General features: G+C 39.5%; 3 protein-coding genes across 10 annotated transcripts; 1 reads left to right on the forward strand and 2 right to left on the reverse strand.

Moving 5' to 3' along the window:
* Window positions 1-1547: 1547 nt before the first annotated feature.
* Window positions 1548-48714, reverse strand: IL5RA (interleukin 5 receptor subunit alpha). Its single transcript, XM_012468509.2, has 13 exons — window positions 48283-48714; window positions 46873-47014; window positions 43465-43533; window positions 42901-42985; window positions 40691-40836; window positions 39724-39862; window positions 36322-36475; window positions 36055-36242; window positions 33843-33988; window positions 30667-30805; window positions 15355-15451; window positions 13893-13977; window positions 1548-2457 (listed from the first exon to the last, which is right to left on the reverse strand). The coding sequence occupies exons 3-13, from the start codon at window positions 43465-43467 to the stop codon at window positions 2434-2436; spliced, it is 1206 nt and encodes a 401-aa protein (XP_012323932.1). The 5' UTR covers window positions 43468-43533; window positions 46873-47014; window positions 48283-48714; the 3' UTR covers window positions 1548-2433.
* A 14920-nt stretch (window positions 48715-63634) lies between these two features.
* On the forward strand, window positions 63635-90860 carry TRNT1 (tRNA nucleotidyl transferase 1). Of its 4 annotated transcripts, XR_002479008.2 has the most exons (10): window positions 65532-65826; window positions 72784-72977; window positions 76029-76167; window positions 79835-79961; window positions 81353-81546; window positions 82373-82626; window positions 82827-83108; window positions 83959-84106; window positions 90270-90443; window positions 90529-90860. XR_002479008.2 is itself a non-coding variant. In XM_064361950.1 (9 exons), exons 2-8 carry the CDS (start codon window positions 65679-65681, stop codon window positions 83073-83075), a joined length of 1305 nt encoding a protein of 434 aa, XP_064218020.1. In that variant the 5' UTR covers window positions 63635-63678; window positions 65652-65678; the 3' UTR covers window positions 83076-83108; window positions 83959-88178. The 4 variants fall into 4 exon arrangements, 2 of the variants coding, with proteins under 2 accessions (XP_064218020.1, XP_064218021.1); XM_064361950.1 differs by lacking the exons at window positions 90270-90443; window positions 90529-90860 and adding an exon at window positions 63635-63678 and having other exon boundaries at window positions 65652-65826; window positions 83959-88178; XM_064361951.1 differs by lacking the exons at window positions 90270-90443; window positions 90529-90860 and adding an exon at window positions 63897-64528 and having other exon boundaries at window positions 65652-65826; window positions 83959-88178.
* On the reverse strand, window positions 64520-119825 carry CRBN (cereblon). Of its 5 annotated transcripts, none has more exons than XM_064361948.1 (14): window positions 114519-114596; window positions 110171-110274; window positions 108730-108932; window positions 107456-107605; window positions 102599-102758; window positions 91012-91074; window positions 89472-89556; window positions 88700-88815; window positions 88174-88238; window positions 87189-87320; window positions 85676-85838; window positions 68121-68268; window positions 67325-67495; window positions 64520-65862 (listed from the first exon to the last, which is right to left on the reverse strand). In XM_064361948.1, exons 1-12 carry the CDS (start codon window positions 114583-114585, stop codon window positions 68152-68154), a joined length of 1425 nt encoding a protein of 474 aa, XP_064218018.1. In that variant the 5' UTR covers window positions 114586-114596; the 3' UTR covers window positions 64520-65862; window positions 67325-67495; window positions 68121-68151. The 5 variants fall into 5 exon arrangements, with proteins under 5 accessions (XP_064218018.1, XP_064218019.1, XP_064218017.1 ...); XM_064361949.1 differs by lacking the exon at window positions 114519-114596 and adding an exon at window positions 119711-119825 and having other exon boundaries at window positions 64522-65862; window positions 110171-110277; XM_064361947.1 differs by having other exon boundaries at window positions 64522-65862; window positions 110171-110277; window positions 114519-114605.
* Between the last annotated feature and the right edge of the window lie 24354 nt (window positions 119826-144179).

The following is a 144179-nucleotide window of genomic DNA, read 5'->3' on the forward strand; positions in this document are numbered from 1 at the left end:
CAGACACTGAGGCCTTACAAAGGCAGCCTGATACAGAGACTAAGAATGTGGATCCTGGAGTTTGGCTGCCTGGGATGCATTGTAAGGTTGCTGCTTATTAGGGAGGAGAAAGTTTGTAAAGCTCTAAATGCATGGCTCTCCAAACAGTGATGGTTTTATCATCCATTATTGTTCTTTCTCTCAAGGGACTTTACCAGAACCACAGATATAGGCTGTGGATGCTTCTCATCACCAAAATGAGTGGAACTCGGCTGGCACATCCATTATCACCCTTTATTTAAACATCATCATTTCTTAATATAAATTTTAATATTTAATCATTTCAATAATACAATCAGCTAATTCAAATTTAGGCAGTAGGGTTCCCATTTGGATGCCAGGTTTTGCACAAAGTCTCCCTCAGCTTCCCCATCCGGAATTGATGTTGCATTTCTCCAACTTCCAGGGCATAGGGTCAGTACCCACTCATGTCAGTCAGCCCTTTGTACCTTGTATTTAAATCATTTTTGTTGGTATCTTCTCCCTTATAGTAGATAAAGAGCACCTCAGCATTGGCATCTGGGTGAGACTCCTCACTGTACTCCGGGGCACCAGGCCCGTGTACCCCCCATCTCAGACCTAGAGAGAGGAGAATATCTGGTGCCATTTCCTGTGATTTCCCCAGGTCCCCTGCTGGAGTGTGATTACTAAATGCAAGTCAAGCTGCCCATTCTGCAATGAGATCCCTTTTCCCCTTGTGCTAAGTGGGCCATACAGATTAAATGTTCCAATTCTGCAACTTGACTGTAAACTACAATACTGAACAGAGCTCACAGTTTAAACAAAATTGGCCACTATTCTTTATCACCAACAGTTACAGGCTGCGGTAGATTAGCAGAGCTCTAATGATATAGATCACATAGAGAGAAAGCTTTTTTTAAAAAAGGTCAACCATATGATAGATCTGAAAGTCTGGAAATTGGAGGGCTGAGCTACTTAAATATAGATGTGATTACATGTGATATCCCGTTCTCTGTAAACTGGGCTTTTGCCACATGTCCTTATTGTTATGAATAACACAAACTATACCAGGAAATAGAAATGTCTTAGGGCTTTAACAATTTGTTTTTCTAGTTTTCAAAATGCTCTTCACACTAATAAGGGGAGGACACAGGTTTTTATTCTTTTTTCATTTAAGAAATGGAAGCAAAGAGGTGATATAAGAAGCCCAAAGTAACACAGGGGATTAGAAAGGCAGAGCTGGGCGCAGTGGCTCACACCTGTAATCTCAGCGCTTTGGGAGGCCGAGGTGGGCGGGTCACATGAGGTCAGGAGTTTGAGACAAGTCTGGCCAACATGGTGAAACCCCGTCTCTACTAAAAATACTAAATTAGCTGGGCGTGGTGGTAGGAACCTGTGATCCCAGCTACTCTGGAGGCTGAGGCAGGAGAATCACTTGAACCCAGGAGGCAGAGGTTGCAGTGAGCCGAGATCACCCCACTGCACTCTAGCCTGGGTGACAGAATGAGATTCTGTCTCAAAAAAACAAACAAACAAACAAAACAAGTCAGGACTAGAATTTAGAACTCAAACTTGTAAGTTAGTGGATTTCATACACCAAGAAATAAGTACTTAGAGAAAGGACAGGATAGAATAAGGAATTAGACTCTGAAGTTCAACTAGAGAACATTCTAGGACAACTAGGTAGGCCAGAGGAAATGGTGAAATTGGAGAATGGGATGTCTGAGGTTCAAATACTGAAAGTGGAGAAGTTCTGAGTGATGGCCAGACCCAGGGCACAGCCATCTGGAGGAATGGAATAGGATAAGTTCCTGGAGAGGGTTTTAGTTATTCAGCAAGGGACTACTGGCTACTCTCTCTGTACCAGGCACTATTCTGGGCACAGAAGAATGATGTGGCATTCAGATGTGCATGAGGAAGCCAAGGCACCAGTAACAGTATTTTGTCACAATACGGAGAAATGCAATGATGATAATAATGATAGTAAATAATGATTATGCTTATAATATGCACCAGTCTCAGTGCAAATCAACCTACTGATTTAGTTACCATTTATCATTCCCCTATTTTGTACACAGATAACTGAGGTTGAGAGGTTCACATTTGTCCCTAATCACACAGTTGATCAGAGGCCAGGAATTGAAATGTTGGTGGCTTCACTTTAGGGCCCTACTCCAAAATATTAGATGTCTCTATCTGTAAATAGATGATACATAAACAATAAGGTAGATAGGTACATAAATAGATAGATACAGGTTCCCATATAGCAACAAGAGGAAAGGTAGTAATGAGCTTCAGGCTCAGGTGGGATGATTTTTCTGCTCTAAAGTGGTCCAGCTTCTCTGCTTCCCTTTCCTTGACTGCAAATGGTGTTTTCTGCATATTTGTTGTCCTTGACATCAGGTGTCTTAGAGCTGTTTCTTTAAACTCCGGCTACCCTGCAAGATCAGGATTACCCTATAAAATAGGAGAGGACCAGTTAAACTCAGATTTCAGATTTAAAAAAAAGTTATGCTTCTTTAGTATAATTATGTCCCATGTGATATTTATTTGAAATTCAAATTTAACTGAGCCTCTTGTTTTTATTTGCTAAATCTGGCAACCTTACACAGGGAGGTCTTCATTACCCCCATTGAGGTAATTAATTTCTAATTCAAAATTCCAGGGTCTTGCTGATGTGTTGTCAGATATCTGAGGCTCAGTGGCTCTGAGGGCGAGTCATGAAGTTTGCACACTTTTCCTTGGATGGTGTGAGAGTGGGATATGTGTGTTCAGAGAGCCAGGGCCTGTGGGTGAAGTTTCTCTTAGAGCTGGCAGAAAAGAATTTTAAGACAAGGGAATCTTTCTCCAGCAAAGGCCCACATTATGTGGCAAGAAGGTGTTAAAGCAGGTGGAAGGGATTCCAGAAATATTCTGAAGGGTCGTAAAAACGGGCTTGTTGCCAAGAACATAAGCCACAGAGCAGCTAGTTGGAAAACTATGTAGTGGATGCATTATTTATCAACTACAATGTTGGAACCAAATATCCGAGACCAAATGACTGGCAGTTAGAAATTGGCCCAGTTATTCATGTTGAATTTAGTGGTTAACAAATAAGATATTGACTTCATACTATGTGTCAAGCACTGTGATGGGCACTGGAGAAACTGGAATAAATAGGGTTAAGACTTTTCTCATAGTTCACTGGAGGAGACAGAAATATACACTTATTGAAAGATGGTGTGAATAGTGTGACAGATGAAAGTATGATCAGAAAACAGACCTGTGTTCCTTGCAAAACCTACTTAATAATGAGGTTAAGTTCAGTCAAACAACTTTTTTTTACCATTGATCCTCCATGATAGAATAATTTTTATTTGATTAAACAATTATTTTCTCAAATTGGTTGCTTTTCTTGAAAAAAAAAAAAACCAACACATTTACACACTTTCAATTCATTAAGCCATGTGTAAATATTGGCCCTCTGGGAAAATCTAGCTCATTGCCCACTTTTTTGTAAATAAAGATTTATTGCAACACAGCCACACTGATTTATGTATTGCCTATGGCCACTTCTATGCTATCATGGCAGAACTGAGTAGCTGCCAGAAAGACCATATGGTCCTCAAAACTGAAAATATTTACTATCTAGCCCTTTAAGAAGATGCTTGCTGGCCATGGAGAGTGGCTTATGCCTGTAATCCCAGCACTTTGGGAAGCCAAGGCTGGATGATCACTTGAGCCCAGGAGTTCAAGACCAGGGCAACATGGGAGATCCTGTGTCTACCAAAAACAATTTATAAGTTATCTGGGCATGGTGGCACACCCATATGGTCCCAGCTACTCAAAAGGCTGAGGTGGGAGGATCACTTGAGCCCAGGAGGTAGAGGCTGCAGTGAACCATGATCATGGCACTGGACTCCAGCCTTTTAAACTACGACACCAGTACTTTATTGTTAATTTCTTTTTTGCAATTTTCCCCTCGGGTTTCTGTGTTCTTTCAGTTTCTTACTTGGCAGGGACAAATCTTTGCTTTTAATTTTAATAAATGAAACAAACCTAATAAGACACCTTCAAGTTGAAAATAGTCCGCCAGAACTTTAAAATCACGCACATGGGCCATATGGGCGGCTTTGTGTTGCTCCTGACAACCAACGCAGGTGTCTACTGAGAGCCAAATGGATGGTGCTGGCTGGGAAGGTGAGCGGGGAGCTCGGAGGAGCCCAGGTGTTTGGCTGCAGCTGAGCTGGAGTGTGGCGTTTCTGAGAGGAGCATCAGACCAACTGTGAGTTCTTATTACTTCATTAATGTAAGCTTCAGTGCCGATTTAATTTCTGCTATAACCACATAGCTTTAAAATAAGTGAACCCACCATTAGAATTTAGTTCTTTATAATCTGTATTGTTTTCTACTCTGGTAAACATTTAAGAAGCGCACTTCCTTTTCCTTCGTCCGGCTAGACTCAATAGCGGTCGGTTCCTACTTGGGGCTTATGGGCACAAAGATAAATCAGACACTGCTCTTGACCTCAGAGCTATTACACTGAAAACAAGACTGAGCATTGTGAAAGAGTTTAGGGGAGGTGCGGTGGCTCACGCCTGTAATCCCAGCACTTTGGGTGGCCGAGGCAGTGGATCATGAGGTCAAGAGGTTGAGGCCATCCTGGCCAACGTGGTGAAACCGTGTCTCTACTAAAAATAAAAGAATTAGCTGAGTGTGGTGGCCCACGCCTGTAGTTCCAGCTACTGAGGCGGCTGAGGCAGGAGAATCGCTTGAACCCAGGAGGTGGAGATTGCAGTGAGCTGAGATCACTCCACTACACTCCAGCCTGGCAACAGGGCAAGACTCCATCTAAAAAAAAAAAAAAAAAAAAATTAGCCGGGTGTGGTGGCACACACCTGTAATCCCAGCTACTCCAGAGGCTGAGATAGGAGAACCGCTTGAACCCGGGAGGTGGAGGTTGCAGCGAGCCGAGATCAGCCACTGCTCTCTAGCCTGGCAACAGAGGAGACCTTCGTTTCAAAAAAAAAAAAATCCAATGACTGATAGAATTAAACAGAAGGAACATAGAGGGATGCTTAATTCAAACTGAAAGTTGAACAAAGACTCTCAGGTGGCAAAGAGCCAAGACTTAGTAGATAAATCAAAGTGTCAACAAAATGAAAAAAGGTTGAAAAGCTTTTTCCACCAGAAGTCTCAGCAGAGGCATGGAGTGATGTAATAGCATGGAGCTTAAGGGAAATGATCAGCAGGTTGGTGAGAATAGAGGTAGGAGTATTTGGGGCTGTGGCTGGAGAGCTAGTAAGGAGCTGAGTCATACTGGACTTTGTCTTAAAAGTCACTTTAACTTGAAGGTGATGGGGAGTTATATAGGCAGATATGCCTTTTACACTGATCCTTCAAAGGGAGGAAATACTGGAGGACATGAGTTCAATTCAGAGGCTACTGCAATAGTCCTAGCTGAGACATAGAGGAAGACAACAGTGGGGAGAGAGAAGGGGAATATTTAGGGGGAAAATGAGACATGTAGCCACCGCTCTTTAATTGCAGACTTAGACAATTCATTGTCATTTATGTTGAATATTTCTCATTCTGAAACATATTTTCATTCACATCTATTATGTACAACACAGGAAATAAGATTGTCTTTTAGTACAGTACAATACAAAATTCCAAAGAAAGGAATGGTTTTCAAAAAAATCGCACCCTGGTACTCAATTTGTAGGATGTGGGAGCAGGAACAGCTACAGTCCTTAGGCTAGCACCAAGTCCTATTCTAATTAGGTTTTTCACCTTTACTTGTACCATCAAAGATTGTTTTCAGTTCTCTGTTCTCACTTCCAGATATCTACTTTTTCTTTAACAAATTAGCACCTAAGACTTATTAATTCCACCAGCAGATGGTCCTGACACATATAAGTCTCACTATGAAAACATTTGGATTTTTAATCAGGATGTTCTTTGCCCACGTGGATTCTTCCCCAGCCTGTGTGAATAGCTTGAGGTCTGAGGCATTTCAATGAGGCTCAGGTGGTCGGGCTGTTGGCATACGTGACCTTTACCCTCCAGTCTCCCCAGCACTCCTCCATGCTGCACACAGTGAATTCCAAATGCCAAGGAAAGAAATCGGACTAAAATCCCTATTGAAACACATGTCTTGGAAAAGCATGTTTGTTCTGATCCCATGGCCGTGGAGGCTCTAGGAGGAAAGTGACTCTCTACCCTGTCACAGTGGGAGATGGCAAGAGGTGGGAGCCAATACCATGACTTCACCTTACATCAACCTGCTGATGATGGTGTTTACTATTAAGTGAATTTCAAACTCTCTGACTTGCCATAACAAGGCTAGTGAGAACAGTAGAGACCACTCAAAATAAGCCACTTCTGAAACGCCTCTTACATAGCAATTTATACATAACAGTTTAGACACTTTGGCAGTAAAAACATCCAGGTCACACTAGCCTGATGGTTGGGCACATGTGTTTCCTAGTTGCTTCCAATCACATTCTCACTGGACACCCAGTTTCCTCCTGTGTTATTGTAGGCCTTGAGGATCTCTGCCAAATACTATTAAGTCTAATCTGTATATAAGGTGTTGTGTCAGTGCTGACAGGGTTTAAGAAACATATTTTCTCAGGTCAGATACTGTCCTAGACACTGCAGATGAAGAGACGTATTTCACACAAGCTCCATCTTCCTGGAACTCACAGTCTAGAGGGGAGGCCTCCCAACTGTTAATGATATATCCTGCAAATGCAGTAGCTCCAACATGGAGATGAGGCCCAGAGTGAGAATCCAAAGGCAGGATCAACCAACTCTGCTTTTGAAGGCTTCATCAAAGAAGTAATGATGGTTATGGGTTCCCAAAGAATGACTATGAGTTCCACAAGCGAAGAAGGGAGGAAGAAGTTCCCAATCCACCAAGCAGGCCACATGGGCTATGTTGTGTTGCTCCTGAAACACATACCAAGGGCCAGATAATGGTATCAGCTCAGGGAAGTGTAACAAGGAGCTCGGCAGAGCCCAGGTAATTGATGGCTGCTGAGGAGGGAGGAGTCTCTGAAGTGGGCACCACACCAAGCACTGAAGAGCTGGCCACATTTGTGGTGGGGGAGCTCCCTGCTTCTGTTCCTGCCTCCTAGGCAGAGGCGATTTCCACACTGCTAACTGTCTAGGCTCCGGTTTGAAAGAGATCAGACAGAGAGCTCCAAGCCTCCCCAAAAGGACAGTTTTTTGGGAGCAGGCCTTTTCTGTCACCTCTTCCTTCTGCGGCTGATTCCCGGAGCAGCAGTTTTTCATTGTGTCCTGGAGACCAGCAGCATGAGCATCACCTGGGAACTTGTTAGAAATGCAGATTTTTCAGACCCCACCCTGATCTATTCAATCAGATACTCCAAGAATGGAGCCAACTCATCTGGCTTAGTGAGCCCTCCAGGTGCCTCTGATTCTGACCTAAGGTGTATTTTTAATGAAAAATACAGTTTTGTGGCTGGGCACAGTGGCTCATGCCTGTAATCCCAGCACTTTGGAAGGCTGAGGCCAGTGTATCTCTTGAGCCCAGGAGTTTGAGACCAGCCTGGACAGCATGGCAAAACCCCATCTCTACAAAAAATACAAAAATTAGCTGGGCATGGTGGTATGCACCTGTAGTCCCAGCTACTGGGGAGGCTGAGGCATGAGGATTGCGTGAGCCCAGGAGGTAGAGGTTGCAGTGAGCTAAGATCACGTCACTATACTCTAGCCTGAGTGACAGAGCAAGACTTTGTCTCCAAAATTAAACAGGTTTGAGATTCTGAATCACTCAAGTCACCAAACATTTTGCCAATTATTGCACCTCCCCGGGCCTCGCCCGCTCAGCCACACCCCTAAGCAGGCCTCAGCTTTCCCCGACACTCCTCCCCACATTTCTGGGGTCACCTGAGCCTGGTATTCAACTCCACACTATGCCATTTCCTATCAACTTCTCTGAATCTTGGTGACTGCAACTATAAAATGAGGGTGGTAATACAGATTACTATAAGACAGTGCAGGCTTGTCAAGATCCAAGATGTTTCTATGCCTATTACCCAGGGTCCAACCCTCTGCTAGTTACAGTGGATACTTATAGGTTAATTAGGAAAACAAACCTGGAAATACATGATGGTCAATGTGTCCCCACTGATGGATGAAAACTAAACCAACTCCAGAAAGCATCTAAAGAGTGTCCCATGTGGGTTTTCTGGGCACTGTTACCTCCTTTCTCAGCCTTCAGCTTCTTGACCCAGGGACGTGTAGAGTCAGCACTGTTTGAGTTCCTCCCTATTGCCCATCTCTGCCCAGGACATTCCTGTACTTGGCTCCACCTACAGCCCATCACCCATCACAAAGGCCTCCAATCTGAAGACAGATTCATATGAATATGTTAGGAAAAAGAATTTCTGTATATATTGGGATATTTGATGGATGGCCTTGTAGAAACCTTTCCAAACTTGAGAGACTAGGATTGACCTCACATTACTTAACCATCAAGTTGCTTTGAAGTCTTTGGCAGCAAACATCTCTTCAGAAAGTTCATTCTTGATTCAGTGGTCCCTTTCATGATTGAATTATGCTCAATGCCTTTCTTAGTATATTTCCAGAATATTAAGGCTTCCTTCAAGAATATAACCTTTGAACCAAATCCTGTCCTCTCTTTTAATATAGAGTGATAGCATAGCTCTTCATGCTTTTAAATTAGTTGGTTTTAAATAATGCTTCCTGGATCAGGCCTCTGAAGCTGAAATAATTTCTCTCTCTCTCATTCTCTCTCATACATAAACACTCTACCTAGAAAAAGATCATTCTAGAATGTAGGGGGTGAGGAAAGCACCAGGAATTTGTGCCTCTCACTTGCTATAGAAAAGATAGTCTTGAATCCAAGTTCATGATTCACACCAGGCAAATACTTTCTTCCTCAGATTGTAGCTGAGTGCTACCATTGGCAGCTTAAACAGCCAAAAAGGCACTGCCAGAAGTGAATACAGCTGGACGTTAGCCTTAAAAGCTGTCTCTTATGCAAGAAAAGGTTGCGGCAAGTCAGGCAAATTGCAAAGATCGGCAGGTGAGGAGGTGCTACCCTGTACAGTGTGGGGAGAAAAAATGTGGCAAAATGCTTGGATGAATCAACTTCTTTGCCGTGGGTGAGGAGATTTTGATGAAGCATCCACAGTTTTAAGAGACATAAGACTGGTGTGTCTGGGTGTACTGCCTCACAGCTAAACTGAGTGTTCCGTAAATTCTGAACATTTCTTAGCCAAGAACCAGCATCCCTGTTCTTCTTTTCACCGTGGCATGTGTGTGTGAGTTCATCAGAGGATGCCACAGTGACAAGTCAAAACACAGAATCCTCCAGGGTCTCAACTCCAGGCTTCTCTATATAACTGATGACTTCAGCTTCTGTCTCAGTGGACCCAGCTTTCTGTAAAACAAATCATCTTTCCTTAGATGTCCTTTAGAGAACTTTTGGGTTCTTTGAAATCTTTACAATTGGCTTTAAGTCTATTATTTTTTAAATAAAAATAGTAAATGTTCATTGAAGAAGATGTGGAAAATAAAGTAAGAAGCAGCAAATGCCTCCCCATATACCTCTCTCCCAAACACATAGCCCACTGCTTCTCCTAAGCCTTTTTTCTCTAGGCATAAAGTTTTCTTTACACTTACTTGAAGTCATGTGAATACACATCTTTATACATTGATTTCTTTCTCTGTAACGTCACTGATCGTAAATTGCATCGTTAAGTGTGCTTCAGCCACATCACTTTTGATAGCTCCATCATATTCCATCCATAGTTTACTCCAGTATCCCCCATCTTTGGACAGTTCTGACCCATTTCAGCTATAATGAATAATGCTGATCACAATTGGAAAATGGGTAACAAAACATGAAATTGCCTGTAGGAGATCCTATTCCTGGACCTCATTTACTCATCCAACACATTTTTTTGCTACCTGCTCCACACTCACCACAGTGCTGTGTCTTGGGAATTCACTGGTGGACACAGCAGGCGTGGTTCCTGCCTATCCATTTTACTTTTAATAGTTTATAGGCAACCTAATTGGGGGAAGAACCCTTTCTGGTTGAAACAAAGAACAGCTGGAAACCAGTCTCATAAATTGAAAGCTCAGGCCAGGCACTGTGGCTCATGCCTGAAATCCCAGCACTTTTGGAGGCTGAAGCAGGCACATAGCTTGAGAGGAGGAGTTGGAGACCAGCCTGGTGAGACCTTGTCTCTACAAAAAATATGTAAGTAAGTAAATTATTAGAGAGCTCAGGATTTGAGTTTTTAGAATAAACTTTTTTTTTTTTCTGCTAAAGGCCAATTCACTTTCTTCCTTCACAGTATTTTTTTTTTCTTTATTTTTCTTTTTTTTTTTTTTGACAAGTTCTGGCTCCATCACCCAGGCTGCAGTGTAGTGGCACAATCCCAGCTCATTGCAACCTCTGCCTCCTGGGCTCAAGTCATCTTCCCACCTCTGCCTCCCGAGTAGCTGGGACTACAGGTGTGCACCACCACACCTGACTAATTTTTGTATTTTTTGTAGAGATGGGGTTTTGCCATGCTGGCCAGGCTGGTTTTGAACTCGTGAGCTCAAGTGATCTACCCGTCTTGGCCTCTCAAAGTGCTGGGATTACAGGCATGAGCCACTATGCTCGGCCCTTCACTATAGTTTGAATGTTACAAAATAATTTCTAACTGAGGTCTGAACAAGCAAAAACTTGCTTTTAGGTTGGCAGAGCTCCTCTAAGTCCTGGGACTTCGGGCACCCACCCCAAGCTCAAAGGTGCACATTACCTTGAAAAGCAAAGGGTTTCCTTTCCCACTAGCCAAACATTTCCCAGTGGCCACTGCCTGTAGCACCAGTGTACCCTCTTGTCATCCTTGTATCACAGCCCCTGAGAATGGGTGAGATGGCTTTTGTCCTTGGAGGTGGAGGCTGTGCACGGCCACATGGGGCCTGGCTAGGCAGCTCTGCACTTGCTCTCATCCTCTCTCAGGTGGAGACTTTAGGCCATAGCGCCTACAGCACCAGGTAGTACTTCATTTCCTCAGTTCTGTATGCTCTTTCTTTTTTTTTTTTTTTTTTTTTTTTTTGAGACGGAGTTACGCTCTTGTTACCCAGGCTGGAGTGCAATGGCGCGATCTCGGCTCACCGCAACCTCCGCCTCCTGGGTTCAGGCAATTCTCCTGCCTCAGCCTCCTGAGTAGCTGGGATTACAGGCACGCGCCACCATGCCCAGCTAATTTTTTGTATTTTTAGTAGAGACGGGGTTTCACCATGTTGACCAGGATGGTCTCGATCTCTTGACCTCGTGATCCACCCACCTCGGCCTCCCAAAGTGCTGGGATTACAGGCGTGAGCCACTGCGCCCGGCCTGCTCTTTCTTTTTAATCTCAGTCTCTAACTGCTTTGTTTTTATGTGAAACTCTGCAATGTGAGAAGAGAATAAGTTGTCCTGAGAAGCCGGGCGATGTTGAGTGCTGACATTCATCCTCTAATTATTCTGAAACCAGCTTGTCTGCCCCAAGTTGTTATTTTACACACATGACTTGATTTTAATTAACAACAAATAACAACCTCATTCAATAAGCTCTTAAACCAGTTTATTTCTCCAGCTTCAGGATATTAAAGGAAATCTTTCAGGGCTCTGTAGGGAAATTAGATACCACCATTAAGAGGCTGGGACAAATAACTTCAGTTGGCTGCTTAAACTAGATGTGGGCTGGGTGCTATGAATCACACCTGTAATCCCAGCACTTTGGGAGGCTGGATTGCTTGAGGTCAGGAGTTCAAGACTAGACTGGCATAACCCAGTCTCTACTAAAAATACAAAATTTAGCCAGGCGTGATGGCAGGCACCTGTAATCCCAGCTACTTGAGAGGCTGAGGCAGGAGAATCACTTAAACTTGTGAGGTGGAGGTTGCAGTGAGCGGAAATCACTCCACTGTACTCTAGCTTGGGTGACAAAGCGAGACTCCATCTCAAACAAACAAAACCAGATGTGGTTTCTCAGAGGTGAGTGTGCTAGACCAAGGAGGGACTGGCAGCACACATCCAGAACCAGCACCAAAGTTCTACCTTGGGCCCACTCTTTCTCCGAAAGAACTCAGTGAACGAGAGCAGATGGGCCGTTCCCCTGATAAAAGAGAACACAAGTTTCCAGCCACCGACAGAGTGATTCTTTTGCCAGCCTCCATTCTCTACTGCAATCGGCTAGTAATTGTTAACTGTCTATAAATCCTTCCAACACCCAAACTGCAAACGCTAAGGAAAGGTCATCACTTGTTGAAATTAATCATTTTGGTGAGTTTTTCCATCAACCTTTTCTTTTCCCTACAACCGGTCACCAGGTGGTTCATCCAATCATAAGTTACTTTATTTGAGAGAAACCTAAATTTGTGAAGAAAATTGTTTGATCTAAATCAGGGGTTGGCAAACTACAGCTGTGGGCCAAATCTGGCTTGTTGCCTGTTTTCATAAATGAAGTTTTCCTGGAGCACAGCCACACTCATGCATTAGCACGTTTTCTGTGGCTACATTCACACTACAATGGCAGAGTTAAAGAGACAGAAACCATTTGTCCCTCAAATATGTACTATCTGGCTCTTTATAGAAAAAGTTTGCTGAGCCCTGATCTAAATAACCATTCACCTTAAGGATAAATTTGGCAAAGCACAGTAATTATACACTGAAAAATCACAAACCATTCCTGAGAGAAGTTAAAGAAAACCTTAATAAATGGAGTGATATGCTACATTTATAGCATATAGTGATATGCTACATTTATAATATTAAGCCTATAAGAAGGCTTAATATTAAAATATCACTTCTTCCCAAATTAACTTATGGCTCAACACAATCTCACCCCAAATCTCAGCTACCTTTTGTTGTAGAAAATGATAAGCTAAATCTAAGATTTATATGAAAATGCAGAGGATCTAGAATAACCAAAATAATTAAAAAAAAATCATTTTTGGAGGCCTTATACAAACTGGTCTCACGGTTTACAATAGAGCTACAGTAATCAGGACAGTATTGTATTGGCATAAAGATACACAAAAAGGTGACTCAAACCACACAGATAGTCCAGAAATAGAGCCACCTATATTTGGCAACTAATTCCAACAGAAATGCCAAGACAATTCACTGGGGAAAGGATGATTTACTTCAACAAATGATGCTGGAACAATTGGATAGCCACAGGTAAGTGACCACTGGGCTGAACCTAAGTGCTCTGAATGGTGAATAGGCCTAAGAAAATACATATTGAGTAAAATAATTTGCCTTTTCTATAGTCTTTTTAATACTAAAGAGCTCTCAAGTTCCCTCTGAAAATTCTCTATTAACTAAGGTACTCAGGTGGAAACATGGAGTCTTAAAACATTAGAGCTAAGCAGAACATTGTACAGTCTCATCTGTGTCCCTTATACCAGAAAGAAATTCAGCACCCATAGGGTTGAAGAGATTGTCCAAAGTCAGTTAAAGAAAGGCTGATATGAAATTAAAATTCAAGTCTGACTGGCAAGAACACTTATAAGAGAGTAGGACTTTTCTAATATGTCAAAACAATAATGAACATGCATAATAAAACGATCAGCCAAGCAGGCATGGTGGCATACTTCTGTAGTTCCAGCTACTTGGGAGGCTGAGGTGGGAGGATCGCTTAGACCTAGCTGTTTGAGACCAGCCTGGGCAACATAGCAAGACCCCATCTCTTAAAAAATACAAACAACCGAATCAGCCAAAGAACAGAATGACTGAAGCAATAGAAATACTCTTGGCCTTCTGGGTAAAAACCCTCCCTTATAATATAGAAAACCGAGAACCCAATGACAGCTCCCAGGGGACTCAACCCTGTACACATGTGGCATATCATAAGAACTTTCCACATTACCTCATAGTTAGGGGTTACAAAGAAATCTTTGATATTACTTTTTGGTTCTGGAATTGGTGGAAACAACTTGGTCCACAAATGACATCTGAAAACAGAGCGAAAGAAGGAATTAGATGAGCATAAGTATACCTTTTGTCTCTAAGTGTCTACTCTAAACATTGACCTGGTTAATTCTAGAATCCGCTGTTTTGTAAACTCAAAATCTTTATTGACCAAGACTTCCAAAATAATAGGTGAAGACTTTGGGGGGTACCGCAAGGCTCTGCTGTGGCTTCTGAGTCATCCAGAGAAGAACTAATGGAAACTGCTTTGTGTCAGTGGGTGTTACCAGGCCTGATCTCTGAAAATGAACTGTACATTTCAAATGTGTCATGCTGTGCCGTTTCCTACAATGCTGGTTGAAGCATTTCCTTCCTCAACTGTGCTTGCTCACAGAGTTTACTTACTTCGTTGTTGTTGTTGAGACTGTGTCTTGCTCTGTCACCCAGACTGGAGTGCAGCGGTGCCATTGCAGCTCATTGCAACCTCCACTTTGTGGGCTCAAGCAATTTTCCTGCCTCAGCCTCCTGAGTAGCTGGGACTACAGGCTCATGCCACCGCACTTGGCTAATTTTTGTATTTTTTTGTAGATACAGGGTTTCACCATTTGCCCAGGCTGGTCTCGAACTCTTGACCTCAAATGATCCTCCAGCCTTGGTCTCCCAAAGTGCTGAGATTATAGTTGTGAGTCACCATGCTCAGCCAAATTTACTTTATTTTCATCTCCTTGGGGCTGCCTTCCCCAACCTATGGATGCCATCTGAAGATAACATTTATAATAGTAAAGCTGTTTAATATAAAAGTCATTTTCTAAATTATGAAAGGGCCAAGACAAAACATGTTCTTAAGCCTCCTAAAATGTCCTTTGCCTTACTGAAAGCTAAAATGTGTAGGGGGTACTTATGGGCCATTTGTGGGCTCCAGAATAGTACACCAGATCCACATGCTATTTGTAGAATCTGTGTTTGACCTGTGAGCCATCAGCCACTCAGGGGCCTGGTGACCTGATAGTTGAGGATGATGATGTGCAGGCATTGTGGTGATTTTAGCCTTTCTGAGCTGTGAAAAGCCTATGCTGGCAGCTTACCCAAAACAGCCAAGGACTGAGTGGAAGGCTGAGAAGGAATCAAAAGAACCCGCATGTAGAAACCTTCACAGAAATTAACAAGCTGTCCACAGCTTCAAGTAGGAGTGAGTGATAGCCAAGGGCTGTGTTGCGCTCTGTCTGGCTTCTATAATTCACCTCTGGATGTTTCACACTTTTGATTTGGCCTATGCTCATCTTGAACAGGTCATCCAGGCACAAAAATGCCATAAATTCCACCTGGTAACAAGAACCCTCTGCCTACCGGACACATAGTAAGCGTGTAAAAATGCAGTACTCAGACCCCATTACCAGCTCCCAAATGTAAAGAATACCTACATTCTACAGATGAGCGAGAGAATTAACAAGATCAAGCAGATGGTTGCCATAAGCACAAAGAGAAACCATTTTCTCAAGGGCTTCTGCTCATCATTTCCTGGTGGAAAACAAAAAAGAAAGAAAGAAAACAAAGTCCAAGTTAGAAGCAGTAGCAGGTAAAAGAAATGATGAGGCTTGGGGCATCAGACAGCTTGAGTTTTAGTTGCCGGTGCTGGGTGGTGCTAGGCAAGTAGCTTAACTTCCCTGAGACTAAGATTTCTCATCTGTAAAACACAGGTAATAACAATCTCACAAAGTTGATATAGGATGAAATGAAATGATGGCAGTGAGACCACTTTTATTCTTTAAAAATGATTTATTCAGTCAATCAGCAAATATTTATGGAATTCATTCCATGTACTGTGCCACTTGGATCCTGGAGCGTATCTGTTTTTGGTATGTAGTAAGGTTTTTAGATGGAAAATCCAGAAAAACATAAGCCTACTGAGTAATCCAACTGAATCACAATCAAAATATTTTACAAAGTTGGAAATTAAACTTTTGGAGGAAGTATGAGATAATACTTGTAGTGAACAATAAAGTCATCAGACTCTAAGTGCTTTTCAATCTTAAGTATCTTTAAAGTACCTCTTACCATTGTTCCCATTTCACAGATAGGAAAGAAGAAAACTACCATTAAGTCAGTGCAGAAAGCCAGTATTTTGCATGCCAATTATTCTCTGTTTAAATTTGCTTCGAATCTACATTCAAGAGACAGATTCTTCTAGGAACTTTATGATAGCTTTGGGTTGTGTAATTTTTTTTTTTTTTTAAGTACTAGAAATGCATCCAAGACAAACTCCAACCAGGTACAGTGGCTCATGTCTGTAAATCTCAGCACTTTGGGAGGCCGAGGGGAGTGGATCACTTGAGTCCAGGAGTTCGAGACCAGCCTGGCCAACATGGTGAAACACAATCTCTACTAAAAATACAAAAATTAGCCAATTGTGGGGGCAGGCGCCTGTAATCCCAGCTACTTGGGAGGGTGAGGCAAAAAATTGCTTGAACCCTGGCAGTGGAGGTTGCAGTGAGCCAAGATTGTACCACTGTACTCCAGTCTGAGGGACAGAACAAGACTCTGTCCCCTGCCCCCCACCAAAAAAGAAAAACTCAAGGCCATTTACCAAATAGTGTTTAGAGAGGTTATGCACTTGCTAACCTGCTTGATTCAATAATGTAAATCCTGCATGATTTCCCTGAATACGAGTTTCCTTTCTGTGGGAGAGGCTGTTTATTCATTGATTCCTTTATTCATCCATTTAACAAATATTTATTGGGCGCCCATTATATTTTGGCACTGTACAAATTACTGGGATTCAGTTGTCAAAAGATCATACATGAGTGCTCCTGTCATGGAGTCCATTAGAAAGAATCACACTTGGCAAATAGCAACACAAACAATGATTTAATGACCACTGTGCTAAGTACTGTGGTGAGGTTTCAACCACACCGCACCAGGAGAAAAGATTACCATCCCCAGTTTACTATGAATTGCTTCCTCTAGAAAACGAGAAATATATAAGTGGAATTTTCAAGTCCTTGTTAATAGACTAAGACTTCAAAAATCTTTAAAATGCTTAAAACCCAAATCATTCAAGTAACAAGAGGGAGAGATGCCTTGGGATATAGTGCTAGTGATTCCAGCCTTGCCTTGTTCTCTTGCTTTTTTGACTTTTGAGGACCCTTACCCAAGCTTTATCTTCTACCTCCTGAAAGTTTTAATCTCTTTCTTCATCTCTTCCCTTTTGCTTTCAAATAGTCATAGAGTCCTTCATCTTGAATAAGCCATGACCCTGCTCTGCCATCTCTCTCCACTGTCATCAAATACCTTCTTACTTTATTTCCCAGTCTAAATTATTGAATAAGGGCTGGGTGAGGTGGCTCACGCCTGTAATCCCAGCACTTTGGGAGGCTGAGACAGGTGGATCACCTGAGGTTGGAAGTTCAAGACCATCATGGCCCACATGGCAAAATCCTCTCTCTACTAAAAATACAAAAATTAGCCTGGCATGCTGGATCATGCTTGTAGTCCCAGCTATTTGGGAGGCTGAGGCAGGAGAATTGCTTGAACCTGGGAAGCAGAGGTTGCAATGAGCCTAGATCTTGCCACTGCACTCCAGCCTGGGAAACAAGAGTGAGACTCTGTCTCAAAATTTAAAAAATTCTTTAGGGGATTCAGGTGCTTCATTTCCCATCTCTAACACTGCTTTTTTAATCATGGTGACTTCCTCCTAGTTGAATTCAAAATATTCTGGGTTTCTTTTTCCAGTTTTATTTTTACTGACCTCCTTCCTGAACGTCAGACTGTGCATAGCTGAGCCGACCCTGAAATTGAGTCCTCAGCTTTATTGCCCAAATCTTCCTCTTCTTCAGTGGCACTTCTCCCCTTTTTCATTTCTTTTTTTTTTTTTGAGACGGAGTTTCGCTCTTGATACCCAGGCTGGAGTGCAATGGCGCGATCTCGGCTCACCGCAACCTCCGCCTCCTGGGTTCAGGCAATTCTCCTGCCTCAGCCTCCTGAGTAGCTGGGATTACAGGCACGCGCCACCGTGCCCAGCTAATTTTTTGTATTAGTAGAGACGGGGTTTCACCATGTCGACCAGGATGGTCTCGATCTCTTGACCTCGTGATCCACCCGCCTCGGCCTCCCAAAGTGCTGGGATTACAGGCTTGAGCCACCGCGCCCGGCCCCCTTTTTCATTTCTACGGGCCCTCTCCACTCATCCTTTGACCCTTTGGTATTCTCTACTGTGGTCTGTTCTTTGAACTTTGAAAAGTTTGTTTTTACAGATTCATCTTTAAATTTCATGAAAGTTTCTCCCACGTTTTTATCCCTGGTCCTGCCTGACACTCAGCTCCAGGCCTATGTCTTAAACTGTCCATAGGTGAAACCGGAAACCTGCTCGGATGTTTCTCAAGGCTGACAACATTCAAAACCAAACAAATGCATGCTCTTCTTCATATCAAAACTCCTTCTCTCACTACCTGCCCCATTTCAGTCTCCATTCTTCCGAGCCCCCCAAACCTGAAGCCTTGAAGTCACTTTGACTCTTTCCATCCTTTACAGCCCTCGTCCCTTCTCCTCATTCCCTCAGTTCACATTGCTACTGCATAGCCAGTGGTTAGCACCAGACAGGCATGCTTTGTCCAGTGCTTTCATCCCTGCCTAGTCTGGAAACCTAGGTTCTAGTCTCAGCTTGCTGTGAAGGTGGTCATTCTGGGCCTTGGTTTCCTCATCTAAAAACAAGGCGGTTGAAATATACAATCTTTCAGATCCTTCCCCAGCTGGCACTTTTCTAGCACCACTCACTCAGTCCAGGCTACTGTCACTTCATGTACACGTATCTTTAACAAAATTGGTTTTAGAAAAGTACCTTTTTGGGCGGGGTGTGGTGGCTTATGCCTGTAATCCCAGCACTTTGAGAGGCCAACAGGCAGATCACTTGAGGTCAGGAGTTTGAGACCAGCCTGGCCAACATGGTGAAAGCCTGTCTCTACTAAAAATATAAAAATTAGCCAGATGTGGTGGCACGCACCTGTAATCCCAGCTACTAGGGAGGTTGAGGCAGAAGAATCACTTGAACCTGGGAGCCAGAGGCTGCAGTAAGCCAAGATTGTGCCACTGCATTCCAGCCTGGGTGACAGAGCGAGACTCCGTCTCCAAAAAAGAAAAGAAAAGAAGTACCTGTTTTGCTGCAGGAAGTTTAAAAGTTGTAATAAAGTATAAAAAAGAAAAAAGAAAAGTTAGTAGTCATTGGAAGCAAGTAGGAGCTTATTTTCTATACATATTTTTCACTTTTTCTGAGTGCTTCTAGGTGCCCAGATACTATGTAAAGTGCTTCACGTGCATTCTCAATTTAATTCTCACAATGATGCTTTGAGATGGACACTATTATTCTTACTGTACAGATGGAGGAACTGAAAAAGGACACTATTATTCTTACTATACAGAAAAGGACAGAGTAAGTCAGCCCAGGCCACACAGCTGGGAAGTGAGGGAGCCCAACCAGTCCTTGCTCTTAACCTTGATGCAGGAATCCCATTCCTCTCTCTCCCTCTGCAAAACTGAGGGCACACTGAATACACAGGAGCTTTCCTTCACTTATTCTAAGCATTGCTTTGTCATTGAGAACTCTCCTGAGCAGCTCTCTATGCATCATTGTGGGAAGCCCTGTTCTATTGTTTGTATCCCTGCTGTCTGATAAGGCTAAGCATGCAGGCTGCTTCTCTAATTAAAGGTGGCTACTTTGCAAAACTAGTGTTCCTCCTGACATTCCCCAAACTCTAGGTGGGACTGAAGCACTTTGTTAAAAACCTATGACTATACTATTTATTTATATGAGATAGGGTCTTGCTCTGTCACCCAGACTGGAGTGCAGTGGTATGATCATAGCTCCCTGCAGATTCTAACTCCTGGGTTCAAGCAGTCCTCTCATCTCAGCCACCCAAGTAGCTGGGACCACAGGCACGCATTACCACACTTGGCTAGTTTTTTTAATCTTTTGTAGAGACAGGACCTCAGTATGTTGCCCATGCTGGTCTCACACTCCTAGACTCAGGCAATCCTCCCACTTGGGCTTCTCAAAGTGCTGGGATTACAAGCGTGACCAACTGCACCCAGCCCTGTGGCTATAGTATTTTTTTTTCAAGTTTTATTTTGAAATATATTTACGTCTATTGTTTTACAAAAAGGCATTAACCACATTTTGTTAAATGATGGAAAACAGAGCTTCAAAGTGGCAAACCTTTTGTTTTCCTAAATCCTACAGATATTCCCTGGTTCTAGGATTAATATTCAGTCCTCTGGATTAGAACTGAATGCCCTGTTAGACTTTGTTTTTACTGTATTCTGTCTTAGGTAATATAAAGAGTAGCTGGGACAAACTAATACCAGCAAATCGAATACCGTCTTACTTTATTTCCCAGTCTGATTTCCTGAATAAGGAATTCAGCCTGCTTCATTGTCCCATCTCTGAAACTATTCCATGCTCTTAAACATTATGTAAATATCCCTATAACCACATTCAGAAACTGTGGGTTCATATACATAGGACACAAATTCAGCAAGTGGTACATCAGCAGGAAAAAGTTATCCTGTTTACAACTAGTTAAACCAACAGAAAAAATACAGGTTCGGGAGAAAAAAGGAGCAGTGTTGTAAATAATTATCAGGGTGACACTCTCAGTCACGTTTGTGTCTCAAATTGTGCAATACCCCCAGCCTGATGTGGTAAGTCCTGATAACCGTACCGTTTTCTTCTGACCATGATTACAAAAATCTTTTCAGTTAAACCACTCTCGAGTTATTCACTTCAGCCCTCACTTTGATAAGCGAATATTCTCACTGAATTAGCAAAAGTATAGAGGCAACAGATTTTATTTCATTAAATGAAAAATAGTTACGCATGCAAGGTACTACGTGAGAAGCAAAGTCATGGTCACTGCCAGGAGGGAGTTGGCACATTCGTCATCTCTCCTGGCCCAGCTTCTCCAGTTGCCCCACATTAGGGCTACTCCCCTATAGCCAGTTGAAAACCCCTGAGAACCCAACAAGGTCAGCTTTTCCTTGAAGAAAACACAAATTGGCAGGAAAATTTTGCACAAGAAAAGCTTTTACATACTCATTGCCAAGTGTAAATTACTTGTGGATTATCTACTATTCTGTTATTTATTTATGCAAAAACTGTCAGCAAATTAGTGAATTAAAGTAAGCATCTACTCTGGTTTTGCTGAGAGTAGAACAAGTAGGCCAAATCCTACTAAGAGTATACATTCTTTGGGTCAAAATGATTAAGAATTTCAATACTATAGAAGTTGGGAGATCCCATAATATAGCCTTAATTTGAATTCTGGGATCTCCAACTTTGGAGATTAAAAAAAAAGTATTTCCAGGTAATTTGAATCTTTTCTCTGACTCAAGGAGAATACTTTTCTTGCCATTAAAAAGGAAGTCACAGATGTTTCTTTTCAAGAAATCAATGAGCACTGCCATTTGGTTATGCAAAGATGAGTTTCAGAAGGAAGTCACACAGCCTGTCCTTGTAAGGAGGAGAAGCCCTCCAGACTCCCCGTTTGATTCCTGGGTGCTTTTTAGGCATTGCCAACTTACAGCATTTGGGAAATTCAGTTGTCTGGTTTCTGGGGACTTCAGTTTCCATCATTTTTGACATCTCAACCATTTGACCTTGCATATAAGCCAATAGTCTGCTATTCTATGACCCTAGAATGTATATGGAATGGAACATGGGGTGCAGGTGGGCTGGGACAGTGGCTACACAGAGGGCAGAAGGACTCCAGGTATTGGACCCAAACTAGTCCCAGCTCTGCCTCTGGAAGCTTTGTCAAGCCACTTCCCCTTCAGGACTGCAGCCCCTCTTGCTCTAGAAGTCTGTATCTATGAGGTTTAGACTATTAGCTCTTAGGAGGTAAATTTGATTTGGAAGCCTGTTCCGCCTTAAATTATCCATGTAAGTATGAACTTTGAGTGCTTACATATTGATTTTGAATCTGATTTCAGACTCAACAATAGGTTTCCAGGAAAAAGAGCTAATTAGTAAATTGATGGGATGCTTCCAATGGAGCAGGCCTGTGTTTTTAGAACCAGCAGGTGCTGGGAGAAGTTCAAATGGCGCCAACAGGGTTGGATAATTGAGAGGATGCCAATATAGTAGTCTATGATACAGGGTTTAACTAGCTTCCTGTGAATTGCCTCAGGTTGGAGGGGAGACTGTGGCATCATTTATGAAAGAGCACCCCAAACCAGACCACAGGCTCCCTGTGCAAGCAAGTCAGGAGCAAACCTTTTGAGTGAGTGAGCTTTCGAGGCAGCTGTCGAATGGACTGTGGGCAGTATCTGGTTTAGAGAAATAAAAAGAGGGCAGCGAAATGCAGCCTCAGTGAACAGAATGCAGAGTAGTGAAGGACCCAGAGCAAAAACACACACGACTTGCATTGTGTTCATCTGGTGGAACTGGGCTTGAAGGAACCCAATAGAGGAAATGGAAACTGTGTATTTGTGTGCATGTGTGTATTTGTGTGCATGTGTGTATTTGTGTGTGCATTCACGATTAACTGGATGGCTCACTGCAATACTGCTTGTCTACATGATCCCCCAGTAGGACTAGACTTGATGAAGTTGAGTGGGGAATTCCTCATAGCAGTTTTCTTCTCTTTAGGCTTTCCCACAAAACACCAAGGGCTATGTACCTTCTGGGGCCCCTAAGCAACCCAGAACTTTCTTCCCTGTAAGGGGCTGCTGGGCCTGTTTTATCAACCTGCTAAAGCAGATGAAAGCTGGCTGCAGAGGATGTAGTCATCACACAGAAGTATGCAACAAGGGATAAAGAAGTTTAGTCCTAGGCCCAGTGCGGTGGCTCAGACCTGTAATCCCAGCACTTTGGCAGCCCAAGGTTGGCAGATCACTTGAGGTCAGGAGTTCGAGATCAGCCTGGCCAACATGGTTAAATCCTGACTCTTCTAAAGATACAGAATTAGCCAGGCATAGTGGCATGTCTCTGGCTCCAGCTACTCTGGTGGCTGAGGCAGGAGAATCGCTTGAACCCCCATGGGAGGTGGAGGTTAAAGTGAGCCGAGATCATTGTGTCACTGGCTCCAGCCTGGGCAACAGAGCAAGACTCTGTCTCAAAAAAAAAAAAAAAAAAAAAAGTTTTAGCTCTGGTTCTGCCACTTGCTACCAAGGTGACCTTGAGCAGGGTAGCCTCTCCAGCTCCTATGTCCTGCATTATAAAACAAGGATAAGGATTGAATGAATTAATATATGTGAAGTGCTTAGTACAGTGCTGATACATATTAATATTAAGAAACATCAATAAATACTACTTATTATAATTATGATTAGGGTGAAATGCATTGTGACAACAAATTCATCAATATAATTTCCCTTTCATCAAAGCAAGGCCAAAATTGTGCTTGCTATCAGAATTCTCAAAATGCAGAGTGACAAACTCAGGTTAGGAGAAATAAACACACACCAAATATTTCAGATACTGAGGAAGAGAAAAGGGTATGAGTGTTCCTATCCTTCAAGGACTTAGGATGAACATTAAGATGAACACTATGAAGATCTTGGACAGGAACATTTAGATAAGAACAGCCTGAAGATGTTAACTTCATTCCCAATAGCTTGTCCAGATAGAGGCTGACAGGGTCAAGAGCTGGCAGAGCTTCCTGCTTTCATAGCCTCCAGTCCCTCTGCCTGAGCGTAGCCCATCCTCCTGCCTCAGTTTCCCTGGCTGGAGTAATAACCCCCGGGGCAATAGAGCATTTCAAAAAGAACTCAGGTGTGGAGCCAATCCTCTGGCTGGGTTCCAGACCCAGGTGTCACACCTTCTATCTGTGTGGCTTCCGGCAGTTCTTTCACCTCTGTATCTATTTTCTTACCTGTGAGATTAGGAGATCATGTGTGTCAGGATACACAGATAATGTAGGTGAATGTGTCCTGCACAGGGGCTGGCCCTCTGACAGAGTCCCTCCCTCCCCCAAGCTGCCATCCTGCCACAAGGCAGAATTGATGCCTAGAAGGGCAGTGTAGGCACCAATAGAGGTGTCCGTGCCTGAAAGCACTGTGGGAACTCATTGCTTCTGGCGTTTGGAGATGAACTCTGAAAGCTCCCTGTTAGCCCTCCTTGAGGCCAATGGGATGACCACTGCGGCGAGGCAGTCCTGCCCCTCTGCTGGGAACAAACTGTGGGGCTGCCAGATGGGGTCTGACAGCCTGAACAAAAGGAAGCAGTGTGACCAAGCCATCTGTCTACACAGGAAAACCAGAACCACAATAAGCTGTGTTAGTCTTAGGTTAGCCTAAGTGGGTCTTTCATGTTGTTATTGGGTCAGCTCTTGTTATTTTTAAGCAATTTTTGCTACTGTGTAGACCCAGAGGCTCCCATCTCTAACCTTGCAAGAGTTTTGCAAGATTATTTTGGAAGGCCTAGGGAAAGCTCAGGTGGACCCTGCCACAACACCTCCCTTTCATTGTTCTCCTTGTTTCACCACAGTGTGAGAATTTAAAAAGAAAGAGCTGCTGGGGGAGAGGGTAGGGATCAGGGGAGACAGAGAGAAGAAAACAGAACTCCGAGTGGGAGTCAGAGTCCAAAGAATCAGGTTGGAGCTGTGGGACGTTGGCACAATGCAGGCAAACTGGAAAATGAAGATGCATTTGATGGTCCCGAAGGTGACTCCAGGTTCACGACAAAGGTACCAGGTCACCACCCACATCAGCCCATGAATGTCAAGTCAAAGGAAGAAGTCACAGGAGGTTCCCTGGGGTGGCCTTGCTTCCAGCCCATATTCCCACAGGCCACCTTGATCCCCTGCCTCAACCCATTTTCATTAAGTCCTAACAGATTCTAGGGTGTGTCACACGACTCTGAGACATGCCTCCCCGCCACCCCACCCCTCACCCCCACTGCCTGCCCGCCAGTTCAAACTCTGACGGGATTTGAGCTGCTGGGGGTGGGGTGCAGCGGGGGCAGGATTTCCTATGAACAATACATCTCCATGTTTCAGGAGCTGCTGGGGCAGCAGACAGGTCACCCCTGTCTGCTGTGACCTCATGACTGAGTGATCTGAAAACTGCACCGAGTCTTTTTTGCTCCTCTGGGTATAGGTGCCATACATCTCAAGACTAAAGAAAGCTTTTTAAAAAGTACAATTTTAATGGTAACCTGTAGCATCATTGCATAGATCCTCGCCATCAGATTTTACCTTCAGTGAAGTCAAAGCAAAACCCCATCATTTATTTGAAGGGCAATTGCAGTGACTGTGGTCTGTCACAGAAGAAACAGGTCTCAGAACCACTGATCCTGACCAAAGACACGGTCGGAAATAAGCGCAGGGTAGACCCACATAATACTCTCTTCCACGGGCAAGGACATGACCGTGGGAAAATTTATTTTCATCATTCCTTGTTTCACACTTGGCATTTGAACTTCATGGATGGAGAGAAGAAGAGAAAATGATGTACTGCAGAAAACGCACAGCTCCATGAAGACCAATCAGGAAACAAAAGTTTTCAGTAAACAGGAGACAGCAAAGATAATAAAGGAACAGAAGATTCCGGAAGTTAAGAAAGTTTAAAAAGGAGAAAAACATGTGAAAATTGGGAAGTTAGCTCTTAAGATAAGACACAGAAGCCAGCCAGCTGATCTAGGGTAGTTGATAACGAGTACTGATAAAATGAAACTGCTACTTCCATTACAAAAAATTCCAGCCCAGCTCAGTGGCATGTGCCTATAGTCCCAGCTATCCAGGAAGCTAAGGCAGGAGGCTCGCTTGAGCCCAGGAGTTCGAGACCTGCCAGGGCAACATAGTGAGACCCCCTCATCTCTTAAAAAAAATTCTGAATCAAATTATAGAGCTCATTTAGTTATTTGAGAAATCTTCCAAAGGAGAAGTCACTATATCAAAAAGATACCTAACGTGCAGGTTTATCACAGCACAATTCACAATTGCAAAGATACGGAATCAACCTAAGGACCCACCAACCAATGAATGGATAAAGAAAATATGGTAAATATACACCATGAAATACTACTCAGCTGTACAAAAAGAATGCAGTAATGTCTTTTGCAGCAACTTGAATGGAATTGGAGGCTGTTATCCTAAGGAAAGTAACTCAGGAACAAAAAACCAGATATCACATGTTCTCACTTACAAATGGGAACTAAGCTATGGGTGCACAAAGGCATACAGAGTGGTGTAATGAACACTGGAAACTCAGAAGGAGAGAGGGTAGGAGGAGCATGAGGGATGAAAAATTACCTACTAGGTATGATGTAAACTATTCAGCTGCTGGGTACCATAAAAGCCCAGACTTAACCACTATACAATTCATCCATGTAACCACTTGTACCCCTAAAACTGTTGAAATAAAACAATTGTTTTTAATTTTAAAAATTCCATACTCTGGAAATTCTAGGATAGGAGAGCCAATTAGGCACCATTCAGAGCAAGCAAAGAGCACTCACTTGCTTACTCTACCTCCTACCTGCTGTCCCCTGTGCCCCTTGGGTGGCCAGGGACCTTACCAACAGAGCTGGACAGCACCCCTGTCTCTCCCAGCTCCCCTTATCTCATCAATCAAAACTTACCCTGTGTCTCATTTTTGTAATGAAAGAACCTTGGGCTATAATGGGTTAATTAGTGAATCAAATCTATTCTAATTCACTAATTGGCTCATATATCACCTATTTGAGAAAATTATATGTTAATAGTCATTTCTTGGCTGTTTGACAACTGCTGAGTCATTTAGTATCTCAGGACCTCCATTTTCTTAAGTTAAAATAATGGCTGGGGTGGGGGGAATTAATATCTAAGAAAGGGGTGATATTTGAGTTGAACATTGGAGTAAAATGAAGTGGGAGGGCTGCAGCCTGTCATTTTTAAGAGAAGGCAAAAGACGAGAAAGCGTGTTTAAAGGAAATGAATGTAGCAGCAAAATCGCCTGATAAACTCCTAGCTGAACGTAATTATTGCTGCATCCTCAAGGGATAAAAAAGGCCACGCAAAATGTCCCAGAGGGGCTTGAACTTCCTATTACGTTTATTAATCCTCTTGATGAAAATGGAAAGTCTACCTTGATTAAATTCACTAATGATCCTAAACTGAGCAGGGGAGTAAATTCCAGAAAGGATGAATTTATAAGGTGAGTAGTAATATTAATCAGCTCATCTTCATGAAAAGGGTGGCAGTAAATGAAATGGGATTTGCTATAGATAATAGCAACGAAGTACACCTAGCGGGGAAGGTATAATGAGCCCATATTCAAACTAGGAAGGTGTTATTTAGGAAATAATAATGGTAAGAGAGCTCTAAAGTGGAGAGTGAATAATAAATTAAAAACAAGCTTAAAATAAGCACTCATTATGGATCACAATTTCACTCTCAGCACTTTTGCAGTGCGGTGGTGCAGAGGAGGTGAATGTGAATGGCAGAGTTGGAAGCAGGTTTGTAGTGCAGCACTTATATTTTACAGGTGAGGACGCTAAGGCCCATATGGGCTAGATGTAGACTGACTAGGACAGGGTGGCAAAACCCTGGCACACTGGTCACCACTCTGTCTCCTGCAGTGGCGGCAGGAGATCATGATTCCTCCTGACAGTCTAAATTTAGCCTCAGAATCCTTCTCAACACTGCACTCTAAGCTGTCTCTGATTACTTTGCTCACAAAATATCATGTTTTGCCATTTCTAGCTTACGTCATAGAGCTAGACACTGGCAGAGCCATGGCTAAAACCTAGATGTCCTGAATATCTAGTGCTTCTTTTTCACCCTATGCATTCTAAATTATCTACAGTCAACATTGACTATAACTTCAAAAGTCAAAGACTCAGAAAGCATAACTGGCTTCCTATCCAGGGTTCTGACCTTGGTGTCCATCATTTTGGTTTAGGGTTCCTTAGACAGCATTTAAATGTCTCCAGAATTGTATATATGGAGGTATTGGAAAGACAGAAATAACAATAGTTTTGAGCCCGTGAGTTTTGTGCCTGTGGGGAGTAACATAAAGCATGTTTAAAAAGAAGTCTATTGAAGTCAAGTAACAAAAATTAAACTTCCACCTTAGGCATTTGACAGAATTAATGACCTTGTTGAAAATTCCCTGAGACTGATTAATGTTTCTCATATTTGTTTCCTTCTCGGGGAACAGAGTGAATTTTCTCTGTGCAAATGGAGCTATGTTGAGGGAAGTTCTGTGTGTGCTGGGTCAATTTAGTTAGGTGGGGGCAGGAGGAAGGGAGGACAGAATTATGAAGCAGGTGAATTTGGCCTATTCTCAGTTCCTTTTAGTGTCCTTTCAGTTCTCTCTCCCCAGGAAGGCTCACGCTGCTCCTGTAAGTCTCTCTGAGTGATGTGAGGGCTACCCCTCTAAGGCTGAGCTGGTTGTGTGTTGCACAATTTTAGGGGACACTATTCTCCTTTGGGAACTCAGTAACTTAGCATGACCAGCCACAAGGCAAACTTATAACAGTTCTCCATTTATCAGGACTTTCCTCATCTTTCCCAGTCTTCCATGGAAATCTACCTGCTATGTGTCAGATCTGAGTCATTTCCACATGGGCTAGTGGGTCACTGCCCAAGACTTTCCTGAAGACGCATCCCCTAGCTTAAGTGAATTAATTAAATAGTAGAACATTTTAGCTTGTGCCTGAAATAAATCTCTCCTGTGTACACTCTTCCAGTGGTTATTGAATACCCCATAGGATTTGTGAAAGAGATGACATCCACATGTTTGACCAGCCATAGTCACAAGACTGGCTACCAAGATCTCTTAAATAAGACTTCAATCTACCCAGCACTTTGAAGCTTGCAGAATCCTGTCACACCACGCCAGAGTGCCCAGAGACCAAGTGCTAGAGTCGGCTAATCTGGGGTTAGAGCCCCATCTCTGCCACTTGTTGTTGACCACACACAGTTAAGCCAATCACCTAAACTTTCCAAACCTATTTCCTCCTCTGCAAAATAAGTTTGTTGATAGGACTAAGATAATGTATTTAGCATAGTGCGTGGCAAAAGCAACGACTACAACAACAACAACAACAACAAAAGCCCAATACACGTAATCTGCTATGCCTGCTGTTGTTTTTGTTTCAGGTACCCTGTGGAGCAGGGAAGGTGGGTGTTATCTCCTTTATCTTGAAAACCCAAGCAAACAGAGATAAATGATTTGTCTGGGGATACACAGTCAATCCTTGTCAAGGCTGAATGTTAAACCTGGGCTTTCTATGTAAGGCCCCAGTCTCCTGCCCATCATCCCCTGCTCTTGTAGACCTAGTGGAACAGTTAATGGCATGTGTCTGCCTCCTCAGGCTGCATGGTTTAATATACGCCTGAGACACACTAGCTGCTTTTTAACTATTTCCTTCTCTCAGACAATGCCTATGTTGACTTGCCTGCAACACCCAGGTAATAGCAAACACAGGGTATGAATTTTCTATCTTCAAGGTGCAAGTCCACGTGTCCTGGGTGTGGAATTGACATCTGTGACAGGGTGAGACTGGAAATGTGCCCCTTCATCCATAGCTGCCATTGGCTATATTATTACCCTTCATGGAGCTCACTGACAGAGAAGATGCCCATCTTAACTTGCCAAGCAAAGTAGTCCATTTGATCCTAACATAGACAGTTGCAGAGCAAACACAGGAGCCCGGGTGATGCCTGAACACTTTGATCCTCTATGTCTGTTACGCTGAAAGCTCAGGGACAGATCCAGATTTTGTGGGCTCCTATAGATTATTCAATTTTGGAAACTTCTTTTAAATAAATAAAAATATAAAGTCAAAATTAAGTATGGGAAAATTACAGAGATTGAGAACAGACTAGTAATTGCCAGGGTTCAGGGACAGAAGATGGGAGAGAGTGATAGTTATATTTATAAAAGGGTAACAGATGATGATGAAACTGCTCTGTATCTTGACTGTATGATGAGTACATGAACTTAAACATGTGCTAAAATTGCATAGAGCCAAACACACATATACAAATGAGGACGTATGGCTGGGCACGCTGGCTCATGCCTGTAATCCCAGCACTTTGGGAAGCTGAGACCTGTGGAACACCTGAGGTCAGGAGTTCAAGACCAGCCTGACCAACATGGTGAAACCCTGTCTCTATTAAAAATACAAAAATTAGCCAGGCTTGGTCGCATGTGCCTGTAGTCCCAGCCACCTGGGAGGCTGAGACAGGAGAATCACTTGAACCCGGGAGGTGGAGGTTGCAGTGAGCCAAGATCGTTCCACTGCACTCTAGCCTGGGCGATAGAGCGAAACTCTGTCTCAAAAAACAAACAAGTGAGGATATATAAAATTGAGGAAATCTCAGTAAGATCTGGATTGTCAACACCAGTATTATAGTTACACTATTGTACTATAGTTTTGCAAGATGTTACCCTTAGGGAAAATTGGATGAGAGAGACACAGGATCTCTATTATTTCTTGCCACAGCCTGTGAGTCTAATGATTATTTCAAAATAAAAAGTTGAATTTTAAAAATGGATAGAAGTAGAAATAAAATTTGGGGGAACAAATAGGTACCAGGTCTAGGAGGGTTGGTGCTAATGAGAAGCTTGGACACTTAAACTTTATTGGCTTCATGGCAGATCTATCCCTGGTTGAAAAGGCAGTAGACCAATAGGAAATGAGTCACAATAGAGATATGAACCATTTTAAGACCCACAAATGAAAGTGTACCTTTCTAGGATTACCATCTTTGATTACAAGGAAGGCTTCCAATGCAAAACAAACATAAGCTACTTACCCACATAAATAGGTTGGCTCCACTCACTCCAGAGCCCTGCCTCTCTGCACATGGAGCTCACTGCTGCTCTCACTTGAACATCGTACTTAGAAAGATCATCAATTATTGAGATGAATGCATTGGTCATCATTTTTTCTATCTAAATGGAGAAAAATAGCATTATAAGAATCTCCAGACACCTAATTTAGTTCTGCCAATTGTCAAAATGGGAGGTCCTATATGGGTCATGTGACTCACTGATCAGCAAGCAATTTAAAATCAACAGGACACAATTAGTTTATGCTAGATGCTTCAGTGTGGATGTGTTGGCAATCACCCTTCAGGGGAACGCTGTCTTGTAACCAAAATATATGAAATGGTCAATGGTCAAGATCCAGGTGATCCTATCCAGGCCCAGCTGATGTTTCCAGACTGAAAGACTGGAGTGGCCTATGCCAGAATGCTTTATTCCTTCACCTTGTGCCTCCATAATCTGTGGTCACATTACTAAATAATATCACACAAACACTAGATTGTCTAGTGTCGAAATGAAGGTATTTTCTCATGAATGAGTCTTTCACCTTTTTCTTTTTACTCATCATTGTCACCACCATCCAACTAGTCCCCTGTGCCAGAGATGTGTTCCTGACACCTGCATCTTGAATATCCCCTGGAGGTATTTCTCCCTTTTTCACTCCAGGCCCGTGACCATTGCCTATTTTAGCTCTTATTATCTTTTGCTTGGACTCTTAACAGTAGCCACTAACTGATATCCATATGTCCATGTGTACCTTCCCCAATAACATCTAGTTTTCATGCTGCTACCAAAATTCTTCTACTATGCAAATGTAGACACATTTCTTTATTGTGGAAAACTTTTCAGTGGCATCCATTGCCTGTAGTCATGGTTTAAAAAAAAAAAGCTATTTCTTTATTTTTTAACAAAATCCTATAGAGCCACTTGGGGAGAAGTCACAGTGTCACATATAGAGTCATGATTCCAGTGTTGGTCTTATGTCCAGGCACCCAGGCAGACTAAATTACTTGCCACTTGGCTGAAGGAACCACACTCTCTCAAGCATAAAGTCACTCCTTTCCTAGACTGGTGCAAGTCAGGCACTATTTATTACTGGCCTGTGATGGGCTAAATATAGAAATTATGACTGCAATTTAGAAGTTTTGATAGCAATTTGACATTGCTATGATATACAGACACATCAGTGAACTGACACTTTACATGTCTTTGGCTGTATTTAATTTTTTCTAGCAAATCATTTTAATTGTATTTGACAAAAGCACCAGTCTATGGTAGATTAGACAGTATAAAACACACACACACACAGTCCTTCAGTGTAAGTATTTTGGGAAGCTCTGACTAAGAAAGTCCTTCTCATGTTTTCTCACCAGACCAGTTTCTCTTCATCCTTGCAGATTCTGTTCAATTCCTCTCTGCAGAGTAGGCTCTCTGCCCACACCCCTATCTCTAGCTGCATTGGCTTTTCCTGTAGGAGGGCAACCCCAAGGCTGGGCAAGTGTGTCACAAGATTGGGTCACTCGATGGCAGAAACAGTCTTATTTATCCTTATCTCTCACAAAGGAACCAATTTGTAAATATTTGTTGAATCATATTGAATTGGCTTTGTCTACTCTCAGTAAGACATGAGTTGGAATCCTGACTATCCTGTTTTTTTTCTAGCTTTGTGACTGTGGGAGAGTTACTTTACCTCTTTTGCCTCACTTTCCTATAAAATGAGAATGATAATTACATCATAGCATTATTGTGAGGATAGAATAAACTCAAATAATAAAGCTTGACACATAATTGATGCTCAAGAAATGTTGATTGACTTTCTTCTCAGTTCCATTCCCCTTGAAATTTTTGACCATTAGTGCTAATACTTTTTTAAAAATTGTGGTAAAATACATATAATGAAATTTACCATCTTAACCATTTTTAAGTATGCAATTTTATAATATATTTTCACATTGTTGTGTCACCAATGTTCAACACTCTTTTAATCTTGCGAAACTGAAACTCTGTACCCATTAAACGATAGCTCTCCATCCACCCTTACCAATTCCTGGTAACCACCATCTTACCCTGTTTCTATGAGTTTGACTATTTAACCTCATAAAAATAGAATCAGACAGTATTTGTCCTTTTGTAACTGACTTATTTTTCTTAGCATAGCGTCTTCAAGGCTCCTCTGTGTTGTAGCATGCCAGAATTTCCTGCCTTTTAATGCTGGCTCATATCCTGTTGTATGTATATGCTGCATTTTGCTTATTCATTCATTTAATGGGCACTCAGGTTGCTTCTGGCTTTTGGCTATTGTGAATAATGCTGCTATGGACATGTGTGTACAAACATCTCTTTGAATCCTTGCTTTCAATTCTTTTGTATATGTGGCCAGAAGTGGAATTGTTGGATCATATGGAAATTCTATTTCTAATTTTTTGAGAATTCATCATACTGTTTTTATAGCAGCTGCATCATTTTAGATTTTTCTTTCTTTTTGAGATGAAATGTCACTCTGTCACCCAGGCTGGAGTGCAGTGGCACAATCTCAGCTCACTGCAACCTCTGCCTCCCTGGTTGAAGCGATTCTCCTGCCTCAACCCCACCCCCACCCCAATGTAGCTGGGATTATAGGTGTGCGCCACCACATCCAGATAGGTTTTGTATTTGTAGTAGAGATGATGTTTCACTATGTTGGCCAGGCTGGTCTTGAACTCCTGACCTCAGCTGACTCCTTTATGAGGTTGCAGGAAACAACAATTTGCCTAAGTAAAAATAGGTACAGTATTAACCTGTAGTACTGAAAATACTGCGGGGTTTCACCATGTTGGCCCGTCTTAAACTCCTGACCTCAGGTCATCCGCCCACCTTGGCCTCCCAAAATACTGGGATTACAGGCGTGAGTCACTGTGCCCAGCCATAATTTTAGGTTTTAACTAACACTAGTACCAATGAGTCTGTATCTAATCCTTTGTATTAGTTTTAACCAAAAGTATGTTCTTTCAAAACAAAAGGCCAGTAAGATTCGGTTTATATCTATAATACCTGGGTAGATATAAGTTAACTTTCACATTGTTAGTTCAAAGTTGTAATTTGATTGCAGTCACTGAAGATAATGTTTTAAATGTTTCTAAAATGAATGTCTATCTTCAAATATTGGAATGATCTGAGGAATTACCTGTAAATATCCATTCCTTGTATTGTGTATTTTCACTTCATAATCAAAGCAATGGATTGGAAAGGCAGACACTGGTTTCTCCCATTGGATAGAGAGACGAGTTCCTTCAATCTCTGCTGTGACATTCAGTGGAGGATTTATTTGATCTATATTAGGGAATGAAAGATCAATGATATTTCCTTAGAATCTGTGATCAGAGCTGATAACTCCAACCCACTCACACTTCTCAAGGCATTTCTGAGATAGGCTTTTTTCAAAAAGGTCTTACCATCAGGTCTTAATCAACTGATCTCCAAGCCACAGGAAGCTGGTGGCCTCCCATAATACACTTGTCTTACAGTGCTGAAGAAGAAGAGACCCTTTCTGGAAACTACAAGGATTACTACTCCAAATGGAATTGAATGCTTGAATCTCTTCCGCACTTAGCTCATTGCAAGACTCACCCACCATCCCCTTTTACTTCTCAAGTTGTACCAAGCCCAGAATAAACCTGACCATTGAGAGAACATTTCCCCGGACCTCCCACCAAGCCCTGCCTCTTGCCAGTAGCTATACGGCCCTGAGCAAATCACTTCCCCTTTCTGAGATTCAGTTTTTAATCTCATTTTGTTTACTGTGTCTTTGTTTGTTTGGGAGACAGAGGAACAGGAAACTTCAGTTTTCTTTTGCATTATAAAGAATGGATTGGGCTAAATTTGTCTTCCCTTAGGATTCTAATGTTCTTTCCCTTGAGATCTCACTTGATTGTCTTGTGGTGCCTTGAAATGAGTAGAAGTTAATTCTTAGCGAGTGTCCTTGTCTTAGGTAATGTGGCTTAGATCTCACAATTAATAGGGCCAAGACTGGGATCCACTCGCTTCAGAGCCTCCTATTCCCTAAGAAGAAAATTATTAACCAAGAAAGTGCTTATTTCTTTTAGTAATCCTGGGAATTAGCCCCAATAAAATGAAAATCATAAAAGAAAATGAATTCCTGTGGTCTGTACTAGATCATATCCATTTTTATATTAATATTATTTTTTCCTAGGTCTTCCTCAGCATCTTTTATTGCCAATTTTCATGAAAGTGACATTTTTAGTTTACCTTAGAAATGTACTACTAGAGAGAATTGCATAACCTCTTTAGTAAGGGCTATGATTCTTTACACAAAGTTATATCCATTGGATATAGATATGTCACAGCCAAATCATATCCTCTAAATAATATTTTAGTATATTTATTAAACCTTTATGCCAGGCACTGTTCTAAGCACTTTATCATTAGCAACACAATTCTCATGAAAACAATGGAAGTATTGATTCCTCTCCATTGTTTCAGATAAGATTAGACACAGAGGAATGGCCAGCTCATCCAAGGTCACTCAGTCAGTGGTAGAACCAGGATCCAAGTCCAGGCAGTGTGCCCCCACCCCCAGCAACCCATAATAACCAGCCCACCGTTGAAATCTGGAATCTCCATAACCAAGAATGTCATGTGAGAGCACCTGATGAGTTTCATGAACAGAACTATCTGAGATGAGGGAGAGTGTATTCCCTTTTGAGAATTGAGCGGATGAAAATATGAATAGAATTTTTAGAGCTGAGAATTGCACACTGAGAGATAGTTGAGCTGGAGAACATCCAGGAGATGGGCCAGAACAGTGGGAAATGCAAGGAGAGAGATGTTAGCCTGGAGAAGAAGGGCTTCTGAATGGGAAATCTACTGGAACAGCTAAGAAAGGCCATTCTGTAGGGAAAGGACTCAAACCATCTGGGTTGGCACTAGTCTGTAACAGCACCCGGGGGCAGAAATTTTGCAAAACCTGTCAGAAGTGATGAAAGATTAAATGGTCTCTTTGAAGCAGCTAGTTCACTTTTCCTAGTGCAGTGATTCTCAACTGGGAGAAATTTTACCCACTGAGGGGCATTTGGCAAAGTCTGAAACTTTTTGAAAAATCGTATCTCAGGGGCAGAGGGGCATACTAATGGCATCTAGTGTGAGAAGCCAGAGATGATGCTAAATATCCTACCATGCCCAAGACAACCCTCCATAACAGTTATCCTGTCAAATCATTGGTAGTGTTGGGATGGAGAACCCTGTCCCAGTGGTTTTCGAACATGGGCCCCATGCTTACCTAGCAATGGAAGATTAGTAAAACTAGGTGATTTTTATAACCCTTCCCTCCAGTACTGAGATTCTGAGATTATTTCGGATTTGGGTTAAGTCAGTCTTACCAATGGTATGAAGGGCAAACAGCTGATCAAAGGGCTTGATGGCAGTGTGCTTGCTGGAGCCGTTAACAAGCACCACAAGCCAGTCACGCCCTCTGCTGTGGATGAAAGTTCTGGGAAACCAGCATGCGATATTTCTCTCCAATATGTCTTTGCTGTATTCTTTGCATTCTTCAGTCCAAGAACCATATCTAAATTGGAACACTCATGAGTTTTATAACACTGCAGGAAACAACTATTTGCCTAAGTAAAAATAGGTTCAGTACTAACCTGTAGTAGAGAAAATACTGTGTGTCCTCAGGGGCATCTGTGCCAACAAGCCAGGTGCAGTGAAGGGAAACTTGGTATGGCCTTAAATGTGAATAATTATCTGCTGTAGTGTTTGTGGTGCAGGTTAAATTCACAACTGAGGTTCCAGGAGACCCTAGGTAGTCAAAAATAAAAAGAACAACAAATTGCCATAGTAGACTCTGAATTTCGTGCTTCTTTTGGAATTGCAGTGATGTGAACATCTTATTCATCATCAAAAATAATCATCTTCACATTGGTTTTTTCCCTTGAGAGTCTCGCTCTGTCACCCAGGCTGCAGTACAGTGGTGTAATCTCAGCTCACTGCAAACTCTGCCTCTGGGTTGGAGTGATTCTCATGCCTCAGTCTCCTGAGTAGCTAGGATTACACGTGTACACCACCACACTCAGCTAATTTTTGTATTTTCAGTAGAGCTGAGGTTTCAGCATGATGGCCAGGCTGGTCTTGAACTCTTGACCTCAAGTGATCCGCTGGCCTTGGCCTCCTAAAGTGCTGGGATTACAGGCATGACCCACCATGCCCAGCCATTATCACATATTTCTAGAAACCTTCTAACCACGAAAGGCCAACTTACTGGAGATATGGAATTAGAATTATAAAGCCCCCATTTCTGATATTAAAGAGCTTCCCAGTTATTTTGTTTGGGGCTTGGTGGTTGTGTTTGTGCAATAAATGTGTGAAAGTTCAAGAGAAGTACAATATATTATCATTTAGAGGTTGATGTCCAGCAACTTTAGTGCTCTAATTCCACATTTGTTAATAACTAGCTGTGAGACAGTGCCCCCCACTCTCTCGACTCTATATTTTCAATTGTACAGAAGAGGGTTGGTACACAAAGGTCTTGAGTGTCTCTTTCCATCCTAGAATTGTATGATTCATTAGGTTATATCCAAATGTTTCATGAATTACATAGGTTGCTGCTCAGAAGAAATGAGTTTTGACAACACTGAAAGATAATACCACTACTTTGCAGACTTGATGCACATTAGTATGTTAAAGTCCTCTTTAATATACTAGAACTTTAAGAAAACCTTGAATTGGCCAGGCACAGTGCTCGTGTCTGTAATTCCAGCACATTGGGAGGCCAAGGCAGATGGATATCTCTTGAGCGCAGGAGTTTGAGACTAGCCTGGGTAATATGGAAAAACCCTATATCTACAAAAAATAAAACAAAAATTAGCCAGGTGTGGTGGCAGGTGCCTGTAGTTCCAGCTACTGGAGAGGTTGAGGTGGAAGGATCACTTGAGCTGGGGAGGTCAAGGCTGCAGTGAGCCAAGATTGTGCCACTGCATTCCAGCCTGGGCAACAGAATGAGACCCTGTCTCAAAAAAAAAATAAATAAATAAAAGAAAACGAAAAAGAAAACCTTCAAATTTTATTTTATTTTATTATTTATTCTTATTATTTTTGGAAACAGAGTCATTCTGTCGTCCAGACTGGAGTGCAGTGGTGGGATTGGTTCACTGCAACCTCCACCTCCCAGGTTCCAGCAGTTCTCTTGCCTCAGCCTCCCTAGTAACTGGGATTACAGGCACATGCCACCACATCCAGCTAATTTTTGTATTTTTAGTAGAGATGGGGTTTCACCAAGTTGGCCAGGGTGTTCTTGAACTCTTGACCTCAAGTAATCCACCTGCCTCGGCTTCCCAAAGTGCTAGGATTACAGGCGTGAGCCACTGTGCCTGGCCAAGATTTTAAATGCAACCTTTTAATGTTTGCTTTATTAAGGATTTCTCAAATCATGTGACTAGAAAGGCTTGTTTTCATTTCAGCCTCTCGTTGCTGTATTAACTGTTGGTCTTTAGAATACACTGGGAAACACTGGGCTTGTTAGTGGTTGTTCAGAGAAGAAAACAAGCTCTTGCACCCAGGTCAGCAAGGACCGCATCAAAATGAGAGCCTTGAGAGACAGAAGGGGGTCTTTTGATCATAGCTTAAATCAGTTGTAGAGCATTTTTATCACTGTCAGCCAGTGTCTTTCAAGAAGCAGAGGGAGAAGATGATGAGAGAGAGCCTTTTAATACCTATAGAGAAATTAGAGAAGTTAAAGATGGATTTCTAGAGAAGTTAAAGATGAGGTATTAAAGAAATACCTCAAAGCAGATTGACTTATTCAGTTCATAGTATATATTCATATATTAGGTTGATGCAAAAGTAATCATGATTTTGATCATTACTTTTGTACCAACCTAACATATATTTGTCCATGCACCAAATGACCAGAAAGTCCACGCCCCAAATACAGTTTACAGATTCTGAAGACTCTTTGTCTTGTAATTCTCATCCAAGGAATCATTTTATGTGGATTCCACTTGGTTCAAAACAGAAATAATTTTTATTAGTGTCATCCTGTATTAGAGTGCTCAGAGGATAATTAGAATTGTAGTAATCTAAATGGCAAAGTGCCTCATAGGTAAAATCCAGTTATTCATTATAGAAAGGGGGAATAGTGTGGTTTGATGTAAAGCACATACAAAAACCCATCTCTGTGCTCTTGTATCTACCTTGAATTAGTTTCTGTACTTGGAATCAAGCCCATGCAAATTGGTTGGTATGTGGTCTAGACAAGTTATAACAAGTAAATTGGGCCAGATACGGTGGTTTACGTCTGTAACCCCAGGTGGATGGCTTGAGGCCAGGAGTTCGAGACCAGCCTGGCCAACAGGGCAAAACCCCATCTCTACAATAATAATAATACAAAACTTAGTCTGCCATAGAGGCACATGTCTATAATCCCAGCTATTCGGGAGGCTGAGACATGAGAACCACTTGAACCCAGGAGGCAGAGGTTGCAGTGAGTTGAGAACACACCACTGCACTTCAGCCTGGGTGACAGAGTGAGACTCTCTTTCAAAAAAAAAAAAAAAAAGTAAATGGGAAGATCTTAATGATTGTGTTTTAAGTCACCAACACAATTCAGGAGGCATGGTCTTTTCATCTGGTGATATGAGAAGATAATCGTTTGAAAATTACCTATGAGCTTGACTGACCAAGACAATTGTTATTGGGTGCACCCACATATCCCAGAACTTGGTAGCCTGCTTTTCCTCTTTTATCTCCCCTATTGTGTGTGCACATTTAAGTGTTTGATCAGAAGTATTACTGATTCTAAGTATCAGAAACACCAGCTTTCCACTGGAGGCCAGTGCAGAGACAGTAGATATTTCTGCAAGAATGTTCCAAATGGAATTCAGTTGGTTATAAGAAGTGGCAGCAGCCTTGGTTAGGATGTTGTTGATATGGGAGTACTTGATAAGAACAGGTGACTGACTGAAGAAAAGTGAGTTAGCGTTAATTTTTCTACTTTTCCATAGTTTCAAAGTCCAAAACATAGGCACTGGACTTTTGGAGGTTCGCTTTACCTGGTGGAGCATGAACTTGAGCAGAAACCCAGCTGCTGGCCAAGAATGAGTGGTCATTCTGCAGGATGGTCCGCACACTTGCTGAAAAGCCTTGGTGGAGGATGGTTACACAGTTGCTTTCAGTGATTCTGGTTTCATACTAAAAATAAAACCCACAAGTCATGGTACATAAAAGAGAACTAGCCTTAAGAGAGCTATTTTAATTAAATCTGCATTTTCTTCCACTTTTTAAATGACGAGGAAAATGCGATGGAACAGTTTTGCTAGAAAAAAGTCAAAACCATTGTAATAACAACACAGTAATTTCTCAGCAACACAGGAACACATTATTCTTGTAAATACAAATAAAATATTACAGTTAAACTCAAGTTCTCCTTGACCACCATCTCCCAGAGGTCAATGTTTGACAGAAAATTCTCTAGAATTCTATATTGACTGAAAAATAGTTAATATGAGTCACTTCTCCCTTTGTTTGAATGCACTGCACACCTAATATGCAGCAGGCCCCAAGGTAAAACTGAGGCTCTGAGAAGCTAAGTGACCTGTCCCAGGTTGCAAAGGCAGGAAGTAGAAAAACTAGGATTCGAACTTGATTTCCCTAACTCTCTACTCTGCCTGCCCGCCTCGTGTTTTACTAGACTACTTTCCCCTGTTCTGTTGTAATTTTAGGGGAAACACAAAACCAGTATCCAATCCATTGTGCCTAAGAAGTTACTAAACATTCTTCCTTAAGGGAAAGAATCATCTGAAAGTTAAAATATTCTGCAATTCTGTGTAATGCTGTACAATATACGCAGCACTAGCTCACAGGCATTCTTGCAGAGACACTATTCTACTGGTAATATAACAAAGAGCCTATCAGTAGTTTTCTTTTTCTTTTCTAATCTAAGATTTCATTTGATAAAGAAAATGCAGTCAAAATGCATATTTATTCTCAGTAAGGATATCTGTTAGAATAAACACTTACGTCATCTTCTTTTGGAGCGTTTATTTTCACTTGATACTCTAGATTAACATTCCTTTGCTCTTGATCAGGATTTGGTTCCCAATGTAAAAGAACTTGAGCCAAACCAGTAACTTTAATGGTAAAATTGACAGGTGGGAGAAGTGAAACTGTTGATTCAAAGAAAGAAACAACACAGTGTTCAACTGGACATAGGCAGCACTTTGAAAACTTTTTGAATATTTGTTGCCCTGCAGATGCTGTCCTGGACCTGCAGCACCACAGACACAGTTGTTTTGCTGTGCCTGAACACGAGGGCAAAGAGAGAGTGGCTATTTTTACCCAAGTAGCTGGGACTACAGGTGCATGCCACCATGCTGGGCTAATTTTTTGTTGTTGTTGTTCAACTAGAGACAGGGTTTCACCCTGTTGACCAGGCTGGTCTCAAACTCCTGACCTCAAGTGTTCTACCCACCTCAGCCTCTCAAAATGCTGGAATTATAGGCATGAGCCATGATGGCCAGCCTACAAGCAATTTCTTTAAAACTGTTTTTAACTTATCTTTTTTATGTTTCCCAGGTGTTTACCTATAATATCTGTATTTTTATTGAAATGTGAACATGTTACTGTATCACTATTCACTATAACCGTATTTTTCAAACTGAGGGTCATTATCCATTAACAGACAATGATAACAATGTATTGGTTTGTGATCAGAATTTTTGTTTTAATGATGTGGAAGAAAAATAGAATAGAAAATATCAGTGTGCATCAAACATAATAAGAGCTGTTTTATGTATCTCTTGTTTCCACTACATAAAGGTAGTTATAGATATATATTTGTATGTGTGCTGGTATATAATGTAAAAATGTACTTACCTCTTATGAGTCACAGACAAAAATATTTGCAAGCAAACTTACTTAAATAGGCCTCTACACAAAGAAAATCTTTCTTCCCCCTTCATGAGCCACTTTCTGACTTTGCTTTCAAAATATAAACTTTTGTTTAATTACAAAATCACTATCTATTCTTTGAAGAAATATCGAAAAGCACAGGTAAGCACAAAGAAGTAAATAAAATTTTTTAAATAATCATACCACTAAGAATGGCATTAACATATGATATATTCACTATGATTTTTCTGGACGTATATTTATTTATTTTTATTTACAATTAGGACAGTATTGTGCACACAATTACCAAAACTTCTTTTATTCATTTACTAAGTAATCAGGATTTATCCATTGACGTTAACAACCTTCTATACCTCTATATCCACATTTACCACATGAGGATTTTTAGAGCTCTGTCTGTATTGCACTGTCCCTTATGGTAGCCACTGACAACTTGTGGCTATTAAAATTTTAATTAGTTAATTAATTAAGTTTTGAGACAAAGTCTCACTCTGTCACCCAGGCTGGAGAGCAGCGGTGCAATTTCAGTTCACTGCAACCTCTGCCTCTCAGTTCAAGCTATTCTGTTGCCTCAGCTTCCCAAGTAGCTGAGATTACAGGCATTTGCCACCATACCTGGCTATTTCTGTATTTTTAGTAAAGATGGGGTTTCCCCACGTTAGCCAGGCTGGTCTCAAACTCCTGACTTCAAGTGATCCACCTGCCTTGGCCTCCTAAAGTGCTGGGATTACAGATGTGAACCACTGTGTCTGGCCTAAATTAATTTAAATTAATTACCGTAGTTGCACTATCCATATGTCAAGGGCTCAGTAATCACATATGGCTAGTGGCTACTGCCGTGGACATTACAAAGATAGAACATTGTCATTACCATAGATAGTTCTGTTGACAATGCTAGATTTGGATCATGTGATGGTTTTCCTTAAACTCTGTCATCACACCAAATACGTACATCAACAAATTTCAGGACAAAATGCAGTGGAACCTTCTTAATGTTCAGTTATGAAGCCTGCTAACTATTCCCTTGTGTGGGAAGACTTTCCAAATGCGGCCACTGGCACCAGCTTTATTCCATGGTGCCCAGTCACCCACACTTGCACTTTGATTTCTCACTGTAGCATAATATTTGCATTTCAACCAACATTAGTTTCTTAAAATACAGCATGTTTAAAGCATCTATCTTCTGATGGGATAAATATTGTCTCTTATAAAAATCCATATATAATGTTCTAATTGACAGTTTAAGAGAAAATAATGCTACCTTTTTACTAACATACTTTTAAAAATAAACATTATTGAATTTAATTGAAGGTCCTTACTCTTTTCATCAGGAAGTAAGTCAGCTTGCAGGATCTCAGTGACCCCCAAAAGAATCAGTAATATAGGTGCCATGATGATCATATCCTACAGAAAACAAGGGAGATATAAAAATCACCTTATTGCTATTTTTAAGAAAAACTGATAGCTACATTCTAACATAAAATATAGTCATTTGACCATTCAACAAACATTTATGGCATATTTGTTATGTGCTAGAAATACAAACATGATGAAATCTTGGATTTTGCCCTTCCAATGTAGATTCATAGCCTGAAAGACAGAATGAAACATAAATTGATAAATGTAAAAACCTGTTGAAAAACTGCCCCAACAAAGGTGTGTATAGGGGTATGATAGGAGAGAGACTTCTGATTTGCCATCTAAAAACTAGAGTTCTTGACACATACTAAGGGGAAAAGACATTCCTGGTGAAACCCAAGGTATGTTTAAAGCTGGAAGAGAAGAAAACAAATAGGAGGGGATTGCTTTTCAGCTAGAGATCAGAGCAGATCTCTGAACATAGAAGTTCTAGCATAGTCAATAAAAGAAATAAACAACTTTACCATTTTCACTATGAGGATTTAAATATGAGCCAACATGACAGGAAACTTTAATCTAAAACAATTTGTAGCCTGAGAAAGAGAAACTTCGTATCACCAATCCAGAAGCAACTTGTGGTACTTTGACTTTAAGGAGACTTTTTTTTTTTTTTTTTTTGGTACCCAAATGGGAGCAGGTCACAAAAGAAATGAAAAACATAGTGATGGACCTGGGGAAAATAAAGAGAATATGTCTACCTCCTTGAAACAATTGGGCAATGAGAAGAAATCTAGAGCAGCAAATGTGCTAAACAGCTCACTGTGAACATGCACGAAAGTCTCAGCATTCTGTTCTACACATCGGAAAGGAGAGTGGGTGATCTCTTTCTGGGAATTGTAGATGAGAAATCTCGAGTTTTTCTTCTGCACATTTTGAAAGGCATATTTCATAAGAACTTAGCTTTAAAGGACAAATAACACGCATGGCTTCCCCATGTTGCCCTCACTTTGACATAACAGTACTTCCTACTCTCTTACCACGTGCTCCCCTTAGAGACTGGGTACCAGGCACCTGTGACTGTTATACATGATGGAAATCCCTTCCACGGACATTATTCCTACTCATGAAGGAAAGGAGTCTGAATGGTGAAATAATTTGCCAAAGATCAAACAGCTGTTAAGTAATGAAGCCTAGACCCAATCTCTGATCTTCCAACAGCAAAACCTAGGCCTGTCACCTTTATAGTACTAATTACAATGATTTATAATTTCGGTTAAAAAATTTATTTACGTGTCTTGATATTTTCCAAATATAATTCCAGTAGAACCATAGGAGAGACCTGGGCTAAATGAATACCTCCAGGAAATAGCACAGAACACTCTTAACTTCATTATTACTTCTTAAATCATTACTTAAGTTGCCGCTACTACTGCTGAACTTACTAATGAAATTGGTAAAGTGCCACAACAGCAGGAAAGAATCGGCATATAAATCACTCAATTCCTTTCCAAATAAACTTAAGTATTGCTAATCAGAACTGTGCCAGTTTTGATTTTAAAATGCTGTTTCTTTTTTCTCCGAGGATTTCATACCATGTAGAAAATTAAAAAAAAAAAAAGATGATGACAGCAATAGCAGGTACTCTATAATTTTAAAATCATTTTCAACAAGTTAGAATTTTAATGAATTAAGGGAAAACACTAGTAATCTACTAAGCCTGAGAATCAAAGGTAAAAATTCCTTAACAACAGCAATAAAGATAGCTTCCTCCTGAAGTTATGAAGGTGATGTCTTGAAATGTCAACATTTCCTGAAATACTACATATGATCACATTTTGCACTAATTTTCAATAATAGGAATTCTAGGTCAGAACAAACTGCAAAGTTAATATTCCTTTGTGATTTCTACTGACGGACAAAGTAGAACTATGTTATAAGAGTACTTGTAAAAACAATAAACATCTATTTATCCTTTGCAATTAAACTGTTGAAGTAAGTAATAAAACTGTTGACTATCTCAGTGAGGGAGATAATTGAATATTTTATACAAGCAAGCACTCTCCCCTAGAATTTGTCTTGTATTCTAATTTTATAGCTTCTAAGAATAGAATTGTTTTTCAAATTTGATCATTCAAAAAAATTTTTATTATTAATTTTTGGCCATAAATAACTAGACAACTTTTTCATGTTTCATTGTTATATTTTACATTTAAAAAGAGATGCTTTTGGAAAAAAAAATCAGTTGTCCTATAGACAGTACAAGGTACTCAATTAAGAATTAAATATTACCAAGAATGACAGTTTTTTTGTGAGCCAGATAAATGTTATATAAGGTTGAGTATTACTAGAACTTCAGGATTTGATACCATGTTTTCTACAATTCTGCTCACTCTCTGTGGACCCTTAATACTTCTGGTCCCTGCAAAAAACAAACAAACAAACAAAACAACTCAAATCTCTTCAGGCCATTTATTTAATCCAAAGATACACTGTTATATAGACATCAACTGGGTCATATTTCACTATACAAGAATAGAGCTACTTCATTAGCTTAAATATATATATTGACAATATGTTCAACTCATTCTTCTCATGGCTACCAATTAAAATGTAGCAGAAAACCATTAAATTGTTAAAATAAGATGCAAACTAAGCAGAATGAAGCAACTATAGGTTACTTATTTACAATAATCAGGAATACATGCTCAATCTCTAAGAGAAATCATAATCTACTTGCTCATATAACATTTCATTGAGTCAATCTAAAATTCCTCGAGTGCTCTCTGAGAATCTAGTTTCTGATAGGTGTTACATTTTTTGAAATGTTGGAGAAAAAACAACCACAATCTCCTTTCCTACAGGTGTTTCTAGAAAGTTGGGTAAAATTTTGACAATTAGCAGTGGATTTCCCCAGTGTTCTTGAGAACTAGTTAAATTCCACTGAAGTTCAGACTTACAAATAGTTTCCCCTCTTTTTTTTCCAACTTATTTTTCTGCCTGGGGCATTTGTTTTATAACCAAAGTTATACTGGTGTCCCTGTTTTTAAAACCTTTTTGAGTTAACTCTGGTGACACCTAATTCCAGACTCAACTTTAGTGACAGAAATTGTAAAGCAACTGAGAGGATTCATGCTGTTAGGCTTTTAAATATAAAGAGTTTACTTTCTCTTTTATCCTGTACAGTATAAACAGCAATAAAAGTTACTTCTTGGAGGATGAAGAATAAATAAATAAACCAAGGTATATACTGCAGAAGACATGTTTACCTAGGTATATTGCATTATACCCCAATGAAAAACTGCACATTTCTACAGATATAAATGAATAATAAGGACCACTTAACATGCATGCATTTTTTACTACTACTGTACTTTTGATTAAATTTCTGAAATGGTCCTAAAATATAACTCATGAGTTCAGGTTGTGGCCATAGACATAAAATTCTGTCAGTTCAAGTTGAAATGGTGTTGCCACCTTGAGTATTTGGAAAAATAGAAGGAGTTTGCTACAAATTACCCAATGGTTGGCCAGGCGTGCTGGCTCACGCCTGTAATCCCAGCACTTTGGGAGGCTGAGGCAGGTGGATCACGAGGTCAGGAGTTCAAAACCAGCCTGGCCAACATAGTGAAACCCCATCTCTACTAAAAAATACAAAAATTAGCCGGGTAAAGTGGCAGGCGCCTGTAATCCCATCTACTAGGGAGGCTGAGGCAGGAGAATCACTTGAATCATGGAGACAGAGGTTGTAGTGAGCCAAGATTGCACTTCTGGCAAGCTAGCCTGAACAACAGAGCGAGACATTGTCTCAGAAAAAAAAAAGAAATACACACACGTGCACGCACACACACACACATATACACATCCCAATGGCAATTTCCTGCCAATTGCTCATGGTGCAGTTTGTCATCCCACATTCATGCTCCTGGGCGTACCTGTCTACAGGCAATCCTCTTGTTCCGATCAGTACTCAACAGTAGATGGGGAAGACCGTGTCTGTCGTGTCTATGCTCATGGCTGCAACCCCACTATCTAGCACAGTGTCAGGCACAGGACTGATGCTCAGTGTGCCAGGCCCTGTGTGGAACAGAAGCAAATTAGTGCACAGCCCTAATATGCGATGTGTAGTGGAACCTAACACAGGAAGAAGTTAGGTCAGGAGTGCGGCAGGCTGGGGAGTGTGTAACAAGCCTGGCCCACTTTTGGTACCTTGCCTAAAAATTTCCCATGCAGTGTTTGAAGTAATATAAACAAATGAGGTGATTTGACTTCTAAAACTTTATTATGCTTAGAAATGCAAACTTTTAACGAATATCTACATAGATTAATTTCTTTTTCAATAACCATGAAAGAGGACATAGTCACTTAAAAGAGAAATCATTTTGAACATTTCAAAAGGTAATGAAATGTTCAGTGTGATAATTCATTAGACCAAGTATTAAGGATATTATTCAACATGGCTATAAAAGCACCATCACTTTTCACATGTTTATTAATTTTAGGCTCATGGATATTAAAAGATTTTAATTTTTTTTTTCTCTCTGCGTCTCCTTTTTTCTACTTTTTTTGGGGGTTCCATTTCATCCTTTTCTGTCTACATGGAAATATGCTTACCTTGCTTTAGGTAAATATATTAGTGAACACAAAACCAAGTGAAATATTTCAGCAAATTTGTGTAAATTTTGTATAAAATGAAACATTCTTGGAAAGTCAAGAACCCCTACCAGAAAGAAAAAGCAGAATGCCTCCTTCAATTAGATAAAGTGCCATCATCTACTTTTTGTTGTTGTTTCTTTATTTGTAGATTTCTTGCTTAACTCTGAAACTTCCTAAGATATTTTATTAAACCCTATACCCTATTTTGGAAACTCATTTATTTTCTAAGAAATCTTGGCAGAATGTATGTTCTTATTTTAGTTGCATAAATTAGCTGGAGCAATGCAAAATAAATGTCTTATATTTATATAAGAATTAACAAAACAATAGGTGTTGTTTTAGTATGAGTCACTTTGCCACGGGCTTGCACATCTCAGTTACTGAGCCAAAACGCAAGAATAGAATCAACCTGACCTGCCTAATAATGCAAGTTTAATAGCACCATTATTAGTCTGTCCCTGCTAATAATAATAGAATTATAAGGAGTTTTGTTTCCCCTTTTTGTTGTTTAAAATTTGCCATATATTTAGAAGTCATTGTTTCTCACTTTTCCTAACCCCTCCTCCCGGCCCTGGGTGTAGTGAAATTATTAGGAGGTGGAGCACAGGGTATTGTAAGAGCCCATGCCATAGAAAAAAGGTATTTATTTGCTTACTCTGCAGTGAGTGAAGTATTTGATTCCCACTTACTGAGAAGTGCGGTGGCCGTGCGATCAGAAGCAGCAGCAGGGCATTGAGAACGAACCTTATCTCTGGGTGCACTTTTTAACTTAGAGGCGGTTCTTCACTCTTTCATCATCACAGCTGTAATGGTTAAAAACTCTCAGGCAGCTTCCTTTACGATGGGATGGCAACACGTTTTCTCTAAGCAAATATGGAGGAGGATTTGTACAGAGCAACTGTGCAGCAGCCAAACTGGAACTCCCAACAACCGAACGACTGTCAAATGAAAGAATCTCTCTTGCCCACATAGCCATTATCTGATAACTGTCTCGTCTGCATTTTCACTCTCTTTCAGAGCTGGTTTGCTATCTTCAGGAGTTGGAATTAACTTTTACTCATGGTGACAAGGTAATCAAATTTTCTATGGGTACTCTAAAGCTTTGCATTTCTGTTTTATTTATGTGCTTTGTTTGGCTAGAGCAGTTACTGTGCCTCTATCCCCTATGCAACACTGACACATGATTTGATAGAAAAATGGGCCTGAGGAGTACCCTCTCCCTACTCACAAGGCAATAGCAGCAGTTCTCAGCCCTTAAAGAATGCCCTTAGCTCTTCTCTGCTTTGTGAGCAGGTCTGGTACTCTCAAGTAAATCTGTGTGGGGGATGTGTTTCTGGGCGTGATAAATTGCTAGTGTCTGTCACCTCAGATCATCCTACACAAATTGTAGCAATGGCATTGTTGGTCTGTGGGTGCACCCAAGACCAACCACCTTCCTCACATCACATCCATTGTAGCACCCAGCTGTCTTCAGAATACTTCAATTTCAGCAAACCTACATGGCTTTTTCCCATCTTTTATACCATTTCTGTTTGATTCCTTATGGGAAATTTAGAGGTAATTGACTACAAAGCTGACTTCAGAAAAAAATATGGCTTAGAGTGTGAATAGATAAGAATAGTGCTCATTGTATGACCCAAGGCAGAGAGTAGTAGTTGCCTTTGGAAGGAGACCTTCAGTCTTAGCCCAAGAGATGAGTGATGCAGGATTCCCTGTCTCCTTAGTAGCCAGTTGGGAGACTCTCAGAGCAGATGTGGAAAGATGGTTGCCCTGGTTAGATCAGTGGTTCTGTTTGTGAGATGATAGATGGGCCTCCTGGAGGAAATTTCTGAAAGGCTCAGTGTTGGAGCAGTACAAGTACAGTCAGTGTGTGTGCTTGGGGTTCCCAAGGTGACCATTTTAGCAGTTGCCAAAATGAGACTGGCGCGATTATTATCAGGTTGAAATTGTCAGACCTAAAAATGTGATTTTCCTTGGGGAAAGGGGAAGTAAAACAAAGAACAGAGAGAGAGATCCACTTATTTGCTAAGAGGCACCCAGAAAAGTTTAGACATAGTATCAACCATGTGGCCTACTTTTTGAAGTCCTGCACATCTATTTATACACGTAGCATATTTGCCACTAATGAAGCCTTTAAAAATACTTATTAATCATTGTGAGGACAGTACTTTCTGGCTTAAAAGACTGCTTTAATGGTCTCTCTCTCTCTCTCTCTCTCTCTCTCTCTCTCTCTCTCTCTCTCTCTCTATATATATATATATATATATGCATACACACATATATATATGTATTTATGTGTGTGTGTGTGTGTGTATATATATATATATTTTTTTTTTCTTTTTTTGAGACCAAGTCTCCCCACCACCCAGGCTGGAGTGCAGTGGCACAATCTTTACTCACTGCAGCCTCCACCTTTCACGTTCAAATGATTCTCCTGCCTCAGCCTCCCAAGTAGCAGGGATTACAGGCATCCACCACCATGCCTGGCTAATATTTGTATTTTTAGTAGAGACAGGATTTCACCATGTTGGCCAGGCTGATCTCAAATTCCTGACCTCAAGTGATCTACCTGCCTTGGCCTCCCAAAGTGCTGGGATTACAGGCATGAACCACCACACAATGGTGGTCATGGTCTCTATATTTCTTACATTCATTTACGCAAATATTCATTGAAGGAACCTATGCACTATGCTAGGCATGGTGAAGGATATAAAGAAAATTAGATCTGGCTACTCCTTCCATACTGCCTTCCTGGGTATATGATCTGTAATTAATTACGCCAATAAAAACAAGCAAACAAACAAAATAAACACATGCTCATACAGAAACATCGTCTCTATGTATCCATATAAGTACAAAGGACAATGAGAGGCAGGGACTTGTATTGTTTATGGCAATAATTTCATTCTTTATAATAAAATATAAATGTCCAAAGACAGTATAATAGAACATGCTGGAAGAATTCACAGAAGTAGTTTTTTAAAAAGTGAAATCTAATGTGTCTGTATACCTTAAGCAAAACAACGTGAGTTTAGCCAAATAGAAATATGAATAGTAATAATATGAAAATCAGGGTTAAGTGGCTGCACCATGAACTCTGGTTAAAAGAGCTTCTTAAAGATATCAACTTCTAGAACTTGATTCCATGGAAATAATGAAAACTGTAGATCAAGATTTATGTAAAAGAGAACAAAATTCATTGTACCTTTACTTGGAATAGTAAAAGTAATATAGGAATGGTGAAGAGAAATATGTAACTGCTCAAGGTTGAAATATGTGATGTGGATGTTAAAAGGAATGTTTATCAAGAACTTTATTTTTCTTTTGAGACAGGGTCTCACTCTGTCACCCAGTCTGGAGTGCAGTGGCAGGATCTCAGCTCACTGCAATCTCTGCCTCCTGGGTTCAAGTGATTCTCATGCCTCAGCCACCAGAGTAGCTGGGATTACAGGTGTGTGCTACCATGGCAGCTAATTTTTGTATTTTTAGTAGAGACAGGGTTACACCATGTTGGCCAGGGTGGTCTCAAACTCCTGGCCTCATGTGGTCCTCCCACCTTGGCCTCCAAAAGTTCTGGGAATTCAGGCATGAGCCAATCAAGAGATTTTAATAATATGGGGTATTATGAAAAAATGTTAAGTAAAACAACAGGAGGGTATAAACACATGTACTTTTTTTTCCACAGTCTTATTTTTGGTCAGAAGATCAGACTGATAGGAAAAATTATCTCTAAGTGGTAGGTGTATTAGTCAGCTATTGCTACAGGACGAACAACCACAGATCCCTCAGTGGTAAACTGTGATAGGCATGCATTTCTAGCCCATGTGTCTGAGTTTTGAATGGGATCTATCTAATCTTGGGCTGGGCTCCAGATCACAGAGTGAGTTCATATTTGTTCCAAGTATCTGCCATTCATTTGGAATGAGTGAGTACCCAGGGCATAACCTTTATATAGTGATAGCAAAAGTGCAAGAGAGCGGGACCAATTGCATAATCACACATCAAGCATATGCTCATATTACATTCCCTGACATCTCAAGAGTTTGAGCAAATTGCATGGCCAAGCCCAGAGTCAAATGGATGAAGCCCAAAGTACATTCCACCATGATAAGACCATGACAAGGGTGTGGACATGGACATCTCTTAGTAGGGAGTGAAGTAATGAGACCAACAGTTCATTCTACCAAGGCAGGGTTAATGTTTCTTTTACTTTTATTCTGCATTTCTATATTTACAAATGTTTTAATCTGTACAAATTCAGGAAGAATAAGTTATTTTAAAAAATATTAGAAACATATAGATCAATTTCATAGAATTAAGAGTCCAAAAATAAACTCTTGCATTTAGGGTCAATTGATTTTTGACAAGAATGTCAAGACAATTCAATGGGAAAAAGATCAGTCTTTCAAGAAGTGGTGCATATCTGCATACAAAAGAATGCCTCACAGCATAGATAAAAATGAATTCCAATGGAGTAAAAGACCTAGTAGTAACAGGCAAAACTATAAAATTCTTGAAAGAAAACATAGGCATAAATCTTCATGATCTTGGGTAAAGCAATGGTTTCTTTTCCCTTCCTTCTCTTTCCCTTTTCCTTTCCCTTTCCCGATGGAGTCTTACTTAGTTGACCAGGCTGGAGTGCAGTGGTGTGATCTCAGCTTACTGCAAACTCCCCCGCCTCCTGGGTTCAAACAATTCTCCTGCCTCAACCTTCTGAGTAGTTGGGATTACAGGCACGTGCCCCCACACCCGGATAATTTTTGTATTTTTAGTAGAGACAGGATTTTGCCATTTTGGCCAAGCTGGTCTCAAACTCCTGACCTCTGGTGATCCACCCGCCTCAGCCTCCCAAAGTGCTGGGGTTACAGGTATGAGCCACTGCACCCAGCCAGTAGTTTCTTACATAAGATACAAAAGCAGACACAACAACAACAACAACAAAATAGATAAATTGGATTTTACCAAAATTAAAAGCTTTTGTGCTTCAAAGGATACCATCAAGAAAGTGAAAAGAAGCTGGGTGAAGTGGCTCACATCTCTAATCCCAGCACTTTGGGAGGCCAAGGTGGGCAGATCACTTGAGGTTGGGAGTTCAAGACCAGCCTGGCCAACATGATGAAACCCCGTCTCTACTAAAAAAATACAAAAATTAGCCAGGTGTGGTAGTGGGCGACTGTAATCCCAGCTACTCAGGAGGCTGAAACAGGAGAATAGCTTGAACCCAGGAGATGGAGGTTGCAGTGAGCTGAGATAGTGCCACTACATTCCAGCCTGGGCAACAGAGCAAAACTCTATCTAAAATAAAGTAAAATAAAAATAAGGGAAGTCAAAAGACAAGCCACAACCTGGGAAAAATATTTGTAAATATATATCTGACAAGGAATTTTTATTTAGAATATGTCAAAAACTCTTACAAACAAACAATGAAAAGAAAAATAACCCAGTATAGCCCAGGAGCTTGAGGCTACGGTGAGTCATGTTCAGGCCACTGTATTCCAGTCTGGGTGACAGAGCAAGACCCTATCTGAAAGAAAGAAAGAAAAATAAAAAGAAAGGAGTAAAATAACTCAGTTTAAACATGAGATAAAGAATTTGAACAGACATATCTCCAGGGAAGATGTACCAACAGCCAAGATGCTTAGGAACATCTGCTCAATATCATTGGCCATTGGAAATGCAAATCAAAACCACACTGACAGACCTCTTCACACTCACTCCAATGGCTGAAATGAAAAGGACAATAACAAGAGTTCATGAAGATGTGGAAAAACTGGAACCCTCATATACTGTTGCTAGGGAGGTAAAGTGAGGCAGCCAATTTGGAAACAACCTGGTAGTTCCTCAAAAGGTTAAATATGGAGTTTCAATACTTCCCAGCAATTCCATTTCTAGGCAAATACCCACCTGAGAGAATTAAAATCATGTGTCTACATAAAAATTTATATGCGGATATTCACAGAAGAATTAGTTGCAATAGCCAAAGAGTGAAAACAACTCAAATGTCCAGCAACTAATGAATGGATAAATAATATGTGGTGTATTCATGCAATGAAATAATATTCAGTCATCAAAAGAAGCACTGATACTGCAACATGGATGAACCTTGAACACATGAAGCTAAGTAAAAGAAGTCAGTCACAAAAGATCACACATTGCATAATTCCACTTAAATGAAATGTCCAGAATAAGCAAAATCTATAGAGATAGAAAATGGATTAATGGTTGCCTAGGACTTTCAGGGGATGAGGGAGTTTAGGAAAAATGGGAAGTTACTGTTAATAGGTGTGAGATTTTCTTCCAGGATAATAAAAATATTTTAAATTGATTACAGTGATGGTTGCCAACTCTGCAAATATATTAAAACCATTGACTTTTACACTTTAAATTGGTGAATTTTATGATATGTAAGTTACATCTCAATAAAACTGTCATTTAAAAAAACCCCTAACAGGATTAGATGCCCTAACAGGATTGAGACAGAATTCTGGATAGTTAGAAAAAATTCTAGTGTAAAATCAATCTGTGGATTTATCAGGTGTAGCTAAAATTAAAAGCCTATCTTTATTCAATAAAGAATTTCAGTAGCTTAAGCTTTTTTCAGTTCTTTAGTTAGAGACCATTTCTTTGCTCTGAAAATCAGGAAAATCAACCAGAATGTGTAAAAATAATAGCAAAAACCATACAATTGAACTTATTTTGTTAATGTAGGTTAATGTTCCATTTCAGTTAAAAGAGAAACTACCATGTTCCTGGGACTGTCAATTACCTTATACACATGATCATATCATAGCCTTATAAACCTACTTTACAGATGAGTATACTGAGGCTTAGATAATTTACATAGCACAGACTCTTTGTGATGCTCTCCAAATTCACATTGTCTAGAATGGCAAAACCTTAATTCTATGATTGTTGTAATTTTTTTTTTTGAAAAAACAGTGCAAGTGTTTAACTTGTACTTTCTGATTTGACAGTGGTAGGTGCAGAATTCCTCTTGAGAAACTCCTGATTATTTCAGAGTAAGTTTGAATGTCACCTTATTTGGGAAGATCACTCTCTGTTGTCTCTCCTTCAAGTGTGCATTAAACTGCTGCTTGTATGTGTCTATTCAACATTTTTTTTTTGAGGTGTCTCCCAGGCTGGAATGACTCACTGAAATTCAACCTCCTTGGCTCAAGTAATCTTCTTGCTTCAGCCCCCCAAGTAGCTGGGACTACAGGTGCACACCACCATGCTAGGCTAATTTTTATATTTTATGTAGAGACAAGCTTTCGCCATGTTGTCCAGGCTGGTATCAAACTCCTACGCTCAAGCGATAAACCCACTTTGGCCTCCCATAGTGCTGAGATTACAGGCATGAGTCATCATGCCTGGCCTCATTTAAATTTTATACCATAGCAAATATTATGTTTATATCTCTGTCTCCACCACAGAGATGGCCAGGTGCAAGTCTCATATCTCCGATCTGAATGTAGATTAGACAATAGGTCTTTATTTTATTGAGGTTGGTTTTGCCAGAATTCATCCTAGTATCTATCCAGCACATGGAGTATGTTCTCGTACTTTAAGGAAAGAGAGTTTCTGTTTTTGTAAAAGAGAATTCCATTTGAACCTATATTTTAAAGGTAAAACATGCAATGGAAAACATCACAAGGAAGCTGAATTAGGCTTCTCTTGATTCTGATCTGAGGCTGCTGATAATTCAGAATTTTGAAGGTGATTATTCTCAGCCTTTCCCTTGGGCCTTCATTCTTTTAACTATTATTGAAGTCCTATCTTTTAAAATTAATGACCCGGTATGACATTTCAGAGCAGCTAAAATTGATTTGTCTATTTACTTACCTCTTTTAAATGTAAAATAAAATTGCATTTGTGTGTAAAATCCCCCAGTACCAATGAAAATTGCGATTCTACATTTGCTGAGAAATATCTTTATTTGTCCTCTGGGAGATCTTAAACTTTAGTTGCCTTCTATTAAACTTTTATGAGAACAAAACTAGCAAAAGACTTTTTCTCCAAACAGGTACTTTTTGTTGTTTCAAATATAGAACACATTCTTCAAACAGAACTTGTTCTTTTAAGCAAATTACTCAGTGTCACTTACAATGAAAAGTGAGGGTGGGGAGGTGTGTGAGGAAATTGCAGAATATTAAAATCAGGTCATATTTATGTTTTTATTTGACTTGTCCAAATATTGCCTCAAATATCTCTCCCAAGAGGCCTAAAGTGCTGTAATTTAAGTTTTTTTGCAGAGGCAGAGTCTCACTATGTTGCTTAGGTTGGTCTCAAACTCGTGGGCTCAAATGATCCTCCTGCCTCGGTCTCCTTAAATGCTGGGATTATAGGTGTGAGCCTCTGTGCCCAGCCTAATTCATATTTTTATGGAAACCATTATTTTACCTTCACTGTCCTATTTTATTTATTTATTTTTGAGATGAAATCTTGCTGGGTCACTGACACTGGAGTACAGTGGTACAATTATGGCTCACTGCAGCCTCAATCTCCTGGGCTCAAGTGATCCTCCCACCTTAACTTCCCAAGGAGCTGGGACAATAGACTTGTGCCACCACACCTGGCTGATTTTTTAAAAAATGTATTTTTAGTAGAGACAAGTTCTGGCTATGTTGCCTGGGCTAGTCCCTAATTCCTTAGCTCAGGTGATCCTCCCACCTTGGCCTCCAAAGTGCTGGAATTGCAAGTGTGAGCTACTGTACCCAGCTTAATTCATATTTTTATGGAAAGCATTATTCTTCCTTCTCTGTCATATTATAAAATGCAAGTGCTTTGGTAACAGTGATATATTAGGGAAGGCTGACGTGGAGGAGACAGTCCTGAAGTGAGTGCTGGTGGGCAGAGGCATACTCTATCAGAAAGGTCTTACCCTGCTATTTGATGGGTCTACCTCTACTCAGTTGCGGGTTTTCATTTGAAATTGAACTACCTGTGGCTCATGCCTATAATGCTAGCACTTTAGGAGGCTGAGGCAGGTGGATCACCTGAGGTCAGAAGTTCCAGACCAGCCTGACCAACATGGTGAAACCTAATAGCTACTAAAAATACAAATATTACAGGGGCCTGGTGGTGGGCACCTGTACTCCCAGCTACTTTGGAGGCTGATGCAGGAGAAACGATCTAACTCAGGAGGTGGAGGTTGCAGTGAGCCGAGATTGCATCACTGCACATCCAGCCTGGGCGATAGAATGAGACTCCATCTTAAAAAAAAAAAAAGAAGAAGTAAAATAAAAAAAAAAAAGGAAAAAATGAAATTGAACTACTTGCCTAAAACCTAGAAAGTAGGGGTGGGAAACAGAGAAAGTATTCAGCATTGAGGCAGATGAGGTTCATGCTAAGTCGAGCCTTCAATTCTTTTTGATATCATTTTTCTTGATAATCCTATTATCTTTTCATCCACTAGTTGGTAAAGCACGGGCTTGGTGGTAAGGCAGCCTTGTGGACCCATTTTAGACTTCTGACCTCCAGGACTGTAAGATGATACACTAATGTGGTTTTAAGCCACGAAGTTGGTCCTAATTTGTCACAGCAGCCATAGGAAATGAATGCAGGGGTCATCGGTGATTTCCTCTTTTCCTCATGTCTCACTCCATCCTCACACCTTCCAGTTTGACTCTGGTATCCACTCACTTCTATTACCCGCTGTGACAACGTCCTGACCCACCCTCCTGGGCACAACTGTCCCAGCCTCTAGCCTGGGCTCTCCAACCCATTTTCATGCTGCAGCTTGCCTGATTGCAGGAAAGCACAAATATGTTTATGAAAACCCCTGCTTTGAAAAACCTTTAATGTCTTGCTTTTATCATTAAAATTAAATCCAAATGTCATCCTGAGAAGCAACCAGCACTGCATGCTCTAGTCCCTGCCTGCCTCTCCAGCCTTATCAGTGTTCAATGGTGGTTTTGAGGCAGAATTGTCTGGGTTCAAATTCTGCTTGTGCCACTTACTTTCTCTAGGATCTTACACAAATAAACCTCTCTATGCTTCAGTTTTCTTTTCTATAGAGTACCTAATTGGGTGAAGATTAAACAAGTTAATCCAAATAAAATGCCTGGCACTGTTCTAAACAAAATATAATTGGTAGGTAGCCTTATTCTTACTATATTACTCATTGCCACTGGCACATCGTGAGCACCGAAACATTTGGTGAATGAATGAATGCATAAGTGAATGGAGGTAATGTTACATTCACAACTTCTCTATGTGTACTATTGCTTCTCTCTCCAGTGTGCAGAATGAATCAGTGTCACAGAAACACAGTCAAAACTTAGATAAACCAAGAGACAACTGAACACTGGGGAGACATATTTTGGCTACTAGATGTACAAAGAATAGGATCTAAGATCTGGTTTACTATGAAGAAAGATGGAAGCTCTCTGAGAAAATTGCTAAACTCTTGAAGGCATCTATATAGTAAGCACTGAAGGACACTCAAACCAGCGTTAAGACCTAACACTGATGTTTCTAAGAAACAATGATATCTATTTCTAAGCTGTTCTTATCTCATTTTCCTGAAAAAAAAAATTTTTTTTTTTGAGACAGTCTCACTCTGTCACCCAGGCTAGAGTGTGGTGGTGAGATCTCAGCTCACTGCAAACCTCTGCCTCCCACGTTCGAGTGATTCTCTTGTTTCAGCCTCCCGAGTAGCTAGGATTCCAGGCTACTCAGATCGTTTTTGTATTATTGTTCTTTTTTTTATAGAAACAGAATTTCACCATGTTGACCAGGCAGGTCTTGAACTCCTGGCCCCAAGTGATCTGTCTGTCTCAGCCTCCCAAAGTGCTGAGATCACAGGCATGAGCCACCACTCCTGGCCACCTGAACATAATAACGAGTAGCCTTCTGACTGAAGAATAATATTCATGACTGTGGTGTTTCCATAGAATGGTGTAAACTTGCCAGATGCTAACAGTACCCCTTGTCTATGGTATTTACTTTTGGGTATGCCATACACAGAGAGAGAAAATTTCCAGTAGGATTTCTGTGCAGTAAATGTCAGTTCCTTTGTAGATAAAGTTTTAGTTCCCTTAGAGTGGGTCTATATTAAGAGATAATAGAAAATATGTGGTGTGGAGGAGAGGAATTTGAGATTGCTTTGGTTGTTCTCACAGTATCCTAAGGGTTGATTTGGGCATTCTGTCCAGAGTTCTTTCCCCCTTTAGTTTAATGGCCTCAAAGTTCTCTGTCCTGCTTTCATAGGTACATATTTCAATACTTGAATTAACTTAAGTTTCATGTTCCAATTTTTTTTGCTAATATATAAAAGTGTGATTGCTTTCGGGGGGAGGTTTCTTGAGATAGAATTTATAAGCAGGAACGTTTATCTTTTTAATGTACTCGGTATGGTTTGGGTCTGTGTCCCCGTTCAAATCTCTCATCAAATGGTAATCTCCAATGCTGGAGGTGGGACCTCGTGGGAAGTGACTGGATCATGGGGGTGGATTTCCCCATTGGTGTTATTCTCCTGATAGTGAGTAAGTTGTAGTGAGATCTGGTAGTTTAAAAGTGTGTAGTACCTCCCCATCACCCCTTTTTCCTGCTCTGGCTGTGTAAGAGGAGCCTACTTCCCCTTTGCCTTCCACCATGACTGTAAGTTTCCTGAGGCATCTCCAGCCATGCTTCTTGTACAGCCTCTTTTCTTTATAAATTGCCCAGTCTCAAGTGTTGCTTTACAGCAGTGTGAGAATGGGCTAAAACAATACTGTTCTATGCATTATGGCAAACACACAGTTACTTAATCACCACTATAATCAAAACATAGAACAATTCTATCACCTTTTTCTCCTCTCAGAATTTTCTCATGCACTTTTGTAGTAAATACTTCCTCCCATCTCGAGTCCCTGGCAAGAAGTGATCTATATTTTGTCTCTATTTTGCCTTTTCTGGATGTCATATGAACTTAGTCTATTACATGCAGTCTCTTGAATGTGGCTTTCTTCACTTGAGAGTCAGATGTGTTGCTGTGTGTATCAGCAGTTTGTTCTCTCATCTTGTTCAGTAGTATTCCATTGTATGGATATACTCCAGGTTGCTTATCCATTCATCTGCTGAAAGAAATCTGGGTTATTTTTAGTTTGGAATAATTATAAATAAAGTGAGCACACCATTCACATACACTTTTTAGTGTGAACGTAAGTTTTTATTTCTCTCAGGTAAGTATCCGGGGTAGTATTGCTGGGCCATAAGGTAAATGTATACCTAGTTTTATCAGACACCAGTAAACTGTTTACCAAAGTGGTTGGACCAGTTTGTATTGCCACCCACAGTATATGAGAGTTTCAGTTGCTCTTCCTCCTCATCAGCACTTGATATTTCCAGGTGTTTCAATTTTAGACATTCTAATGGGTATGTAAAGGTATCTCATTATTGGATAGCTGCAGTGGCTCACGCCTGTAATCCCAGCACTTTGGGAGGCTGAGGCGGATGGATCACCAGGTCAAGACTTGGAGGCCAGCCTGGCCAACACAGTGAAACCTCATCTCTACTAAAAATACAAAAATTAGCCAAGTGTGGTGGCATGTGCCTGTAATCCTGGCTACTTGGGAGGCTGAGGCAGGAGAATGACTTGAACCTGGGAGGCAGAAGTTGCAGTGAGCCGAGACCACACTATGGCACTCCAGCCTGGGTGACAGAGTGAGACTCCCTCTCACAAAAAAAAGTTGTGTAATTTGTATTTCACTAGGGATTTTATTATATATATAAAATATATATATTTACATTGTATTATATTTTATTTTATTTTAGACAAGGTCTCACTGTGTTGTCTGGGCTGGAATGCAGTGGTGCAATCATAGTTCAATACAGCCTGGACTTCCTGGGATCAAAATGTTTCTCCCACTTCAGCCTCCTGAGTAACTGGTAGTACAGGCACACAACACCAACACTGGCTACTAAAAAAAAAACATTACAGAGAAGGGATCTCAGTAAATTTCCCAGGCCAATCTCAAACACCTGGGCTCAAGCAATCCTTCCACTTTAACCTCCCAAAGTGTTGGGATTACAGGCAAGAGCTACCGTATCTGGCCTCTTAGTGATTGATGATGCTGTATACCTTTACATATGTTTGGTTGCTAACTATATAGCTTCTCTTATTACACTTCTTCAAATATGATATATATTTTTACAGACTACATTTTTGCTGTTAGTATATAAAAATAGAACTGATTTATGTATATTAACCTGGTATCCTGAGACCTTCCTAAATTTGTTAGTTCTGGTAGTTTTGTCAATTATGTGTAAACCACCATCATGCCATCTGAAAATAGGGACAATTTTACTTCCTTCTGAATTGTTACACTTTTCATATCTTTTTCTTGCTTTATTAATGTTTATAAACTATAGACAAATGTTAAAAAGAAGCGGTAAGATGGGGCATCCTTGCCTTGTTTTTGATATGAGGGTAAGCGTGTTCAATGTATTAATGTAAAGTCTGATATTGGCTATAGATTTTTCATGGATGCCCTTTACCATGTTGAGGAAGTCTCTTCTAGATTTTTTTGGCAGTTTTTATGAGTAGGTATTGAATTTTAAGTGGTCTTTCTGCATTTATTGGGATGATGATAGTTTTTCTTTTTCAGCCTGTTAATATGGTGAATTACACTGATTGGTTTTTAGATCATTAAATTCACCTTGCATTCCTTGCATTTGGGATAAACCCAAATCCATCATGATGTATTATCTCTCTATATACTGATGGATTCAATTTGCTGACATTTTATTAAACTTTTTTTGTTTCTATGTTCATGTAGTCTATTAAGCTGTACATTAATTTTTTTGTAGTGTTGATGTTATGTTATTTGGGTTACACTGGCCTCAGAATAAGGGGAAAAACCCGTTTCCTCCTCTATTTTTTAAACAAATTTTGCCCAAGATTGGAGTTCATTCTTCCTTATGTGTTTGATAAATTTGACCATTGAAACCACCTGGACCTGGAATTACTTTTGTGAGAAGTCTGTTGAACAACATTCAATTTCTTTAAAAATGAAGAGCTTTTCAGATTTTTTAAATTTTACCCTATTTCAGTTATGACAAATTGTCTTTTTTATAGAATTAGTGCATTTCATCTACATTATCAAATTAATTGGCATGAAATTATAATATCTTCTGCTAATGTCTATATGATCTGTAGTAATATTCCTGTTTTTATTTCATTTTCTTAGCCAGTATAGTAGGAATTCTCTCCCTCTCTTTCTTCTCTCTCTCCCCAGTTGACCTTCCATAGCCATAGGTTTTGCATCAGTGGATTCAACCACCACAGGTCAAAAATATTAAGTAAGACTGGGCACTGTGGCTCACGTCTGTAATCCTAGCACTTTGGGAGGCAAAGGTGGGTGGACCTGAGGTCAGCAGTTTGAGATTAGCCTGGCCAACATGGTGAAAACCCATCTCTACTAAAAATACAAAGATTAGCTGGGTGTGGTGGCGGGTGCCTGTAATCCCAGCTACTTGAAAGGCTGAGGCAGAGGTTGCAGTGAGCCCAGATGGTGCCACTGCACTCCAGTCGGGGTGACAGAGTGATGAAACTCCATATCAAAAATAAATAAATAAATAAATAAAATAAATAGCAATTAAAAAATACAAAGCAGCAATATAGCATACGACTGTTTACATAGCATTTACATTATATCAAGGTATTGTAAGTAATCTAGAAATGATTTAAAGTATACTAGTGAATGTGGCTAGGCTATACGCAAATACTATGCCATTTTATATAAAGAACTTGAACATTGGTTGGGGCTGCTTTCTGAAACCAATCCCCCATGGATACGGAAGGACAATGGTGTATACACATGTATATACAAACTATATATTTACATGGACAGAAATTGGTTATTTGAGGGTGCCCAGCACAGTAACTGGCATGAAATAAGTTATCATAACAGTTGTAATTAGCGTTGCCTTCATAGGTGGTGACTTGGAGAATCTACTCTAGTTGGGTACAGCAACGAAGGCTTTGGTTCAGTATGTCTAGAGTCATGGTGGTGAGAAACAGGAGATAAGCTTGAAAGGGTGATTTGGGGCTTTCCTTGCTCTGTTAAGCCACTGGATTAAATCTCTGAATGTCAATTTGGAAAGCCAGTCCTGTGCTTCTAAAAACAGGATACTCCATACCCTGAAAAGCTGTGGTAATTGGACATTTTACTTTTTACATTATAGGGTGTCTACAGAGAGTTGGGTTGAAAAGTTTGGGAAGAACAGGTAGGTGTGTGGGGAGGGCAAAAGAGCAGAAATACCAGGCACATGCATTTTTCTAGGAAAATTTTGGGGAAAGCTAAGTGATGTATAGTTACACTTAAAAGACTACACATTTTCGCACTTTAAGGGCTCAGCGGCTGTATTCCCACTCCTTTGCCACTCTCTTTGCTCTTCTCTGCTCTAGAAAAAAAATTAATGAACTGAATCAAATCTAAGTTCTCCACTTTACAGCTGCAAAGCCTCCAGGCCAAGGAGGCCAATGGTTACACAAACCAGGTAAGAAAATAAAATATGCCCAGTAATTTCATAGGACCAGAGGGCTTACATTTAGAATGCGTGTGACTGTCAACTGTGGACTTGACCCTATGCAGAGATTGGAGTACAAAATAGTTAAGCAAGAATAAGTTAACATTTGCCGAACTCCGTGTTCCGGCGAGGAACCCGACATTTACGCCTGGCAACGCCCTGGGGAAGGTTTTGTTAACAGTCTCGTTTTGCAAAGGAAGACCGCTAGCTGCCAGTTGTCCCAGATGGCACAGGCGTGCCGTGCAGACGGGCGTCTGACTAGCTCATGGTCAACCAGAGGTGCGGTGAGAGGCGCGTGATTAAACAAAGGCGCGAGGGTTTCCTCTGGGCTCCCAAGGGCTCCGCTTCGCCCAGGTGTGCCTCGGCGGGGCGGAGAAAAGCGGTTCCGAGCTTCGCCACCTGGTGCAAAAGAGCAAGGGGAGCGTGAAGCTCTTCGGACCGCCCCCGCCCCGCCCCGCCCCGCCCCGCCCAGTCCACGCCCTGCCGCCACTTCCTATTGCGTCGGTGACGTCACCGCGTTCACCGTCCCGGAAGTGCGCGTGGCGACGACGGCGGCGGCGGTAACTGGGCCGGTAAGCAGGCGTGCGGCGCTCGGAAGGGCAGCGTCGGTGGCGCGAGCGGTCGCGCCAAACATTCTCTCCCGCTGCCGGCCGGGTGTGCAGCGCCTCGGGTCCTCGAGGAAGGTGGGAGCGGGACGTGGCGAGAGGCCTCCTCAGCACTGGGCAAAAGAGCCTTGACACGGAGGTCACGTCTCTGCCGACCGCAGGCGCGGATTCCCTGGTTTCCTTTCGCATTTTCTCCTCAGCGCGGACCGCCCTGAGGCGCTTTCTCACTGGGCCTTGTCGCCAGCACCTGGCTTTGGGGGCTGGACGCGCCTTTTCAGGGCCAGGGTTCCCAGCGCGTTTTCCAAAGTTGAGGCGGAAGTGCAAATAAACTGAGTCGGTCTTTCTATCCCACTTGGCCTGCTGGGAAGCGCCGCACCTCCATCCCGTTTCCGCGGAATGGAATGGTTTTTTTCTGGAACTTTACACTGTGGTTTCTGGAGAGCTGCTGCCGCCTCCCCGTACGGGGAGAACGAGGGTGATACGGAGAAGGGAAGGCAGGGGTGTGCTGGAAATTTCAGGAGATTGCAAGACGGCAGGAAAAGAATGAGGAAAATGGGGGCAGCCAAGCTAATTCATTCATGAAAATACACTTCCTAGGAGCTATCCCAGAGATCAGTTCTCGAGTGCGGGTGCGGAAGTAGGGTGATACCCACCTGTGACTGACAAGTTTTGTAGACCACGTGTTGCTGGTCTACTGGATAGAGTTTCTAGAAGCCCGAACGCCTCACACACTGAAGCCCTGCTCTGGGGAGACTGTCATCACAGTACTATGTGGCTTGCGAGTGAAGTGCTCCTGGACCAAACCACCAAACCAAGGGTCAGGCTGCTTATTCTCGCCGCCCAATAACTAGATGCAGATAAACTGGAAAAGAAGGGAGTTTATTTCTGTAACCGTGTACAGGGAGAAGGCCTGGAAAATATCACCAGACTAGATCAATTAAAAAGTTTTCCAGAGCCTGTATACCTTCTAAGCCAAATGTTTATGTGTAAGTGTGCATTCATCTAGAGACTTAAGTGATTCACTTTAGATCTGTAACTAAGATCTGAATCCTGAAGACCTTCCTCTGGAGCCTCAGTAAATGTACTTAATCTAAATGGGTCCAGGTGCTGGGGTGATTACACTTATCTTCTCTCTTGCTAAACATGAAGGTTTGGGGAGTTCCTTCAGACCCCCAGTAAACTTGTTTGTTGAGGCCTGGAGAGTTTCCTCAGACCACCGGTAAAACTTGTTTAATACTAAACGGGTCCTGTTAAGAGTTCCTTTGTGGCCGGGGGCCGTGCTTCACACCTGTAGTCTCAGCACTTTGGGAGGCTGAGGCAGGCAGATCACTTGAGGTCAGGAGATACAGATCAGCCTGGCCAGCATGGTGAAACCCGGTCTCTACCAAAAAAGGATACAAAATTAGCCAGGTGTGGTGGCCTGCGCCTGTAATCCCAACTACTGGGGAGACTGAGGCAGGAGAATAGCTTGAACCCTGGAGGCCGAGGTTGCAGTGAGCCAAGATTGTGCCACTGTAGTCCAGCCTGGGTGACAGAGCCAGACTCCGTCTCAAAAAAAAAGAATTCCTTCGTTATCATGCTTCAAGGCTCAGGAAAGTCTTAAGCAAAACTCTTAGTTGGGCTTTTGTTACCTTCCAGCCTTGGTTTAAGGGAACTGACTGGCTCTTTCAGCTTTTAATTTACTCAGCCACTCAGTCAGTACTGAAACAGTTGTGATGGAGGCCTTCCTTACTGAGACCTGGCCTGCCACAATAAGTGCTTCTGGAGAACAAAACCAGGTAGATACATAGATCTAGTCTTAATGATCCTTCAGACTGACACCTTGTTCAGTTTTTCATCTGAACAAGAGGTGAATTTCTGAGTTGATAAAGTTGCAGTGTGTCCCTTTATTTTCCTTCACTTTGAAATTTCATTGGTGTGTGTTTGTGTTTGCCTTGTAGACGTATAGTTGGTGACTGCCTCTCCAGATGCTGAGGTGCTTGTATCATTGGCACAAGCCAGTACTGAGCTGTAGGTGGAGTAGGCTGTGCCTTCTGAAGCAGTATCTATTTACAATGAAGTTGCAGTCTCCAGAATTCCAGTCACTTTTCACAGAAGGATTGAAGAGTCTGACAGGTGAGAGATTAGGATGCCTTTACTTGATTTGGAAACCTGTATACATGGAGAAGTAGAGGATTAACAGTTTTTTCTTTTTTTTTTTTTTTTTTTGAGACAGAGTCTAGCTCTGTCACCCAGGCTGGAGTATAGTGGTGCAATCTCGGCTCACTGCAACCTCTCCCTTCCAGGTTCAAGTAATTCTCCTCCCTCAGCCTCCTGAGTAGCTGGGACTACAGGTGTCTGCCACCATGCCTGGCTAATTGTTTGTATTTTCAGTAGAGAGGAGGTTTCACTGTGTTAGTCAGGATGATCTCGATCTGATCCACCTGCCTCAGCCTCCCAAAGTGCTGGGATTACAAGTGTGAGCCACTGTGCCCGGCCGAGGGTTAACTTTTTTAGCTAGCATTTGGATATTTTTGTTGTTGTTTTAATTATTTTTATTTAAAAAAAAAAAAATTAGTCTCACTGTGTTGCCCAGGCTGGTCTGAAACTCCTGGGCTCAATCCTTGGCCTCCCAAAGTGCTGGGATTACTACCAGGTGTGAGCCATGGTGCCCAGCCTACGTGTTTTCATTGTTGGAAGGAAGGCTTGTCTGGGTGTACCCAGCCTGTAATCTCTTAGGGAGGCCAATGTGGGAGGATTACTTGAGCCCTGGAGTTTGAGGCTGCAGTGAACTATGATCATGCCACTCTATCGTGGACAGCAGAGTGAGACCCTGTCTCAAAAAAAATGCAAAGAAATATTAAAAGAAAAATGAAAGGCTTAATATGGGTGATCCACAAATATAGCTAAATCACTGGAAAAGGCAAGAAGTTGACTGCAATAAAAAGCTTGGCTTTTCTGTATGCTAAGTACTTACCATACATTACAGGACTGGTCCTACTAACTTAATGAGTAGGTATATTTTGACTTGTTAGGTGGAAAAGGAAAGATTCTTAGGCATGTGAAGTGCTTTGCTTATGTTTCTATAACTCATAACAAGAGAGTTGGGTTTCGAACTTGTGCAGTCTGATTTCAGAGTCTAGCTTGTAACCACTAAGCTCTGTTTCCTTTCTAAGTATAAATGCTTTCCATGAGAACTGAAGGAAGAAGGATATAGGAGTTACCTCCATGGTGCACTTTGCAAAACCTGTCTGGAAGGAGCACAGGAAATGGCTTTAGCTAAGTGCTTGACTCCAGTAGCTTGTTGCTGTTGCCAGTTTTATCAGTATTGGTCCTTAATGTTATCTGATGTTGCGAAAGCAGCCACACAATAGCATTACAAAGCCTGTGGGTATTTTAGTAGCACTTTCATATATATATTATGTATTATATGTAGAAATATAACCTAAACAGCACTGGCCGTCTATTAGATTCACCTGGAGAGCTTTTAAAACATACACGTGCTGGGGTTCTGCCTGCGGCCTACTGAATTGGAATCTCTGGATGGGATGACCATCTGTATTTTTAATAAAAACTCCACAGGTTAGTTCTGACACACAGAAGGTAGAAGAATCACTACTTTAATATGACTCACCTTGTATTAGCTTATTCCCAAAGGTACTTTCCCATTCTTGAAATTAGATGATGGCTTTTTAGGTACATGCCAGAGATAAACGGCCCAGAACATGTTGATTCTTTTAGGTTCTTTTAGGTAGACTTTAAGTAGAGGGCTTAAATGCAGGTTTGGTTATGCTGGTGCTTCACTCTTTAATTGGAAAGAATGAAAATTGCTAAAAACTCACTGTTCAATAGAAATTTATGAGCCCATATGTAATATAAACTTTTCTACTAACCACATTAAAAAGATAAAAAGAAATGGTGAAATAAATTTTAATAATTATTTTTAGTACATCTAATTTAATCCAGTATATCTAAGATACTATCAGTATGAACTTTGCATAAAAATTGTTAATGAGGCCAGGCACAGTGGCTCCCACCTGTAATCCTAGCACTTTGGGAGGCTGGTCACAATGACTCAGGCCTGTGATTCCAGCATTTGAGTGGCTGAGGTGGGTGGATTGCTTGAGCCCAGGAGTTCAAGACCAGCCTGGGCAACACAGTGAAACCCCATCTCTACTAAAAATAGAAAAAAATAGGCAGGCATAGTGGTATGTGTCTGTAGTCCCTGCTGCTCGGGAGGCTGAGGTGGGAGGATCACTTGAGCCTGGGAGGTTGGGGTTGCAGTGAGCCAAGATTGTGCCACTGCATTCCAGCCTGGGTGACACAGACTGTGTCTCAAAAAAAAAATTATTAATGAGATATTTCATATTTGGAAGTCTTTGAAATTTGTGTGCTTTTAACACATACAGCACATTTGAATTCAGACTTACCACACTTTAAGTGCTCAGTAAGCACAAGTGGCTACTGTTTAAATAGTGCAGATTTTGAAGCTCTGATCTTGGATTGAGTTGGAGGTTTTTTCTTTCTGTGTATGCCATTCACCACCCCAGATTTTTCAACTTCAGTTGCCAGAGGCCTCTTAGAAGAAAGAAAAGAAAAGCATTTTTTAGAAAGAAGGTTGTAGATGTTGATTACTATAGTTTCTTGAACATCATTTTAACAATTGTGTTTAACTTTTTAATCCTGGATTAGAAATAACTGGATTTTCTCCACCCAGAGAAATGAGGTCCTAAGGAAGTTACAGAGTAAATGGTATGGTAAGGTAGAGGTAGTGTTGCTTCCAGAGTCCTGTCCTTCAAGGCCTGGCAAATGAGAACATGGATATATTCTAAAGTTGACTTTTTCTAGGCTACTGGAGAAGTGGCAAGAATGGAATCTTTTAGTGCAATGATCAACAAGTTAGAATGTCAGAGACTTGGGTGCCCTGGTAAAATGTAATGTTCTGTATAAAAACAAAATGTACAAAAACACACAGCCTTTGTGATGGCTGCTGTATAGTGATACTTGGAGTTTAAATCTTACTGTAGCAATTCTCAAATCTTAATAGCTGCTTTGCCATGTGTAAAATTAGTTTTCCGTTTGCAAGAATATGAGAGACTAGAATAGTGTATTATTGTCGTATCATAAGGGTTTTATAATTTGCCAGGTTATTTTATTTATCATTTTGCTTCAGTACAATCATGCACTAGTGGCATATATGATTATTTCTTAGCTGGCTACGGTAGCTCGTGCCTAAAATTCCAGCACTTTGGAAGGCCAAGGTGGAAGATTGCTTGAGGCCAGGAGTTAGAGACCAGCCTGAGAAACATAGTGGGATCCCATCTCTACAAATAATAATAAACAATTTAGCCAGTTATGGTGATGCACACCTGTAGTCCCAGCTACTCAGGAGGCTGATCCAGGGAGTTCCTTGGACTCGGGGTCAAGACTGTACAGTGAGCTGTGATGTCGTCACTGTACTCCAGCCTGGATGAGAGAGTAAGACCCTCTCTCAAAAAATAATAATTTTTTTTGTCCTAGAGATGAGGCTGAAATTCCCAATATAGATGATTTTTGCTTGAATTAATAGCACTAGTAGATGAGCAGGGACTTCTTTGGTCCCTTGGCTGTTGTCCATAACGCGTGATAGCCAGTCAGTGTTATGTCAGAAAGCCATCATGTTAAAGTTTAGCGTAATAGAAACAACTGATCACTCTCTTGAAGTCCAGAGCTCTTAAAACAGATAGTCTGTTTTCCTGTAGTAATGGTCATGCCATGACTTGCCACTTATAGCTCCCACTCACTGCCCCCTACCCGACCCTAGCATCCAGTCATCAAAATTCAGAGTTGTAAAGGGAACAAGTTCATGAAAATTTAAAGTTAACATTAAAAAGAGGTGACAATTATAAAAGTTTTCTGACACATCAATATATGGTCTTTTCAATTGCTAAGAAGAATAACAATTGCTTACTATCAGATGTGGCATTTGGAGCAAATAAACAGTTTGGGAATGATGAGATTCTGCATTTCCTGACTTTTAGGCTTGAGTTTACAGTTAAATTTAGTTGCCTTAGGTGTTATTTTCACTGAATTAATTCAATGAATGTATCTCGCATAGTCTTTTGAAATGTTGACTGCATTCCTATTTCTGTAAGATTGAAGATATCAGTAACAGAGGAATAAAGAAATCTTTAAGCTTCATAGTACCTGCTGTTTTAGGCCAGTGTGTAATTTTGCTTTTCTTATAATTTTTATGATACTCTTTCATATAGACAGATAAATATGCCTTGATAGGTCTTTCTCAGTTGTATTAAATGTTATTTTAAAAATCCTAAATGGTAAGTTTTTCAGAGCGGTTTAATAAAATAAGGCTAATCAAAATGGTGAATACATTACTTGGAGTTCTGGATCTCTTTGTAATGCAATTAACTTACCAAGTAACTTTGAACTTAGCATTTTATTTTAGTAAAGCCAGTAGTAGAATCTTAAAACAGTAGTTATCTATATAAACTCAACCTTGACCTTCTTCATCCTATTTAAAGTAGGTTCAAATGAACATAAAACTTGCCCTTTATTTGCTTGAATTTCAGAACAGCTGCTTGATACTGTTTTAATCTGAAGGAAGAAAACTTAAAAAAAAAAAAAAAACCGATACGTTCCAGTCTAGTCATTCTTTTTTTTAATAGCTAGAATATCACAATTCAGTTTAATTATGAGCCAAATTGGTATAATGATGAATAAGATAGTCTCCCCTTGACAAGTGGGGAGACAAAGACATAAAACAGATAATTTTAATATAATTGGTAAGATATGCTATACTAGTAGCTTAGAAGAAATTCACTTAACCTCACCTTCAGGAGAGGCTTCTTAAAGTGAATCACAGCAGATAAGTAAGACTGAGCTAGATCAGTGTTTTCCAACTGGGTAGTTACCCCTTAGTAGGCCATAAAGTCAATTTAGTGGTCATGACCAGTATTTAAAAAAAAGAGACGAGAGAATAGAACAGATTGCATGGTAGACATACAAGTTTCAGTGACTGCTATGTGAATGTCTTAGTGTGGGTTATGGGCCAAGAAGTGTCACAGCCAGCCACTGAACTAGATGAGTAAGTTAGGGAGGTGTTTCACTAAAGTTACCCCCACAAGCATAATTATGGAGGAAAGCTACAGGGACAGTTTGGTGCAAACAAAGTGTGATCCAAAGTTTAGCAAGAGATGATACAGCACTGAGGAGTTTGGGTACTGTGTTGTGAGTAGTTGTTAGGAGCAGCTAATGCATAGCATAATTAACCTGGTGTTTTAGATCCCTAAGTCTGGATGGTGCAGGCTGGATTTAAGGGAGGTGATGTGGTCCTGGAAGTGAGCCTTGATGGAAAATGTGGCATTAAGGGAATATGAACACTTTGCCTTGGGGAGAGCTTGTGGAAAATATATCCTTAATTAAGGCCAGAGGGTAGAGGGAGGGAGCATTTGTTATTTTTGAGCATTTTAAGGAGTCTACAGAGAGTGAGACTGAAAGATTTGGGAAGAGTAGGTAGAAGAGGAGTGTGGGCAGGACAGAGACGTTGAGGTAGGTAGGGATGGAGGATTATGTTTTTAGTTGTGATTAGGGGTGCTAGAATTCTGATGTATGATGAATTTAGTTGAATGCTCATGTCACTGTCGTCTAGCCAAAGGCCAACAGGGACACAAGTTGGGTTGTTAGTCCTGGCAGTGAGGAGCAACATGCTGAGTGAGGAGTAGCATATGTATACTAAGTAAGAGGACTGTAGAGAGGATTTCTTATAGGAGTTGGGCTTGTATTGGGTCGTTTTGGAGAGGGTTTAAGGTAGTAGAGCTTTGCAGTGGGTTAGATGCTCTCAGGAAGCAGAAGTAATTCTGTGATTGGGTGTCTTAATAATGCTTTCCTAGAAGTTGAGTAAACTGTGAGACTAAAACTAATTGGTAAGAGAGAATCACTCTTATCAACTATTGTAGGGTGTATCATGGACAGTGTTCATGTATTGTGTATGTTTAGGTGATAACAGAGTTGTCTTGATGATCCATCATGGTCACAGAATGGGCTTGTCTGATACTGATTTTCTGTGAAATTGTTTCTGTTCCACAGAACCCCAGGGTCTAGTTTTGTGGCAGGCCAGCTCCTGGATGTCATTCTCACTAGGTTGCATATGGTGTCCTTTGGGCATATGGATATACTCATAGTGGACTTTGTCTTATCCTTTACACATAGGAGGAGTCAGCTATGTAGTTGCTTATAGTCAGTCATTCCAGTGTTCAAATGGTTCTACCTAGAGCACAGATAGGAGTTGATTTTAGAATCATTTCTTGAAGGATTCTTAGCTATAAACATTTATCATAAGTCATATGATAGACTAATGTTGTCTGATAGTTTCAAAGTTTCATGCATGAATATTCTGCCTCAACATCTATCTGTGCACAGAGAAATACAAGAACATGTTACTATTTCTAAAATATGCACATAACTGGGGGGAAAAAAGCAGAATTGTTTGATTTACTTTTTTTAATTTTTTTGAGATAAGGTCTTGCTCTGTCACCCAGGCGGGAATACAGTGGCACGATCTTAGCTTTCTGCAATCTTGAACTCCTGGGCTCAAGCCATTCTCCCACCTCAGCCTCCCAAGTAGCTGGGACTGCTGCTACTAGTGTGCACCACTGAACCTGGCTCATCTTATTTTTTGTAGAGACAAGGTCTTGCTGTTTGCTCAGGCTGGTCTTGAACTCCTGGGCTCAAGTGGTCCTTTCGCCGCAGCCTCCCAAAGTATTGTGAGCCACTGCGCCTGGCCTGCTTTAGGCTTTAGTAGTAGTTCAGATTTATATTGATCACTTTGAGGCATCTTGGAATTCTGAATTATCTTCTGAATAAGCAAAGAAAAACTCTGTAAGTTCCTTGTTTCCCGTGGTCCTCAGAGACATTCTCCTGTAATCAAGTCGTCTTACTTCTTTGGGCCTTGTTCTCATTTTTCATATGAAAAACCTCAGTTAATTGAATCTCTGCTGTTCCAACTAGATGGAAAAGCCTTGTACTTTTGTGGTTCTTAAAAGAAACATTGAAATAAAGATGTTTGGAATAAAGATCTTTTTTTTCTCATTTCAGAATTATTTGTCAAAGAGAATCATGAATTAAGAATAGCAGGAGGAGCAGTGAGGGATTTATTAAATGGTGTAAAGCCTCAGGATATAGATTTTGCCACCACCGCTACCCCTATTCAAATGAAGGAGATGTTTCAGTCGGCTGGGATTCGGATGATAAACAACAGAGGAGAAAAGCACGGAACAATTACTGCCAGGGTGAGTGAAAAGTTTGACAGTTAATTACATTGCTTTTTTGGTAATTTTTTAAAATTTAATAATTTTCTCTAGTTAAAAGCAAATAACAAAAACTCTAATAAAAAACATTAGTCTCCTCTACCCCATCTTAAAACCTGCAGTCCTTTGTTCTTGCAGCCGTGTTTAATTTTTATGTTACCTCTCTATTTCTAAAAAGACCTTTTTATGCTACAGTATTTACTTTTACTATCCCAGTTTTAAGATGTGTTATGTATTGACTTTCCATGACGGAAGATGATTTAGCTTTCTTACCACACCCTTCTCAACAACAGGCACGTAAAATTCTCCTTCTCGCATCTTCCTAGTATAATTATATAATAATTTTTGGTTAAGTCAATATTCAGGGTTTACATTTATGACTCTGTATTGTTTACAGCCAGATTGTGAAGTAAATTATGATTACATTTCTTCTGTTGGCATGTTTTTTAACTTTCCTGCAGTTAATAGCATTTTTCTTTTACATAGCTTTCCATGTACCACTAATTTATTCCTGTGCTCTGTGCCAGAGCTGTAGAGTTCCTCTCAAAAGATTTAAAACATATCACATCAAGTTTCAGTTGGGTTTTTGGGAGACATCTTACCTGGTGATGTCTTCCTGCTCTAATATATACTTTTAGGGATTTCCTTGGCCTCTCTTTTTATTTAGACCTCCTGTTTCCTGGGTCCCATGTGGTGGTCTTTCTTGGTTTAAGCCGTCATTTTAATAATCCAAAACCTGAGGAAGCCCTACACATCTGAAAATATTTTTATTTTACCTCCACACTGGTTTGATAGTTTTGGTTATAGAATTCTAGGCTGGGAATGTTTTTACGCAGAATTTAAAGGCATTGTTTTCTAGCTTCAAGTACTGCCACTAAGACTAGTTCCATTTAGATTTCTCTTTTGTTTAAAACCTGATTATCATTATTTCCTTTTGGAAGGCTTTCTGATCTTTTTATGTGTAATGTTTTTAATTTCAAGATGATATAACTTGTTTGGGTTTTTCACTTACTGTGCAAGGCATTTAGTGCCCTCTTATGTTTCTTTCATAATTTCATCCCTTTTGTTAAATGTTTTCTCCTTTGGAAACTCCTATTATATGGATGCTGGACTGCTGGGACTGACTTTCTAGTTTTATCTTTTGCCTTTTTTTTTATATTCTCCTGTCTTCCACTTTCTATGAGAGTGTCTTAACTTCATCTCCCAATCATTGTATGGTATTGGCAACTTCTGTGGTCTTGTAGAATTTCAAGAGGTCTGTCTTAGTATATTTCTTTGGAAAGCTTCCCGTTCATGTTTAAGATGCAAGATCTTTTATTTCTCTTAGGATATCTAATGTAGTAATTTTGACAATGTCTTAGTTTCCTCCGAGCTTTTTCTTTCATGTTGGCTTTCCTTAATGTGGTATTCTTTGGCTCTGCCTTTATATTTTATTTAGGTGATGCTCTATAATTGAGGACTTTTTTATAATTTTGCATGGGACGTGTCAGCCAATTGGGACTCCCAATGTAAGTCTCAGTAGGAGTTTTCGTTAGGAGAAATCAGAGAAGAACACTCCAGTATTATGCCAGGGAAGGAGTCTGATTGTTAGCATCTTGAAACCAAGTAGGGAAAGGCATGAGGGTGATGTTAAGTTTCACTTTAATCTTGTTTTCATCTTGATGCTTCATTTCCATGAACATCTGTGCCTGGTGCAACAAGTTCTGATTACTTTTGGTTCAGCCTTTCAAGAGAGTCAGTCCCTGGTTTTCTGTCTCTAAGGGAGTCATTCTAGGTGGGTCTGATTATTTCTTATAATGAGTTTCAAATAGTTTTCCTATTTCAAACCTTATTTTATTCTTTGCCTTCAGAGATACTTGTGCCTCAAATTCTTGAGTTCTGGAATTCTATAGTGAGAGATAGATGTAGCTTGTATCTAGAGAAATCTATGAAATTGAGAGAAATCCTAGAAAAGACTGCTGGTGATCATTAATGGCTGTCACTTCCTAAATTCCTAACTTCTGCTTGGCACATCAAACACTATACTCTCTACTTCTAAATGCTAATATGCTGTCTGTCAGGTATATTTTCTCTTTTACATATATTCCTCTTTCTCCATGGTGCTGGTGGTCATCTTTTCTCTGCATTTGAAATTTTCTTATCACACCTGCCTGTACAGACCCTGCTGCTTTTTCAAGGCTTGGCACAGATACCACCCTATCATGAAGCTACTCAGCTTCCCCAGCTGGAGGTAGTCTGTCTTCCTACAATAGAGATAACTCTTTATTTTCATTTCTTTCTTTTTTGAAACAGGGTCTCACTCTTTTGCCCAGGCTGGAGTGCACAGTGTGATCTCATTTCACTGTAGCCTCTGCCTCGCTCTAGCGATCCTCCCACCTCAGCCTCCTGGGTAGCTAGGACCACAAGTGTGCACCACCACACCTGGCTTTTTTTTTTTGTATTTTTGGGAGAGAGAGGATTTTGCCATTTTACCCAGACTGGTCTTGAACTCTTGAGCTCAAGTGATCTGCCTGCCTTGGCCTCCCAAAGTGGTGGGAATACAGGCATGAGACACCACCCCAGCCTTTATTTTAGTTTTATTGGAGATTACCAGTAGGGGACTTGCAGGATCTGTTAGCTGTACTTCTTCCTTTATCAGTCTTTTGCTCAATGACATATATTCCATAAAGCAACATTCGCCTCTTTGCAAACTGGAGCTATTAAAAATACTTCAGATAATAGGTTGATTTGAAATTGAAGAACAGTTTTGAGGGTTTCTCATCACCTGGCAGAGCTGACATGTTTGTGTGTTAAACTTCTATTTTTTAATAATGATGGGTATTTTTTAAAAAATCATTCTTTGGATCTGTTTTTGAATAATGTGGATATTTTTCTGTTTCAATGTTTAGGTATGGTAGTTGATGTTAAAAAGACTGTAACTGTCACGGCTTATAGTACCATCCCTTTATAAAGAGAAAAACGTATTTTTTTTCAATTCAGTAGTATGAAAAACTAATTTAAACAACAACAAAAACCCCATGTATTTAATTGCAGCTTCATGAAGAAAATTTTGAGATTACTACACTACGGATTGATGTCACCACTGATGGAAGACATGCTGAGGTAGAATTTACAACTGATTGGCAGAAAGATGCTGAACGCAGAGATCTCACTATAAATTCTATGTTTTTAGGTAATATTTGTAGATACAACCATGTTTTAAATGGGTTTATCAAAATGCCTTCTTTTCAAGTAAAACCAACATTCTGGAAATGTTCTTCAACTTGAGAAGTTGCCTTAATTTCTTCTAAGAGATGGTGTAGCAGATTGCTGAAAAGAATAGACTCTGGAGCCAAAATCCTTAGGGTCAAATTCTGAATCTATCACTCACTAGCCATAAAACGAAAATGTTAATTAATTTTGGCTTTCTTTGTACAGCTCTTGTGAGGGTTAACAGAGTTAATAATTATAAATGCTTAGAACAGTGTCCGACAACATGTACACATTGAGTGAGTGCTAACTTCTTAACTGCATCTAAACGACATTAACATTTCAGGGAAGAAAAATGCACACATGCTTGCATGTACACACTTCACACACACCCACACCCAGCTTCATTCTTTTTCCTCTGCACTATCTTTCATGAATGTGTATTCATTCTTTCCTCTCTTCTGCTGCCCGGACACACAATGGTGAATGTCTTCACCACCTTTTTTACTGCTCTGCCTACACACAACCTCAGATTCTGTTTTAGCATTGTATTCTAGAAATCATCAGTAATCAGTCAGAGTTGGCATGTAAGAGGAAACCTATTTATTTCAGCTTATCTTTTTTGTTTAATGAAAGCGCCAAGAATTATATAGGGGTGGATATGAATTATGTGAGTGTTTTGTTACATTACTGATATGTTGTACTTTAAAGTTAAGACGAGCCCTTTAATGTTTAATATTTTGGATTAAAAAAGAAAGGATGAAACATCCACTATTCATAACCTGGTTCGTAGCAACAGTGTGGTAAAAAGATAAAGTAATAGGATTTACTTCATGCATGGATGGGCAAGAAGTTTATAAGCTAAAGTGGGATCTCTTGCTGATTACAGTAATGACAAATACAATTTCTAGGGTACCTACTGGGTTCTAGTTACAACCTTAGGTATCTGATACACTTTATTTCATTGAAATGTCAGAAAAACTTTATAAAGTAAGAAGCCCGCTTGTTAGAATAGGTAACTTGAGACTCAGAGATATTAAGTAACTTAGTTTAAGTTACAGAGAACTATGATGTTGGTTTGTTTCCAAAGCAATATATGACCTTAGGGAGCCCAACTGGTGCACTCTCTCTCAGTTATATAGTCAGAGCTCCTGGTATTTATTTATTCTCATATTACTCATAGAGGAAACTGCTCCAAACAGTGCAATACAGAGAATCTTTTCTAACTGGCTTCTCATAAGCATACTTAACTGAAAGAGAGAAACTAATATTCTTTTTCAGTTTCGTAGTTTATAAAATAAAAGCTATTCTTATTGATAATACCATTTTCTAAACCCTTATAACGTGCCAGGCACTGTTCTAAGCACATATATTTAATCTTAATCTCCTGACAACCCTATGAAACTGATACTTCCATTTAACCAATGGTAACTTGCCCAAAGTTGCACAGCTTGTAAATTATAAGATTAGAATTCCAACTCAGGCAGCCTGACTCCAGAGGTCACATTCTTAACCACTACATTATTGCCTGCAATGCAACTGTATTTCATATTTTTATTTACTGTATTTTAAAAGGATGATATTCAGAGCAAAACAAAATGCACACCAATATGATGGTTATTAAGCTTTGTGCAGTTTTCTCTCCTGGCTTTGTCCAAGCTTTATTGGATCAAGCATTTATAGTTCTGGCATTTATGGTTGGTTACTTTGCTTCCCAAACCCTTATTTTTACTTTGGTCATATTCCTATGATTTTTTTCCTCCAAATTTTGATTTTGCTTTAGGTTCCCCATGGAGAGTTACAAGTCTCTTCATTGGGAGAAATAACACTGAGATGGATATTATTATTTGCTACTTTATGATCATATTTGTGTCTATTTACTTATTTCCTTTTTATCTTCATTTTATGTCTTTTTGAATCTGAAGCCTTCAAAATTTGCCATACGCATCAAGATGGTTCCCTTTTAAAACTTACTATGCATATAAAACTATAACAGCTTGGGAAGAGTTAAGCATTAAGTGTGAACTTACCAATATATTGTTGCTTTGGGGATAATTAAAGAGCATTCAGGTTCAAAAAGAACTAAATTGACAAGAGGTATTTTTGATAAGTAGTTGTCAATGCCTGTTTTCTGTGAGTAAAGTGTCTCATGGGTCACTGACCTCCCCATTTGGTTAGCTAAATGGTATCTGTGTTTCAGCTCTAAATCACTTTTTTTTTTAAAGTCTCCATGGTAACCAACTGTCTTAGTTTTTCTGAGCTTGAAATACTTCCTTGGATGTGTGATTTTCAACTTTAAAACTAGGAGTCTCAGGCAAACCAGTTTGAAGTGGTCACTCTGCTAATTAATACTTAAGGTTTTATGTACATATATATAAAATTAGTTTTATGTCACTTTTTCTTTTTTAGTTCAACATATGAGAGAACATTTGCTTGTTACCATTTTTGTGAATGGCTAATAGATGAACATGGTTCAAAATTCACAAAGTTTTAAAGGTTCTAAAGTGAAGTTTCCTGATCCATAATGAACAGGATTGCCTGTTTTACCACACCCTTGCTAACACTGTTATCAAATGTTTGCATCATTGCCAATCTGAAAAATGCTATCTCAAAAATTCGTATTTACTGGCCAGGCTTGGTGGCTTATGCCTGTAATCCCAGGTCTTTGAGAGGCTGAGGTGGTCCTATCACTTTAGGTCAGGAGTTCTAGATGAGCCTGGCCAACATGCCAAAAACCTGTCTCTACTAAAAATACAAAAATTAGCCAGATGTAGTGGCGGGTGCCTGTAATCTCAGCTACTTGGGAGGCTGAGGCAGGAGTATCATCTGAACCTGGGAGGCGGAAGCTGCAGTGAGCAGAAATTGCACCACTGTACTCCATCCAACCAAGGCGACAAAGTGAGATTCTAACTCAAAGGAAAAAAAACAACAAAGGATTTATGACTAAGGATGAAAATCTTCATTATTAAAGAGATTTCTGTATTTCCTTTATATGTAGCCTATTTTTCTATTTACGTGGCCTTTTTATTTATAAGAGCTTTATATTATGGAAATTAGCCATTTGATTTTTTTTAATATTGACTTAGATATATTTTTCCCCAAATGTGACTTATCTTACGATTTTGTATGTGACAGTGGTTTCTGCCATATAGGCATATTTTTTTTTTTGTCATTCAGTTATTTATTTGAAAATTCTGTTGTCTTGTGTTTTGTTTTCTGTTTTCTTGCTAAGTAGAGTTTGAAAGATCTTCCCCATTCCAAGATTATAAAATAATTTCCTCTTTTTTCTTCTATTAATCCTGTTATATATTTTTTCCACTTTATTTTGGCTATTATTTTCTCAAGTTGTGAAAATCAGCTTGTATGGTGTCTTGTTGGCCCCACTATACCTCATATAAGGTTTACATATTTCTGTTTTAGTTTATTCTTGGATTATCTTTTTAGTTGCAATTGTAAATGCAGCTAAACAGACTCAAAGACAATCTTTTATTGTCTTCCATTTGCTAGTTGATATATATGAATACTTACGTGTTTTAATAACTATTCACCCTGCTGAATTCTTACTGTTTGTGATAGTTTTTAGCTGATTTTCCTGTGTTTTCAAATTCTTAATCGCCAACAGTAATTTTTCTCCCTTTTTTAATGAATAGGTTTTGATGGCACTTTATTTGACTACTTTAATGGTTATGAAGATTTAAAAAATAAGAAAGTTAGATTTGTTGGACAAGCTAAACAGAGAATACAAGAGGATTATCTTAGAATTTTAAGATACTTCAGGTAAGAATTTTTAAAAATAAAAAATGATAGTTTTAATATCATCACCAGAGCATTAACACTGGTCACATGAAACACACAGCAGGTTAATGTACAGAATGGTGACATCCCAAATGTCTGTCTCTAGTGGAGACCTAGCAACCTATGACTTAGGAGTGAAAATTACTTAGATACATCATACTCTATTTTCTTTCCCAGAACGCACATACACTTACTCCATTTTATGTTATCTTTCCTATAATTCTGATTTATATCATTTTTTTAAATGCCCATTTTTCTTTGTGATGAATGATATTTCCTCCATTGATCCATTAATTACACAGGTATTCGAATGCTTACCACAGGTAAATCCCTGTGTTAGGTGCATTAAACATGGTAATGAATGAATGAATGAAAGTGTTTGCCTTCATACAGCTTACGGTCTTAGGTGGTTGTGAAAAATCTCTGATGCTTCACAACAAAATGATTTTGGTGAAAAGAAATACCTGTTATATGGTCAATAAAAAATCAAAGTATAGACATAGTCAAAACTTGGATAAACCTGGTAAATACGAAATGCATGAATAGTTTTGTGGGTAGCAGTGGCGTTTACATGCCACACACTAACCTCTTTAAAAAACTGTGTCTAGTAATACTCATTTTTCACTTGATTGGGATTGCTCTCAGAATATTCTATTAACAGATCACGCATATTTTATCAATAAATGTAGTTTCTGTAAACTTGAATATTTGTAGCCTCTGTTACAAATAATAGAACATAGATTAAGACTTAGCTGTATTTGGGTCACTAATCCAAAGTTAGCATTACTTTGGACCACTGATGAATAGAGGGTATTCATTAGAATTTTAAGCGTATGAGTGGTAAAACACATGTACTTTAGGCTTCCAGTTCTAGGATTCCATGAAATATACTCTAGGGTGTACAACTAGATTAGTCATATTTGAAGATTTTCATTGAAAGTATTAATGTGTACAGACAGGCAAGCTTTGAGGAATTAAGACTGTTAAGGCACTGCAGTCTTGTTTTGATTTGCTGCCTTTATAAGAATGCTGTTTTCATCTATAAGTGTCAATTCAGTAATTGCATTTGATGACTATTCTGAACGTCTGAGTCAGTGATTTGGAAGTGAGGTTGAGACCTTGAGGTTCTAGTTCTTCCTAACCTTAAGAAGGCTACTTATATTTTATTCAATCTTGGATTTTCTTATCTGGAAAAAAAAAAAAAGAGGTGGAGAAAGACTAGTTGCTTTCTAAGGTCCCTTCTAGACCTAACTAAGTCTATGTTGTTTTCATTAAGTAGATATATGGGATGGTACCAAATAAAAATGAAAAACAGATTTTTCTTGTGACATGCCAGTATAGAGGTAATACCCTGTGAAGATTTTGTCTTCTAGGTTTTATGGGAGAATTGTAGACAAACCTGGTGACCATGATCCTGAAACTTTGGAAGCAATTGCAGAAAATGCAAAAGGCTTGGCTGGAATCTCAGGAGAGAGGATTTGGGTGGAACTGAAAAAAATTCTTGTTGGTAACCATGTAAATCATTTGATTCACCTTATCTATGATCTCGATGTGGCTCCTTATATAGGTGAGAGCAAGTTTTAAAGTGTTTGAATTTTTAGCAGTGAAATATCTGGTTTCAGATTTCATAAGGAAAAAATGATTCATTTGGTTGAAGAATTCTTGTTGGAGAAATGGAATATTTTAAAATAAGACAAAGTTTGGGTTATGGGATAGGTAAGTTTTGTCATGAGTAGGGAACAGCTCAAAGACAGGCTACGGTGCTTGTAGTCTTGAGTCAGATCTGGTTTGAAGGAAGCTCAGCCCCTTATCTAATGTTTGCAACCTGGGTTAGTTTCTAACCTAAAAAAGGGGTTTAAAAATAATATAGCATCTATCTAACAGAAAAGCTAAAAGGATTCAGTGAGTTAATATATGTGAAGATCTTTTAGAAGAATGACTTGTACACAGAAGTTTTTCAGTAAATGTTATAATTCATTTTCACAAAGAACAGTGGGATTATATGGTTTCTCACACTTCTGAAAACTTGGGTATATTATTTCAAATTTCAGTAACATTGAATGGGAGGTGGATGTTGTATCAGTGGGAAGTCAGGAATTTGTGATGGCAAAGAGTATGCCTTGTGAGTCTGATACCACTATCACCACTACCTCTGGACCTCTTGATGTAGCTTGTTGGAAACAAGAACATTTTAGAGGTTTTGAGGGTGACGGGAGAGAATAGCAACAATGTATTAGTGGTTTGCCTCTAAGTTGGAACATCAAACTGGACTTATATAATGTATTCTATCCTAGTGACAAGACATTTTTGTATACTAAAACAGTGGCCAGGTTTGGATATGAGTGGTTTTTTTCCTCACTAAAAACAGGTGAAAAATGCTTTTGTCCCTACAGGTTTACCTGCTAATGCAAGTTTAGAAGAATTTGACAAAGTCAGTAAAAATGTTGAAGGTTTTTCACCAAAGCCAATGACTCTTTTGGCCTCATTATTGAAAGTACAAGATGATGTCACAAAATTGGATTTGAGGTTGAAGATCGCAAAAGAAGAGAAAAACCTTGGCTTGTTTATAGTTAAAAATAGGAAAGATTTAATTAAAGCAGCAGATACTTCAGAGCCATTGAAACCCTATCAAGACTGCATTATAGATGTAAGTATATACTAGGCTTGGTCAGAAATATAAAGTATCTTCACTAATTTAGAATTTATATATTAAAACTAAGGTCTACAATTGTGTGAATTTTATTTTAAATGAAAAAATTTATGTTGAGTAGTATTTAAATTTTAGGTTAAGATGCTAAGTGTGTGTTTTCATGTGTGTGAAACTAAATGTTTGATTTTGACATGTAGTCTAGGGAACCTGATGTAACTACTCGTGTATGTGAACTACTGAAGTACCAAGGAGAGCACTGTCTCCTCAAGGAAATGCAGCAGTGGTCCATTCCTCCATTTCCTGTAAGTGGTCATGACATCAGAAAAGTGGGCATTTCCTCAGGAAAAGAAATTGGAGCTCTGTTACAACAGTTGCGAGAACAGTGGAAAAAAAGTGGTTACCAAATGGAAAAAGATGAACTTCTGAGTTACATAAAGAAGACCTAAAACTGATGGCTACTGAAAAGCAGAGCATTTCTGGTAAGACTGATTTTCTCCCCTTCCTCTTAATGAGGTTTTAGAAACTATGCCAGAATAAAAGCCAGTTTAGAGGACCTCTTTAGAACAAGGGTCTTATTTTGTGAATTATATTTCAGGAATTAAACTAAGCTCCACCTTTCTTGATCTGATTTGGAATAGTTTCAACTGAGAAAAGCATAGTTGGCTATTATTTTAACCTGTTCAGACTTTTAAAAAAAATTTGGTTTTGCATAGCATAGAGTGGTACTAAGACTAATCTTAGAAGGTGGTAACTGTCTTGAAGAAAAAATGTTTATTAATGTTTGCAATTGAAATAACTGGGTTACCTTGTACAGTGACTGTCTACAATGTGTCAGTTCTTATCTGAATTCCAAAATAAACTTGTGCTTAAAAAGGAAATAATTGACAAGTTTGCATAAATTATGAATACTAAATGTGTCCCTAGTTGCTGGCATTCATACATACAAGATTTGTTCTAGCAAACTATGCTTTAGTATGTAGTTGATTTTTTCTGTCACAATGATTTCTTTATGCATGCAGAGCCTGGGAAAGTAAAGCTATTAACTTGAGGGTTACTCTTGAGCCTATTATTATTTTAGTAAAACATTGGTATCTGACAATGTATATCTGGTGCCATATACAATGGAAATATGCCTCTCTTTAAAAGTTAATAAAGTAAATGTTAACTTATTTTTCTAATTAAAAGGATACAGCTTACATTATTGCATATTTGTTCTTTAAAGATTTGTGTCCTAAATGCTTTCATTTGGTAAATATATTTATAATGCAAACTATTGTTTATTTCAGCTGCCATACTGACATTTCTTAATTCATTTTCCTTCCTGTGTAGCCAGTCAAGACATCTTTGTACTCTTTGAGCAAATAGTAATATTGGACCTTGATAAAACAAACAATTTTGTAGAGTGTAATATTTCTAAGAGGAAGTGTAACAGGGGCTATGATGCAAGAAAGGGAGCTTCAGAAATGACTGCGCACAGGTCAGTAATTAAATGAATTATAAAATACTTTGGAATATTTAAGTACTGCCAAAATACAGATTTTAGACCCAACATCATAGAATACATACTATTTCTATATAGAAAGTATGCAAATTTAGCTATATTGGAGGTCTGGTTTTGTCATTATGTGCATGTTTTTACATATCAGAAAATTTTTTTTATTTGCTAGTAAACAGTATGGGACATTTAAATTACACCTTTTCAGGGGAAAAGGTATAACTTATTCCAGCTGGTTTAGATTTCATCCTATAGAGATGTACTATGCTACTGAAAAGAACTTCCTGGGATCCTCTTAGCATAAGTTTTAGTGCAGTGTAAGAACTATATGAACAACCAATGAAGTCATATAAACCCAAAACTATTAAAAGTAGAGCTTAGAAAAAATAAGGCAGGGGCATATCCTGAACAGCAGCATTGTTGAATTGCTTTTCATTTACTCTATTATTTACATAAATAAATATGCAATTTGATACTCAACTGATTCCACTCAAGGCATGTTTGGGCAAAACAAATTTTGGCCTCATACTATTACCATAGTTTGTACATTTAAAGTAGCAAAGGACTATCAATAAAACCAAAGTTGTTACACAAATGTGAAAGGACCCACTAAATCCTTGAATATGAGCAAAGAGGTCCGTGGCAAAGCAGTCTTTTTAAGACTTAAAATTATGAGTATATAGTTTACATTATTTGAACAAAGAACATGTTTAGTTTCACGCTTAAGGTTTACTTAGATTTTCTCCAACTTACATTGAACAAAATACAGTACCATATCTAGCCTGTGTGAAGGGGACATGTTTTGGCATCTTTTCCATATGGTAGTTTTGGTTCAAATTAATTTTTGAAAAATAGCTTTTGTTTGGAACAGAATGAATGGGCTTATAGTTCAAATACTGAGCAAATACACAGAAAATACTATTTTTTACTAATAAACAGGCACATAAGGGACATGATAACTATTTGTGAGCTGAAAACTGTATACTTTAACTCATTTTTAAATTAGAGTTAAAATTAGATTTTACAAATCAGTAGAGCTCAGCAAAGCTAAAGAAAAATTGAACAAAGCCCTTTTAGAATAATATACATTGCCTTGCCTCTTTCTTTCAAAAAGGAACATGTAGTTGTCAGAGCACTGGTACAGATTTGCTGTCCCCTACATCAGGATCAAGTGATGATTGATTAGTTTCACGCTGTAGGAATTATTTGTGATGTTCTACACAGGAAGTAATCTCATCATTTCCAAAGATGTCTTTTTATGTCCCATCAATGACATGCTACAGACATACCAGATTCCACAGGATAATGGCACCAAGCTACCCAAGTAGGTATTTCTGAAACTAAATTTGTATTCTAGACTGTTGTTCATCCTCTAAAGTATACTTTAAAAGTTTCAGATACAGTTTAACTTGAAAACTGCAACCCTCCAAGTAATGTGTATACTTAAATATGTATCAGAGGCAATAATTTCCAAAGCAGATCTGATTTTAGAATAACAAATTAGTTAGATAAATTTATCTCTAGCACATCTGTTTACAAGCAAAGTATTACTTTGTCTGGACTTATTTCATCTTCTGTGTCTGGGATTGTAGGCAACAGAGCAGATCGCGTTAAACCCCAAAATTTTTGAGGTGACATGTCTTTTTTGGTGGCTGTAAACTTCCATCCAATATGGCTTGCACAGATCTTACACTGGGCAACAGTCCAGGCATACCTAAAAAATTAAGGAAAAGTATCAGCTAAGGAAACCCTTCTTTACTCCAATCCTATAAAACATATCATGAAGATGATCGACCTTAGAGACAAATTCTAAGTTGAGATTTGATCTATACAGTTCCCTGAAACCTCATAATATCTAATTTGGAAATATTCTATGGTAATACATCAGTTATATATAATTTTGTAATATATGTGACTTTCATGCTCTTAAGCTATGTTTACATTTTTACTCCACTCCACAGAAGTAAAGTAATCTTATGAATATCTTTATACAATTTGCTGGTTACCAAGATCACATTCTAACTTGCACTGGCTTCTCTCCTTTGTTGTAGTTAGTTAGTTACAAAACAGCAACCACCTGCAGAAATATGTACTTCTGTCTGAGTCAAACTGGATGGACCAGGAAGGACATGGCTCATAAAATATTTGAAAACTACTATTCTAAAATAAGAATGATTGTCAGATAATGCAACCAGAAATACAAACCATGGCATTTCTGTTATTTTGTCCCTACATATACTATTGCCACATCTGTTATTTATAGTAACATTTATTCTAGCTTTAGTCACTACATAGGGTGCCAAATAAGCTAGATAAGGCAATATGGTCCTAACTCCAGAGTAGCAAGTAATCCCTACTTAGCATCCCTCTTTGAAAATTAAAGATAGTACAGCTGAGGGAACTGAACAGGTTCCCAGGATCATATCTATCTTCGAAATTATTAAGGTGAAGCAAAAAAAAAAAAAAAAAAGGCAAACTAGAAAAGCAGGATTTAGCATCTTCTTAGTCTACCATTCCTTGATAAACAAACATTCTCTAGTTTTACATTACTACAGAATATGATCCAGATGTAATGTTTTACTGGGTCATAAGACAGACAGTTGTTTTTCAGGATAACATGACTGACAGAAAAAAAGAGTTTTGGATTTAACTGTACTGCAGTTGCCAGCCTTTCTTTCTTTCCCTTCATTAATAGAAATAACTTTTCATTCAGTGATATATAGTAACAGGTGTTTCTAGCTATTATTTGTGGAATGAAGAACATTTAAATAAAATTAAATTTGGTCTCACTTTGTCACCCAGGCTGGAGTGCAGTGGCACAATCCAATCTTGGCTCACTGCAACCTCTGCCTCCTGGGTTCAAGCAATTCTTGTGCTCAGCCTCCTGAGTGGCTGGGATTATAGGCGTCTGTCACCACACCTGGCTAATTTTTATATAAAATTACTGATTTCATTGTCGTCTACTTGTTATTACAAAGATTGTAGCAACTCTGCTTAGGATTCTGGGTTTTTCTACCCAATTAAGGTTTAAAAAAAAAAACCACCACCATAATATTAATATTACCCAGGAAACCAGCTGTGTTCCGTAGAAGGGCGGCCTATCAGATTCAAGTTGCAAGCCTTATACACAGTAAGTGTCTCATGCACATATCCATGAGGATTCACGTAAGCTGCCATCGGCCCACATAAGGATAAGCTAAAAGAAAGAATGTGGAGGACAAGTCAAAATGAGAAGTCTAATCCTATTAAATGGTTAGGATTTTCTTAAAATTCACCAAGAAATTAGATATGAATTATAGTTTTTAATTTTTTAGTTTTACATAATAGCGGGATCTTAATACAAAAAAGAGGGGGTAGCGGATACAGCTGGTAGACCTGTTTTGTTCAGTCTAAATGTTTTATGTAATGACTCAAAGGAAATACTACTTGTTTTTAAAACCCTCCGCAAGACAGACATTGTCAAGAATACAAAACTCAAATGCTTCTAAAGGAGTCTGAGAGTGTAAATGCAATGAAAAGGTCCTGTGTGGTCATTCTGGGGCAATTGATTATTGTGTAGAAAGCAGTTTCATTACTTTCTTGATTTATAATTCTGATCAATCTATCATAAAATGATTTGCAAACACTGTTATATCAGAGCATCAGTAAGTGTTCCGAATCATGTCCTACTTTGACTCTGTATGGCAAAACTGATTACTGAAACGTAATTTCTGAGGCATCTATGTTAGGGCCTAATAGAAGACCACTAATATGCATATTTCTAAGATAGTCTAATATATAGGTTGTCAACAAGAATTGGGGAAAAAAGAATTGCTCAGTTGTTTTACTTTACCATGCTTATTACCTGTGAGTAATCCCTGACATGCATTGTTGCTCTGAATACCCAATCTGGAAGACGATCTTACCAAAAGTGAGCTAATCCCCTATATTTCATTTGCTGAGCATTTGTAACTTTTAAGTATTGGAGGAAAATATATGGAAAACAGAAATACAGTCTTGATTATAATTATGGTAAGGCAAGTATACTAAAAATGTAATAAACAACTTACCTGAATATTTCATTTTTGGTTGTTATTTCTGTTTCTTGACATTGTTTACAGCAAAGGGAAGTACACTAAAAAATTTGAGAGAAAAATTATTGTTGGGAAAAACTGGCATTCATTTTATCATGTAATCACATAGATCATCAAGAAACTTCTAAAGATATTGCTGTCTCTGAATATCACATTCTCCTTCCAACCATTCAAAAACTTAGTTTTAAAAATGTAGGAACAAAAGCACTGAAACTGAGATCTGCCACGTATTTACATATAAAACTAAATGACTTTCTAGGGTAAAGGAACAGTGATATATAACCTCATAACCTCAGGTATTTCCATGTAGAAATCAAGTATTTTTCACTAAGTTGATAAATGTATTCATATTTGACAGCACAAAACAATATGAGTTTATCTGTAAGAGCCAAATTGCATGACTACATTACTGGACTCTATTATAGCTCATTGGTTCCAACAAAGCATCCTAGTTCTCCAGCCTGACTAAACATGGGCATCAAAAACATTTCACTTTACTCACTTTATTCATAATGTCTAATTCACAGCGAAGTCGCTGGATAGCACTGCCAATTTTAAGGAGCTGAATTCTCAATACATCATCAATAGGAAGACAAGCAGCTACTCTGTAAGAAAAATCTTAAAGACATAGTTTTTCAAGTTTTAAACTTATGAGTCAGATAAGCATCAGATTACTTAGAAATTGGATAATGTCCTTTTGAAATAAATCGTTCTCTATAAAGTTACACATTTTATACTATAAACAGTACTAAAATATACCAACTATCAAAGATAAACTTTTCAGAAGCTCTAAATTTAAATTATTTTCCTATACTTTTTTTTGGTAAAATCCTTTTGTGTTAAACATGAACTTGAATACATGTTAGAAGTTGCTTATTTGCCAAGAGAATAGAAAAATAATTAAACTATACCTTATAAAACAGAGTATATGTAATTAAGGTAGGTCCTGCAACTAGTCACTTCTTTTAAAAGTACCTTAAAGAACAGGGAGAAGAGTCCTTATACTCAGGAAGTATTTCTGGATGACAGCCACTTAACTGCAATTTGAACTTTTTATGGAAAACTTACCTAAAATTGGAGTGCTCACAGAATATAAGGATTTTATTACAATTTTGAAATACTCTTTTTTTAATTGCTCAAAGGATATCATGCTTTTCAGAATTAAAATGTTTTTAATCAGTCTTAAAAACTAAAATACATGATTTAATCCATTAGAAAGCTATTTTTTATAGCAAGACATTTAGGCCACTGCCAGGAAACTTAACTTTTCATACCTATTGGATTTGAAGGAAGAGAATCATCTTTTAGATTTTCATCCCATTCACGTAGCTGTTTCTTGATTCTGTCCATTAAGGTTTCCTTGTTTAAAATAAAGGTAGCCATAATCAAGTTCACAGACTTAGTAAAATTTAAATAAAACTAACATATTGGTAGCAATTTAATCACTGTGGTGAAATCTCAGTCCTAGTTTAAATGTCTCCATTTTCTTATGCAGAAATGATCAAACTCCAGCTCCTTTGCCCAGCACTAAGTCTGCCTTCCAGCCTTCTCTGTCTTATCCCAGGGATATATGCTCTGAACTGCCTTGTGGATTGCTCTGTTCTATGCCCCTGCTTGGAACTCGCCTCTCTTCTGCTATTAGGCCATTCCTGACTCATCCATAGGGATTATGGCACCTGTAAATTGCACTAGCACTTACTATCTACATACCTTACCTGGCACCTATTTACCACATAATTTTCACAAGCATATGCAAAAATATTCTTGTATAGTGTGTCTTTGTAAGGCTTAAAAGCTGCCAAACAGCAGAGATCAAATGCAGTTTCCTTTAGTATCAGATAGCATGTTGTTGAGTTTTCCCAGGACTCCAGATCTGTGGGCAGTGATTCATTAAGGGAAATAATTAGCATTTACTGAATGCCCACTATGCACACCCAGTACAATAGCTACCATTATATCCATTTTATAGGTCCTTGGAGATGTAATTTGCTCCAGACCCACAGAGTAAGTGACAGAAATGAGACTATGAGGTCAGTCTCTGCTCTGAAACCCAGATTCTTAAACTATTTCAGCACTGTCCCTTACTTAAGAATTGCAAAACGTGGCAATGCCTAGTGTGAAACTTGAGGAGCACAAACCCTCATGGATGCATTAATTAATAGACTACTGATCAAGAGATGCAAGTTAATCTACTTGTTTAGAGAAAAACCAAAAATGTTATATAAGGATGCTGTAATGTTCTAAAAGTAAGTATCACCCAACCCAACAAGACTTCAAGTGCTTAATAAAACTCTAGAGTCTTATAATACTTTTTTTTTTTTTTTGAGACAGAGTCTTGCTGTGTTGTCCAGGCTGGAGTACAGTGGCACAATCTCAGTTCTCTGCAGCCTCGACCTCCCAGGCTCAATCAGTTACCGCAGCTCAGCCTCCCAAGTAGCTGGGACTATAGCCACATGCCACCACGCCTGGGTAATTTTCGTATTTTTAGAGACTGGGTTACGCCATGTTGCCCAGGCTGGTGTTGAATGCCTGGCCTCAAGCAATCCACCTGCCTTGGCCTCCCAAAGTGGATTACAGGTGTGTCACCCTACAATATCTTGTTCTTAAAAGGCACTAGAAACTGGAAAAACTAAAAATTGTATAAATAAACCTATCCAGCAGTATCTCTGACTGCTGCCTGTTTACTTTAAATGTACAAATGGCATTAGTTCTGAAAATAAAATAGCAACAAGTAGGAAAACCTTTGTTTTTTAATTACCATTAAGTATGACGTGGCCTACCATAAATAAAGTAAATTTAAGGTAAGTTACTTACAGCATCATATAAGGAATATAGCCAGCGAGGCCATGAAGTTAGATTTGCACAATGAAACTTTCTCTGAAAATAAAACAAAACAAAAAGGCACTGAATAACCCTTCTCTATAAGGTTACACATTATAGATAATGAGCAACATCGGAGAAATGATTCTGGTCTAGGAAAACATCTAATTTTAAAAAGATAAAATATTTTTTTAGATAACCCATAACATGACTATGAAGTGTAAAATCATGCTTCAAATATATATTTTAACTAGGATCTTGATTCCTATTTTAAAAGGTCAAATATTAAAATTTCAATGCTGAAGACAACTTTGAGAAGATAAATGTGAATAATAAACACCATACTTCTATTATGACCATGTTAGTTGACTTCATACTAGTAATTACTTTTCCAGTATCTGAAGTGAAAACCTCAAAATATTATCCAAACTGCTTGTATAAAAACTTTAAATGAGTCTCAACTGAATCAGTATAAGGGCAAATATAACAAGTGATAGAATCCCAAGAAAGATGAACCATTCATATACTTGAGACTTCATGAAGTTCTCCACTAAATAAAACTCAAGGAAAGGGGAAACCCATCACATTATCACCTTCAACTGTAAATGAAATGCACACAGAAGCATGCCTAAATCCATTTAAAAATGTGAATTGTACTTGATTCCGATAGAATTTCAGTATTTGAGAGGGAGACTCAATGTTGTTAAGATGTCAGTCCTCAAATTACGTATTTAGTGCAAAAGCAGTGAGACTGGATTTGTAAGTATAATTTAAAGTTCATTTGGAAAAAATAACTGCAAAAATAACCACAAAATTTTTGAAAGAGAAGCAAATGGTCTATAGGACACAAAAATATTGCTGAAGGGATGTACTGCAGCAGTGCTGCTAATAGCAACAAATTGGAAACAACCTAATCATCAATCAGAAATAGAGTGAAATACATTAGAATATGTTTATACCAAGGAATGCTCTAAAGCGATCAAAGAACAAGGTATAGCAGAATATAAAGAATTATCACATTTTTCTCAAAAAACAAAACCTGCATATGTACGAATCTTTGTAATTTCACTGTAAATGTTAATTGACATATGACATGACACATGAGAGAAAAGGAGTAAGGTACATCAAAAGGGACGTTTAACAGACCAGAACAAAAAAAAAAAGGTAATATTTAGCACAAGAGGAAGACTCTACTCCTGCACCTCCAAGATCAAATGACTAGGTATATTTCATATGCTGAGTGATACTTACGCTAGGTATGTTTCATACCTAGTCATTTGATCTTGCAAGTACAGGAGTAGAATCTGCAGGAAATGTGGGTACACAGCTCACATGAAAGGGACTCGGGACTGAGCTGATAGCTGGAATTGTGCTATGCAACTGTACAATGTGCTACATTACTCACACCCTCTACTTCCCTACCACCGCAATCCTATTCTAGCTATGTTAGTTTGGTGCAAAAGTAACTGTGGTTTTAATAGAAGACTAGAATCTTAGAGACAGTGTTACTCTATTCCATGATGTTTAAATATGGGAACTTTAATTATCAAAGGGAATGTCTTGTTACCGGGAATGTTCAGTTTAGAGCTGTCTCTCAAGTGGGCATACTTGTTTTCAAATATTTTAGGACTTGCAACAGAGAAGAGGACAGACTTGTTCTAAAACATGAGCTATAGCTCAAAATAAAGAATTCCTTAATGAAAAACATTTATGGCTTAATATAATCCTTGTATTTGAGACTACGCAGAGATCAATAGTCCCCAACCTTTTTGGCACCAGGGACCAGTCTTGTGGAAAACAATTTTTCAAAAGATGGGGTGGAAGATGGCTTTGGAATGATTCCAATGCATTATATTTATCATTACATTCTCATAAGAAGCGTGTAATCTAGATCCCCTGATATGCACAGTTCACAATTGGGTTCACAATCCTATGAGAATCTGTGCCACCACTGATCTGGTAAGAGGCAGAGCTCAGCTTCGCTTGCTCATTCACCACTCACCTCCTGATGTGCGACCCAGTACCTAACAGGCCACAGACCAGTGCTGGTCTGTGGCCTGGGATTTGGGGACCCCTGCCAAAGATTATTTGAGATGTCCTCCGGCTATGTGCTCTGGTAGTAGTTAAAGCCTGAGAAAACAGACCATGAGACCCTTCAGGTACTCTCCGATAAGTTGCCCTTCACTTTTAAGACCAAATATCTAATGGTAAGATTATTATCACAATCCAATTACAGAATTTTTAAAAATCCAACCAACAGCACATCAGGTAGCTCTGAATATTCAGGAACGGCAATGGCAACCATTAGTATTATGCCAAGAACTTCACATTTCTTTTAAGAATACTATAAGGTGAGTAGATTATCTCCATTCTAAAGATAAGGAAACCAAGGCACAAAATGATGGTATAACTTGCCCAAGGTCACACAGTCAGTAAAAAGGAAGGAGCTAAGATTTGTATACAGGGAGGCTGACTAACGATTATTCGTTCAACAAATACTGTGAGTGCCTGATATGGTTTGGCTTGTCCCCACCCAAATCTCATCTTGAATTGTAGTTCATAAAATCCCCACATGTTGTGGAAGGGATCCGGTGGGAGGTAATTGAATCATGGGGACAGTTATCTCTGTGTTTTTCTCATGATAGTGAGTTCTCATAAGAACTGATGGTTTTAGGCTTTTCCCCTTTTGCTTGGTACTTCCCCTTCCTGCCATCATGTGAAGAACATGTTTGCTTCCCCTTCTGCTGTGATGGTAAGTTTCCTGATGCTTCCCTAGCAATGCTGAACTGTGAGTCAAATAAAACTCTTTTATCAATTACCCAGTCTAGAGTATGTCTTTATTTGCAGCGTGAAACCAGACTAATACAGTACCTAACATGTGTCAGGCTAATTATTTTTATACATTTAGGTTATGCCAGTGAATACAAGAAAAACAGACTAAATTCATTGCCCTGTGGAGCTTATATTTTAGAGGGAAAAAGCTTACTAAATTATATATTCTTTGAATTACAAAATGACAAAGACCCAACTGAAAGTTTGTTTGGCTGACTGACACATTCCTCATTCAGTTATTAAAATATACTTCACGTATCAGAACAGTCACTTTTGTAATACAAAAAAATGTAAAAAAGTGTAGTACAAAAGTGTAATTTCATTTGGCACCCATGTCAAGGAAAAGAAGCTGAAATAAAATGTGGCATGCTAGCATACTGAGAGCAATGTACTGGGTCAGACGTTCATTCTGCCACCATGCCTGTGAGGCAAGCTACAGTCTCGGGTAGCTTATTTTCAGAGTGAGAAGACCTCTATAAATTCTTTATCTGGAGCATCCTGACAGATGCAAAATACATCCTTATTATTTGTCATGTGTGTTACATAGTTAATTAGACACACTGAAGAGATATATACCAGTGAAGATTAGCTAGCTTTACAGAGCAACTGCCAAAATTTAAGACATCTCAACATCCTCAAATTTAAAATTCCCGTTTAGCTTCCTGGCACAATAGGAAAGGCTCCTGTCTTATATCTGGGTAAAATATATGGTAAGTTCTAGCAATTTATAGGCATTCTTTAAATATATCAACACCATGATTAATGTCATAAGATGGTTATACCTCAAGAAAATTTTAATACTAGCCAAAAACTTTAGGCACTTTAAAGTGGCCAATGACTGATTCTCTAGCAGAGTAGTATTCACTCTGGGAACAGGATTTACTACTGAAAGCGGGCATAAAAGCCCTTAAAATGAATCTGTTTGCTGGAGGTAATCTATCACATTCCTCCATTTTTAAGCCTCATAGGACTTCAGCTTTGCCTCCCAACAATGTAGAATGTTCAAGAAATGTGAAACTACACTTAAGAGAGTCTTTGAAGTGCAATAAAAATTGAAACAGTAATGTGAAAAGCTAAATAGTAATTGACTTCCTTTATATAGTGACTAAAAGTGGTCACTTAATTGTGTTAAATCCTATTACAATCAGCAATGTAAATGATAAAAATAATTTATACAAATAATTAAAAAGTTACCAGTTTTTGTTTCCTTCTTTAATTTACCAAATTCCTACATGGTAATTAAGAACTGGCATGGAATGATAAGCTCTTTCCTACTCCTGAGGCTTATATGCTAATGGCAGATACACAAGTGCACATACAAGATGTATGCCTGGGGAATGACCAGTCTTTCTGAGGAAGCACCTGACTAATACACAGCCTAGGACTTCAAGACTTTTCTTCTTAATATAAAAATGACAACAAATGTTATTGTTCTTACTATTATCCTGGAACAAGGTGAAACAGATTCTCAAGTTCACAAGGAAATGTTGATCAATGGTAGTCACTGAAAAGCTTGACAAAGGAAGAGCAGTGTGCGGCTTACAAGCCCTATTTGTATTTACACAAAGTATAAAGTGCCAACATCTACAACAGTGATGGTGGCACACAAGCAGATAAACCAAAAAAGCAGAATAAAAGTAAACATATGAATGTGGTCTGTTGACAAAGGTGGTACCTCAAATCAATGGGGGAAAATATGGACTCTTCAAAAACTAGTAGTAGGACAATGGGGAGCCATTTGGTAAAAAATAAAGTGGAATTTATACCAGGATCAACTGCACAAGATCAGAGCTTTCCACAGAAAAGTAATGAAACCACAGTAAGTATACAAAGAAGAGATAGGGACATTCCTTTGCATGGGAATGTCATTTTTAGCTATGATTTAGAATACAGAAGGATTAAAAATTAAACTACATAAGAAAAAAAAAAAGTTCTGTATGACAGAGCACACCAAAAACAACAAAGGACAAACTAGGAAAATGTCTGGAACTCATTAATTACAGAGATTATGAAGCTTAAAAGAAATCAACAAGCCAGTAGGAAAATGCGCAAATACTTTATAGAAAAGGAAATACAAACTGCTCTTAAAACAAAATGCTTACCCTTGCTTTCAGAGAAATTCAGATTGACTTTCAATGTAATTTATTTCACTTATTAGATCAGCAAACAGGTTTGATACTACATTGCCTGTGAGGCCATGATGAAATAATGATAATAAAAATAACTACAAATTCCTTAAGTATTTTGAAAATAAAATTATTTTTAAAACTGTCAAGAATTATGAATGCATTTACCCTGTAAGCCAATAATCTCTCTCTTCAAAAGTTATTAAATATTTACCTATATAAAAGGCCATTGGTATATGCTATACAGTACAGATCTATCATCAGTAAGGAACTGGTTATACAGTGTATCCATACAAAAGGATTCTGTACAGCTTTAAGAATGAGCGATGCTCTATAAACTAATACAAGAGAACCTCCTAAAAGATAAAATAGATGTATCCTTCTGCATAAGAAATAAGAACATTTGTAACTTGATAAAGAGAATTAGGAGGTGATTTCAACACTAATCTGGGAGATTATGTTTGAGGTTCCTGCCCTTCCAAATTCGTGCTCAGTTCCTCCCTGCTCTATGCCATAAACAGAAGCAACCATGGCTAAGTTCAGCAGAGGCCAGAAAGATGAGCACCAATGACTTTCTCAATATCTTTGTTTCCCATTTGACTTCTCTCTACATTTTAGACTCAACTCTTTTCTGATTAACATAGTAAGCCTTGATAGATGAATAAGCAGATGGTCTGGGCAAGCAGGAATATACTTAGAAACATTTAAGTCATACCCCAAACAGGTTTTTAAAAAGTTTCCTCTTTTCTTTGAGGGGGATTTTTACAGTAGGGGGATTTCAGAGTATCCTCCTACAGTAAACCAGTGAATAGAGAAAGGCACTGTGATGGGAAAAGTAGTAAACAGTTTCAGAGCTCGAATTCCAGAACAATAAAGGTCTCTAGATGGAAGTGGGATTGGAAAGTGTTTCCTAATTACATTGGCCTAACTCCTTAATCAGAAGAGACATGTGCTGAATCTTCTCTAATCCTTTCTTGTCAGAATGGTAGATAACACAGCAACACTTCCAGAAGCTTAAATAATTTTATTTCATGTCATTTGGGATGTTTAGGGTTCCATGGCAAATGCTGTGTACAGTTTCAAGGTTAACCGAATATATCTCAGGATGACTACAATCCTGGATCCTTTAAGTTCCTTTTCTGCAGGAAAAGTGTGTGACAACCTTATTACCTTGAGTTAGCTTACAGTTATGTAAGCATCTCTCAACTTTAACCATTTTAACCATACTCAGACATGGAGACAGAACACACATAGGCAGTGCTTCAGATTATGGTGAGATGGACTAGTCAAATACAAGCAAGCTCTATTAAGAAAGGAATGAATTGAACCCTGTAACTGTCTACAGACAAGCACTGTTACATAATCCAGCCCCATGGTAAGCCAGTGTCCCACTAAAGGTACAGCATGCTAAACCCCTCAGATGGTCCCACTACATAATGGAGTTCCTGCCAAAGGTATCTGCCATCCACTTTCCCTGTTGGATTCCTTTTTGATGCACACAGAATAGCTCTAAGTGGTCTCTCTAAAGCAGAACACAGTTTGTAGGTCACTTGGAGTCCAAAATAGATCAGCTAGCAGTTTCTCTTGGCCTAGTGATCTAGATTCCAAGTTTTAGAACCTCAGAAACTCTATCAACAAGGGAACCCTTTAGATAACCTGACATAGGGTGGAGATATGTGGATCACCTAAAACCTTTTAGGCCTTCTCATGCCTTAGCACCTTCTCTCTAGCCCGTGGCAACTCTGAATATGAAAATAACCAAGCACTAATGTTGAGAGTCTAGAATGACTTGGAGAAATAACAGGAAAGGCTCAGATGATCTGAACCCATGCAAATATGTGCTGCTTTGGTCTTCGCAGCTCTATCTTTTCTTGTTCTTGTTAAGCCAGTGGCAACCCAGTTGCATGGGGCAAATTTGGAATGCAATGTAAACAAGGTGCTTTAACCATAGAAGAGGAAGAATTTAAGCAGTAACTCACATAAAAAATAAATTTTAAAAGTAGTCTTATTGGCTTAGCCAAAGTCCAGGTTTAAGATTGCAGGATCCTACAGGCAAGCCACAGAACTAGCTGTAGAGAGCACTTAAGTCAGGAATCAACTACCACTGCTCTCACCCTATACTTAGAGCTTTGCAAAGAAGAGTTACTGTAGAATTTTTAATGATTAAGAATTTTTAACCCATCTTGGTGTGGAAGAACTGTTCTATATACCCAAATACTTAATACAGGCATACTTCGTTTGATTGCAATTCACAACTACGACTTAAAAAAAAAAATTGAAGATTTCTGGCAACCCTGTTTCAAGCAAGTCTATCAAGCCATTTTTCCAACAGCATATGCTCACTACCTGTCTGTGTCATATTTTGGTAAATCTCACAATATTTCAAACTTTTTAATTGTTATGTCTGTTATGATGATTTGTGATTAGTGAACGCTGATCTAATTACTGTAACTGTTTTGGGGGACGATGAACTGCAGCCACTTAAGACAGTAAACTTAGTTGTAATCAACAAGTATGTTTTTGACTGCTCCACTGATCAGCCCTTCAATCTCTCTTCCTCTCCTCAGGCTTCCCTATTTCTCTGAGACACAACAATATTGAAAGTAGGCCAATTAATAACTACAATGGCTTCCAAGTGTTCAAGTGAAAGGAAGAGTAGTCACACATCTCTAACTTTAAATCAAAAGCTAAAAATGATAAAGCTTAGTGAAGAAGGCATGTCAAAGCTGAAAAAGGCCAAAGGCTATGTACAGCTCTTAGGGCAAAGAGTTAGCCAAGCTGTGAATATGAAGGAAAAGTTCTTGAAGGAAATTAAAAGTGCTACTCTGGTGAACACACAAATGACAGGAAAGCAAAAAAGCCTTATTACTGATATGGAGAAAAAAGTTTTAATGGTCTGGATAGAAGATCAAACCAGCCACAAAATTCCCTTGAGCCAAAGTCTAATCCAGAGCAAGGCCCTGAATCTCTTTTCAGGGGCTAAAATGCAGCTGGTGACTTTAAGTTAAAGCCAGTGCTCACTGGTCATTCCAAAAATCCTAGGGCCCTTAAGAATGATGCTAAATATACTCTGCCTGTGTTCTCTAAACAGAACAAAGTCTGGATGACAGAACATCTGTTTAGAGCATGGTTTATTGAATATTTTAAGCCCACTGTTGGGACCTACTGCTCAGAAAAAAGACTCTTTTCAAAATATTACTGCTCATTGACAATGTACATGGTCACCCAGGTGTTTCAATGGAAACATACAAGGAGATAATAGTGTTTTCATGGCCAGTAACACAACTTCCATTCTGCAACCCAGGGATCAAGGAGTACTTTAGACTTTCTTATTTATTATTATTATTTTTTTAAAGACAGGGTTTCACCATGTTGATCAGGTTGGTCTAGAACTCCTGACCTCATGATCCACCCACCTCAGCCTCCCAAAGTGCTGGGATACAGGCATGAGACACCACACCCGGCCCGACTTTCAAATCAAATTAAGAGATACATTTTTCAGCCAGGTGTGGTGGCTGACTCCTGTAATCCCAGCACTGTGGGAGGCTGAGGTGGATGGATCACCTGAGGTTGGGAGTTTGAGACCAGCCTGACCAACATGGAGAAACCCTGTTTCTATTAAAAAGACAAAATTAGCCAGACATAGCAGTGCACGCCTATAATCGCAGCTACTCGGGAGGCTGATAGACAAGACTTGCTTGAACCTGGGAGGCAGAGGTTGCAGTAAGCCAAGATCATGCCACTGCACTCCAGCCTGGGCAATCAGAGCAAAATTCCGTCTCAAAAAAAAAGATAAGAAATACATTTTTTTGTAAGACTACAGCTGCCTTACAAATCACAGATAGTGATTCCTCTGATGGATCTGGAAAAAGTAAATTGAAAACCTTCTGAAAACATTCACCATTCTAGGTGCCATTTAAAACAATCATGATTCATGGGAGGTTGTCAAAATATCAACAATAACAGGAATTTAGAAGAAGTTTACTCCAACCCTCATAGATGACGATTTTGAGGGCTTCAAGCCTTCTGCCGTGGAGAAAGTGACTGCTGATGTGATAGAAATAAAAAGAGAACTAAAATTAGAAGTGAAATCCAAAGATGGAACTGAATTGCTGTAATCTCATGATCAAACATGAATAGATAAGGAGTTGCTTCTTAGGGATGAGCAAAGAAAGTGGTTTCTTGAGAAGAAATCTACTGCTAAAGATGCTGTGAATGTTGGAATGACACGAGGAAGTCAGAGTATTACATAAACTTACTTGATAAAGCAGCAGCAAGTTTTCACAGGACTCTAATCTTGAAAGTTCTATTGTGAGTTAACTGCTATCAAACAGTGCTGCATGCCAAAGAGGGATCTTTTGTGAAAGGAAGAGTCAATCTGTGGGGCAAACTTCACTGCTGTATTAAGAAATTGCTGTAGCTACCCCAACCTTCAGCAACCACAACCCTGATCAGTCAGCAGCTGTCAAGAGCGAAACAAGACTATCCACCAGCAAAAAAGACTGTAATTCACTGAAAGCTCAGGTAATTGTTACTATTTTTCGCAATAAAATATTTTTTAATTAAGGAATATACACTGTGTTTTTAGATAGAATCTTACTGTACAAGTGATAGACTATAGCATTGTGTGAATAAAACTTTTATATGCATTGGGAAACCCAAAAAATTCGTGAGACTCACTTTATTGTCACAGTCGCTTTATTGCAGTGGTTTGAAACTGAACCTGCAATATCTCTGTGGTATGCCTGTACCCCTTAAAAAAATATCCAGTATGAAATACACAACTATGTGAATATTAATATGACATACTGGGAACATCTTGATGCAGTTACCTTGCCACATATTTCAGTAGCGAACCAGTGCCAAACACACTTTTAGGCACTAAATGACGTAATATAGTCCAAATCTACTCCTTGGAGGCCACATACTGACAGTAATCGTTGACATACTTATTTCAACAGTAACATTTAAAATGACTATGGAAGCAAAATTTCCCACAGTTCAGTTAAAAGAAACAAGGGTAAAAGCATATTTTAAAGTGTCTGTATCTGATATGGAGAACAAAGTATGGCACAATGATATGATCTGGCTGTGTCCCCACCCAAATCTCCTCTGGAATTTTATCTCCCACAATTCCCACATGTTGTGGGAAGAAACAGGTGGGAGGTGACTGAATTATGGGGGTGGGTCTTTCCTGTGCTGTTCTTGTCATAGTGTATGAGTCTCACCAGATCTGATGGTTTTAAAAATGGGAGTTTTCCTGCACAACCTCTTTTTGCCTGCCGACATCTATGTAAGACGTGACTTGTTCTTCTTTGACTTTCACCTTCTGCCATGATTGTGAGGCCTCCCCAACCAGGTGGAACTTTAAGTCTAATAAACCTCTGTTTTTTTTTTTTTTAAATTGCCCAGTCTTGGTTATGTCTTTATCAGCAGCATGAAAATGGACTAATACACGCAGCTATACAAAAGTTGTCTGTTAACTAAAGGCAGTATCAATATTATTAAACATTTAAAAAACTTTCAGTTTCAAGGTTGTTTGGGAGTCTTCAAACAGTCTAATTATATCTTCCTGATTAGAATCTTCATTAGAAACACTAGTCAAAACACACTGTACTATGAAACAGATAAGACCAGGAAGTCTTAAAGACACCAGTTATAATCCTGATGCCCATCAAGTGCCCATTCTGCACAAGTTTTCACTGAAAACTGGAGGAATTTTACTGCCAAAACAATAAAAGTTGGGTACAATGACTAGTGTGTGAGTCTGCTTCATAAACTATCCATACTAATTTATGTTAAATTAGTATCCTATACTAATTTACATTAAAATATTAAATCCTCACCACCCAACAAAGGGATAATACAGAATTTTTAAGGTTGCAATGGAAATTGTCTTTCCATATTTAAAAAAAAAGTAAACCTCAAAAAGCCCAATTTTCTAAATTTAGAAACTAGTAATTTTTTTCTTTAGGCAGAAATTAAAAATATTACCTATACTTAAAACCACACATTTCACAAATGAGTAGAAACAGGCTCCTTCAATTTTTTTTTCCCTATGACAATTATGATTTAGTCAAAAGGATATACTAAGGAATTAGTGCCCAAACAAGCAACATTTTTAAAGAGCATCTAGTTTCAAGTCAGTGTTTTCGATGTCAACTGCATTTCACTGAAACACACAGCAAAAAAAAAAAGCTTTTCTCTCTAGTCTGTAAGAAGGAAAACAGACTCTACTTCTCTACTACCACCCTACCCCAAATGAATCCTCCCTTCTTCAAGATAATGGATGTTTATGACTCAACAGCCAAACATCTAATATGAACATTTAATAAGTGATTCCTATGGAATTTACAATCATAAGCCGTTAATATAACTGATAAGCATAATAAAGATACCTTACAGCTGTGTGACATTTTATTACTTTTGCAAACTGCTTTTACATAAAACAGCTGCTTGTGGAATTTTTAGAGTGACCAGCCATGATCAAATGCAGCTACAATAGTGCCACACAAGGTGTCTGGGGAATGAATCATGAGAGTTGTTTGTGTTTTTTTCTTAAAACAGCAAAAAAACCAACCTCTCTTTGTTTTTTGAAGATGCATAAAAAATTAGTTTCTCACCTTCTGGTATTTCTGCCACCATTTATATGAACACTGGTCTTCCCATGAGACAGGTTTTGAAGGAAATATCTGGCATTTATTGAGGGATTCTAATTGAACTGCAGACATGGTTGAAGGCAACACACATTCAGGAAGAATTTGCACTTTAGCTTGCTGGATTCTAAAATAAAGAGAACCAAGCATGGTATTCATTTCTAAGATCAACTAACTCAAACTATAAGTTTCTAAACAGTGATGATAATTTTAAGTACTAAGATTTTCAAAATTTTATCTTTTAAACATATTCATCAAATGCTGATGTTAAGATATAAAAACTTCCAGAAAATAATTTTATTTCCTAAATCATACCAAAGTTAAAACCAAAGATAACCTAAGGTATGGATTTTCAATGTCACTGTGGAATGGAAAGGGAGATCTATACATTTCAGATAAATACAGAGTCTATAAATGAAACAAAGTTTTAAAAAAAATCAACATACAACTACTGCTTGATACTTCTAATTTCTTAAACATTCTTAAGATACCCAAACTCTTCTATCCCTACTTCTTATGCTGCTTAACTCTTACATATATCCTTTCTCATAAGTCATCTGAGTACAGAAATGTAGAAAAAAATTAAGAATGCATTTACATAGATGAATTAAAATAACACTAAAGAATTACATGCAGCCTTTCTGTGTGCATTCCTTTTCACATTCTTAAAAGTTTACCTCGAATATACAAAGGATCACACTATACTTCATATTTTTTCTTAAAAGTTATTTAAAAATGTCATAATAAAGTCATTTCCAAGATGCTACTTGAGAATATAATTGCAAACATCTTATCATGAACTAGTGAAAACAGGAAGGTTGTATCTATGAGCTGTCTTCCTGTGAGGCGTTCTATCTCTTAGAGTATAGTTTTTGAAATGTAGAATATGTAACTGTATTCAAATGCTAGTACAAAACACTGTTAGACTGACAAAGTAAATACATTAAAAGTTTCTGCTTTATTACTAGTTATACCTAAGACTGCTAAAGTAGTCTTTCGTAATAACCACTGTTTGACCACAAAATATTATGGACGAAGTTCTGACATTTTCCTTATTTATTCAAAGAAAATAGCTGAGTGTGTCAGAAAGTATCTAGGTTTAATGATAATAGTAGACTCACTCTACTAACTTTATTTCCTTCCTGCAAACTCATTAGAAATAGAAAATTTCTGTCTACATGACTTGGGAAAATGTTAAAAATTTTACTATAGTCAAACTATGGTCAAGTGTTCTTGCATTATTAGGGCTCATTAGAAACAAAATCTCAATTTTCTTCACCTTATTCATGAACATAAATAACTTAATTATATTATTAAAGTATATACCATCCTATAGAAATTTTTAGAAATCTGATTCTTCTTTAAAATTATAAGCAACTGAATTAAGAATTATGCCTTACCCAACTACTATATAAGATTTGATTATGATAAAAATAGTAACATTAATGATCCCCTGGCTTATAGATCATGTTAATAATTAGTCTGCAGTACAAGCTGTCTGAATTGTCTTGCAGAATTAAAGAATGCTCTCCTTCACCTGGTTAAACATGCCCAGGGTCCACTGCATACACAGTGGCTGGTTCTTCTCCCAGCACCTGAGTTTTGTTTTTAACATAAGCTAGTTTTGTTTCTTTCCAACCGGTTTATCACAGTTGTTTTGTGATTACAGCAACATAATTTATACAAATGTTATAAAAACCAGTGAACTATGAGTACAACAATAACATTGCTTCAAGGAACATTAAGTTGAGACATAAAAAACTGCTTTCAAATTAGGTACAGACAACTCTAATAGTAGGAAAAAAACTGTACAAATCTGGAAAAATTTTGCACTCACATTGCCTTGTGACTATCTTTAGAATCTCTCTTTAAAGAAAAACTAGCAGTATAAACTGTAGATAATGTACGATGAAAGTGTCAGAAAGTCTACAGTCATTTCTAATCTGCAGACCTGCTTCAATTAAAAGACCTTGGTCTCTCCAAATGAAAAATGAGTCAATTTATACACTTTAAGTAAAAATAAAGTATTTAAGCCATGTATGTATAACATTTTGTGATTTCCAGCTTAACTTTTTGACTAACAATTACTGGTATCAATAACAGGTAAGAAGTCTTCTCTTGTGATGCCAACAGGATATATCAATCCCCTCCTCCTCTCTACATGTTAAGAAGTAGGAACTTCTGAAGACCCCTACGTCAATGAGACCTATGTTTTTATTAATCAAAAAAAATTTCCATGTGTTCAGAAGTGCGAGCACACACACACAGACAGACTCTGGTTGCTATATCTTTTTTATTTTTTTTGAGATGGAGCCTCAATCTGTTGGCCAGGCTGGAGTGCAGTGGTACGATCTTTGCTCATTGCAACCTCTGCCTCCCATGTTCAGATGATTCTCGTGCCTCAGCCTCCCAAGTAGCTGGAATTACAAGCATGTGCCACCGCGCCCCCCATCCCTAATTTCTTGTGTTTTTAGTAGTGATGGGCTGGTCTCAAATTCCTGGCCTCAAGAGATCCACACACCTTGGTCTCCCAGAGTGCTGAGATTACAGGTATGAGCCACCACACCTGGCCTCTGTAGTATACTTCTAATACATAAAGTATCATTTAGGTAAAAGACAAATGGTATTTTTATTTTTTAAAATGTTTAATTTTTCTATATGCTTATTTCTCCAAAAAAAATATAAATGAATATTATCTATTTTACTAGAGAAAGGGAAACTGGCTTGAGTTTCAAATGTGCTACAGATAAATTCTGGTATAATGGAAAGAGTACTAGTTCGGAAGTCAAGGGACCTAGAACCAATCAGGTCTGTCACTTACTAGCTGTTTAGGCAAATTACTTAACCTCTCTAGTACTTGGCATTCTGATATAGAAAAAGAATAGACTGCACTAGATCACCTCCAGATTTTCTTTGATTTCATCATTTCCAGTGAAGTTGGTTACAGGGCTAGAGAAGCAGTAGAGCCAAGAGACATCTCATTCCACAGAGGCCTTTTAAATGCAGACAGACATACCCTTATGAGAGGCCTTAATAATGGGTCCATAGAATACTAGAGAGGATATCCCCGCAAGGCTTGTCTAGCTCTGTCAGTCTGATGTTAATCTTTACTAGAGTCAAACAGCCATTCCTTGTCTTGTTTTCAGAGTTAATGATATACTGCCATCTTGTGTTCAATAGTTTTTCTACACTCAAAAGTCACTAATGTCAAGACAGTCTGAGAAGTATACTTTTTCCCAAGTCAATTTTCCTTTATGGCTCTGGAATAGTATTCACAAATATTCAAAATTGTATGAAGATAAGAAGTACTTTAAAAATGTAACTGTTAGCAAAATCCACAGTAACAAAACAGTGTGCTAATTATCATAATGCAGACCCTACTGGAAATCATTCTTTCATTCGTTCTTATAAAATGTATGGTCCTAAATGTAAAACATAAATAAGTCTTGGTCACTGTTCTCAAACAGCTTATCTACTGAGGGAGACAGACATATAATCCTGTAAGGACAGTGCAATGTGGTAAGGCTATCAGAATTTGCACAATGAATGTTCTGCGAAAGTACCAGGAGAGAACTAAACAGCCTAAGAGCTCTGACAATCCCCTCTCACATTCCTTTCTGCTCTCTTTAGCTCCAAAGAGCTGTCTGACACATCAATATTTTTATAATTCAAAAATATATAGGTATGCCCACCATGTGGAACAAAACAGACAAAACCTTCCTGCCCTCATGCTGCTGATATTCTTTTTTCAGTGTTAACCCCCCACCCCCAAAAAACTCAGAACTTCCATGTGTTCAGAAGACATTACCTGCGCAACACAGAGGTCTGATGAGATTTTCAACTCTGGGTATAAATTGGAAACCAGTTCACTAGTACTATATGGAATCCAGGATTGTGTATCTGTAAGACCTCACAGGTGACATGTCACAGTTGAGAAGCACTCCCTTAAGAGGTAACATCCAATGATTAAGGCAAATGCTTTACTTTGTTTGCTTTTTAAGAGGATTTTAAAGTAGACTTTTTGTGTCTGTTTTAATGTGTATCTCTTGAATTTGTGCAAAACCCAGTCATGAGAGCTATGCCAAAATGAGTAACTGCTAAAACAGTACACTAAGGGAATTTCTAAATGTCAGAAAGTATATAGACTACAGGTATTTACTGATCACTTATTATGCAAACAGCATTTCTAGGTGATATAAAATTCACACTAGAGATGGACACTAAATATAAATGGCTTGTATAGCTCAGACAGAGCAGTTGGCAAATGTAACCAGTGCGGCTTTCAAACATCACAACAATGCTACAAAAACCACAGCTGTCCTGGTGAGCACACAGGCAGCTCACAAGCCTCTGGTTTCCCTAACCTCTTACCCTCTGGGAGGCCTTCAATCCTAAAGAAGCCAAGCCCCAAACAGCACTTCCCTTTGTGTTTACATTACTGTTCTCAAACCTGGAGGGACATTAGAATCACCTGAAACTCATTTTTAAACGATGCTGCAGCCTCATCACTCTCTGGAGATGGGAGATGAGGTTGGAACTCAAGCTTCTATAGTTTTAAAAGCTTCCCAGGTGATTCTGATGCATAGCAAGGTTGGAAACCACCGGGCTATACCTTAGAAGGGAAAGAGAACAAACTCCCTTTTTCTTCCAATGTTCACCTCATCTTATATAAATGTAGATTTACTGGGCACTAATTAAAATCTCACAAAAAAGTAAAAAAAAAAAAGTTACAAAATATGAAGTGTCAGCAGAATAGAAAAAGTACAAGAAAACCACTTCATTATAAGACATTCACAGAGCTTTAAGGTATATGTCATTTCTTACCCATCTGACTGTGTTCTTAGCTCAAGGACTTTGAACCTTTGTCTTCCAATTGCTTTCACTTTCACTATCTCAATTCCAAAATCCTGTTCTTCTCGATAGGCATATATCTCTGCTGTTGTTCCAAACTGTGCTTCCCTTTCCTGTATGTTGCTTCCAAGAAGATTTTAAAAAGAAAGAAATTTGAACATTTAAATTTTAAATATATGCAAATTTGGCAAAATCAATATATATAGGTAAACAATTTATAGAACCAACCCTTCCTACAAAGTTACTAATTTTACTTATTTATTTATTTGACACAGAGTCTTGCTCTGTCACCCAGAGTGCAGTGGCACAATCTTAGCTCACTGCAACTTCTGCCTCCTGGATTCAAGCAATTCTCCCGCCTCAGCCTCCTGAGCATCTGGGATTACAGGCACGTGCCACCACACCAGGCTAATTTTCATATTTTTAGTAAAGACAGGGTTTCATCATATTGGTCAGGCTGGTCTCATACTCCTGACCTCAGGTGATCTGCCCGCCTCGGCCTCCCAAAGTGCAGAGATTACAGGTGTGAGCCACCGTGTCCAGCCAATTTTATTTTTAAATCACATGGGGGATATAGAAGGAGGATTCAGAAAGTACAATTAGAGAACTTTAGGAAAAGAAAAGATTTCTAGTCACTGAAAATAATTTAGAACTTACAGGGGTTTAAACTCATTTACCAAACCAAATATTCCTTCACTTTGTGAAATGACTTAACCATTTCTGCTGCTTACTGGCAGTACTATACGGGGCTGGGAGCTTCCTCTATGTATTTCCTGCCTCTACTGCAGATTTCCTTTATTTGCCATGGGATACTCAAAAGTTCAGCTCCAATTTAAAATGGTACAACTTAACAATTTTGAGAGAGAAAGGGAAAGAACAGACCACTTCTTTTGGAAAAGTAATTCTTTACGTTCAAATATAAAAGCCTTATTTCTCTTTATTAAAGAGAGTTATTGAAACTAAGATTCCAAAAATGATTTTCATGAAATATTAATGATTAAAAATTTTTCAAATACCAGAAAGTTAAATTGTGTATGACAGTGAAGAGCTGAGTTAGATGGTAATGAAATGAACAAAAATACTCCAACTTGCACTATCAAATTTCTACTTAACCAAACTCCTCACCTCACATTCTTACCCAACCTCTCCTGTACATGCAAAACAACAGCCTGCTTTGGCTTTAACACTGACCACTGCAATTACCCATGAGAGGAAATGTATTAAGCAAATGGACTCTAATATTTTACCTGTATGCAAGAACAGCAAAGGTTCTATCTTTCTGAATTAAATTCCGCACCATACTGACTTCTTGAGGGTGAAAAAGTTGAAGAGGTAATGTCTGTCCGGGAATCAGGATCATCATCACCTGTGGCAGAACTGGGATCACCTGACAGCTGTCATCATCGTGCAAAGTCCTGCCATGAAATTCTTCCATATCAGCGCCTAGGTACTATTTAAGAACATATATAGGTACAGTGTCATGATTGATATGTAATAAAAATACAAATAAAAATACAAGTTCAACAGACTAAACAGCAAATCACATTAAAAGAAATACAGGCTGGGCATGGTGACTCACGTCTGTAATCTCAGCACTTTGGGAGGCTGAGGTGGGTAGATCACCTGAGGTTAGGAGTTCAAGATCAACCTGGCCAATACAGTGAAACTCTCTCTACTAAAAATACAAAAATTGCCGGGTGTGGTGGCAGATGCCTGTAATCCCAGCAACTAGAGAGGCTGAGGCAGAGGAACCACCTGAACCCGGGAAGCGGCGGTTGCAGTGAGCCCAGACTGTGCCACTGCACTCACTCCAGCCTAAGCAACAGAGCAAGACTCCATCTCAAAAAAAAAAGAAAAAAAGAAAAAAAAAGAAATACAAATAGGGTTACAAATATTTACTTAAAAAATGCGGTATATAAGCACCCCAAGTGAAAATATACTTTTTAATCTAACAACTTTAACTCTTAGAAGAATTTCTAATCTTTTATGAATATCTCAAAAACATACAAATTCAAGAATTTTTCAGTACAAGCTATTTTCTTTTTACCAAGATAAGAAACATCTCTATGTCCAAATATCACAAACAACAAGTATAAAATGTTACATGTTCAATAACACACCAGTACCTAGAAGTACAGAGAAGTACTTAATAGCTCAATTACTAGAAAGACTATAAAGAGCAACAATTCCTCAAGCAATTCCATCACAACATAGTATTAAGCTTCTTAAAAATTACAGTTTCGGCTGGGTGCGGTGGCTCATGCCTGTAATCCCAGCACTTTGGGAGGCTAAGGGGGGCAGATTATGAGGTCAGGAGATCGAGACAATCCTGGCCAACATAGTGAAACCCCGTCTCTACTAAAATATACAAAATTAGCCAAGCATGGTGGCGCATGCCTGTAGTCCCAGCTACTCAAGAGGCTGAGGCAGGGGAATCACTTGAACCTGGGAGGCGAAGGTTGCAGTAAGCGAAGATCATGCCACTGCACTCCAGTCTGGTGACAGAGCAAGACTCCATCTCAAAAAAAAAAAAAAAAAAACATAGTTACATGTTTATCTACTTGTAAATAGCCTATGTCCCCATCCACAATTTGATATCCAGTAAGACAAAAATCTGTCACTTGTTTTTATGAACTTTTTTCTACATTTAAATGTATATTATATTAGCTCTATTACTAAATTACATACTGTATGTGATGTTGGCAGACTGGTGTCAAAATTTATGATGTTTGGTTTTTTGGCTTCTTTACTATCCTGGTCTTCAACTTCCATTTCATCTTCTTCCTCACTCTCTGCTGTAAGAGTAGAATATTGTAAGAAAAAAAAAAGATGAAAACCCTTTCAAACACATAATTCCATCTTCAGAAAAGGGGTACTTGTAAAACCACATGCCTTTGGTAACTCTACAGTACTATGAAGAGGCAGCCGGAGGGCTGGGGTTTATGCTGGGCTCAGTTACTAGCTATCTTTTTTTTTTTAAGTGAACTTTGCATTTTAGAATAGTTTAACATTTATAGAGAAGTTGCAAAGATAGTACAGAGTGCTCCCGTACGTCACACATCCTTTTCCCCTATAGCTAACAATTTATATTAGCATTGTACATTTGCTACAACGAAGGAGTCAGTCTTGGTACATTACTATAACTAAAGATCACATTTTATTTGGCCCTCCTTAGTTTTTATCTAATCTTTTTGTGTTCTAGGATCCCATATTACATTTAGTTATCATGTCTCCTACCCTCCACTCGGCTAGGGTGATTCTTCAGACTTTGCTTGTTTCCAAGTTTTGAGGGGTACTGGTCAGCTATTTTGTAGAGTATCCCTCAACTGGGTTTTGTTTGATGTAATTCTCATGATTAGACTGAAGCTATGTGTTTTAGGGAGGAAGACCACAGAAGTGTAGTATTGTTATTCTTTTCTTTTTTAGAAATGGGGTCTGTCGCCAATGTACTGTTTTTATTACATATCAAGCCTACATATTATGAACTATCCCTGCTGATGTTAACCTTGATCACCTGCCTAAAGCAGTATGTGTCAGGTTTTTCCACTGTAAAGTTACTCTTCCCCTCCTTTTCACATTGCAGCCTTAGGCAGCAAATCACCAGGTGCAGCCTATACTTAAGGGGTGATGAATTATGTTCCACTCCCTTGAAGGGGAAATACCTATATAAGCTATTTAAAATTCTTCTATATGGGAGATTTTTCTGTTCTCCTTCACCAGTAATTTTAACACCTTAGACAACTCATTCGGCCCAATTAAACTTTAGTTTCCTCATCTGCAAAATGACAGGCTTGAACAAGTCAATCTCTAAGTTTCTTTCTCAACTTCAAAGAGTTCCTACCTAAGAAAGAAAAGAAATAAAGCAGGCAAGATCTGTTAATTAAAAGTGAGAGAAAGATAGAATCTGGCAGGAAGAATTTTACAGCATTTTTCTAGTGATATCATTCCCCTGACTGTCACCATTATTATAAAATGAAGGCTGGGTGTGGTAGTTCACACCTGTTATCCCAGCACTTTGGAAGGCTAATGCAGGTGGATCAGGAGTTTGAGACCAGCCTGGCCAACATCTTGAAACTCCGTCCCTACTAAAAATAAAAAATTAGCTGGGTGTGGTGGCAGGTGCCTGCAATCCCAGCTACTTAGGAGACTGAGGCAGGAGAATCACTTGAACCCGGGAGGCAGAGGTTGCAGTGAGCTGAGATTGCACCACTGCACTCCAGCCTGCGGGACAAAGATTTTGCAGTCATTTTCATACCGTTTTGCTTTGTAATTTTAAAGTTAAAAATCAAGTTGGCATGAAGCATAAAACATTTTAAAAGAATGTCTTAGAAAACCAGATGTTACCCATGACAGCAAAGAAAATTAGAAAAAGCTACACAATACAGGTGATATTCTACTAACTGTGAGTCTGTCCTTTTCATACAAAGTATGAGTAAATTTCCTGTCCTAGATCAATGATTTTCAACCACAGGTGATTCTGCCCCTCAGGGGATATTGGTTGTCATAACTAAGGGAGTCTGACTGGCATCTAGTGGGTAGAGGCCAGGTATGCAGCTAAATATCTTACAATGCACAAGACAATTCCACCCAAAGAATTCTACAGCCCAAAAGTCAAGTGCTGAAGTTGGGAAACCCTGGCCTAGATGGACAATAAAGGATTACTGAATCTCATTTCTCACTCCCCAGTTCATGTATTTTTAAATGCCCCAAATAAACTTCTAAATCGATAAAATGTCATTACAAAATAATCCTTTTTTTCCTTTGTGCATATCATTATTTAAGTCAAACCACTTCTAACCAGGTACCTGACAGAAAATACAAATGTTTTTCAATTTGGTAACTGCCTTGGACTTTCTATTTATTGTTACAATTTCCTAGCCATAAAACTCCCTCAAAAACAGAATGACTTCAACTTATATGTGGTCAATGGTCTAACACTTCATACAAATTTTCCTTGGAACATGTAAGTTTCACCAAGAGATAAAGAACAATCTAAATGAATGAGAAAAATATTCTAAATCAAATTCTTTGTATTTCCAACTCTGACAACATGGCTATCACTTGGCACGCAGCACAACCCATTTTACTGTTCTACTACAGAAAGTTTAAAAGATAAACTATCAGCTCAAAGGCTGGAATTAATATTGTTAAAAATTTACATTTTAACTCTTCTGACTTCCAGTCTCTAAATAATTTCTTTAGTAACATTTTTTCATAAATATAGCTAAAAACCACTTTCCCCTACTATTAACATTTCACTTGCCTAGGATAAATTATTCACATCTCAAATATAAGGCTTTTTGTTGGAACTTAGAGGATTTACTCTTCGGAACAACTTGTACTACATGGAATTATGGAAAATCCAACGTTGTTCTACAAATAAAACTTGTGTAATTTGGAAAGGCATTATTGCTATATCTACATCATCTCTGGGCCCTCTATTTTTTTCTGGAAAAAAAAAAAAAAAACCACACACACTGACTGTTCAGAGCTATCAGAGTGAAGTCTGATGACTCATCTCATGCAGAGACACCATGTGAATGCTGACAGAACATCACTATCCTCCCTCTTCTATTCACCATTCTCCCTGAAACACTGGATTTGGCACAGAGAGTAGGGCTAATGTCTCTGAAAAAACAGCTCAGCTTTCCATCAAAGGCTGGCATACTTACCTTTATGTCAATTCAGCTAGGATGGCTTCAAGAACAACCACTGACTATGACTTATCAAAGTTCTCTCCTATATGGTGGGCATGCACTCAGTCTCTTCCTCTTTTAATTCATGCTGCTAGCAGTGGACAAATTAATCTTCCAAGCATAGGTTTCCCTAGGCAATTACCTGATACCTAACATTGTTTCTTGGCAACCCACAGGAAAAACCCCAACCCACCGGCAAGAAATGCCAGATTGTCAACAACTTAGACCCAATCTACCTCCTAGGCCTTATGTCCCACAACCATATCCTAAATATGTGCTTTTGGATGTCTCTTGCTTTACCGTAAAAGGCTTTTCCCCAACTCCTCTGACTCTCGAACAACCTGTCTCTGAAAAACCATAAAAGCATTCATTTATCTGGCCCTAAATCAACCGCCTCTGCAGCTGATTTATGTTTAGCTATATTCTCAGGAGCCCCGCCTAGATAGTAAATCTCAAGTATCAGATTCCGTATTAGCTCTTATTTCATCCCCAAAACACCCAATATACTGTCTGTCATATAACGAAGATCCTAGTCTCAAGTTTAGATGCATCTCTTGAAAAGCATTCCATGAAAAGTTTATACAATATTCCATGCCTTTTTGTTTTCTGCTCAGTATTTCAACATAAGGCCAAGGTCTAAACACTTCACACAACACACAGGAAAAAGAAAAACGAAGTATCTCTGATTAAGCATATTCGTACACGCCTGAGAAAAAACAGACCAGTAGTAAGAAAAACAAACTAAATACAGAAGTGGTTTAGAGATATGACAGACACACCCGGGCTGGAATCCTGGATCTGCAACTGTGTGACCTTGGGCAAGTCACTGAACTTATCTGCAAATCCATTACTCGCTTATCAAATCGGAAACTGAAAAGTGATATGGGAAGGATTAAAAGGCGAAATGCATGCCAAGCGTTAACTGCAAGGCTCGTAACATGGTAAGTGCTTAGTACATGTTAGCTCTCACTCTTAAAAGGAAGGAGTCCAACAAAAGTAACAGCTGTGAATCTGACCCGGTCCCCTAGTTTCAGAGCATTTCCTAGGAGCTAAATTCAGGAGACAGGGAGAATGGGAGGACAGGTTCCCTGTTCTTGGGAGCAAACGCCCCCCCACTCCCGACACCCTAGCCCACAGCTCGGGGCGACACAGCAGCAAAGAAAGCGCCGCGACTCCGTCGCTGGCCGACGGCCGACGTGAAGCAGCCTCCCAGTGCGGCCCTGCTAGGCTGGCTGGCCAGTCTCGGCGCCCCCACGCCCGCCTCCCAGGCCCAGCTGCACCGCTAGCGGCTCCGGGCCTCGCCCCACTCCCGCCTCCAGGGAACGGCTCCGGGCGGTTACCAGGTAGGAGCGGCAGGTGGTTGCCCATGTTGTGCGCAGCGTCCTGCTGATCTCCCTCGCCGGCCATGTCTGTTTACCCGCAAAGGAGGCTGGGACAGGGCGGCGCCGGGGACTCCGGGGGAGGGTCCGCGTCGCGCCGCTGCCGCGCACCGGGGCCACAGCGCCTCCTGGCGGCCCCAGAGGAGCAGAAGGCGGCACGGACCCAGACCTGGAAGTGATGCCCTAGGCGGGAGGACGATTACAAGCCTGTGCTCTGCCCAGTACAGAACACTGTCTCCTGCCATCCATGGCTAAGTGCCCTTCGTACACGCTAACAGAGCCCTCACCTTGTTCCAGCCCTTGGCATGACTTATTTAATCATGACATTTTGCATATGGAGAAACTAAGGCTGAGAGCCTTTAGTCTCCACCTTGTTCTTAAACGAAGGGGGCAGGAAGCAAATAGAAACCTGTTCATGCAGCATTAGTTTTAATTCTTAAAATAAGAAGCATGTATATAAAGGCTGGGGAAATGCATCAGTTATTCGGAGAGTGGTTGAATTACTGCTGATATTCTTTTCAACAGCTTTAGTAGTTTCCATATATGTACATTCCAAAATTGACAAGTATTAATCAGAAACATACTTGATGATTGCACAGAATGGAAAAAAGTCCTGTAATTGGTAAGTAAAATTGTCCGAATATAAACTAGCCTACTCATTATGACTTCAGCTATGTAAAAATAAGTCGCTAAGTGGCAAAAAATAAAGACTATGAAAAAAATGAAGATAATTCTGTTATAATGGTGGAGTTGTGACTGGTAAGATATTTGTTTTGGAGGGTAGACAAAAGTTTTCTTGGTGTATTTTCAACATCATATTTTCAGCGAGGAAGGAAAACTGAAAAATCCTTAAATGAAATACAGCAATACAGCATCTAAACGTGGTGGTGGTGGTGGGCGGAGGGTGAGAGGAAGCAGCAGCATTGCTCTACAGAAAAGTCATGGATCTGAGATTTGAGAAAATGATTTCAGAACATTTGCCTCCCTAATAAGTTACAAGCGGAAAATTCCCTTGTGACAGGGGCTTGTGAATCACTCCTGTCTTATTTTGCCTTCTGTCTCCCAGCCGCTCTGTGGCCTTGGTCAAATCACTTATAGCCACAGGCCTCAGTTTGCCCATTTGCAAAATAAGAATGAACCAAATAGTGTTGCATGTTTTTTCCAGTTAATAGTGTCTGCAATATTAATCATAGCATCACCTTTTATGATTAGGTTAATAACAGTTACTTATATTACGTGATGAGATAATGGAGTTAAGGTGATCATTCTGGTCAACTGAAGGATTATTCTATGCCAGAATGCCAGCACAGATTGATGAGGGAATGACTGGTATATGTGTGTGTGCGTGTGTGTGCACACATAAAAAAGAACACGCGTGCATGCAGGGAGCATGCACTAAGTAATAGATGTGTGTGTTTGATGCTGTAGCATTATCAGTCTCACTATAGTTTGTAGAATTTCAATGATCTCTGCTTACCTGCAGCAGAATTTTCTTTACACAAGCATCTGGCTTCTAAACAAGGAAGTTCTGACTTTCCACTGGTCCTCCCCAGAGGTGACAGTGGAATTGTCTGAACCCTGGGTCAATTGAGAACTCTCTAGACAAGAAAGCACAGCTGCAAGCCTGGTACAGTTCACAGATGTGGTTGGAGAAGCACTGGCTCTTTCTTCTTTTGTGCATTGCTTCAAGATTGCCAGAGCTCCCATCTGCGTATCTTTAACTCCCCATTCTCCTCCTTTTCTCCCCTCTTTTCACATTCACCATCTGCTCCCTCCTTCATTTTATCCCTTCAGAGTCTACCCAGTCATCCATAGCTACACATTTCGATAGGGATAACAACAGATGATTATTGAACAAAAATATCTAAGTAAGCAGGTTTCTCGGATTAAGCACTGGTTATTAAAACCAAAAGGAAAACATGATCACTTGCCATTGATTTTTAATTTGGTAAATTTATCCTGAAACAAGATATCATACTGAGTTCCTCACATTTCCTCTTGGTTTCATGAAATGTCAAAGGGTAAGGAGCTCTGCAAACCAGAAGGAAAAGAAATATATAGGTTCTTGGATCACTGTCTTACAGCTCAATAATTAACTTTAATAGTACAGAATAGAAGCTAGTAAGATGGGAAAAAATGTAAATGAAAAAGACTATCGCTCTTTCAATATCTGGCTTCTACACAATATTAGCAGCAAGAGACACGTATGCTGAGAGAAGACGAGAAGACATTTCTGTCTCCCTTTTGTTTTTAATTTTCTCTCTACATATATATCTGTTTCTTCCTCAAGACAGGGTCTTGCTCTGTCCTAGGCTGTAGTGCAGTGGTGCTATCTTGGCTCACTGCAACTGCCACTTCCCGGGCTCAAGTGATCTTCCCACCTCAGCCTCCAGAGTACCTGAGACCATAGGCACCAGCCACCACAGCCAGCTAGTTTTTGTATTTTTGTAAAGATGGAGTTTTGTCATGTCACCCAGGCTGATCTAGAACTCCTCAGCTTAAGCAATCTGCCCACCTTCACCTCTCAAAGTGCTGGGATTAAGGGATTAAGGCATGAACCACCACACCGAGTCTCATATCTAACACATGTTTTTTAATGTGTTAAAGAATGCTACTACTCTGGTCTAAGCAGTTGATGATCTCTTGCCTGGAGTATCATAATAACGTCAATACCGGTTTCTCGGCTTCTACCCTTAGCTCTACAGCGCTTTCTTAACAAAGCAGTCTGAGTGATCCTGTTAAGCCACAAGTCAGATCATGTGAATCCCCTGCTCAGCACCCTTCCTTGGCTTCCCATCTCCCTTGCAATGGTCCTTATAATGCACACTGGGTCCCGTGTCCTGCCCTGATGTCACTTCGCTGTTGCTCTATGGGCTTTCCCTCCCCTCCATCAATACGGACCTTCTTCTTCCACAACCACATGGACCCATGACCATCTCAGGGCCTTTGTAATTCCTTTTCCTTTGCCTGGAATGCTCTCTTCCTGCATGGATGCATGACTTTCTCCCTTACATCTTTTGGGTCAAATGCCTCTTCCTTTGAGAGTCCTTCCTACATGACCTAGTGTCAGATTGTGACCCTCCTCCCAGACTTCCCACCATTCTCTACCCTTCTTCTCTGCTTCATTTGCCTTCAAAGCATTTCTCAGCTTCTAAAATACTATGAGTCCTGGATGACAGAGTGAGATCCTGTCACCAAAATAATAATAGAATAAAAAAATACTGTGAGGCTTACTTTTAAAAATGGTCTCATTTCTCACCCCTCAAAGATATAAGGTCTGGATGGGGGATCTCTGCTCCCAAGAACAGGTTCTGGCAATTAAAAGCTGCTCAAAAAAATGTTCATTAAATGAAAGATGAATTGCACAGTTATGGCAGACACTGCTGATTTCCTACCTACTCAACAGCAATTCCTCTTTCCTGCCTTGCCAAGAACTCTGATTTTGTTTGGGGCAATAGTGTGCTCTGTTATGGTGTCGTGTTTGCTATAAGCCTGAAATAATGAGCCCACTCTCTTCCCCAATCTCCCCTATGGCTGATGGTATCACCTGACCCGGTCCTGGCTGATGACACCTAGAGAAAGTCAGCTTGGTAGCCTCTGAGAATGATAAAGGGGGAAGATGACTTTTAGAAGAGATTTTCCTCTGTAATTAAAGGCAAAGATGTCATTCCTGTCCACTTCCTGCTGGGATGAAGATTAAGACCCGTATTGGTTTGATGGATAAAGCCAGCCAACCTAGACCAAAGAGCCAAATTTTTTTTTTTTTTTTTGAGACAGAGTCTCACTCTGTCACCAGGTGCCAGGCTGGAGTGCAGTGGCATGATCTCAGCTCACTGCAACCTCTGCCTCCCGGGTTCAAGCAATTCTCCTGCCTCAGCCTCCCAAGTAGCTGGGACTACAGGCACGCACCACCACGCCCAGTTAATTTTTTTGTATTTTAAGTAGAGACAGGGTTTCACCATGTTGGCCAGGATGGTCTCGATCTCTTGACCTCGTGATCCGCCTGCCTCAGCCTCCCAAAGTGCTGGGATTACAGGCTTGAGCCACCGCGCCCGGCCAAGAGCCAAATTTTTTTAAAGGAAATTGTGGATTTTAGAAAAAGCAAAGCTAGACTGACTTGTAGGCATATTCGGTTAGCATTTTTTGAATAGATGAATTCATTAATTTTGGAACTGCATAAATCTTCCCATTCTTTCTCCCTTGGGGCAAAAGCATGGGTGAGACACAAGCAGCTCCATGGGCACGTTCCTCTCACAGTGCTACAGTTTCCTCTGCCACTCTGTGAGACAGAGGTCACAAACAGGTGGCCTCCCAAGCTAGAGGCTTTCTTGCCCTGTGTGGTATTTTGAGTTTTTGAATTATATGACTGCCAGCCAGCATTTGGCAATTGAAGAGTGTAGATACCAATATTGATTTCCAGCTTCTCTTTAAAAATGGGAAGATTTGGCAACCATAGGTCAGATTCATGTATGGGAACAATTATCTGCAACTAAATAACAATGCCTGGTTTAGATGGGGCAGCCCCTGTCGGTCACAGTACTCAACCAGCCAGTATGTGTGTGTTACCTGCCTAGGTCTGGCCTGCATTTGTGTATGCAACCACTTATATGAGTATGTAGCAATAGATAGGGCAACCCCTAGATTGCGATTTGCCCAGGACAGCCCTGGTATGTGTTTGTTCTATCAGCGTAACTACCAGAGCAGCCCCACCCCTTGCGTCATTCCACTCTTCAAAGTATGCCAGTTTGGACAATAAATTATCCTACGTATAAAGCAGCAGGGGTGCTCGCAGCACTGTGACTGGGCTATGTGGACATCATTGTCTGCCTGGAGAGTCACATTCATATTCAGCCTCCTTTGACAATGAAGGGTCATAATTATCAATCTTTAAATCCTTTGTAGCTCTCTGATTCAGTCACAGAGAATCATGTTCATGAATTTTCTTTGAACTATGCTAGTTGTGCTGTCACTAACTTAAAATAAAGTCTTTAGAATTAAACCAGGGTAATTCTCAAGTTCCCAGTCTTCTGAGGCTACAATTTCCTAAACTTGTCCCAGTGGAAAAATCTTTGAAAGTTTTTTGGCAACCTATAAATCAGGAAAATAGTAAAATTTTCAGGAATGCTTTTTTTTTTTTTAAGTCTCCTTCTTACCATCAAGTTCAGGGGCTGGAAGCCATGGCTGTGGAATGTGTACAGCAGCATTTTATCCCGTAAATCCCAGAATTACAAGAGAATGAAAGATAGATCTTGTCAGCTTTATGCAGACCTAGAGTGAAGAAAAACAGGGAAGACTGCTCTGTTAGCAGGCATGAAACCAGACGTCGTAAGAGTATTTCATAGCCCCTTCAAAATGTTGACAACTTATTAATGACTCAGTTTCCTATTTCAATAATATGGTGAATAATTTAGGATTTGAAAAAAATTCCTTTATATGCAACTTTCCCTGCTACAGTAATATTTTCAAGTACACCAGAGCCTATACAAGACCGAGGCATGTTGGATTACTTGCAAAAAACATTATGTGATGATACTTAATGTTGCAATTTACTGAGACTTCCTGCCAGTACATCCATCTCTGACTTGACAGGTAAAGTAGGGAAGATTTTTGCAAGATAGTAAAATGTTGGGCAATTTATGGTTTTTACACTTGTGTGCAAAACTGTGTTCATGACTCACCCAACAGCTTGTCCTGACACTATGTGCTGTTTCCCCTGGAAGCAAAGCATACAGGATATTGCAGAGGGATGAACACAAAGCAGGGGAAGAGGAGACCTCGGTTCTATTCATTGCCTTGTTTCTACCTGTAACTTTAGTTGGGTTATTTCAATGTTTTCCTCCCTGGACTTGTATTCTTGGTCTTGCAAATAAGGGTTTACAAAGGCCAGGATATGTGAAGTTTTGCTACTATAACAAAATTTCAGCAGCTTAACCAACGGAGGTGTATTTTTTGCTCAAATCAAGTATTCTATGGACTTGGTGACTCTCCAGGGCACCGTATTCTTGCCTGTTGACAGATCACCAGGCAAGGCTGCTTTGGTCTTGTGGAACCCCCACATCAGTATGTGCTTCTACAGTTGCAGAGTGACATGGCTGAAAGAAAAAGCTTGGAGAATTGAACACTGTCTCTCAAATGCTTCTGCCTGGAAGTTACACATATCACCTTCACTCATATTTTACAGGCTAAGGTGAATCCCAGGCTCAGTCTAACTTCAAGGGAGCAGAGAAGTCTACTACTCTGTGTAGAAGAAATGGAATTTGGATACATTAGTAATCTCTGCCACAGGGTAGTACTAACTTAGTGATTTTCATATCTGTGTACATATGTTGATATATGCATATATGCATACAAATGTATACATGCATACACATATATATTCACATATATAAGCTTCAAAATTCTTTACTCAGAGGAAATCTTACATGGAAACATAAATACAGCAAATTAAAGTGGAACTACTCAGGATGATGTTCTTGGTTCCTATCACCGTTTTATACTTGAAGAAGACCAACATTTCACAATCCCTGGACAATTCTAAAATGCTGCGATGCTATTCAGTGGCCAGAAACAGAATAACTTCATAAGAAACTAGCTGATAAGCAACTTCAGCAAAGTCTTAGGATACAAAATCAATGTGAAGAAATCACAAGCATTCCCATACACCAATAACAAACAGAGAGGCAAATCAAGAGTGAACTCCCATTCACAATTGCTGTAAGGAGAATAAAATACCTGGGAATACAACTAACAAAGGAGGTAAAGGACCTCTTTAAGGACAACTGAAAACCACTGCTCAAGGAAATAAGAGATGACACAAACAGATGGAAAAACATTCCATGCTCGTGGTTAGGAAGAATCAATATCGTGAAAATGGCCATACTGCCCAAAGAAATTTATAGATTTAATGCTATCCCCATCAAACTACCAATGACCTTCTTCACGGAACTGGAAATAACCACTTTAAATTTCATATGGAACCAAAAAAGAGCCTGCATAGCCAAAATAATCCTAAGCATAAAGAAAAAAGCTGGCGGCATCATGCTGCTGGACTTCAAGCTATACTACAAGGCAACAGTAATCAAAAAAGCATGGTAAAAACAGAGACATAGACCAAGGGAACAGAACAGAGGCCTCTGGATCAACACCACACATCTACAACCATCTGATCTTTGACAAACCTCACAAAAACAAGCAATGGGGAAAGGATCCTCTGTTTAATAAATTGCATTGGGAAAATTGGCTAGCAATGTGCAGAAAGCAGAAACTGGACCCCTCCCTGACACCTTACAGTAAAATTAACTCCAGATGGATTAAGGACTTAAAATAAGACCTAACACCATAAAAACCCTAGAAGAAAACCTAGGCAATACCATTCAGGACATAGGCATAGGCAAGGACTTCATGACTGAAACACCAAAAGCAATGGCAACAAAAGCCAAAATAGACAAATGGGATCTAATTAAACTCCAGAGCTTCTGTACAGCAAAAGAAACAATCATTAGAGTGAACCAGCAAACAACAGAATGGGAAAAAATTTTTGCAATCTACCCATCTGACAAAGGGCTAATACCCAGAATCTACAAAGAACTAAAACAGATTCACAAGAGAAAAACAAACCCATCCAAAAGCGGGTGAAGGATATGAACAGACACTTTACAAAAGAAGACACATATGAAGCCAACAAACATATGAAAAAATGCTCATCATCATTGGTCATTAGAGAAATGCAGATCACAACCACATTGAGATACCATCTCATGTCAGTTAGAATGGCGATCATAAAAAATTCAGGAGACGACAGAGGCTAGAGAGGATGTGGAGAAATAGGAACACTTTTACACTGTTGGTGGGAGTGTAAATTAGTTCAACCATTGTGCAAGACAGTGTGGCGATTCCTCAAGGACCTAGAAATAGAAATTGCATTTGACTCAGCAATCCCATTACTGGGTATATACCCAAAGGACTATAAATTGTTATATTATAAAGACACATGCACACGTTGTATTATAAAGACATATCATGGCACTGTTTACAATAGCAAAGACCTGGAACCAACCCAAATGCCCATCAATGATAGACTGGATAAAGAAAATGTGGCACATATACACCATGGAATATTATGCAGCCATAAACAATGATGAGTTCGTGTCCTTTGTAGGGTCATGGATGAACCTGGAAACCATCATTCTCAGCAAACTGATACAAGAACAGAAAATCAAACACTGCATGTTCTCACTCATATGCAGGTGTTGAACAATGAGAATACGTGGACACAGAGAGGGGAGCATCACACACTGGGGTCCATTGGAGGGGGTAAGGGAGGGATAGTGGGAGGGAGGGTGGGGAGGGATAATGTGGGGAGAAATGTCAGGTATAGGTCATGGGGGGATGGAGGCAGCAAACCACCTTGACATGAATGTACCTATGCAACAATCTTGCATGATATGCACATGTAGCCCAGAATTTAAAGTACAATAAAATAAAATTTAAAAAGAAACTAGCTTAAAAGTAACAGACCAGCACAATCACTAAATTCAGATGTAAGTAGAATCATTTAACTGAGAAGACCTGTACTGTATGAAAAAGTTAACTAACTCACAAAGAAACTGAGAAGAGAGGCAAAAAACAGATCAAGTCATGGACTGAATAAATATCATTCCCATGAAGAGGATTTGGGTCGGTCCTCAAATTCTACTAAATATATTCTTTGCTGCAACTGACATTTGCATATGAGGAAACAGAAAAATTTAGATCCTAGGTGTTAACTGGGGAAGATATTGCATACAAGGTTATTAACGGATGACTGGATAATATGGCTTTTAATTAATAAAAAATGGAAATATGGATATAAGAATCCAATAATGTGTTTCAGTAGAGCAGCTAACTGAAAAACTATAAGACAGAAAAAGGCTAAAGTGATTTGCGAGACTAAGATAGGAACAGAACCCCAATGTGTTCAGAGACCAAAAACCATGCTAATACTCTAGACTCTGAATTACTTGTCTATTCTTCAACTCAAGTTAATAAACATAGTCATAATGTTATAATTATGTTTACTATGTAAACTGTATGTTTACTATGCATCAGGTGTTTTTTTTTTTTTACAGGAACCAGAGGTATAGCAGAAAAGAAAACAGAAGTGTCCATTCCCCTGGGCAAATGAGGCTAATGAGCTAGCGGAGAAGAAAGATGACTAAAATGTAACCTCTGCCCTGGATTTGATTACATTTTGAGGGTACAGGTTGAAAAGCAGACATATAAACAGCATAACAGGTATCTAGTTAAGTTAGGACACATTGTTATGTATTTTTTCTCCAAAGAAGCAGTACGAATCAAGATGGTTGCTGGAGAAGGAGTGGACACATTTCTGTAAGGAGTGCAGGGCCCTTCTCAGAGAAGGAAGATTAAATAGAGAGTTCATTTCAGCCACACTCTTTAAACTGCTGGATTCATCATCAACACCAGGCTAGTTAGTGTGGTGGCGGCGGCAGCAGCGGCAGCAGCGGCACATGGAGGCTTCTCTAACAATTGCCTAAGTTTGAAGGATATCATCAGTCCTCTGCATGTACCTGTAGCGACAGCCACAACTGGAACAATGAGCAGTTGGTAGGCTTTATAGTGTATGTAGCTTAGATATTCACACAGTGAAAGGATTTATCACTCATTTTCCTTCATGAAAATTACTTGTAGACTTTAACTGGCCATCCAAGATATTAATCAAAAATAAGGATCCAAAATAGTGACTCTCATGATCTAAATGGATTACCTTTTAATCTTTACTTCTAGAAATCCATCCCATGGAAATAATGCAAAAAGCAGACAAAAATTTATCCACAAAATGTTAATATCAGCATTATTTGACACATGCAAGACAGAAATGAGCTAAATGATAAAATAATTTGTGAGTTATCTCATATTTTTCCAATAAATTATTTCTCTGCTTTGGTAAGTCAGAGTCAGTTTCTGTTGTTTATTACTGAAAACTCTGACATACAGACAGACAGATACACACACAAGTGCATACATGTGCATGTCTTCCTCATCCGCTTGTTACTGGGGCTATCCAACTTAGTCCATAGAGGTGCATGCTTTGACAAAAGCTGTTTTTTCTCAGCAAGTTGCACTTCTTGCATGTGTGCATATATATAGGAAAAAGAAATGCACAGACAAAATAATGTACAACAAAAATAAATACATATTTTGAAACAGTGGGTACTTCTGGTTACTGGGAGTTTTCTCTCCACTGGCTTCCAGAGCCTTTCTATTTTCTAAGAAGACATAATTATAAGAAATTATAGCTAAACATAATTTATAAATACTTTCATAATTAAAAAGTTAAAAGGTATGTTTTCTTCCAAAGAGGTCACATGAGTAGCTAAGACATACATATACAAATAATAATATACATCCCAATGTGGCAAGTGCTGTCTATGAGAACTTTGTTTTGTAAGAGTATACCACATAGCAAATGACTTTAACTTTACTGGATGGAGTCACATCCTGGACCTGAGATCCATTCCTATCTGACCAGGATGTCTGTGAGTGGACAAGATCTTTGGGCCCAGTATCAGGCTCTCAAGATTATCACTGTTTTATTATGAATCTCCTATATACTTGGGACTCCTGGCAGCCTGACAGAGTATTTGCTTCTGAATTAGAAGACTTAGTTCAGGTTCTATCACTCATGAATGAACAAACACTTGTTAAACACTTACTCTGATCCAAAATTGATATCTGTGCTTTGCATGTGTTTTCATCGACCTTTATAGCCATCTTGAGAGGTTGGTGCTATTATCCCTATTTTCTGTGATCACAGGTCAGTTTCTCCATCTGAAAACACAGGTTCTGAATAAATGATTTTCTAGGTCTCAATCAGCTTTCATTTTTCTACAACTTTGTGAATTCAGTCCTCGTCATAACTGTGTGTTCCCTAACTTTTGTACTGTTCATGTTGTCCTTTTTCCACCATTGCCTGAGTTAACCTCCAGATTCTTCCTCTTGCTTTAGATTTGTGGTCCTATTCTTGCTTCTTGCAGTCCTCCTATGTGACACTGCTCATTTTCCCGCAAGACAGATGCCAGGGATGACACATGAAAGGGGCTAGGAGACAGGGAATGGATGTTGGTCTCAGTGTTTCTCAGGGTAGGGTATGAGGCCACTATACTCTAAAGGGGTCCTCCTGGATAGATAATAAATGTATCCCTAAATGTTAAGTCTTTTCTTTGGGGACTGAAGACAAGCCTGTGGATTTTCATTTTGATGTGCAACTAAAGATTTTTTTTTACTAATACAGATTTAAAATATGAATAACTAAAACTTGGTTTCCATGAACAACAATTAGGGCATTATTAGGTTTCTATACCCTTTCATTTTATATTCTATCAAGAAGTCTGGCAGCCATCCAGTGCTTTGACAATATTGCAAAGCTTCTACTGAGACTGCACAGGCATAGATCAACGGATTCCCACAACTTTCTGGAAGGGTGCTGTATTACTTACACAGTGTCAGCACTGTCTTAAGTTGGTTTGGATTGTTGCTCTTATTGCATTAATTAATAGAGTTGAGAAAAGTGTTGGAACTTGCTTTTGTTGTTCATTATGTTGGTTGACTGATGCATTTTTAGAGATTTTATTGTTACTGTGCCTATTCCAATTCTTGGTCTTCACAGAAGTCTTTTGCTCTGGAAAGCAGGAATGCATAGGTTGGGGAGGCTTAGGTCTTCCACTCTGCTGTAATGAGTCAGCATCTAAAAGGTCAGAGCACTGCTGATTTACAACCCAGCTGGATGTCTTTTGAGCTTCACCACATGGCCATGTTCCTGTTGGCAGGAGTATCTGTGCTGGCTGATGACCCTTGGGCAGCCACCATATTCCGATCAAGCAAACTGACTGCTGCTTTAAATTTATATCATGCCTGTTGCTGGAAAAGCAAGGAATCCAGGGATTATCCAGGCTGCTCCAACAAGCTCTTTCTTTACCAGGTTTGGGCTGGAAAGAACAGAGTGACGAAGCGCTTATTATTCTGAAACACTTGACCATGAATCTTGCTGATGACAGAAACTGGCCCAATGCCTCGGGCAGAGGTACAATCAATGAATACAAACAGCAATAATGCTTAGAGTTTAACTTTTTTTCCTGCAAAAGTATTTCCTGTCTCACTCAGCTCAAGGGTCTCTTCTTCTAGGCACTTACCCTTTTTTTTCAAGTTTTATTTTTTCACATCCAGTTCTACAGCTCTGCAGAATATTGGTTGAGGGTAGGAACCATGCCTCACTCATCTCTATATGCTCAGGGACAGCACAGAGTGGGATTTTGATAAAGAATTGCCAGACTGAATTCAACTTAGAAGACAAAATCCAGCTTATGTCTACACAGTCATTGTATGTGCTATTTGAATGATGGCTTAGAGTGAGAATCCAGTCATCACTAAAAGTAGGACAGACCTCCAGTCCCCAGGATAGGAGGGGAGAAAGGTGGAGATATTGAAGGTAATGAATACAATAACATATATCTGTGGAATGCTGTCTACTAGCCATGCTCTAGGAGAGAGATTTTCATTCATTACTTGAGTTACTCCTCCAGATAGTCCCAAAGGTTGGCATCTGTAAGCCAACTTAAAGGGAACCAGAGAGTCAAAGCTCTGTGACTACTTAACAGCATCAAAGTAGCAGAGCTGGGAATGCAAACTCAGAGAACTTGATAACTCCATTTGAAGACAATGATGGGAATTAGTTGCTGACAGAAGGAGCAGATGGTGTGGGAGGAGGTAAAGGACAGAACGTGGGAAAGGATGATGTAAGCCTTGGAAAATGCAAGGGGCATTTCTTCCCTAGAGATAGAAGGGAAGAATGAATGATGGGGCGGGGTTTGGGTAACCTGGATAATGATCCCCCGATGATATCTACATCCCTGGGAATACATCACCTTACATGGCAAAAGAAGCTTTTCAGGTGTGTTAAATTGAGGATTTTGAGATACAGATGTTTTCCTGGAATATCCAGGTGGGCTCAATCTAATCTCAGGGGTCCCTATTAGAAGGATGCAGGGCTGGGCACAGTGGCTCACATCTGCAATCCCATCACTTCGGGAGACAGAGGCAGAAAAATTGCTTGAGTTTAGGGATTTGAGATCAGCTTAGGTGACACAGTGAGACCTTTTCTCTATTGAAAAAAATAGCCAGGTATGGTGGCATGCCATAGTACCAGCTATTTGAGAGGCTGAGGCAGGAGTATTGCTTGAGCCCAGGAAGTTGAGGTTGCAGTAAGCCATGATTGTGCCACTGCACTCTAGCCTGGGTGAGAGAGTGAGACCCTGTCTCAAAAAAAAAAAAAAAAAAAAAAAAAAAAAAATATGCAGGAGGGTCAGAGACAGAGATTTGACAGAAGCAGAGGTCTGGTGATGTGGGACCACCATGTGACAAGGAATGTACCAACTTCCAGAAGCTGAGACAGGCAAGGAAGGGATTCTCCCAAGAGCTTCCAGAAGGGATGCAGCCCTGCCAACAGCTTGATTTTAACTCACCGAGACTAAATTTAGACTTCTGATCTCCACAACTATAAAGATAAGTTTGTTTTGTATTAAGCCACCAAGCTTGTGGATGTTACGGTGGCACAAGAAAAGCAGTGCAGGGAAGAATGTGACTATACAGAGATCTTGAAGTGCAGAAAATGTTTCTGCAGCCAGAGTTTGTTTTGGGGTGAGGATGGACTAGGGTGAGCACCAGGGCACTGTTCTTCAAAGTGGGCCCAGGACATCTGAGGGCCTGTTCACAGGCACCCAGTTCTGGCCTAGTTCCGCTCGAATTAAGAGGCTTAGGGTTTTGCCTACTATTCCTGCCCATGCACCAGATAATAAGCACAATGTTCCAATATCTTTATGGCTAGTTGAAAATAATCAGCGGTTGACAAACATAGATAGAAGGTAAAATGGCTGAGTAAGCATTAAACTGTAAATCTAAAGATAGGGGTTAGACCTCTTTTTACCAGCCCCGTGATGATTTGGTGATTTGTCATGGTGAACTGCAAATTCAAAGGAGCAGCTTCTCCTTTGAAAAAACGGGGCTTCTCCCACGTTCTTTTCTTGTGGCAGGAGAAGTAGATAGACCCCTGGGCCCTACCTCAGAACTTTTCTATCAAACTGCTCTTACAGTGACCCTCATGACTGTGTGTGCACTGCTGTGACAACAGTGATGCAGTTACAGCCTCTCCAGATAGACAAATAGATGAAAAGCTGACATCAGAATATTGATTTGCACTGGACCTCGTTGATGGAAAACTTTAGACCAAACCTTGAACAGATGGGCTGCTCAGTGCTCACCACCAGCTGTGATTATGAAGACGTAGCGTAAGTTAATGTACCCCTCATTGCATCTTTTTCAAATGGTTGCCATATTGAAGTGCAACATTAGGTGTTGAGGACAGACAATGGTGAACAAAACAGATGTGCTCCGCTCTCCCAGAACCTACAGTTCTAATGGGGGAAAGCAGACACTGATTAAATAAACATAAATGATAAATGTTATAAAGAGAAAGTCCATGGTGTTATGAGCCTCTAATTGGAGGACCTGACCTGTCTGGAAAAGAAAGGCACAGGACCTTCCCTTGGGAAGTAATGTCTGAAACATTAGCAAGAGGTAATTAGGGAAGAAGGTGTGGGTCAGGGAGGGGGAGCATAGCAGGAACGGCATATCCAAGAACCCCGAGGCTGGAGAGACTCAATGGGGCCAGAGTTCAGGGAGAAAAGGTGAAAGTGGCTGAGGTGGGATTACAAGAAAATCAACTTCTTGTGGACCATGTTAAGGATTTTTACCCTCCCCTAAGCGGAATCTTATGATTAGGTTTGCATTTGGAAGTCAGCATTTGGCTGCAAGGAGGAGGAACAGAAGAACCGGGACAAGGGTGGAGTAGGAGACACCAATAAAGAGGCAGTGGCATCACTTGCCACAGTGCTGGAGACACAGCGGGGGCCCGATGAGCCTTGGTTCCCCACTCTAACTCTAGAAGACTGCCAACACTGATTTGTCATTTAAAGAAAGTCAGGTTTTCAGCTTACCCTACACTTCAGAGCACGTATAAATAAATCAATGAATTCTATTTTCTCCAAATCTCTGACCGATCAACATGTATAGGCAGCATCCACAGGTGAGAGAAGGGAAGTTTCTGTGCCTGTAGGCAGTTCAGTTACATTCATACAATCATGCACAGGCAATGAATAATCTAGAGTTTTCCTATGGGTTACTGCTTTGGGAGCAGTTTCAGCCTACGTTTTGATTCCAGAGACGGCAAAGAACTATTCTTACTCAGACAATTATCATCTGCAAGAACAAAGTGCAGAAAGCAAAGCAACAGTCAGTAAACATAATTTTAAACAATCCACATCAATAAAATCTGTGGTTTTGCACTACAGTGACAAGAATTCTTGAAAGACCAACTGCAAGCAGATATGAATTTTCTAGAAGGTGGAAGATAAAAGATATTGATGCCATTGGCCACATTTTTATGAGCCATAACTTTATGACTAGAAATTATTGATTACTATAAAAGTTCCCTTAAGTCAGGAGACCTGCTATTATTTTTCATGTCTCATTTACTATCATCTTTTATAGCTTTTTTTTTAAACAGTAAATCCTACTTTTGAATTTGAGTATGAAGATAAATATGAATTAAATCTACCTGAATTGTTATTTTATCCGGCACTTCCTGACTGTACAACCTTGGGCAGGTTACTTAAACTCTCTAGCCTCTGTTTCCTCAACTTTCAAGTGGGAATGATGATAGTTTACATCTTAAACGGCCTTGGTGAGATGAGTTATAATAACATGGTGAACCCTTAGAACAGAGCTGGCATGTAGTAAGTACTATCTCAAAGCCTAGCAATTGTAACTGAGTCCCTCATTTTTCTAAGAGGTGGTTTATTTTCCTCTCTCTCTTCTTTTATTGTTTCCCTGGTTCCCCACATCCTATTTAGCCCTTTAGAAATGCAAATATAGACTTTTACTTCTTCTTCAGACATTCCCCACTGGGCAAGTTCATGTAACTGTGTGCTCCGAGACAGAACTCTTAACAGTACATTTACAAACCACAGCATCCTTGCTAGGGAACTCTCACCGTCCAGGGAAGTTGCCTGAGAGATAACAGCTTGCCCAGGAAAATGCCAGCAGTCAGCTCTACTGCCTGGTAGATAAGCTAGTATGAAGACCTCTGTTCTTGCTCACTTTCTCCCCTGCCTTTTAAGAGTGCTCACTTTCTGCTCCAAAAGTGAAGCACTACATTGAAAGGGGGGATGCCTGTGCTGCTTCCCCTTAGCTAGCTTTGGAAATAAATCACTTTCTTTATACCAGACCTCACTCTTGTTAATTGAACTCTGCTAGTGATGAGCAACTAACCCACATTTTGGTTACACTGTTATTACCTGCTAAATATCACTGAAATCTAGAGCCAAGTCCATCCTTCATTGTATATCTTCTTCCGCTCATTGGTTTGCCTTTTTGTTCTCTTGCCGGTAATTGAGCTACTATCTCTTAGCTCCAACTTACCCGGGAGCTATTTGGCTTTGTGCCCCACTATGAGGTACTAGAGGGAAACCACAAGGCTGGAGGAGGAAGGGACTCACCCCTTCCTGTCTGCTTCTTGCTCCTAGGAGCATCATGCTAGTCTCACTTCTCCAGTGTCAGTGTGTTCCTGTAGCAGCAATCACATCCAGTATGTAATTTTTCCAACATTTGCAGAACCAGCCTTTCTACCTGTCAGAGGCCCTGCTGTAGCTGAGCAGCACCTTCTCAAAGGACTGAGTTTCAGCTCCATAGGCCCCTTGCTCCTGAGTTTCATAATGCCAACCTTTCCCTTTGTTACTCTAGTCCTGCAATTACTAGCTCTACGTTACCTCAATGTTCTCTTTTTGACTTTTTTGTTACCTGGTTACAATTCTATATTTAGTTAGCAACCCTTTGTGTTAAGCTTTCTCTTTTCATGTAACTGGGATGGTTTATGAATCCTGACTTATCCCTGGCTGATGCACATTCTTGGGATGTTTTCTGATGAATCAAAGTTCTTACTTTGAATATAGTCCAATTTCTTAAACTTCTACAGATTAAAAAAATAGACCCTCTGAAAGAAAATTGAGCAAGAGGCTTTAACATGTACTTCATAAAAGAGTCTCCAAATGTCCAAATGAGAATATGTTCAACTTTCTTAGTAATTAGGAAAATGCAAATTTAAACTGTATTGAAATAGCTACTAGACTGATTAATATTAAAAATATTGAAAATATCCAAAGTTAATGAAGATGTAGAACAATGCAAACTCTCCTGTGTTACAAGTATGAGTATAAATTGGTTAGAGCCACTTTGGAAAACTGGAAGTATTTATGTTAACATATCTATACCCATAACCCAACAATTATAATCCTAGGTATTATATCCCCAGTTGAAATGCATGCATTTAAAGGCATGGACAAGGATGCTTTTAGAAACATAACTGTAGGCTGCTCTACCTATGGAGTAGCTGTTCTTTATTCCTTTACTTTCCTAATGAACTTGCTTCCACTAAAAAAAAAAGAGAAACATCATCAGTAGTAATTCCAGTCTGGAAGTAACAAGGATATATATCCTCCAACAACAGAATGGATACAAAAACTAAAATATATTTATACAGTGTGATATTATACAGTAATAAACATAAATTATAGCTCCTCAGAACATGGATACCTCTGACAAAATACTGTTAAGCAAAAGAAGTCAGATATAAAATAATAAATATAATGTGATTCATCAACATAAAGTTCAAAAATTGGAGAAATAAATCTGGTATTAGGAGTCAGGATGGTAATTACTCTTGGGCTAATGTAAGGGGTAAAGATTGGGAGGAGGATTAAAGGAGTTTCCGAATTGGTGATGTTCTATTTCTTGCTTTGGATGATGGTTCGATGGTTGTGATCACTCTGTTCATTGTGTGATAATTCATTGAGCTATGTATTTTGATTTATTGTACATGTGCTATATTTCAGTAAAAAGATTTAAAATACTTAAAACTTTGATGTTTCCAATCTTCATTGAGCATTTATTTGAAAAAATAGTCAGCTTATCAGCTTCTCCCCCAACTTCTTTGTTTTTTTTTTTGAGATGGAGTCTCTCTCTGTTGCCCAGACTGGAGTACAGTGGTGTAATCTCAGCCCACTGCAACCTCAGCCTCCTGGATTCAAGTGATTCTCCTGCCTCAGTCTCCTAAGTAGCTGGGACTACGGGCACCAGTCACCATGCCTGGCTAATTTTTGTATTTTTAGTAGAGATGGGGTTTGCCATCTCTACTAAAGAGACCATATTGGCCAGGCTGGTCTTGAACTCCTGACCTCAAGTGATCCACCTGCCACAGCCTCCCAGGGTTCTGGGATAACAGGTGTGATCCAAAGTACCCAGCCATCACTTACTCTTCTTTAACTTTCTTCAGGACATAACTTCTATCTCATTTCTTGGATTTCTCTACAGATTTAAAACACAAAACAAAACAAAGTTGCTTTAACCATTGGTTACGGTGCCAGATATTGCCAACCAGGCTGACAACTCCTTTAATGTAGGTGTTCTACTTGGTATTGTCTGAATCCAGCTAGTGCTCAGTAAGTATCTGTTAAATGCTAGGGTCTTTTTGCCTAAAATATTTCATTACTATTGTCACAACTCTAATACAGTAACTTGCAGAGAGAAAACAAACATATTTCAGAGTATAAAAATGAATTCTAAAAGCATAATTATAGTTTAAACTACATGGTACCTCACAAAAAATTTGACTTCAAATTCTTTTAAACTACTCAATGAATTGTCATCGATTTCCTAGGTAAACTATATCACCATCCAAACATATTTTCTGCTTAGTTGGTTATTTTTTTCTGCCAAAGCTTTTAGACACCCAAGAAATTGTTAGTTTGTTTTCTGCTTTCTAGAAGTCGCCAGTTGAAACTGTAGAACTAACATCCTGTAGAAGACATGGTAGTGGTTAGTTCTGCTTGACCACAACTTTGACAGCTGGTTAACTCTGGCAAATCCTTTTACTATATTTGACATCAGGGTATTCATTGTTAAAATGAAGAGGCTGGACTCGTTAAGGACAGCATATAAGTGCCAAACCAGCCACTTTTTCTTCCTCCCCACCCTAGGCAGACATTGCTAATCAATCTCATTATATTTTTCCACTGAGTTCAAATGTAGCCTCAGAATTCTCAGCTCAGCACAGCGCACCAGAGCCATAACAATCAACTGTCATTTGTAACTAGGCAAAACCTAGTAGTCAGCCCTTAACTGGATTATCCAAAATATCCCTTTCAATTCCAAAGTTCTATGGTCCTATGATCCATAAAAAGTAATATTCTTTGCTACGACTCCAGAGTCCAAGGCACTGCACAATCTTAAAGTGCATTCAGAATCAAAGAGAGATTACATTTTATTACTCACATCTTCAATGTTGAGAGTATTTTATTGCATTATCAGTCTTTGCAAATGGATAATCCACGTACAGTGCTCATTTAACACAACTCTTCTTATCTATGTATTTCATTTCTATGATGAGATTTAAAATAAGCACAGGGACACACATGAAGTATCCCCACAGAATGCAGATGACTCAACTCTGAAATCCCCCTGTCCCTTAAGTATTAACAGTAAAATGAATTTTCCTAAAACTGTAGCACTTGACAGGGAGACGTTTAATGGGTCTCTTCACTTGGGGAGTGAGTTTAGAAACATCAGGAGCAAAGATCTAAGAAACTGCCTAGCAAAGGCCTGAAGTTGGACATATTTGCTAATACCTTCATATTAGGTTTAACAGCAAATTCGAGTTTATTCTAATGGTTCTGGATGGACTTCTTTATCTAATGTTAAAATATATTGTGCTGAATGGGTAATCACAGACAGCCTTTTAAGGTAGCATTACTTAATGGATGAAAGAAAAGTGAGAAGTCTGTCGTATTGCAAACACTGTGGGTGTTTCAAATATCAGATTGCTGGCAAATAATTAGTACTTTTCATTCAAATCTCCTTAAAGAAGTTGTGTTTTCAGCCTAGAAGGGCAATGTTCTCTTTTATTCACCAAAGAGTTGCGATTACGTTATGAGTCCATCTTCCCTTCTACCAGAGGATATGAACTTTGACTCCAGGGGACACACTTTTAGAGTAACAGTTAGGCAATGCTGGTCCATGGAACTGAGACTGAAAACTCATTTCATGATGCTTTCAGGATCGTCATAAAAAGGGATCATCCAAGTTCTAGTGAGCAGAAGAGAAAGATCAAGTGTCTGGAAATTAATTAATGGGGCTGAAATCCTGGCTCTGCCACTAGGAGGAACCCTTAACCTACCAGGCCTGTTTGCACTTGTATAACTGGGATAAACCAGACGCTCCTAAGGTTTCTTCCAGCTCTAATATTCTAGACAGTGCTCAATTAATGTTTATGGAAATTATCCAGATAATTTAGGCCAATGTGGATTGTAGACCACTTTAAAGTAGAGGTTATGCTTATGACTTTGAGCTGCGTGTGCCTATCACTAGCCAGGGTGCCTTGACTGCTTAGATGAGCATCAGTTCTTGTAATCTAGCTGCCCCTCTTCCACCTGCTGCCTCCTTAAAGCACGCTCATCTTCCCCGTTTGGTTATCAAGCCATCAAAACATGACACACCAGATGGCTTTCAAGATATGCTCATGTGGTACAGATTCTAAGATATGGTGATATCAGTTTGCTTTCCAATTCTGTTTTCCTTTTGATTATAAGAACTTTCACTGTAGCTGAAAGAGTACTTCAGGTGTGATTTTGGAATAGTTTTTGACCCCCTGAGTCTCAGTCTGTGGCATGAAGGAGGAGGCCTGGGAAATTTCCACGGTTCCCTTCTGCATTATAATTTTACATGTATCCAGGTGCTACTTTCAGCCTCAGAGTTCATCAAACCCAGACAAATTAGCTTTCTGATCCAGAGCTGCATGATAAAGGCTGCTTGCCTCAGAGTGTCCTTTTACTATTTATACTGGGCTCACCCACTGCAACTGGCTTCAACTGAGTGGCATTTGTTATGAGTTATCAATTAGGATTTCAGATCATTCTGTGGGTTTCTAGGGATGCTGAAAAAATAATTTCACTGACTATATGTGACCGACTATATGTGTCTGTATGCATATATGTATGCACAAAGGCGTGTGTGCACACATGCATTTTATACACACACACATAGTTTTCAAAGGAATTGTTTGGAGATAAGTGTCAAAGCCTAAGTTCGAGGACTGACGAGTATAAGGTCCAGATTAAATGATCCTTGCGGACCATTCTAGTGGAAGCCCTGGTTTGCACAGTGAGTCACCTTGTGCAAAGTACTAGACTCCTGAATATTGCTTGCATCCTTAGAATATATAAGTTTTCTATTGCTATTATCATAAATTACAACAAACTTGAAAGTTTAAACAATACAAAAGTGTCTCGGTTCTGTAAGACAGAAGTCCAACTCACGTCTCACTGGGCTATAACCAAGGTGTCGGCAGGGCTGCGTTCCTTTCTGGGAATTCCAAGAAAGAATCCCTTACCTTGCCCTTCCAGTGTCTAGAGGCTGCCCACATTCCTTGGTTCGCAGCCTTCTTTTCAGTCTTCAAAGCAGCAATACCACATCTTTCTGACCCTTCTTCCATCCTCACAGCTCACTTTCTCTCTCTGACCCCAGCTGGGAAAGGTTCTCTGCTTTTAAGGCACTGTGCTTAGATTGGGCCCATCTGTGTAAACCAGGTTTTAAGCATTTCTGAATAGATTGGGCCCACCTGTATGATCCAGGCTACTCTCCCCATCTCAAAGTTCTTAACCTAATCACACCTGCAAAGTCCCTCTTGCCACGTAAGGTTAACATACGCACAAGTTCCAGAGATTTAAATGTAGGCATCTTTGGGGGAACCATTTTTCTACCTACCATGATATAATTAAGGGAGGCCTTCAGGAAAGCCTAATTTTTACACCCAAAAATGAAACATATGAGGAAACCTAAAGCCTCAAAATGATGCTAAATAATATGTGGTGCTCAAAGGGCCTTGGGACCATTTTGTAAAATCTCTTACTTCACACATAGGGAAACTGGTGCTCATTCAGGCACATGGCTTGATCAAGGTCACTGAACTTGTTAGCAAAGGACTTTGGAGACTCAGGAGGAAAGGGTGGGAAGAGGATGAGGGATAAAAGACTACAAATTGGGTTCAGTGTATACTGCTCAGGTGATGGGTGCACTTGGCATCTAGCTCTCCTGGCACATAGCTTAGTCCTCTTTCCACCTTTCCTGGGGTACGTCTGATTGGACTCTCTCTACAAAGAAGTATTTTGTTTTATAAAACCACTGCTTCTATTTTCCCGACATTGTGGAACTATTGCTATTAGAAGTTTCCACTGTACTTGGAAGAGCAGGTTTGGATGAGAACAGACATTTGTTACATGTTTTGTAGATGAAATATCAAGATGGTTTGTCATTTTACAAACAAATCACTTTTAATCTCAAGTGACAAAATTACTCTGTTGCCAAGGGGAGATGGTATTTACATAAAGGTCGCACAAAATCAGGGGGCAAATGCAACATATCTACCAAACATTTAAGAATAAGTTTAAAGAATCTTTGGAACCCTGGAAACTTTACAGTTATCTTTTCTAGTTCATCCTCTCTTTAAATCCCTGAATATACATATCTCATCCATCCACTGTCTACACACACGAGTTACTCATTGCATCCAGACCATGTGTTAGGGGCACTTGGGATGCATTCCTGAACAAAACAGAGTCCCTGCACTTGTTTGGTTGAAAGTAGCAGATCAAGGTTTCTCAAAGTGTGTTCTACTGCTCTCCTATATCAGAATTACCAGATTCCTGGTTCCTGTATGGAGCTACAAGGGGGTGGGTCTGGAAGTCCACTTCTTAGCAAGCTTCCTAGGTGATTTTAATACACATTAAATTTTGGCCCTCACTGCCAAAAATAAAAACAATTCAGCTTGTAGATTCTCATTTCCACCCTCTCCTCCTTAGTTCACTGGGACCCCTAGCAACCGTGGGGGTGCGGGAGGAAGAAAAGCCAATCAGAGCACCTCTCCTTCCCTAAATATAGCCGGGGCTCCTTGCACCTTATTTTATTTTTGGAGGTTCTCAGACTTTCAGTGAAGTAAATAGTCCCCCTTGGAGAACACTTGGGAACCCACAACTTGCTCTCTGAATTGAATGAAGACAAGAAAAAACTCAAAATTGATACAAAGTCAAATTCAAACCCGTGTGCAATTCAGTTTTCTACCTTTTGCCATCTCTTCTGGTTTTCAAATAGGCTCTTACCATGACAAAAATATATGTGTCAGGACACACTCAGCATTTGTCAGAAGTCAAAATACAAACGTGGTGCTATAATTTAAAATGAATGCTTGATGTGACATTATTAAGTTCACATCCAAGAAGGCAGAACCTTAGCCCTTTGCTTCCTTGCACTGAAATCCACAAGCTGAGCGAATTATGAAGCTCCCAATGGTGGGGCTTAACTCAGTTATCTAACTGTCACCTAATAACCTGGTGAAATCTGGCAAAACATATGAATTTCCCAGCTGTTCTGAGTTGACTGTTGATTCTGAAAGGCACCAGTTTACTGCTAATAGACTCCAGCCTTCTAAAGAGGGCTTTTCATTACTAACGACATATCACTGAATAATGGAAGCATTCTCCTACCAGTTTTGCTTTCAGTAGCATGGCCAGAAACACTGCAGCTTCTGAAAATAACAGAGATACATACCTAAACCAGTGTCACTGAATTCCTTGAAAAACATGTCATTTCACTTTTGTTAGAGGAATTTCTCTAATTTATTTTATGTATTTTAATTTTTTATTTCCACAGGTTTTTGGGGAACAGGTGGTATTTGGTTACATGAGTAAGTTCTTTAATGGTGATTTGTGAGATTTTGGTGCACCCATCACCTGAGCAGTATACACTGAACCCAATTTGTAGTCTTTTATCCCTCATCCTCTTCCCACCCTTTCCTCCTGAGTCTCCAAAGTCCATTGTGTCATTCTCATGCCCTTTGCATACTCATAGCTTAGCTGAGCCTTGAGTGAGAATATGCAATGTTTGGTTTTCCATTCCTGAGTTGCTTCACTTAGAATAATCGCCTCCAATCCCATCCAGGTTGCTGCAAATGCCATTAATTCATTCCTATTTATGGCTGAGTAGTATTCCACCATATATATACCACAGTTTCTTTATCCACTCGATTAGATTTCTCTAATTTATATGTAGTCCTATAAGTGCTTATTTTTATTAAAGAGCTTATTTATTTATTTTTAATCAATTAAATTCATTTGACAAACATTGATCGAGAGTCTACTGTGTGCTAGGAACAATGCTAAGCATTGGGGATGCAATGCTGAAAAACGCAAAGGCAGTCCCTAATCTTGTCATACTCACTGCATTCTACACGCAAAGCTAGGGGCTGGGGGTACAAAGTAACAGGAAGTTGTAACAAATAGCATGAAGTAAATGACGAGTGGCTGAAGTAGAGAAGGATTAGGGACACCTCCTTTATTTCGAATGGAAAACAAAAGCTTTCACAGCTGTAATCCCATAGACCCTTCTAAATTCTCAAGCCCGTGTTTATGCATAAAATTCCAGTGAGGGTTTTTTTGTATTGATTATATTTTTAATTGCCCTTCATTTCATGGTAAATATTTTACGACAAGCATCCAGCTCATTAAAGCATTGCAGTATAGTTAATATGTGCAGTATCAGAATTCATATTTTATTTAATGATTGAAGCTAATGAGAAATCATGATATTGGTATTTTTCAGACTTGTTCATTTTTCAAAGTGAGCTTTAAGCCAGGTGCACAAATATCCATTAGCCACAAGATGGCGTGGTTGGTATTTAACAGAGAGTGCCTGGAGGGGAAATTGGACTTTAGAGAATCGCTCACATACAGAAACACATGCACACATTTTCTTTCTATCTCTTTCCACCTAATGTAGAAGAAAATGAAAGCAGATGAGAAAAGAAAGGCATTTTAAAAAATGCTCAAGTAAGATTTCAAAAACAAAAATGTTACCAAACTAACTAATGCTGTCTGGGTCTGTGACCTCACTAGAATGTCCGACTCTCTGTGATGCCAGTGATTGAAATTCACCAATTCCTAAAGCATATTTACCACCAGGACAACCTTTTTTCCCCCTCGCCAAGACAACAAAAAAGTGAAGTTAAATTTTAAAAATTAAAAAGTAAGGAAAATACCTTGAGCTTGGGTTATTTTAAGAACCCCATTTTTGGGGGGGCACATAATTTTTCATGTGTCTGACCTTGGGGACAAGCTTCTACATTCTCTCCTGCTTCTTCATTGGCTCCCCAGCCCCCTTTTGGCCCTGCCCGCACCTGAACTTCTAAATTCTTTCCTGTTTAAATCACATTCATTTTCATCCTCCCAGTTAAAGGAAACAAAAGCAATGCTCTTCTTTCTTCTAGTTCTCCTTGCTAATATGAATTCTTTTCTTATTTCTGTTTCTGTAAATAAATTTCAAGAACTACTTGGAGCCAGGTACGGTGGCTCATGCCTATAATCCCAGCACTTTGGGAGGCTGAGGCAAATGGATCACTTGAGATCAGGAGTTTGAGACCACCCTGGCAACATGGCGAAATCCCATCTCTACTAAAAATACAAAAATTAGCTGGGCATGGTGGCGGGTGCCTGTAATCCCAGCACTTTGGGAGGCCGAGGTGGGTGGATCACGAGGTCAAGAGATCGAGACCATCCTGGTCAACATGGTGAAACCCCGTCTCTTCTAATACAAAAAATTAGCTGGGCATGGTGGCGCGTGCCTGTAATCCCAGCTACTCAGGAGGCTGAGGCAGGAGAATTGCCTGAACCCAGGAGGCGGAGGTTGCGGTGAGCCGAGATCGCGCCATTGCATTCCAGCCTGGGTAACAAGAGCGAAACTCTGTCTCAAAAACAAAAAAAAACAAAAAAAAAAACACAAAAATTAGCTGGGCATGGTGGCGGGTGCCTGTAATCCCAACTACTTGGGAGACTGACACATGAGAATCACTTGAACCTAGGATACAGAGGTTGCAGTGAGCTGAGATTGTGCCATTGCACTCCAGCCTGAGTAACAGAGCAAGACTCTGTCTCGCAAACAAAACAAACAAACAAACAACCCCCCTCCAAATCTCCTTGGGTTGGCTTTATGGTTTAGCATTTGAATTTTTATATTGTTCTTCTGACAATCTGTTTCATAGGGTCCTCTTACTTTGTACGGGCAACGCTGCCTCATTCCTCACCCATCCCTATCCCAGCAACTGGCTTCGTTACCCCATCTCCCCTTGGTGATCTTATTTTCTAAAGTTTTTACCTTGGCCCTCAGGGGATTTTTTTCCTATGGAACTACAAAGATTTCACAGGGCTGCTGTTGCTCTGGCCGCACCTCAGATAAATTTCAATTTCATTCTGCCCTGGCATTAGAGCAAATAATCTGATTCTCACATTTTGCTAACCGATTCTCCTCAGAGTGTGGAACCATAATGAAAATAAGAGCAGGGAAGATTGACTCTGTTTTAGTCAGGATTCTTGGTTTTGGGTGAAAACAGCTTTTTTATTTGGCATGTCGGAGTCTACCCAACTAGCATAAAATCAGGAATCTGGGCAGCTAGTCCTGGCTTCTACACATTAACTGTGCGACCTTGTGCATGACCTCCTCGGGCCTCACAGTCCTCTGTAAAATGAGGGCCTTCAAAACATGCTCTCAGAGACTCTTGTTCTAATATTTGATAATTCTGTAAATCAGTGGTTACTTACTTCACCCAACCTCCTCCAATGTGGTTTTTGTTGACTCCTAACTAATTAATACACGCAGGGCTGCTTTGCTGGGGGTTGGGGTGGAAGGGTAAAGGGTAAAGGGAAGGGTGGGGATGGACAGGAAGAGAGAGGCTGGGAGGAAGGAGGGGCTCAGGCTACAGCCATCCTCACCAGGTTAACAGGAATTATGGACAGAAATATAGTTACAACTAAGCATTAATCAGGCTGAACTTTGACCTACTCCTTTGTAACCAAAAGTCACATAACACTAGATACTATTTACATCGCCATTATTTCTATAGATGGGATCTCTCATATTAGAATCATAAGGTTTTTGTTTATGAATTGCTTGAGTAGGCTGGGTGTGGTGGCTCATGCCTATAATCCCAGCATTTTGAGAGGTTGAGGCAGGAGGATCACTTCAGGCCAGGAGTTCAAAACCAGCCTGGGCAATAGTGAGACCCTGTCTCCATGAAAAATATAATAAATTAGCCAGGTGTGCTGATGTGCATCTATAGTCCCAGCTACTCCCAAGGCTGAGGGGGGAGGATTGCTTGAGTCAGGGAGGTCTAGGCAGGAGTGAGCTGTGACTGCTCCACTGCACTCCAATCTAGATGACCGTCCCCTGCACTGTCCCCCACCCCAAATAAAAAGAATTGCTTAAGCAGATCTGAAATTCTTGAATTCCAGCAAAACAGCCGATGCCAGTTTAAAGACCCGTTCAGTGAAACCAAACCAAATCCACATGGATGGAAATACAATTTCTTCATCTTCCTGTCCTGTGACTTTATCCTACACTCTTTTACCAATCAACAATCTCCACATTTTGGCCCACTTTAAAACCCTTAAACGCACTAGCACCAAACTCCTTAGGGAGCTGGATTTGAGGTTTCCTCCTGTCTCCTTGTTTGGTGGCCCTACAATTAAATCTCTTTTTCTTCTGTAACTCAGTGTCTAGGCATATTGACTTGCTTTGCACATCAGGGAAAAGATCTATTATGGTTACAACGCCTCTGTCACCCTCTCATCCAAATCCTGTCTTCTCTGCAAAAGTTCCCCAGGGATTACAAAATTAGGAATAACACCTTATCTATAAAGGTGTCTGACTTTTGCAAGTTATCTTTAAAATTTTATTTGGAACAATAAAATGAATAAACAAAATAGATGTAGATTATTGCAATTTAACCTTCAAAGCACTTATAGGCCTCTTAGTGACATTTCTCCTTGACCAAACAGAAATGAAAGACAGCTGCTGAGGGCATGAACAGAATATTGGTCCTTGCTTCTCATATCCTCCCTAGGCCATGGGTTCTTAAGTTTCAGCCATGCATCAGTATTATTTTGAAGGCTTATTAACATGCCCATTGCTAAGGCCCACCTCCCTAGAGTTTCGCATTCTGCAGGTTTGAGGTGAGGCTTAAAAATTTACCTTTCTAGCAAGTTTCCAGGTGATACTGATGTTGCTGGTCCAGGAACTGCACCCCGGGGACCACTGCTCTAAGTAAAAAGCAGGTGGACCTGACTTTATACTTCTCATTGTTTAGGCTGCTTGTTACTTGCTTTTGGCTCTAGTATTAATAGAATAACGTTCCCCCAAATGTGTGAGTCCTCAGAACCTGTGAATGTGTACATCAGGTAGCAAAAGAGATTTTCCACATGCAGTTAAGCATCTTGAAAATGGGAGATTATCCATGATTAACTGGGTGAGCTGAATATAATCATAAGGGTCTTTATAAGAGGAATGTAAGAAAGCCAATGTGAGAGAAAGATTAGAGAACAGAAGCAGAGACTGGTGTGATGCGAGGAAGGGGCCATGAACCAGGGAATGAAGGCAGCCTCCAGAAGCTGGAAGAGACTGTAGGGAGGATGCCTCCTTGCCTTTTTCAGCTTCTTCCTATTGACAATCTGGAAGGGGGTAGTCTCTCCATCTGCAGACTCAGTAACTCCCCCCATTTCCTAGTACTCTTCAGGAGCATTTATTTTTTCCAGTTGTGTCTTTTTTTATTACTTTTGCTTTAAGTGTTCTGTTTCCCCTCGTCATGAATACCCTAGACGAGAATTCTCCCTTTGTCCTCCCTAACTGTCGTGCTGATGGCCTCTCGTCATCTCACCCCTTGTGTGCTGTTCTTCCGCACTCTGGCAGGGCTTCCGACGTTTTTCTACACCATGCCAATCCTACCATTGTTCTTCTGTGACAGGCCCAGGTCCCTTTCCATGGCCAGCCTGCTAACTTTGGTCTGTCCTGTAGTCTTCTACAGCAGTCTAGTTTTTTTCATAACACTGCTCACATCACAGAAAGTCTTCTTGCATCCATTTGAAGATGCCAAGTGTTTTCTTCCGTTTCCCAGAATTAATCATTTTCAGAAGTATGCCTATATTCAATACAATGTTTTGTTTTCTGGTTCTGTCATTTTTGTCTTATTTTTCCTCTGCTCATTGGGAAATGTGGGAAATGTAGTCAAATGGCCCTACTGTTGGCCCTGTTCACTGTTCACCTGTTGGTGGATTCCCCTTTTCAGATCTCTTAGAGAACATGTGAAGACGCACAGCTCTTACACCAATTTTGAAGAGTAACAGAAACCCAACTTCTATGATTCTGCCCCTGCCAACAGTTTTTCTGTCATTCTGAACTGATAGAATATACAGAATCTATAGTCTTTCACTAAATTGTATTTTTCTTTTATTGTTATTATTATTCTTTTTGCTTGGAAGAGCTCTTGATCACAGTAAGTTAGCTAGCATTCCTGGAGTCTTTCATTTTATGCCAGGCACTGATCTCAGTGCTTTATGTGAATTTACTATTTAAATCCTTCCA

Source organism: Aotus nancymaae, unplaced genomic scaffold (genome assembly GCF_030222135.1).
Source record: "Aotus nancymaae isolate 86718 unplaced genomic scaffold, 86718_ANA_hifiasm-v0.15.2.pri h1tg000046l, whole genome shotgun sequence".
NCBI classification, from domain to species: domain Eukaryota; kingdom Metazoa; phylum Chordata; class Mammalia; order Primates; family Aotidae; genus Aotus; species Aotus nancymaae.

Coding starts and splice junctions, on each gene's coding strand:
- IL5RA (XM_012468509.2), bottom strand. Junction 36,476..39,723: donor TCAAGTTCATGCTCCACCAG/GTAAAGCGAACC, acceptor TTGACTACCTAG/GGTCTCCTGGAACCTCAGTT. Junction 2,458..13,892: donor TTGTAACCCCTAACTATGAG/GTAATGTGGAAA, acceptor CCTATTTTATAG/GGTAATCCTGATCTTGCAGG.
- TRNT1 (XM_064361950.1), top strand. CDS start 65,679: ATGCTGAGGTGCTTGTATCATTGGCACAAGCCAGTACTGAGCTGTAGG. Junction 76,168..79,834: donor TATAAATTCTATGTTTTTAG/GTAATATTTGTA, acceptor TTTAATGAATAG/GTTTTGATGGCACTTTATTT. Junction 82,627..82,826: donor ATCAAGACTGCATTATAGAT/GTAAGTATATAC, acceptor TTTGACATGTAG/TCTAGGGAACCTGATGTAAC.
- CRBN (XM_064361947.1), bottom strand. CDS start 114,585: ATGGCCGGCGAGGGAGATCAGCAGGACGCTGCGCACAACATGGGCAAC. Junction 108,933..110,170: donor GTCTGCCAACATCACATACA/GTATGTAATTTA, acceptor GTTCTTAAATAG/TACCTAGGCGCTGATATGGA. Junction 87,321..88,173: donor ACCAAAAATGAAATATTCAG/GTAAGTTGTTTA, acceptor TCTTTCTTTTAG/CTTATCCTTATGTGGGCCGA.